Below are 135,830 nucleotides of genomic sequence, written 5' to 3'. Positions count from 1 at the left end.
CCCATCCAACTTGTTTATCTTTGCCCAGGTTGTTGTGACCGTTTCCAGGAAGTGACCTCAGGAATGAGACAGGGTTCACAGGAAATGGGTTCCCCTTAGAAGAAAGCCTAAAGTTTTGCCAAACCTGTAATGGACTGGGACTCATTCATCTCTTGGGCTGGTGGCCATGTTATTCCTACCTTAGTTTTAGTAGCAGTGTTGAACTTTCCAAACATTCACCGAGGTGACAGATAAGATTAGCTCTTAGTCACTCTGTGGAAGTATCATATACTGTCTGAGCCAGTTTTACTGTTATTTTTGGAGCTCTAATCAGTTTAGCACAACAATGCTGGCTGTTTTCCCCATGTGTGCATGTGCACGTTCAGACCAGTTGGACGTATCCTTGCCTTTGGAAGCCCATGTTGATAAGAAGCCATTGTGAGGCCATGTTGGCTGCTCCTGGCCATAAATCTAGTCCCCCAATCTGTTATTATTAATGGTAAACATCGCTTCCCGGTCCAGGGTCTTGTACCTGCCCTGCAGAGACAGACTGTCCCAACGTTGTCCGGGAAACAAGGAAGTGTTTGTTTCTTGGAATGTTGAGAAACGCCCGAAGTTAAGGAGGTTGATAGTACATGATGGCTATGATGGGATTTTATTGGAGTGGGAATAGATCCAACCTAAACTCAGACCTCCAACTGGTGAACAGCCGCCTGGCTGTGTCAGACTCCCACACCACTGCCGCTTAATCCCACAAGAGAGCGTCTCATCAAGCAGGAGATTACTTTTCATTAAAGAAGTGGTAATGGTTGCCTAATATAACGATTGGTTATCAACATAAGTATTACCCCTATTGGTTACAAGATAATCCCCCCCCCATCTCAAACTGTCAATCAGAGCCATGTTGTTCCCTTATTGATTCAGCCCCGCATCCAAATCCTCTGTCCTTTACCAAAGTGAGGGTATCTGGTATTGAAGGGCTTATCTTTGGATAGAGGAGATTTGATTTAATCTCATCAGTTCTGTGCTCTTTCCATCCAAACATGTGGCTATCGTCCTGTGATGGACAAGCAAACCATGCTGATGACATCAAATCAGACCTTATCATGCTAATGACATACACCGCTAACAAGACCTCCACCTCACGATCTTAATCTTGTCCCTGTTGGAAAATTCCTAAAATAGTGATGACATTGGCCACAGAGACCAGACAGAGCTGCTCTAATCCAGATGACTTGAGGAACAGAGAGATGGTGACTGAATAAGTAATAACGACATTGGTGCAGTCTGTCTGTGGAATAATTACTACATTAGAGACACCCAGATCATGGGAGATTTGCGGCCTAATGGCCAGACAGCCCTGTTAACACATGTTCCTAAGGGGCCAGGGACTGTCACTCAACACCACTACAATGCTTAACTACACACACACACACACACACACACACACACACACACACACATAGTGGCTAGAGGTGCTTTGATCAGTACCAGAGGCAGATTCCCTCCACATCAAGCACCCACACACTCATCAAGACTGTTATCAGATGCGAAACAGGACATGAGGGTCTTGGAGGGGGGGGGGGGAGTTAGAGACAGGATGGCTCACTGGACACCAGCCCAAGAGGGCATGAGTCATCAGTTATTAATTTACTCACGTACCTAGCAGACTGCATCTATCCAGGGTTCTGACATTTCATTGCAAAAATGTCCTTGAGAAAGCCTAGGCCGTGCTATTTCCTACTAAGAGACCATGGTAGGTGAGGTCACCTCTGTGTGTGGACTTGGATTTACAAACGGCAAGTCAACATCAGTCCCAACGGTTTAACAAAAGAAGGAAAACGTGTGTGGGGGGGAAAGTGGTCCCCTCTTCTCCGGTGTGTTTCTGAGACCATCTCTATGTGGTGTCTCCGGCAGCTGGGGCCCCCCTGCTGGGTGGCTGAGTGTCGGGACAATCAAGCCCATCACAGGATGAAGCTCTCTGATCAGAGATGTTGTTAAAGCAAAGAGTGTCGTGAAACAAGTCTAGGATGTAACCAGAGGGATGAGAGTGGACAAATTGATAGAATAGCTGCGGTAGCATGGATTGTTGTGTTCGCGTGTACAGGTTTTCCTTTAACAGATCCTCTCTTCTCTCCTCTCTCTCCCCTTCTCCTCTCTCTCTCCTCCTCTCCTCTCTCTCTCCCCTTCTCCTCTCTCTCTCCCCTCCTCTCCTCTCTCTCTCCTCCTCTCCTCTCTTCTCTCTCTCCCCTCCTCCTCTCTCCCCCCCTCCTCTCCTCTCTCTCTCCTCCTCTCCTCTCCCCCTCCCCTTCTCCTCTCTCTCCCCTCCTCCTCTCTCTCCCTTTCCTCCTCTCCTCTCTTCCTGCAGCGGGCTGGGCTACATCTTGGGCTCCAGCGCTAAGGAAGCTGCTGGGGACTGGCACTGGGCACTGAGGGTAAGACCATCATCCTTCCTCACCACACACACACACACACACACTCACACACACACACACATGCTATTGCTCCCTCAGGGCTGGGTTGTTGTATGGGCATGGGGCGAGGGGTCACTCAAGCTGGGAGACACACACAGCTGAAACAGACTTGCTGGAGAGGTGACACTGCTGTAAAGTGACAAAGAGGAGGAGGCGAAAAGCTACATACTTCACACATCATCACCATCAACAGCAACAACAACTTCCTTTGCTGCAGTTGCTTCCAATATAATATTTAGGCATTTGACATGATAAAAAATGCCTTCAGTCACTAAGAGCTCCATGCACCATTTGGTTCAAAAAGGGTTAACACTGTTAGCGGAAGGAGGATTTATATCAAAAGTTCAAAGCTGATACCAGCTAGCATCTCAGTGTCTGGAAACTGTTCATTTCCTGTTACCTCTCAGTTCCAGGGGTCTTTTCCACCAGTGCAATATCAGGTCTCAGCTCTAATGAAGTAACAAGGTCTCAGTGCTTCTCCAACCTGTCCATAGTCTCTCACTGGTCCCTTTGTGGGCCGGGGGACAGGCCGGTGATGGTGGCGCTGGGGGAAACTGGCCTGACACAAAGAGACACTTGTTCCACGTATTTGGCACTCCTTATACCCAAAGCTCCAGGAGCACCAAACTGAATCCATCAAAAGCTCTCTCCAGTCCTAGGGTGATTAATCGGGGGAAATTAGCAGAAATTCAGTATTTTCTAAAAAGTATCCCAGAATTTTTTCCCCCTTGTGCAAACACATACATATTCATGGACATATGCAGTATTTAAACAGGTGGATAAATCATGGCTGTCAGGGCACCTTTTATGGGTGCTTCCATTTAAACACCAGGACTCCCCTTACCCATAAACATTAACAGTTGTATAGCAGAGTTAACTGCTCCAGCCACCGTACAGCGAGCCAGGGAGGAGGCCCTTGGCCAGGGAGTATCCTCTCATGACAGCCACTCACGTTAACATTATTTTAAAAGCCCGGCCATTGAAAACACTCCTAATGACCCCAATGTTATTAGGAAACTTTAAGAAGGTCATTAAACATTCTTGCAGGGCCCCAACTTATAGACTTGTCGTGACATGACAGGTCTATTGCCCAGAGGGAAGTGGAAGGCCGGTCCTCCTTGTTTTGAGGAGCGCAGGTCTGGAAAACAAAGCACGGGGTCGGTTTGTTCCAGGGCCGCCATGCTGACCCTCCAATAGAACATTCCCTAAGCAGAGCGAGGTCAATTAATCACCGCTATCGCAGGCAGAAGACGAAAACAACACAAACACTTGAAAAGGCTTCTTTTTTTCCTCTCAGCAGCAATATCCTGCTCTGAGGACAAAAACACTTTGCAGCACTTTCCGTTTGTTTGCCAGTCCCTAGTGGTGCTCTGACGGCTGGACTCCCTTCCTTTCTTAGGCCGGGACGGAGGGATGGAGGGATGAAGGGAGGGAAGTAGAGGAGCCGTAGAGGGAGATGGTGGTGTGGACCGCCTACACACTCACACTCTAGGGAGGAAGGACCTATTGGGACCTACACCTTGACATTTGACCTCTCAATTACAGCGAGGTATTTCACTGGCGGCGGCAGGCTGAGGGTCGAGGTCAGGGGTCGAGCCTGCTTAAATGCCTGTGCTTTCATCTGTTTGAATAATAACATAATTCCTCAACAAGGGGAAATGAAACTTGTGAAACAGAACTTGTTATGGAGCTCCTGGGTCTTCTTTCCTATGTTGCAGTTTGACTGCAGAACCAGAGATTTAGATGTAGTACAGTAGAGTGAAGCAGAGGATGGGGTCTTTATTAGTGTAAACACATCCCTGTTGAGCTGGGCCATGAGGCATGGCTATCGCAACATGACAGCCCCAGCTACAGAACATAGAATAAACATACATTCGCACACACACGCACTTTCATGCGCACTTATACACACACACACACAGTACACACATGGAGCTGTATTAGCTGAGATGTATTAGCCCAGCTGGTTATGAATATACATGTTTTTTACAAGCCATAACAAATATAGAGGTGGATTTTATCTGACAGACAAAATTGGTTTTGCTTTCATGAGCAGTGTGCTCTTTCAAATCACTTCCCCGTGGGCAACCCAGCCTGATACCAAACAACTGCAATGCACACACACACACACACACACACACAGGGAGACACATGCGCACACACACTCAGACCCACACACAGGCAGAGTCATTCGCACACACACACACAAACACACAAGCAAGCAAGCATGGGGACATGTACTAGCCTGACGTTGTCATACTCATAATTCTAGTCAGAATATGAGTCTGAGAACTCTCCGTTGGGCTGTGACTATGGGGCGTGTTTCAAACGAACCTGGAAAACAAATGCCTCTTCGCTCAATTGGATAGATCTACAACCAATCAGAGCAACGTAGTAGTTGTGTCCCACCTTCTTCGCGACCATCGGGGCCAGCTGATAAATTAAACTTTTACCGAATCCCGTAGGAAGGACGGCAAAAACATATTTTCCATCGACAAATGCCTTGATTGCGTTTCTCTGTTCCTCTTTCAAAATTAATGCGCTGTCGATGTCTTCTAAAACAGACTCGATGGCAGAATCATAACATCCCAGATCTCCAGCGGTAGCCATGTTTGTTCAAAACGAATTCAACTTAAGCGCTCTTTTGTGACGTGGGTGATTACGTTACTGTTGATCATCTGTCCATCATCGTATAAAGCCCGCCCTGGCAATTTCATTGGTCCGCCCAGATTCTGGTTTTCTGTAGTTGTCCCCAATACGAGACCCTCCAGACCCAACTTCCCGATCAAATTTCTTTGTGGGCGGGACGAAGTTGGGCTGGCAGCCAGACTAGACATGTACACTCACTGTGGTAAATCTGAAAAGAGGAGAGAAAGGAGAGCAGCAGATGGACAGTGAGACTCCATGCTGGCGAGGAACATCTCTCACACAAACCACTGAGAGATGCACACACACACACACACACACACACACACAAACACCTAACCACAATAGCTTGCATCTCTTTTTCCTCACGGTCCTCTGTGCTGTGTGCAGGTGTCTCCCCTCCTGGGCATGACGGCCGGGGCTCTCATCCTGTTCTTCGTGCCCGAGCCCAAGAGAGGCACCCTGGACCAGATGGGAGGACGCATCAGGACCCGGACCTCCTGGGTCTGTGACATGAAGGCTCTGGCCAAGAAGTAAGACCTGACTCCTTGCCACTGTGTGTGCGTGTGTGTGTGTTTGTTTGTGTGTGTGTGTGTGTGTTTGTGTGTGTGTGTTTGTTTGTTTGTGTGTGTGTGTGTGTTTGTGTGTGTGTGTGTGTGTGTGTTTGTTTGTGTGTGTGTGTGTGTGTGTGTGTTTGTGTGTGTTTCCTAATAAAATGTCTTGTTTTTGCTTTCCCTCCCCTCCAGCCGGAGCTATGTGTTCTCGTCTCTGGCGTCGTCGGCCGTGTCCTTCGCCACGGGGGCGTTCGGCATGTGGATCCCCGTCTACCTGGTCAGGGCGCAGGTGGTGCAGAAGACGGTGGAGGTGTGCACGACAGGGATCTGCAGCAGCAAGGACAGGTCAGAGGTCAACCCCACGGAAACACAAGCACACACAGTCAGGAAGCACCGAGCGATGCTGAAGACATCATGTGACACATCATTATCCTGCCACGAAAAAATGAGTTGAGGTATTAGTGAAGTAGCGTCGAGGGGAAACTGAACGGGCCTTTCGTTTGTCTGCGCTCTTCCTCGGCCCTCTGCAGTCTGATCTTCGGGGCGATCACCTGCGTGACGGGGCTGCTGGGGGTGCTGATCGGGGCGGTCACCACCCGCATGTGCCGGCAGAAGACGGAGCGAGCCGACCCGCTGGTCTGCGCCGTCAGCATGCTGGGCTCCGCCATCTTCATCTGCCTCATCTTCGTGGTGGCCAAGAAGAGCATCGTGGGAGCTTACGTGAGTGGCCGTTGACACCCGCAACCAAACGTGTTCTTTTCCCCTTCTCCTGCCTGTCTACCGGGCTACCTGACTACCGTACGGCTGGACGAAATATGCGGCTCGTCAAACATTTAGGGCGAAACTGTTCATGACCTGTAAACCTCCCCGCTGGTCTTGTTCCCTGTGAGGACACAAAGGTCCGTATAAAACAGGAGCCGTCCTCTAAGGACCATATTGGTCTGTGAATAATGGACGTCCCCCTGAGCTTTCAGTGGGACGTCCTCAGACGGCAGCCAGGTCTGTTTATGCCTCGTCGGGCCAAAAGGAAAGGGCCGCCGAGGAATGTTCCGGGTGTTTGCGTGTTTAATTGCCATTTAAAGCAGGAAAGGGTGCAACTTTCACAATTGCTGCTTTAGAACAATGCGCCGTGGCATTCTGGAGTCACCAGGCAGACATTTAACACCCTTATCAGGGACAAAGGAGTAGGAACTGACTTTCAACAGTGTGAGTAATAATATTTGAAAAGATGGAAAATAATACCCGTAAACAGTCTGGTTCACGACAAACGGTGTTCTTGTGAGTCCTTGGAAAGTCTGGTCTCAGACGTCATTGGCTGGCGAGGTCAAGCCGGTCGCTTCGAGTAGCGGTAGAGGAAATGTAGGATTTTAACTTTAGTTTTTAGACTTTTATGAGTAGCACAGGTTGTAGAGGTGAGTGACAGAGAGGTTTATCTGTTCCTGCTGTACTTAGCTGCTCAAGTGAGTCCTGGTTGAGTAATGTTGGTGGCACAGGGATAGGAAAATACCCTCATCCAACCAGACACCCACCGCTGTCTCAAACTCTTCTTCAATTCCATAAAACACCTGCAGACGCAGGAAATAGGATGACCATTTTGCCATGGTACGGTATTGCTTTTCCACCCTGGTAGATAAATCGAGACTGCTGTACGTATGGGATACCCTCTCGTTTTACAACAGCCATAACAAGATGTAACTGAGCGAGTCTACTTTCATAGCTAAGCATTGACAGATGTGCTGTTAAAGATGGTGACACCAGGCCACAGTGTCTGGGCTCATTTGGGCTCCCACAGCTGTTGTCTGCGCAGGCTAGCTGCTGATCGGAGCACGGCTTGGGTTCTCCTTCCCACGAGGCCGTGTGGCGGTCACACTGTCTGACTGGCAGCTTAGAGGCAGCCAGGCCTCCAACCCTGCCGTGTCAGTCAGTCAGGCCCCCGGCCCCCGGCCCCGGCCCCACGTGCATCACCCAGGCCGGCAGGGGGGTCATGCCCCAGTCAGAAGACATGGATCCTCCAGCAGGCTGGCCTGTCTCAGTGTTTAAAAAAAGAAAGAGTACCAACCAGGGCAAGCGAACCAGTGAACTCTGTCGCAACCAAATCCTCAAGATCCTTTTTCGGGAAATGTTTGAGTTGTCACATATCTGGACCAGTTGCTTCAGGGCTACACTTTTCTGTCACACTTTCAAATGACTTTCTCTGACTGATTCTGGTTTTGTGCTCAAAGGTCAAACCCTCTATTCAATAGAATATAAAATCCCTACCCTTGTATAATTTGACCAAAGCATAATAACAAGTTTCCAAACCACAGCCACTGAAGCAGTTTTGTTCACCAGTAGATTCCCACAGACAGTAGCCATATTTGTAGGACAAATGTTTCAAATTAAACACTCTGATGCATTGTAAAGTCTGTCAAAGGCACATAAACAATCGTAATTAGTTACTTGATGTCACTCTCTCTCATGTTCCTTTCTAGATCTGTATCTTCATTGGTGAAACACTACTCTTTCTGAATTGGGCCATCACGGCGGACATTTTAATGGTATGTACTGAGAACCTATACTTATCCACTATGCCTCTGGAAACTTCTACAGCACACTGTAACAAAGGCGGTCATCCCCTTAGATGCAGCTTCTTATTTAGGGTTATAAAAATGTGTGACCGTAGAAGGACTTTGTATAGGACGGGCGGGGCCAGTAATTATCCCCTGTGACCAAGCTTGATGCACACACCACTCATGGAAATAAAATAAGTTCTTTTTCAAAGAGCCCGTGTTTTTCAGTCCCAAAGTAAGCAGGAGGGCAGCTTGACACTGGGGAGAGCCAGATTACATGTGACTTCCTGTAAAGTGGAAGCACCAGACAGCCTATGAGTTTGTCGCCTCGGTCCCAGCCTTGCACTGTTGAATAAGAGTCCTTGCAGCTCCCCAGGTCAGGTCAGGTCCCGTCGTTTTAGCCGCAGCTGACAGGGCAAAAGCTCCGTGGCAATGAGGTGGACTCAGCGTGCATAATTGAAGCCTCCTGAAGATGTTGTATTATGGATGGATGAACCTTTACTCCTGCTTTGTCCCCACCTGACTCCATCTCTCTCTCTCTCTCTCTCTCTCTCTCTCTCTTTCTCGCCCTCTTTGTTTATCTCTCTATATTTCTCTCTCTCTCTCCATTTCTTTCTTTTCCCTTTATCGCTCTCTCTCACTCCCTCTCTCTCAATCCTCTCTCTCTCTCTCTCTCTCTCTCTCTCTCTCTCTCTCTCTCTCTCTCTCTCTCTCTCTCTGTCTCTCTCTCTCTTACTCCTTCTCCCTGCAGTATGTCGTCATCCCCACGAGGAGAGCCACAGCGGTCGCCTTCCAGAGCTTCACCTCTCACCTCCTGGGGGATGCTGGGAGCCCCTACCTGATAGGCCTGGTAAGCCCCGGTCTGAGGACCCATGACTGACCATGTGTCTGGGAGTACTGTACGGTACGCAGTAGGTACATAACTGAATATGGGTCGTGGATCTTAGCCTCAAAACAGCTGGACTCTCTCTCTCTACACACACACGTACACACAAACACACACACACACACACAAAGTATGCGTAAAACTCACCCCGGCTCACAGCTCACTGTGTTAATCCACACAGGGATACAACCCTATCATACATGCCTCTGCACACACACGCTGATCCTACCGTACATCCACTTTACCAGGGCTGGGCTTAAGTAGGGCGCTGCCATGTTAAGTGAGTTACAAGTGTAGCTTTTAAAACCCATCTCAGGGGGACTGGTGAACGGAGGGGTGACCTCGACGCTCCAGCTCTCTTTCTGTTAGCCCACTTTACAGTAAACCCAGTTCCCTGGAGAGCTGTATTGCCGTTAGACTAGTCCAGGCCAAAGAACAGGGTTCTTACTGGCACACAAGGCTACTAAAGGCTACCGCATCCTCTCACTGTTCCCTCTTGTCTCTTAAACCTCTGCCTGGCGTCCTTGTAGAGACAATAACTGTGCAGTACCACGACGGCGGCCATGGCACGCCACCTCTTTGTCACTCCAAGGAAAATAAAACATTGCCTACCTCTGACTGCCAACTGGCATTCCCCTCATTCCTGTGAGGAAGAACAATCATTTTCCAAGTTAAATAGTAACCTTTGGAAATGCATGTGCTGTTGCTGTGGCTGACCTGGAACAAGCTGATCTGTCTTTCCTCTCTCTCGGTTGTTTTCTTACTCAGTCGTACTATGACTAAATTCTCTGCGGGAGGTCATGAGGTAAGGAACAGTATAGTATCGCCTCAGTGTGTGGCCCCCCCTTATCTCCACAACTGACGCACTAACGAAACAATATGGGAGTTTCACTTCAAAAGCAGCTGTTAATGTTTGATGCAGTTTGTACTTTGGTTATAATGAACGGTAGAGACAATTGAGAATCCTTCTAGCATGTCCTCCTACAGTATGTGAAGCTGTAGTTTGTATAGCTGTATCCCGGGCCTGGACGAGCGAGGGAAGATGGCAGCAGAGAGAGAGAAGCTGGTGTTTAATTAGAGGATCAAACAGAGGGAGAGGATCCACAGGGGCTGGCAGTACAGAGACACACACGCAGCTCATGGACATCCAGAATGTTCTGTAATGGGAAACATGAATCCCCTGAATAATTCAAGCGGTGGCAAGCCTTTCAAAAAAAAAAAAAAAAAAAAAAAAATAACGACAGATAAGACCGAGACCAAAGACTTGATGAAGACAAAATACTATGTTGGGATTCCACCCAAATGCCGTTGTAGATATTATTAGAGTATGTAATTGGAAGCTTTTTTCTCTCTATGTCCTTGTGGACTGTGTAGTATTGGGAGGTTCTCACCTCAATAGACGGTCAGCACTCTTCAGAGGAAGTGTGTGTGTGTTGTGACGCAAGTCTCACAAGGCTTTCACATTTGGTCTAGTGGTAGAGTACCACTCATCTGGCACATTCCAACAGCCCACCATCACCCCCTGAAGGTCCGAATACTGGACCTGCTCAGTAACCCACCTCACAAGTCTGTGGACCTCAGGAAGTTGACCCATCCGGTTCCTCTATGTGACACAACCACATGCCCACAGCAGATCCAGAATGACCAACATGCGTCACCAGCGACTACTTTGGTTTCCTTGCGAAGGTTTCGCGGGCCGGTGCGATGATGACCTCGTAGTGACGCTGTGTACCCACAACCCCCCAATCCTCCTCCGCGCTGAAGCCTCAGAGGAATGAAAAGAGTCTGCAGACCTAAAACCACAGTAAAAACATACAGCAAGGCATTGCCTAGCAACCACAGAGCAAAGCCTTGATCGCCTACCCTGCAGAGTTCGATTTTTACAAGTGTGTGTGCCTCGGCCCCAAACATTAGACCATAACCAGAGGCTCCACAAACCAAACCATGAAGCCCCTACTGTGCATAGGTGTTGCACGGTGAGGCAGGGCTGTGTTTACAAATGAACTAGGCTGCAGCTGTGCGCTCATGCTAGCATGTGAACCAGCTAGACCATAAAGCTCAGGGATGCTAGTGTGTTGACCAGCTAGCATCGTGCTAGCATGTGGACCAGCTAGACCATAAAGCTCAGGGATGCTAGTGTGTTGACCAGCTAGCATCGTGCTAGCATGTGGACCAGAGCAGTTGCCAACAAGTGTAGAGTGGCGTTACGTGCGTGAGTGGGACAGAGCCAGAGGCAGAGTGGGTGGCGGGAACAATCTCCCTGCAATCTCACAGGAGAAATGCCTGCTAATATGTTATTAGACATGCCCTGGCTATATATTTTTAGCCTCCAGATTTTGTCATTGGCGGTGGTTAAGTGGGAATGGCAGCTAATGTTGTGTGGAAGAACACACCTGACTGAGTGAACCCTGCAGGCACTTGATACCCCAGAACCCCCCCTGCTCCACCCACACACACACACACACACTTACACACACATACTGTACACTCATGCTAGTAAGACACAGGTGAAGCACACTGGTACATACACACTCTCTCTCTCTCTCTCTCTCTCTCTCTGTCTCTCTCTCTCTCTCTCTCTCACACACACACACAAATATACACACACTCTCATCCCATTACACACACACACACACTTCTGTCAGCACTTGACCACCTCTCTGAGGGGTAGTTTCACTATGCTGATGCTAACAGATAATCAATGTGCTTCACTCAGGGTGACCTGTTCCCCCCTTCCCCCCCAGACTCAGAGACAGAGAGACCAACACAGACAGAGGGAGACAGGGAGAGAGGCTGAGAGAGACAGAGTGATTCAGAGAGAGATGGACAGACAGAGACAGATTCAGAGAGAGAGAGAGAGAGAGAGAGAGAGAGAGAGAGAGAGAGAGAGAGAGAGAGAGAGAGAGAGAGAGAGAGAGAGAGAAGGAGGGGTGGAGGCCATGGAGCAGGAAGATTTTGTCAGTCACTGAGTCTTCAATCAACACAACACTATTTACTAGAGGCAATCTCTGTCCGGCCTGACCACTCTACCCCCTTCCTCTTCTCTCTCTCTTTCTCCCCCTCTATATTTCTCCTTCTCTCGCTGTCTATTTCTCTCTCTTTCTCTGTGGTACGGGTCTGACCACCCTACACAGAGCAGTGCTTATGTCAGCACTTTAAATAGCCAGCCTACAACATTACCCAGCTGTTGTTTTCTTTAGCGCCTTGCGTGACAGACCAGGGAAAATCTGCCCCAGTGTTACTTTAACCTTCGATGAATAAAAATGATGTGGTGTGTGTGTGTGCATACGTGCATGCAGACGTTCATGCAAGTCTTCTGGTTTCATAACTGCCTTTTTATGTTTGTTGAAATATTCATCTGATAAGTGTGTTACCTTCCATTATTGATTTGTCTAATGGAACAGGAATGATATATAGGGATATGTTCATCTGTAACTCACAGTCATAGATACAGCACACTGTGTGTGTATGCATAGCAGAAGCTGAGCGTGTCATCCTCCACTGAACTTCTCAGTACATTGGATAACTTCACATAAGACATTCGCAGAACTGCACACTGCAATTATACTAAACTCCAGGAATGGGTTGCCAGAAGTATCTACTGTGTGTCAGTGAACTTTAGTGTGCAACAGTTACAACCTTTAATGTGTTCTTGAACATACATATAATGTGAAAAAATGTCATGTATATTTATCTAATGTGTGCGTGTGTATGTCCAGATCTCGGACGGCCTCCAGCAGAGTTACGCCTCGTCCGTCCTATGGCAGTTCCTCAGCCTGGGCTATGCTCTCATGCTGTGTCCCTTTGTCATCGTGCTTGGGGGCATGTTCTTCCTGGCCACAGCCCTCTTCTTCCTGGACGACCGGGAGAAGGCAGACAAGCAGTGAGTACCAGCTGACCTCACACACCTTGGACACAGAGTCGTACCATACTTTTATACGTATATATACTTTCATACATGATTTAGCTTTCTTCTGATATGGAATCATATGTATTTAATGTGACGAGAAAGGATTTATTTCGAAGTGGTAGAAGCCGTTTGGAAGGAGCTGGAAAAACACTTTACACTGGGGCGACATTCACCTCAGATTCAAAGCTGCTGAACACAGTAGCTGAATACACGTGGACTGCCCTGTTATCCAGGGCTAAGTGAACTCAGAGGAAGGTGCCGGGAGGGTCAGATAAAGGGCCTTGTTCCAGCTCCTCCCTCATTCACAGTGACAGCCTGTAGTCAGGCGTGAGGTAGAGCACGCTGCAGCACTTCACCTCGCTTTCGGAGGTCAGTTGTTGAGCTGGGATAACCCTGCCCAGCCCGGGCCCTGCCAGCCAATCGGGACACAGTGCCAGATCCTCTGAAAGGGCCGTGGCCAATAGAACACCTCCGTCAGCTAAAAGGTCTGCGGAGCTGACACAAGCGGTTCCAACAAGCCATCACATTATTAAAGTGTGCTTACACTGTGTTTTATGAGTCGCCGGCCTTCACGTGTTCACACCAAAACATCCCCATCCTCCACTCCTCCAAACCAAACGTCAGTAGCATCACATGGCCATAAAAGGCTAAGACAAACACTCTCAATCCACTTTTTGTATAGAGGCTCTCTTTTTCGGAGGCAATTTTTAAGGAGTAGACTCCCTCGCTTCTCAAAAATGACTTCCTTCCTGTCGGAGTCTGGGGACATTTTTAGGCAGGATGGCAGGATGGCAGGGTGACGTGAGACGCTGCAGGGCCTGTCACTGGCAGTTCCCACAATGCAACTCAGCTCAGCAGCAAGGGGACAAGACATGATGCTTGGCTACGATTCCTCTTCTTAGTTTTAAATCAACTTTGGTTTAATATGTTTTAGTGTATGACAGATCGGAGCCTTTCTGCAATTACTGTGAACTATGACACATAGACCTCACCAGTTCAGCGTCTGGCTGCTAGCTCAGCATGAAGTCCCAGTCAAGCCACAACCCAGCACCCAGCAGCACTCAGCATGACTCGGACAAACTTTTGGGCACGGTCCAGAAAGGAGGAAGTGAAGGATATAGCGGAACAATGATAAAAAGTCACACTCTTTCATGCCTGTAACAGATAGCGCTCTGCGGTCTCAGCCGAGGCCACAGTATTGTTAAGTGTGGCCCCGAGGGCACTTGATCGCTGTAACTATATAATCTAACCACATGCTCACGTCATACGACACAGGGCAGAGTAGATAGAACATGCCAGCTATGAGCTGCTTCTTGGAACATGAGCCACTTCTAGGAGTTCCTGTAGATTAGGGTCCTTCCACGTAAGCCCGTAGTCTCAAGGGGGTTCACTATGTACACATCTTGGATATGTAACCATGACAAGGTCTATTGACAGTATACTCCCACATTTCAGTCCTATCAGCATAGTTTACAAACAGGCCTTGCTGCAGAAGCCTCTGTCGACTGAACACAGCACGGTCAGTGACGTGTCAGTGCAGGGGGCTCGGCTAAACTTCAACAGCAGCCTCTGTTATGTAAGATGCTTTCAGCAGCTCCGCAGAGAGATGACAGTGAAACGGCAACATAAAGCAGGGGTTATTCCACAAACGTGGAACGTTATTTATAGCCACTGTTCACGCTCCGAAGCTCCACATTTACACATTTTTCTCCCGCCTTGACAGGAGCAGTTTTCTTCTGTGATTCCGTCTTTAGATATTCAGGGGCTATTTATAAAAGCCAAGGAACTGAGTAAGCTACTCGTTGGAGCGCGCCTGTCTATTTCCAGCCTTGAAGTCGCTTTGTTATTTCTAGGTTGTTCGCTTTATTGGGGCTGAGGGGATACCATTTATAGCTCGGGCTAGGAGCTGAAGCCCCAAAACATTGAATTCTCACGTCAACTCTCTCTCACACACACACACACACACACACACTCTCACACATATGCCTGCTTCATCTGCTAGGCTTTTCCCTGGCTTGGTACATCCGCCTGAGGGCAAGTACTCCTTGTGAGTACAGCATGAGACCAGACTAGGAACAACATTGCCTGTTTTACTCTGGCCAGGGGGGGCCCATGGAATGGGTAGAATATTATCGCTCAGGATGGGTATAGCTCAGTGGCAGAGCAGACTGCAGATTAAGAGGTCACCGGTTTGTATCCCCCTGTGTGTCCCTTTGGGTAAAAGTGTCTGCTAAATCAACACGTTCAATCTAATAGCGTGGTTGTAGACAGAAGTACTAAAGAAAAGCACTGACATGTGGATCTCAGGTTCTGGAGTTCACCTTTACTGTTTGGCTTGATTCCTTGGGTTAGGATGCTGTGGGTGGATGGATGGCTTCTAACGTGAGTGTCTCTGTTCTTTTCTCAGGCTGAGCCAGCTGTCCAGGCCGCCCTCCACAGTAAAGGTATGACCAGGTCTTTTATACCTTCACTGTAGCCTCCCGGAGGGTTTAGGTTCATGTGTTAGATACTAACTATTGTTTGTCAAACTGCTGGAGTTGACTGTATTTCAAAACCTCTATGGCGGTTTTGAAAACGTTCCCTCACGTTTCACTTTCAACTTTTATAGTCGTTGGCTCTGTGCTGTCCTAATCTTCTCCAGAACCTCTTTTTACTGAGAAGAGATTCAGTAGCCTTTGATAGGACTGGTAACATTAGAAACTTCAGATGTTAAAAAAGCACTGTCTTCTAAGTTTCCCTAGATCATTAATTGCAATAACGTATAGTAAATGTTGGAAGGGATGCACAGCGTCACATAATTGATCTTAGATGCACTTCCTGATGCTATTGTGTTCATGGAGTGTTGGGGCATTCTTGGTGTGTCGATTTGGCACCTTGTCAAGGCCTAGCTGCCCTGCCTCCCTTCCACTCTCTTATCACACACACACAGCGCTGCGCCCCTCACACTAATTATCAACAGAAAAAATACACAACAGCAGGGAAGCAGGAGGAGGTACGCTAGCCAACACTCCTCAGCAGGACAATGGCCAGTTAGTTAGGAGCTAGCTAAAAATAACAAGATTAAACCTGACCCGCTGATTGCGGGGGCAAAAGATTTTGTTTCATGCCATTGTGGCTGCTTGCGAACGTTTATCACGTTAAGACATGGAGTCAAGAATGTTTTTATTTCTCCGTGACCCAGTCAGACTGCATTGACTTGTTGGCTTTCTCAATCCTGGATTGATTTGATACAGTTTAAATCCTACAATCAAAAGCACAGATTGGACCTGTGATGATGTACTGTAGCTGTGACCTCCTCCTTGAGTCCTTTTACAGGAATGGTTTAAAAATATATATAAAATCAATCACGGTGTTTGGCCTTCAAAAGAACAGTTCATGTAAATGTCAAGGGGAAGTGACAACAGATTAACTGGGCTTAATTAGGGGATGCTATCAGCATCAGGAGGGCAGACCCAGCCGCACTGCTCACAGTAACACGGCGACATTAGCGTGCGGGGGAATGACAAGTGACATGGAAGGCTCCCATGTGGCAGCAAGGGGGCCGCGTGCCACGGTTCAGTCGCCGACTCGGCGCAGAGAGCCTGGGGTTTTCATCGGCTCGGCTGAACTGACGCTCGCGCGGGCTGAAGCGATGTGCCTCGGCCCTTTGAGTGGCTAATTAAAAAGAGCAGCTAATGAAGCTAGCTGTGAGGAGAGCTTCCCGAGCTCTCGTCTGTGTGGGATGTTTATCCCCCGCTCCACAGCCCCACGTGACGCCACCTCAAGGACAGATCAATGACCCTGTCTCTATGGTGACGGACGGTCATCAGTGGCCTTGGAGGGTAAGAGCAATCCAAGCCGAGTCGTGTCCGACAAGCGCATGAGTATTTGTGTCGGTTCCAACAGTTCTGTGTTGGCGTTCTTCCGTACCAACATGAACACACAGATCGATACAGGAAGCTCGCTGGGGTAAGAGTCAGGTAGCCAATGGCAGCTGCCCACATCGAGGTCCCTCCCAGCAGTGCGGCCCAGCCCTCTCGTCAGAACACATGGGTCTGATGTAAGAGGCTGAATCGGCCAAAGCAGTGAAGGGATGGAGGTAGGGGAGGGAAAGGGAGGGTTGAGAGAGACTGAGAAAGAGTAAGTGGGAGGAAGGGAGAGAGAGAGCGAGAGGAGGGTTGAGAGAGAGAAAACTGCTGGGGGGTTTTGAGGATGGAGAGAGGCTTTAATCGCTTAAGCTGTAATGCATCGCAAGCCATTAATCTTTGGTGATGCAATCCTAGATGGAGATCAGATAAGCTGGGATCCAATTAAGTGAGTCTACAGGGGTGACGCACCCTGGCCAAGCACATGCGGTGGACTCTCACAGCACCGCTCTCTCACCAGGGAGGGCTCCACGTTGGAGACTGTCTAAAGACCCCAGACGCTTTAAACAGCTTCTTTGGGATGGAGCCTTCAGAAAGCAAAGCCTCTACATTCATGCTGTCCAAATGTAGCTGTTTAACGCTGTTTTTGCAGCTGTGGACATTCACTCTTTTTTCTACTTTCATTCAAGCTTTGAGTCCTCAGCCAGGAGTTCTGCGCTAGGCCATACTGGGCTGGGATAGAATGGGCAGGACTTGGCTGGCTAAAATGAGCTGGAATTGGCTGGACTTGGCTGGAATGAGCTGGGATTGGCTGGGCTGGGCTGCGCTGAGCTGAGCTAGGATTGGCTGGGCTGGGCTGAGCTGGGATTGGCTGGGCTGGGCTAGGTTGGGGTCCAGGCTTAACTATAGACCACACAGAACCTCGATCCAGGCCCCACTGTGGCCAGGGAAGGGCTTCCTCCATGTGTCCAATCAGATGCTACCAAGCCACTCTCTCCACCCCCATACAGTAGCCATCCCAGTCTGTCAGTCTGGCCAGCTTTAGTTTGAGAATGCCTGTTGCAGTCAAGCCAAACTATGCTGCAAAACCAGACCAGTTCAGCCATCCTTGGAGCCAGCCCTAAACCCCCCTCACACACACACACACACACACACATTTCAGATTGATTACAGTTTTTTGGCAGCACTCTAGCTAATGAGCATGTGTCTGCACTGTTGTCCTCTTAGCTGAGCGGTTCTCCAGTGTTCACCACCGTCATCTGTCAGGAGGGGTGACTGTGTAGGAATGCCCATGCTGTAAATCCTCCACACATGGATTATTGATACAGGCTGTGTTGTCCATCTTTGTAGTTTTTTTTTGTTTGTTGCAATGAAAACGTCAATTCTGGCTAAAACAGTAATTATGTATTTGTGACTATGGGTGCCTGTGAGATTTCACCACCCTAGCCACCAAAGACACACCAACAATTAAATACATTGTTCTCTGAAATCCTGTAATCCAGCCTTTAAGCTAATTACCCTTGTTGTGTGAGGCTTGTGTTTCTCTGCATGAATGTTTGTTTGTTTATTTTGTGTCGGTGTGTGTGCGTATGTGTGTGTTAATATTCATATATTCATGTGTGTGTGTGCATGTGTGTGTGCATCGCCCTACAACCCCTAGCTGTAATCCTGTTGTAGCTTGTGTCTCCAGCAGTAGTGTACTAGGGTGTACTGGAGCATTCAGGGCAGATGATTCCTCTGTCATGACAGATGACAGCACAACAAGCAGTGAGAAACACCCCCATAGTGTTTCTGATTAAATCAGCAGGGCACAACTATACAGTACCACAACCCAGAACAGAGGCAGGTTTGTCAGAGTGAGGCAGGTTTGTCAGAGTGAGGCAGGTTTGTCAGAGTGAGGCAGGTTTGTCAGAGTGAGGCAGGTTTAGCAGAGTGAGGCAGGTTTGGCAGAGTAAGGCAGGTTTGTCAGAGTGAGGCAGATTTGGCAGAGTGAGGCAGGTTTAGCAGAGTGAGGCAGGTTTGGCAGAGTGAGGCAGGTTTGGCAGAGTAAGGCAGGTTTGTCAGAGTGAGGCAGGTTTGGCAGAGTGAGGCAGGTTTAGCAGAGTGAGGCAGGTTTGGCAGAGTGAGGCAGGTTTGTCAGAGTGAGGCAGGTTTAGCAGAGTGAGGCAGGTTTGGCAGAGTAAGGCAGGTTTGTCAGAGTGAGGCAGGTTTGGCAGAGTGAGGCAGGTTTAGCAGAGTGAGGCAGGTTTGGCAGAGTGAGGCAGGTTTAGCAGAGTGAGGCAGGTTTGGCAGAGTGAGGCAGGTTTGGCAGAGTGAGGCAGGTTTAGCAGAGTGAGGCAGGTTTGGCAGAGTGAGGCAGGTTTAGCAGAGTGAGGCAGGTTTGGCAGAGTGAGGCAGGTTTGGCAGAGTGAGGCAGGTTTGGTAGAGTGAGGCAGGTTTGGCAGAGTGAGGCAGGTTTGGTAGAGTGAGGCAGGTTTGGCAGAGTGAGGCATGTTTGGTAGAGTGAGGCAGGTATGTCAGAGTAAGGCAGGTTTGGCAGAGTGAGGCAGGTTTAGCAGAGTGAGGCAGGTGAATTTCTCAATTCTGTGTTGCTGACATGTGAAGGTTTGAGCCAGGCCTAAGAGGAGGTGGAGGGGCAGGATGACCCAGACAGATGGCTCAGGAGCTCTGTAATTACATGTGATCATCCTGTGGGGAAGCGAGACCCTAACCCCACTTTGTTTCCTTCCTCCTCCTCCTCCTCTTCCTCCTCTGTCTCTCTCCCTCTCTCTCTCCCAGGTCACTACGTGAAAAGCCGCCAGAGTGAGGAATCATGGACCGATGGAACCATGCACGCTTCCTTTGGGAGGACGATGAAGGCATAGAATACCAGAGAGGGCAGCCGATCCCCTTCATTACCCCGGAGCCATCCATTGTTATTGTCCTCCTCTTCATCCTCATCCTCATCGCTATATCTTCATCACCCCTCCCACTCCTCTGCTGCCCATGGCTGTTGATAACTGGAGAAAGAGAGCGCCTTGCTCGTGACCAGACACCTCTGTCCCACCACACACTGACAAGCAGACAGAGCTGTATGCTGGAGCCAGCCAATTGGCAGCTGGTGGCCCTTCCACCTTTGTCCAATAAAGAGCCACTGAACCATCCGGGGGACAATGGAGCCCCTCTCTACAGTGCCATACTACTGAATGCTGAACATGGACCTTGTCCTCCGTCTGTGTGTATGTCCTTATGTCTGTCTGTCACATTGCATGTGGATGTGCACCAAGTGCCCTAGCAACATTACATTCCTTCACAGGCTCTGCACTGACCACCATCGACAACAACAACAACCAAAAGGAAGTCACTGAGAGGCCAAAAATACACCTGTGGTAAATGTCAGTGACTTTGTTCTTCATCAACCATGAAAGTCTGGCGAGCCAGCCTTAAGACTTTAAGCTTTCACGTCATCAGTGCAGACAGGTCGTTGCTTTGGATTCCCCTGTTCTTTTAAATGTCTTTCAGCACTTACAAATACAAAGCAGTGCCGGTGATGCCATGACAGGTTCCTGCACCTTACTGGAGCTTTTTTTGTTGATTTTTGTTATTTTTCTGTGTAGGTTAGAATTGAAACTGGAGGTTTCTGCCTATGATTGTTTCCGTGGGCTGGAGTTAGGACTAACTCAACTGATTGAGAGAGGACACTGGAGTAGATTTATATTTCTGATGTAAATGTTGTTGTTGTTTTTGTTTTTCCTCAAAATGATCAAATGCTTCCGTTTAGTCTTGGAGCAGTTATGAAGGGACAACTCTCTTTCTTCATCTACAGAACAGGACAGGCCTTCTATCTATAGGTCCATGGGCTTATCTGTAAACCTGAAGTTTCCTTAAAGGCCAGAACTCAGTCTGTTGGTTTTGAGTTTCTGGACACATCACCCATGTAGAGAGAGTCACCTGTGGATAGATTTCCCTATTCCAGACAGTTACAATAGCAGTCTTTGTGCTTGAATCTTTTACCCTGGTATTTGAAGCTATCTATTTCCTGGCAGAGAAAAAAGGGACCCTTAAAAAGAGCTGGAGCCTCACTCAGTCACAGGCTAATTAGTTGGAGAAATCAAACCCCAGGGAAGAGAAGCATATCTGTCCCAGGTAGGACTGGCTCACAGGCTGTAGGTAATAAAGAACTCCCACTGTCAGAAGAAACACATAGGAACTGAGTCTTGACGAGCACATGACTTGGCCATACCACACCACTGACATTTGAAGAAAAGCCTTTTGCTTTGGCCTTTTTGCTCGAGTCGTCAACAAACAAGACAACTTTGGCTTCAAACCCTCATTCTGTGCATCCCTTCAGTGATTGGGTCAATGTCACGCAAGCTTGTAGGCCGTGTACGGCAGGCCTACACAGGTCACGTCAATAAGGATGGCAATAACCAAAACAACATCATCAAACTATCAAAAAAAGACTTTCCTCCGAGGGGAGTCACAATCTGGCCCTGAAAGAGAAGCACCTGACCGGCCTTGAGCAGATGTGTGAGACTGAGGGTGATCAAATCAAAGGAGGCTTTGAAAGAGTCTGCGTGGTGTTGCTCTGACTCACCCGAGGTGAATATATGATTTGTGGGCTGTGTTGTAGTTGCCAGCCATTGTAATTACTTTCATCTTCCTCCACAAATGGAGGATCTCTCTGAATGTGACTCCGTCCTATCTGACGTGTTTACACAACATTATCTTAATGAAGCTTTTTTTTTTTTTTTTTTACAAATGAGTTTTATATATTAACTACAATAGATATATATAGCTATATTATGCAGCAATTCTAATATATTGTAAATGATGGCTTGGATGCAATGTATTTATTTGTTTGTTACCATAATGATGAAGAAACTGTAAAGGGAAGTTTAATGTTAAGTATGCTTAAAGTACACTTTATTGTCTATCTTTGGGTTTGGAAAAGGCTCCTACATATGTGTTTATCATATTGTATTACAACGAAACAACACAATACCTTTTTACATCACTAAGAATCATTGCATTTACTGTGATCATGAATTGGATATTGAAGGTATGCACACACTAGCAGTACCGTATCATGACGTTTCACACCAGTATTGATCGATGCTATATTGCTCAGTACTATTTTCTATTGTACTATGAAGGTTTTTTCTTTTTTTCTAGACCAATAGATCAAACCATTTTGCACAACATTGTTAACACTTTCATGTTCAGGGATTTACTTTAACTCATACTGCTATGTTCTACTATCTTCACACACGAGCTCTCCCACAGACTGCACAGTTCATGCTCACAGTAAATGCTGGCATTTCGTCATTTGACACCAATGGGATGTAGTTCTGGCTGGAGGGGTCATAAATGGTGGTTCACAATGCCAAATTTAGTCAATTTAGATTAACATCCTTTAGAAGTAGAAGTCCTTTGTATGGAGTAATTCCATTTGAATAATCACAGGAGTGATGTATTGAGAATGTGCTCTTTCTTGTTATACAAGAGTCATGTATAAAGAAACCTATTTCTGATGTTAAGCAGAAAACAGGTTATTTTTATTTTTAGAGCAAGTGTGATTAAACAACAAAAAAAAGAAAAGAAACAACCTTATCTAGAACCTAACTGTGACACTCTCTCAGGGGGTGATATAAAATATACACGTCTATGTAAAATGATCAAAATAAACTTATTTAATCAAATCATTCGGCTGTGTCGTGTCCATTTGTGATTGCTGTGTCTGTTACTGCGTGTCTCCTCGGCGTCAGTAGAAAATATAGAAGCACACACATCACATATAGAACAATCACTTTAACAAAGGAATCCCATTACATGACAAAGCCACTGCTCTCGCACTATTTCTCAGTCAGCTGTGTGCGTAAACATTACACTACGAAGGCTTGGAGCGTGAGTAGAAGGGTATGTATAGAATGCATAGGTTCTTTTCCAATGCCCCCCTCCCCAATGGGAGCGGGAGCCTCACTTGCTGTTGGCCAATTTTCTCCCTTTAGTCCAGCCTCACAAAGAGCTGATTTTATCATGGTGAAGTGAGGGTAACCCTGAACCCTTCCATGAAGCCCTGTATTGTTCAGGTGGAGGTTCCATGAAGTCAGAAGCTCTGGGAGGCTTGTGAGTCAGGAGACCTGTGGCCCCCACGGTGGTTCAGACACACACACACAGAACCCTGTGTGTCTCACCAGGACGGACGCGTCAACCGGCCGTGTACAGAGGTCTTTCTCAGGTGGGGACACCAAATAATACACCTTCAAAGAGAGGGAGAGGGGTGTTCCCCTCTGTGTTTCTGGAGTCGCCACAGGGCAGCTAATGAGGATAATGGTTGTGTTTATTAGACAGCACTGGTGCAAAGCTCTGGTACCGCACACCCTCCAATTGAGGAGGATCTGAGATGTTCAAGAGCAAGGCCTCTGTTTAGGCGGAGGTATTGATCACAAAGGCACGGTCCGGGGGCGAATTCCTGATATTATCGACAGGAACCGTTGAGGAGATCAGAGGAGCATCCATCCAAACCAAAGGAGAACGGGTGAGAATGACCAACAACACCCTCTTTCCCACAATGGAACCAGTGTCCCGATCGATGTACCAAACCGTTTCAAAGTCAACAAGCAGAGTTGTGGAGCGGACAGGAAGGACCGCGGTGGAGGCAGGAAAAAGGGAGCCTCTGACAGTGTTCAGCTTTCTGTGGAAACTCATGTGTGTTCTTTTCCACTGAAATGTAGAATAAGCCATTGACAACGCACGCAGGAAGCGGTGTCTGTTCACGCACCGCGTCCATATACGACTTTGGTAAACAGAGCAAGTGATACCACACGAAATATTCTACTGCTTCAGGAACAGTCTCTCTTTAAACAGGATGGATTCAGTCAACCACATGGATACACACTGGAGCCATAAAAGCAAATGCCATGCTAAAAATGAAATTTAGAGTCTCCATGTTGGCCACATACTGTGTAGTACATAACTATTTTGAACACAAGGACCATACATTCATGGTATAAAGGTGCAGTCTATTAGTTCCACAGTGATGCAGGACATCACACAACCATAAAAGGTGGGTACGGAATACTCCCTTCTGAACCCCCCCCTACACCCCCACCCTTCTAATAACAGAGTTTTGACAACAAAGTACTCTTAACTAATGACTCTTCCTAATGACAGATGGATAGGTTGAGTGGCCTGTTATCTCGCACAGACGCTGTCATCACTGGGCCCGATTATGTTGTCTGATTAAATCACCTTTGACACAGTCGAGTAAAAGAAAGGACCAGGCAGTGATTACACCCTTGTAGTTATTAAAACGAAACAACACTGCCACAGCATTCGGTGACAGAAGCGAGGAGGGGAATCAGGCCGCGAGGATGAGAGGAGAGCCGCTCCCCGCTCCCACCCTCTCTCTGAAGGGTGGGAGCGGAACACAAGACGGAACACTAACAGATCGTTGGGTATGAGCTGCACTCCACCGTCACACCTCCGCTGTGAATGTCTCACCTATCTGAGCAGGCACACTCCTGCTGCCTCCATTTCCATGCTGCTCCACACTCTAGAAATAACCTCCACCTTGGGAGCGCTGAGAGATACTGTGACTACGGTCTTCTATCACTCTACTGGTGGAGCAGTAAGGCCTTTTTGTGTGTACCTGAGCGGAGTAGAGTGTACATTTAGCAGACGCTCTTATCCAGAGCGACTTACAGTAAGTACAGGGACATTCCCCCCTAGGCAAGTAGGGTGAAGTGCCTTGCCCAAGGACACAAAGTCATTTTGCACGGCCGGGAATCGAACCGGCAACCTTCAGATTACTAGCCCGATTCCCTAACCGCTCAGCCACCTGACTCCCTGTATTTGTGTGTGTAGGTGTGTGTGTGTGTGTGTGTGTTTGTGTGTAACTATGTTTATACCCAATCCTTGTGGGTGATTTCATGTGACAGTCGAGGTGATATCATGAAGATTTAGTGACCTTAAAAAGAAATCCACTGTTTATTTAACGGGGAATAAATCTCGATTTTATGCAGGCCTTCAGTCCATTAGAAGAAAATGGAGATGTTCAGTTCATGACATATGGAGGAACTCAAATGCAAACTGACAAAGTAGCAGATTCACCCTGTGGTTAGAGCTCCTCGCCCAGATGATCCTTCTGGTCCGCCCAGCTCCTGCATGCTCCAGCGCCTGAGCAGAGGGAGAGGTGGCGACCTCCGCACAACCAACACCGCAGCGCGAAGCAGCCTCAGACCTGCCCCGGCCTTCATCTGTGAATGAGCCATGAATGAGCCTCCCGTTCACCTCCCGCCACCCATCTTCGAGTTCACTGTCGCATTCCTAATGAAGCTCGTGTGAGGCGGGGGAGACAAGATGTCCGCCTTCCCATTCGTGGGTCCGCTCAAGTGGAAAGGAGAGGGGGAGGGAGAGGATGCCTTGGCTTCTTTTCTGCACTTCTCTGCACATGAATCTTCTCGTTCCCCCGCTCCGTGGTCAGTAGCACGGACACCAGGAGTGGACCGTTCAGTGTCCTTTTGAGACTGGAATTACTGTAATTTGATTAGCATGCTTGCTAACCGCCCTCTAATTCAAACTGACACAGCAGATTAATCGTGATATCACTTTTTATACGCAACACAGGACTCGGTGGAGAAAATGTAATCTAATCTATCATCAAAAATGTTATGGTTGACTGGATTGAATATGGTACTCCGTATTTGGCACCAGTGTCCTCAGAATGTCCTGAGGCCGAATCGGGAGAGTCCATATGCTTAGGAATGTGGTAAGGCAAGTGTGATGTGTGTATGTGTGTGTATGTGTGTGTATGCAAGTGTGTGTGTGCATTTGCATGTGTGGGTAGGTGTGCATATGTGTTTGTGTGTGCATTTGCATGTGTGGGTAGGTGTGCATATGTGTGTGTGTGCATTTGCATGTGTGGGTAGGTGTGCATGTGTGTGTGTGTGTGCATTTGCATGTGTGGGTAGGTGTGCATGTGTGTGTGTGTAGCCTTTGGGCTGAGGAGTCTTGCACACGCCAGCGCCACGCTGGATGATAATCTCAGTAACGAGCGGGGCTGCTGCTCCTTTGTGAGGAGCTGTGTACACACAAGCCAGTAGGCTGCTCTTCTGCTTCCATTCACTCCCAGAGCCACTTCATTCATTACCCTATCCCTGCTCCCCTCCCCACGCACGCTCCGCTGCGCAGCGCGCCGCTCCGCACACGCGACGCCTTCGCACGTGAGACGCGGCCCGTGTTCCCACAGGCTGGGAGAACACGCGTGTGCGAGACACATGAGCACACAGATGCTTTCGTGCAGACAGGGCCTTGGCTGATACACCACACACACCAACAGCTCAGGAGTCAACATGAACCACCTTGTTGGGCCCGTACAGAAACACATAGACACACACACAGACTTCCATTGACATGCACACATTTTACGCACACAGGCAGCAAGCGCAGATGCATAATTCAAACCCCACAGAAGCGCCACCAGGCTTTGAAGTCAGCCAGCAGCCCATTAGGTGGTCCCAACCCTCCAATCACAGCTCTGTAATGACTGTCCCCAGAGCTGTATTTGTTTATCATGTAACATTTTAGTATTCTATTAATAAAACTGCAAAAGTTTCCATCGGGATGGAGTAGTCTGAGTTTAGGGCTTGGGGGGTTGGGTCTCCATCTTGCAGCACCACAGTCATTAAAACATATGCACAAATGGAGCCCAAACACAATTATTCAAATTCTTCAGTAATGCCTTGATGCTGCACAGGTTTTGACGATACCCAGAGTCCCTTTCCTGTCACCTGCCACACTCATCATGTGCTCCCGCAGTCCCCATCACTCCCAGTCTCCCAGACAGACGACCACTGTAAGTCACATTGACAAGGCCTCTTAGTCAAATGGAGCTCAACAGACAGATACGTCTAGGCAGACATCACATTAGCTGTTAAAGACATAGCCTCAGTCTTTCCTAAGCCAGGGAATTCCATGAGAAATGACTTCCTCCTTTTTCTAAAATACAACACAGCTTTTGTCTGTCTCAAACTGTTAGGCGTTGGTGAACTGTCACAGACTCATAATTAAACGGAATGGCTGAGTTTACTTACCTGGTTTATATAATTCTCCCCAGCTAACCATGTGAGACTTGCAAACAGGGAGCAACACACTTCCACACCAGTATTGTGAGCTTCAGTTAAAGTAACACAAAAATGATTGTATTATTGACAGTTATTTTGGTTTGGTCAAGTTAGATTAATTCTGCCCTTGATCATTCCTTGACCATTACTCTAATGGTCAAGGAATGATCAACAGGAAGCGGATACTGGAACACGACTGAACCTCCGCTGGAGGACTTTCCCTCCTGTCTGTTACTGACCGAGGGCAAAGCACTTGAGGAAACAGAAGTCTCTCTGTTCGTGACACGCAAAGGTTTGCACTTGTTCCATCAAAGGAGATCTCTGTCTCACTCTCTCTGCTTGACACACACAGATACACACACAAACACGCATACACACAAACAGCACTTTCACGGTCTTGCTCTCTGCCAAATGGCCCACTCCTCACTGTTTACACAAGGCATTAGCGATTGTTTTTCTAGGCTTTAAGCTGAGCCGAGTTCAACTCGTAGGGTCCAGGGTCTGAAGAGGCCACACGTGCCACATTTAGAGTTCCCTTCGATACTCCCTTCTCCTCTCCTCTGCTCTCCCTCTCTCCTTGACCCCGCAAATGAGCACAGAGAGAAGGAAAATAGATATATCTACACGCATACAGAACATTGTCAAACTTCTAGAGACAAATTACTCTCAACTACTGTAAATGTACCACAATGTGCACACAGAAACACTTTCCTGAAATAGATTTAATACCAGATGTGTACAGTACGGGACACGTGCTGATATCAGAATTGTTAGTAGTGTAAGCCCCAGGCAGAAAAACTTCATAAAATCCAGTTGCAGAAGAGGCTGCTGGGAACAGTAGGACCCAGGCACGAAGCAGCTGTAGTCCTGATGGGATGAGCTCTCCTGCTGGGATTCTGAAGAACAGAGAGAGTCATAAGCTTGAGAGCCATTACACTACAATAGCACTACAACAGCACCGCGGTGCTCTCACTGGGAGGCCCCTCTGGTGCTCTGCTGATCAGAACCAAGCCCAGACAGGTGACGCAGAGACCCCATGCCCCTCGCTGACCAGCCTCCTGGGGCTGGAGATGGAGGAGAAGATCAAGATGTCCCTGTCTGTACACCCCTGTTTAATTATCTGCAGTTGGGCACATTTCAAATCGATACATCCATTTCCTTTTATGACTGCATAATTGATTCTAGTGGCAACACATTTAACTAATGAAATGTATGATGAAAACGTTGTCTTTTTAGGCTGTGTGGCTGTTGACCTGTGACCCGAGTATTGATAACACGGCGACTGTCCCGGACTTAGTGCTTCCACAGGTCTAAACCAGGCTAATAAAAACCATTGTGGCTTGTTGTCTCTTTGTGACAGGATGAGGGTCCACTCACTGGGCCCTGGGGGCTGACCAAGCAGCAGGCCGCAGTCTGGGTTCACCTGCAGGGGGCAGTATGCGATGTGACAGAGGATCATGTTAAACCCCATCTACACAGAAATGTCTGTAGAGAGCGGCTGAGAGGGACTGGGATGAATGTTACCACTGTTTGACAGGAAAGGTAGGACAAGCGTAAAAAAAAAAAGTTAACGGAAACATGTTGCAGGCAAACAAATAACTCTGAAAGAAACAGAAGTTTCCCTGTTGCTCCGATATCTCCAACACCTCAGATTTTTCTGGCAGTATGTAGATACTGGCAGTACTCCCCTGATACGACAAGGATTCCTTACAGAGAACCAAGACAAAGACAAATGTGCTCCAGTCAAGTGTGCAGGTGTGAAGGCTTTGAGTGGGAGTGGATATGGAGACGTGAGCAAAGGATTTCACAAGAGAGAGTGGGCGTGTCTCTCCTCCCGCGTTCTGAGTTCATCCTCATCCCTCTCTCCTTTTGATCCGAGCTCAGGTAGAGGGATGTCGGCGAAACAAGAGGCCCGAGGGCCTTACCGTGACAAAGAGCCACGCCCCACCCCTCTATGGAAGTCCCACTCAGACGTCTCATGGCCACAGGTTCTCAGAGCGTGCTGTGTGATGAACGAAAGGGCCTCGTTAGCACTGCATGGCAAAACAGATGGGTACAGCCACAGATGGACGTACAGTCCTGACTTTAACACACCAAATCGGTGTTTCTGTTTGCTTTCCCACACTAAAAATAAAACTTGCACCTCCTCTTTGACAACAACATAGTCGGCAGCAGCAGGATAAATATTGTGGTCGCCACAGCATATATCTATCTACAAACACCTGGACCCCACAGGCCTCGTGGGCCGGGGCTGGGCTAAACATAGCAGGTCTGGGCCAGGACCAGCCCTGGGGGGGGGGGGGGGGGGGGGGGGCGGAGGGAACTTCCCCCCGAATATACCCAGAGTTCCCGGCTGGTATGAAGACGGGACGTTCTGAAGCTAGATGTGTTCTGACCATTCCTTCCTTAATAAGCCTGGTGTATACAACAGAGGATTGAGGCAGCTACGGAGGGAGGCACAGAGATCCTAAAGGCTGTTAAACACTCCAGAGACATATGGGCAGATCAGTCCAGAGTCAGCAGCAAAGCCGTGAACCGCCTCACACACGTCTGGTCCTCCGCACACTCACACACACACACACACACACACATACACACACACACACACACACACAAAGAGACAAAGAGACAAAGAGATGCTGCTACTGCCAGATACATTGCTGGGTTGTCTCCTTTCCGGTCATGCTTTGGTGAGACACCCGCTTCTCTACAATCATCACTGTGTACACGGTTCTCTGACAGTACAGTTGCCTAACAGCCACGATGCCTGCCTACATGAGGAGCGATTCTGCACAAGCACACAATCCTCCAGATTCTCAATGTCCCCCATCCCAGGGCCCCGCCACACATACACACGCGTGCACACCCATTCCCAATTGATCCAAATGAAGTGACTGCCATTCTAAATCCTGGCAGCAGATTGGTGGGAGGCAGCAGCCCACTGAGGCATTGTGGGAAGGAGGATTTACGGGATGTGGACAGCAGGGTAATCCACGCATAACTCCCTCGCACGGTAAAGAAACATGAAATATTCATCTCCACGTGGGAGGAACCAGCAATCTGCTGGGCCGGCCCCATGGACAGCTCTGTGGGTCTGTACAGCTTCACTCTCACCACAGGATAAATGATTATGCTTAATTGTTATTAGATGAGGTTCTTCAATAATGCATGGATGAAAACCACAGTATGTTTGAGAACAGATAACTTCAATAGGCATTTTAATGCCAGTTTGATTATGATGATTGCCTCCATGCAGAGGAATTAATAATGCAGTATTTACTTGAAAGTTAAACACACTGTTATGCATTCCACAATATCATTGATAATGGAAGGTGTAACAACGACAATCATCCCCTGCAGATCCACAGTAAATCATTCCCATCGTTTCCATTCATTTCTGAGCCATTACCTCTGGAACGTTAATGGTTGGTTTAGAGTTGCACTCTTATCTAAGAGACACTGGGGAAATCTAACACACACACGCAAACACACACCCACAGCCCCCATTAAGTCTCCTTCTCCTGCTCTCTTCTCCCTGCCCAATCTCATCCAAGGCCCCCTCCACATATCTAGTCACTTCCCAGCGATAGAAATCCCTCAGTCTCTCCTCCGCTTTCCTGCCTGCCTGGGTGTCTGTGGGATCAAGGATTATCTCTTTGCCCAATTCCTCTTTTTGCTAAAAAGCAGTCTGGGTCTTTGTTCCCCTTTGTTATTTTTTAACACACTGGCTCCTTACTATTACAGCAGCAGCCAGTCATGCAGGCAGTGTCTCCTTCCTTACCCAGGCACATTGAAGTCTTTGTACTGATCCAACAGGATCTTAGTACATTTGCATGAGTCATGATGAATGGCTCTCCAAAACCATATCAGTATATGCAAGACACTTAACTTGCCACAATGCAATCAAGGTGGGCTTGGTAATTAGACTGGTCTCATTTGAAGGTTGAGGTCAAAACGTAGCTCTAAAGTGCCCTCTAGTGGTCCTGCAGTTACATTACAGACGCTTACACTACAAAGAGAAGAGACTTCTGATCTTCAAGATCACCTTTATTTCACTTTGAGGAAAACGCTCTACACTTATATAAAAGTTCATTGTGTGGCTCAATTGAGAAATTCTCATTTGAATTTATAAGTCAACCCAAATGACATTTGACCTTCAACAGTTTAACAGGATGATTAACAAACTTCAAATGTAACATGAATGAAAATTTGAGGAGAAAAAAAGAAAATAAACATTCCAGTGAAAGTGTAATGAAAACAAATGTTTAATGTACTTAGACAATAAAAATAAACAGCTTCTAATATTTTTTTTTAAAGATTATCCAAGACATGAGGAAAGGAATGGATATTCCAGCAGGAAGGCCTCAATGGGAAACATGGTGGAAGGCAGGAACAGAACAAGTCGACAGGAGAACAGAAACACTGCCAGCCGTCTTCATGAAGACGTATCCATCTGAGGGGCTTCTGCACACACAAGGAGAGAAGTCAGTCACGCCAACCCCCTCACCAACACATACACACCTGTTAATACATGGACGTGACATGTTTATATCCTTAACGCATGCAAAGGAGGATTCTGGGGGGTTTCCGTACAGAATGGAGGAGGCCTCTCCCTCAGGAATGCAGTAAAGTGATTCTACTGCAGTAAAGCCGGATGAACAGAGACTTACGTGCTTCGTTGAACAGGAAGGAGTCCTGGTATTCCTTCATGTACTGGGAGGATCTCGACTCGTCCAGGAAGAGAGAGTAGACCCTCTTAATGTCTTCTACCTGCACCTCGGTGCCCTGAGACAAGCAACAACAACTCACTATAACGATGCAATTCTAATGGCATAGACAGGTGACCATCAATAGATCCTAGGTTTCTAGATTCAATTTCAAGTATCGGACCAATCTATTTAACCAGCTGTGAATCATTGTGTCTTTGAGGACAAGCTACTCATGGACAGAATGACAGCAGCTCAGGCTGTATGAAGTCATTCCTGTGGATAGTTGCTGCAGCTGAATTCCGGCCTCCAGTCTCACCCTGCGTTTGCGGCACACCAGGCCGGCTGTGCTGATGAGCTGGATGGCGTAGCGGAGAGACGTCTCCTGGCCAATGCGGGTCAAGACCGTGTGAGCCTCCTCGCTCAGCTCCACGTCCTCCTCCTCACACCTGCACACGGGAACCTCTGTCATGAGGTGGTGGAAATGGTGTGGGGATGGAGATGGTGTGGGGATGGAGATGGTGTGGTGTGGTGATGGTGGTGGAGATGGTGTGGTGGTGGAGATGGTGTGGTGGTGAGGTGGTGAGTACTCCTCCAGTCTGGGGGAGGGTGCTTACCGGATCTTGAGGATCTGCCGGGTCTCCTTCTCTGTGTAGGGGGAGGTGGCGATGATGAGCAGGCGGTCCAGCAGATCTATGGGGATCCCGTGGGGGCTCTGGTAGTTGGTGCCCCGGATACTGGGGGAGAACAGGGAGAGACAGAGAGACAGAGAGAGGGAGGAGGTGAGAAAAAGGCGCTGGGAGCACAGAGAACGTTAGAGAGGGGAAGGATGCCGAGGCGGACCGTACCGGGTGATGCCTCTGTTGGTGGCCATGATGAGGACAGGGGACAGGTCACTTTCCAGGGCCCGGTTCAGATAGGAGAAGCACTCCATGTCCAGCATGTGCACCTCGTCAATGAACAGCACCTGGAAGCCCCGGGGGAAACCCCATTCAGTTCTACGGTAGGACGCTTTGAACATCCTATGGAGCAGGTCCGTAGAGGATCCTTCTCGAGGTACCTACCCCTGGAATGATCTCGGCCTTGCCTTCCTCCCTCCATTCGGAGACCTTGGCGTTGATCTGCTCCCGGACCTCAGACTTGATCTCTCCAGTGTCCCCGGAGAACAGGGCCAGGAAGCCCTGCGTGCGGCTGTTAATGACGTCGATCTCGTGGAGGGACACCGTGTGGACCACCTCCTTCCTCTTCTGCAGCTCCCCCTCTGGACACTGAACAAACTGCGTCTAAAGTCGCAAAAGGCGGGAGAAAGTTAGATTGAGGTGTGGCGTCACCGTGTCATGCAACACCCGCCCATTAGCAACCATTGTGTGAAACTGTCATTTTTAAGACCAGGATGCACCTGTGCTCCCATGGCATCGTAGTCCCTGGCTCTGGTGAAGGAGCGACCCAGCTTGCTGATCTTCCCAGTGGCTTTGTCTATGGTGATCACATCCCTGAGGAAGACCACACACAGTTAGACTTCTTCAGATAGACACATGTGACTCAGTGTTAGAATCCGGCATGGTAACCCCCATCTGCCCCCCAAAACTCACCCAGCCTGAACCCGCTCTTTAGTCAGGCTCTCGATCATCTTGCTGCCCAGGTCGTAGATGGTCTCCATCTCCGTGGTCTTCAGAGTCAGCTTGCCCACCTTGGCGCCCTGCCACACAAACACCAGGAGTTTGTACACAACCGACCAGAGAGGTAGCTACCTTACTGATGTGTGATGAATCTAGCACATCCGCACAGTGGATTGAATTGCTTTTAAAACTCTGCCAAAGTATCCCACTCTTGTTATTAAACTGTCTCCAGTCTCTAGTCAACAGGGAGCAAAGCAAAGTTCGGGTAAGATATTAAATTGTTACTGCCACAAAATTAATTTCCTTTCACTCTGATAAGTATCTGTAATAAGCAGTCTGTTGCTAAATGAAAGTAACAAATTAGTATTTGATAGGCAGTTTTCTTCTTTTCATTAAGGGATATCTGTGATGGATTATTAAAGCCCTCAGAAGTCCAAACCCATTAATCCAGCATCCCATTACTGAAGCGTACAGCCTTATGACTGGGATATGGAGGAGGGTGGCAGGCAGACTGAATAAAAATCAAGCTGAGTTGCAACCAACCGTCCCAGTGGCTGGCCTATCGATCTGGATCTCCACGACCTCACCCTCGATGATCTCAGTCTCCTCCCTGCAAGACGCACGTCATCGACATCAGGTCAGACGGGGCGGAGAAGAGAAGAGCATGGACGTAAGCAGACGTTTGGAACACTCACTTGATCCTTACTCCCATGGCTTTTCTGAAGGCCTGGCTGAGGGCCTCCGTCTTGCTCATTTCCAGAGAGAAGATCTCACTCCCCGCCATCGCTGTGAAGGGCGTGTCAGGGCCGAGAGACTGGGCAATGCCTTGACGGAAAACCAACACGTACAGAATACATATCTCAATATAACAGTCACAGCCAGTGAATCAAAGGTAGAATCTTGGCTTGAAATACCCTAAGCTTATAACATAAGTGCCAGAAGACGGCAGATGTAATAATATGAGATATACCCATGGCAATGGCAGTTTTCCCAGTGCCAGGTTGGCCAGCGATCAGCACAGCCCTGCCAGCGATATGGCCATCTTTGATCATTTCCAGGATGAGTCCAGCCGCCCGCCGAGATGCCAGCTGGCCAACCATCCCCTGGGACACCTGCCAGGAGGGGGAGAGAGGGTGAAAAGTCGTTCAGCGGAGGTCAGACAGGTGGGGCATCACTGGCAGGTAGAGGAGATGTATGGAGGGTGCAGTTCAAGCTGGACAGAGTTTACCTGTCGAGGTTCCAATGCATCATCCAAACCAAGGCCGCGAATGTGCGAATGAGCACCTGAACAAAAATACAGGCAACACTGAAAATCACACATCATCTGAGAGCAGCTCGGAAATTGAACAGCCAAAAACTCACAGTAGTAGGAAGGGATAAAGATACATCTAACGCTATGAGCGTTTATAAAATTAGGGGGGAAATTATCACCACAAGAACGTACCAATTCTCTCAATCCTTGTAATGTCACGGACCTCTGGTACCTTCGTAGCCGCCATCTATTTGGTTGAATTGTTCGTTTAGTTAACAGTTTTACAATTACCCAGTCAAACACTAGGTTGCCATAGTGATAACGATAAGCTTCTACACTGACCAGCTACCCAAAACAAACAAACATTAAGCAAACTATCTATTATGCACCCCATTGAAATGTAATGTTCAGTCTAAGATCATAATATATACAAGTGATAAAACGCACACAAAATCTAGCAAAGACAGAACGGCTAACTACGTACAGGCACGCTAGCTAGTCTAGCATGCGCGTTAGCAATGTTGTTAGCCGGCTTTTCATTGATTGCGGTCTTTTTCACTTTTATGTTTCAACCTAAGTTTACACAAATTCAAAAATTTCAAGCGTTACTGTCAATTGTGTTTTACACTGAATCGCCAATGAATAAAACCATAGGTCATTTAGAAATATAATCATTTTACACCATGATTCATGCTACTGACCTGTGCTGCCATGTTTGAGAAAATGCGGCGCTAGTTTCAGCACAGGCGCAATGTTAATGTGTCCGATGTGAAACACCAACCATTGAGCAGCGTTCCCCCAAACAACTGATTTACTGTAGCAGATGCAGCGAATTAAAATGTTGATAAAAAGTACTGTTTATACTCTACATTTGTGTTTTTGAAGAGAACGAGAAAATGAAGTGGTAATAAAATGTGGCTATGGAATACCAATGATAGTGAGAGCGTGTGAAGCTGAGCAATTGTATGTCATTGGGAATAAATAGATAACAGGATGGAAGGAGTAGGATAGAAACTGAGAAAGATCGTTTAAAAACAGCCTGCACATCTAGCATGAACAGAAAGCATAAGGTGTGCGTAGTCACAGCGTCGTATCAGCAGAGGTCGCCCTGATCAAACTTCTCTGTACTTACGGACCCAACCACCCCTGTGTGCGTGTGCCTTTCCTTCGTCAGTAGATGTCCTGTAATAATTTAACTTGTGCATAATCCTTTCTTTTTTTTTACATCATTTTATTGATATGAAATATAGTCATATATAAAACAAAGTGCAAACAATAGCATTTTTGTTTTTATTTCACATACTGATCTGTTTATCATTAGCAAGCATCTATTCCCAAATCAATCACAAAATGCATGTGCACAATAGATTTTAATTTCCCTTACACATCTAACAGAATCATCATAATGTATTTGCCTAAACACTGTATACAAAGTATATATTTCCCACAATATAATCCCATGTCATCATTCTACAGTATGAGTGGCGATATAAAAGTTATGGTTGCACAAAAAACGGAATTACAGATTCACATTTCTCATTGTTATAGTATAGCATGTTTTTACAATTGGCAGATGGTAATGGAAGACTCATACCAGACCCAGAAGCCTGGATAAACAGCTTCACTGAAAGAGGCACTGAAGCGGTGGATGAGGGTCATGGTTTCTCCTACGCTGTAGAAGGACAGGGTGCCTCCAGTGTGGTCCAGGAACACCCCGATACGAGAGGAGTAGGGCGCGTTGATCTCCATCTGGTCCTTGCTGTGGCGGACCGAGTAGCTCGAGTCAGAGCAGAAGAGACTCCAGGACTTGCGGTTGTACCCAATTCGACAGCTGTCCCCATAGCCGGTCCTCTTGATGCCCTTGTAGGTGACACCGACGGAGGCCCCCTCTCCACTCCAATCCACCTCCCAGTAGTAGCAGCCTCCGGACAGGGGCTCCTTACACAGGACTTGGGGCAGACAGTCAAACCTGGCCGCACTGTCACTGTAGGACTGGGGGTCTCTCTTCAAGGCGGCCTTCCTGTTCCCTCTAGACAGATAAAGTTGTTGGTAGGCTGTGTTGGAGTCCAATGTCAGCGGACAGGCATCTGAGGAGAAGCAAAGCCATGTGATTTAGTTGTTTTCAGTACAGTAGCAAGGGCAGCTATCAATACACAAAGCCCATCGTGACTGAATGTGAATGATTAAGTTTCACCACTACCGATTATTAGTGAAAGGAGAGGACATCACACCCATTTTCGTACCCTTTTATCACCAAGAGAAGTGGATATTCAAATGACTGCAAGTCCATAAATACTGTGGCAGTCATTCAAGTAACCAATGCCTCCTGGGGGTTTCACCATGTTACGGGTTTAACAAGTAGCTCTGCAGGTGTGTACACCAGCATGCCAATGAAGCTCAGGGGTTAAAAGTCACCTGGCTTTCCTGATGTGCGCCTGCCCTCCACCTCACCAGGTCACAGTCGGTTGGACCGGTAACCACGGCTAGAGCGAGCAGGTTTAGTATCTGGAATGCCAGAGGTGTCAGAGACTGCTTGTGACTTTCACAAACAGAACTTTACTTATATTATGCTCTTTATGCATTCACAGTGTTCCTATGTTTGTTTTTCAACATTGCTTGCTCTGGTCAAAGGCTCTGAAGACATGTTTTTTCACACAACTGTATGAGACTATGAGATATTTCTTTGTTTTGTGTTTGTTGTTGTTTTCCACAATTGTGTTGCTGAAAGTTATTTTAGACAGATTAGACAGTTATTCGGCATATGTAATAACACATACTGTAACTCTTACTACACCCTTAACACAAATCTACTCCTATGCATGATAGTCAACCTGTGGGTTCTATGAGCATGCTCGATACAAACCTTGTATTTATGGAATGTAGTGAGACTACTCCCTTTCCAAATAGTTTCTATTAACACTGAGTGCCAGCTACTGTTTCAAAACACTACCTTACTGGTCCAACAATGTCACTGATTTAGCTGACATAACAGATTTTCAAATGTATTAGTAAACCGCATGGGCTAAAGAATAAACCTCATGAGAATTAGATGTCTGTGATTGTGATTGTAAGGGAGAGTACAGTACTATCCTGTTCTGTTTGAACATAGACAAACCACTGTGTGAAATTCAGACTCACATTTCATGAAGTCCTCTCTGCTCTTGGGTTCCTGGGTTGGTGTTCTGTACATCATGTCAACCTCAGCAGTTTCAGCTATGAAGACGGAAAATATGACGCACAAAAATCAATGATGGTACAAACAAAACATTGCATGGAGGGAAATACTTATGGTCTCTTCCAATAATTGTGTGTATTTAAAATGTAACATAATGTAAACTTGGCTGGTAGTTTGAGGTGTGACTTGTAACTTTTGTGTTCACGGATATCCTACGGAAATCCTGCATTGAAGACTATCATTGTGTTAAACTGCATGGTGTTTGGCATTCTAAGAATTGTCCGCTAAAATAAACATGAGAACCACTTGAGCTATTATGTGACCCCGAAATGCCCTGAAGGTGCACAGGCCACTTAACTAAACAAACTGAATTCCAGATGGTCATATTTTTTATGCAATGCAGAGTACAAAAGAAAAGCACTACTGCTCAAATACCCATGTGCTTTCTTCAAATGTTGGTACCCATAACCTAATTCAAAATCTTTCTTATTGGGAAACACACAAAAATATTGTGAGCTTATCTGTGGGTTAGTATTCTGGACTACGGCTGTTCAAACAGTCTTGACTTTAAAAGTAGGAGGTTAGAGATTTGGGGGGATTCTCACCTTTTATTGATTGTTTTCTTTTGGCATCATCCAGCTGGCAGAAAGGCATTTTGTTCACTGAAAAAAATGGTGGTCAGGCAGTGGTTAAGGATACATGTCAACACTGAGAATGTGATCATTTCCGTAGCTGCATATTCCTGACTCAAATACTCTGTCAGTGACTCACCGATCTGAGCTACTTTGACCAGCTCGTCGTTGCTGAACTCGTGAAGGTGCTGCTTCATCTCAGAGACAGCCTTGCTCACAGGCCCAAAGGAGAAGTAGGGGTTCACCGTGACAGAGGGCAGCTCCTCGGCCTCGTTCTGGGCAATCAACATGTGGTAACTCTGCAAACCGAGAAGGGAACAGCACAGATGAGAGCCTGAATCGATTTTTTGTTGAGTATTTCACTTTGATTTGTAACGGTGTCACGGATGGTGGAAGCTTCTAGTCCGCTGCTTAGTTACCTGGATGAAGTGGATGTGGTCTTCAGTGCGGGAGAGCTGGGTGATCTCGTTGTCTCTCCTTTTCAGGTCTTCGATCTCGTGGTTCAGACGGTCCATGTGGCCCTCGGCGTTGTTCAGCGCTGCCTTCTTATTGGAGGAGATCAGCTTGATCATCTCCTGCTGCATCCTATCGATGGAGCGCAGCATGTCCCCGAACAGCTTCTCACACTCTTTCATGGCCATCTGGGCTGAGGTCTGGAGGGGACACACACACACATTAGAATGTTGTTCTTCTGCTTTGCATACTGGATGCGTTGCATCACAAACAATGGCATGATTGATAGGGAGTTTGAGGGAAACTGTCGGTATGATCAACTCATCATTTGAGTGGATTGACCAATAGGAGTGTTCTGAACCTTGAGTGAGTCCACTGCATGTTTCAGTTCCTCCATCTGCTTGAGCCTATCATGGATCTTCTCCTGGATCTCAGCCTGAGTGGCTCCCAACCGTTGCTATGGAGAGAATAAAAGTTAGAGGATGTCGATAACATTTATTTGACTGGTTAAAAAAAATGTGCACTGAAGCTTTTCTTTGACTGTAATATTACTTAATACCTCATTTGTTCATGTGCTAGGGGGCACTAGCACCACATGATACAGTGACAGTAACCTGCACAAACATCATGACCAATCAGTAAACTGACACTGAACAAGAGCTGTGAATAGACAAGTTGCAACACTTCAACCGTCGCCTGATTACTCTGACATGGGCGGATCACCTGACGGTTTGAGGGATTGTTTTAGGGGCTTGGCTCACACACCCTTATACTCATTCATTATGACCTGACACAAAACTACAGGTTGAATACCCAGAGTAAACAAAGAACTGCAAGGACCAAATAGCCCTAATCGGCTGACCAAAAGAAACAAGGCCTATGTACTGTTATAAAGTTGTCCTATCACTGCATGATAAGAATGATAGAATCCTCAGCACTTTACATCATTAATCCTCATGAAGTAAGGTACAAACATATTTACCTGTTCGTCTGACCTCTCCTGTTCTGCAGAGACCATGTCATGACCTTTGTGCTCCTTAACCGTGCACAGCACACAGATGCACATCTGGTCAGTGCGGCAGAACAGCTCCAGGCCCTTCTGGTGCTGGGGACAGATCTGCCTGTCCAGGTGGCCGATCTCATCCACCAGCTTGTGCCTCTTGAAGGTGGCTGACTCAAAGTGGGGCTTCAGGTGCTTCTCACAGTAGGAGGCCAGGCACATCAGACAGGACTTGATGGCCTTGTGCTTCTTGCCAACACAAATATCACAGCCCACGTCCTGGGGTCCCGCAAGCTGGTAGTCCGGGGATGGAGGAGGGGGAGGGAAGGACTCGGTGGTCCGGGTTGTGCCGGTGCGTCGGGATCCCCCGATCCGTCGCGGGGTGGGCCTCTTGTTGTAGGTGACCCTGCACTCGGGGCAGTTGTAGGATCCTGAGTGATCCGCATGGTCCCAGTAGGTCTTGAGGCAGATGGTGCAGAATATGTGTCCACAGGGAATGGACACTGGATCCCTGAGGTACTCTTTACACAGGTAGCAGCTATCCTGGTCAGACGACATGAGTGGACTTTGCGGTTGAATTCTCTGATACGGCAAAGAATAGTTGAGACACTTTGAATGGCTGTCAGGTGTGTCAGCTCTGGGACTAACTGAGCCACAGGTGCTACGGAAACATGTTTTATAGGGTAAACAGGGTGGGAGGCCAAACTGGTTGAGCAGAAACTGGTTAAGCAGAAGGCGGGGCCACGTGAGGACCTAGCTACCAACAGCATCAGTCAGGGGGCAGGGATTACAAATAAAGGAAAGAATGAATGACATTTGTGTTGTTTCTTTTTGTTACCTCATGAGGATGAGAAAGACACTGTAGATCAGTCTGATCAACAATTCAATCAGAAAGACACCACCACAACCCATTGATGTCAATATTTGTTCAAGTGGAGATGCAAGACCACACCATACATCACACCCTGTCTAAACCAAGAAGCAAACGGAAAGGGGTGTTAGAGAGACTTCCAAATGGGTGGAATGAATGGGGGCGTAGTGGAATTTATGAGAATGTGTTTGACTAGTGACAGTGGTGGATTGCAGCCAGCCTGGTCAGGGCATGGCCTCTGATGGGGGAGGGGGGGGTTCTGTGATGGATGCCCACTAAAACCCCGGCTCACGTTGACCTTTCAGCACAGGGAGGTAAAGTTGGCCTGCAAATCAAAGAGAGGAGACTAAAACATCTTTCTTAGAGGACTTGTCTTCAGAATGACTTTGTGGCTTGCTGTTAAAACAATCTGTTTTGACTGACATAAATTATAGCTACTTTGTCACTATGTATTCCACACACTTTTTACACATATACAACACATTTTTAGACCCACAGGGCAGTAAATACTATACCATGTTGTGATCAACACAGTTTGATTTGTGCTGTTCTACACATACCTTTCGGAAGCTGGCATTTGTTCTTGTTTGTTAAAACAGTTGGTTTTGGCATCGTTAACTCTGGTGTAGTTTCAGTCATCCTGCCATCTAGCCGAGAGTCGTTAATTATCAACCAGATGTTCCCATTTGAATTCATTAACATTTCACACTAATTTCTTCTCCCCTCCTCAACCCTGATTTGCAATGTTTGTGTTCTCCTCTTTCATTGATTAGTGAAGTGATTATATTTTGAATAAAACCCATCCTAGTCAGATACAAAATCTCCACAAAGAAGTAGAAAACAAACCCTTTAAAACATTTAATCACAGTTTATATCGAAGGCACATCCTCACATGATGGCTAGCTGTCAGATCTGGAGTTCCAGGGTTGCTTAAATGATGGCTGGAATGTGACCAGGCCAGATTGGCCAGATAACAAGAGGGTCAAGGGGGGCTGTTAAAAAAAAAACGGTGATGTGTGAGAGAGCACTGCAGGGCTATGCTAGTCTGCATGCCAATCTTATAGTGTCTGTAAGCCATCAAACACAAGAACTCTAACTGACATGACTGTAATATTTAAGACTGGAAATGCAATCTTGCTGGTTGGTGCTGTGGAGTGTGGGTACAAGTCTGACATGGCATGACACTTCTGTACATTTGACCTGAATTGCTCCCAGGGATTTACAAAGGAGGCAAAATATTGTGCCTTGTAATTGATTGGGGTTGACGAGATCAATAACACGTGATGTCAAAATCAGCTTCAGTTGTCATTCCACATCAGTATTATTCATGTTTTATGTACTTGGTTGCTAGTTGACCTGTCAAATTACTATCGACTCAGATTCAACTTGGTTAACCCAATGGTGAACTTCGATCCTATAAAAGCTTTGTGCACACAATACAACTATTTTATAGAGGCAGGTTTCTTTGTTTTTTACTGGGGCTATTTCAAGACTGTAGTGGTATGCTTGTTAGTTCTGTGGTGAGTGACATCATCTGGCTGTTAATACATTGCTATCCAACCCACCTGACAGACTCTGCTTCATTTCAACACCTTAACATGCTTAACAGATGACACACCGGAAGGCTGTGATTGACAGATCCCCTGCCTGTTTATCTAACAGATAGGTTTTAAAAGAGATGCAGCTGACAATTACATATTGCAGGCTCCATCAAGAAACTGATTTAAATGCAGGTTTGCAAAATCTTTTCAAAAACTGTCCCCTTTCCCTCTGGCTGTAGGTTTCTGTCCAATCTGTTCACTTTCGTCTGGCCTTTATCCAGACTCCTCCTGTCGACGCTGTGTATCTGCCAGCATTAACAAAGGTAACCATTGTTCCACTGCAACACTTGTAAATACCTTGTCTCCATGTTCAGACCAATCACACAGTATGAGCTGGGTCCTTGACTCCTACAGTCAGTCATTTGTATTCCCTCTCTCTTCAAAACATTGCCTGAAAACCTGGTTGCCCCTCACTACACCTGACGCAAAAACTCTGCTTGACTTTAATGAATGTTGACCTTTAACTGATTGGAATTATGAGTTTTTTGTCTGTGCGCTCATATAAAATTTGAGTTCAGTATAGATGTGATATAATTATAAAACACATAAGCCAGCTAGCCAATGCAATAACATTCGAGGGATGGACATTGTTCTTGCACTATCATTAAAATTGATTATACTGGAATTTGAAAGTTTACTTTGTTGATGTTTCTGAACCCGGTCTACTGTACTGCTGTGTCATCACCTTAACAACAAGGTTTCTTGGGTAGAACATTTACATTTAGTCATTTAGCAGACGCTCTTATCCAGAGCGACTTACAGTAAGTACAGGGACATTCTCCCCGAGGCAAGTAGGGTGAAGTGCCTTGCCCAAGGACACAATGTTATTTTGCACGGCCGGGAATCGAACCAACAACCTTCTGATTAATAGTCGACTCCCTAACCGTTCAGCCATCTGGTAGAAAAGACATAAGTGTGTGTATGTGTGGAATTGATCCAGCCCCGGACCCACCTCTGCTCTCTCACAGGTAGTTAATCAGTAAGCACACTGTGCATTTAACACAGGAGGCCTTCCTGGTATCTAATCAACATAAAAAGAGGAAGGAAAGAGAAACTGGCTTATCTAGAAACCTGACCAAATATGGGCTGAGGCGAAACTCTATGAAGTGAAGTAAGACGTGCAATGACGGAGGGGCTGTATACCTTTTGTGCAACCCATGCCTGTGTTTCTTCAGCCCTGTGATTGGCTAGATTGAATGATCACAATGCATTGAGGCTGATTGATCAAGAGCCTGAAAGTCATCATCTCACCCAAGGCGTTTGTCCTCACTTTGATCACCGGGAATCTCTTCCTCTGAGAATTTTAGACAGTATTTGATAGATAAGGATGGAAACAGGAATGTACAGTGGTGAGACAGAATATAACATGCCTGTCTTGACATGTATGCAACTTTACTTGTAATGATGAACACATGAAAATATGTCAAGCATCAGGTAAGTATAGTACAGTAGATGAACAGGAAGGTTTAGTACAGTAGATGAACAGGAAGGTTTTTTTGGCTACCCCTAAAATGAATTCGTCCATGAACTATTACACACACATCTTATCTACAGATACTTCATACACCTGTAAAGCAACCAGACTGGTTCAACTGGATGTAGTTTAAATACATACAACCCATGACCTTAACTCAAACTGACACACACCTGTGCGTTCAGACATCTACCGGTGTGTCGTTTTTTTTCTTTTTTCTATGCAACGTCTGTTTGAAATATTTCCTGGTCAAGGGAAGTTTTTTGTCTGAGTGTCTGTTTGTTTAGGAGGTGGACTACAGCCCTCCACCTTCTCTTTTATGAGAATCAACCTGTGTCTAGTCCACTGGATAAAATGTTCAAATAGCATTTTGTTTGTTTTTCTACTGAGAGGCCTGGGTTGTCCTCTGACAACATTCTACAACACCATCAGGTAAACACTGACTGAGAGATCTCTGACTGGAAATCCCATAGATTTTCTTCGACTTGTGCCTTCTACAATTCATTCATTCTTCAAGGCTCAGCCTATCCCCTTTTTTCCCTCCTTTCTGCCCGCCCCCTCCCTCTCCCTCTCCCTCTCTCTTAAGTCTCCGGCAGCCTTTGCTCGATCTGTCTATCTCAACTGGGCTGAGCTCCGAATACTCCCAGCACAAGGGGAGGGCCTTGCCTGCTTTCAATCAATAACCTCTGGAATTCAGAAATACTCGTAGATCCTGTCTCTGTCAGACTGTGACACACTCTTGTGGAGGGCGGGCTCCATAACGCACTGGAAGTTACCTCTGGCTCTCTCTGGTTTCGCAGGTCTGTTTGTGTGTGTTTGTGTGACGATGGCTGAGCCCATGTCTCCGGATTACTTCAGCTGCCCTCTGTGTGTTGGCTTGCTAAGGGACCCCGTGGCTATTCCCTGTGGCCACAGCTTCTGTATGGACTGCATCAGTGGCTACTGGAATGAGGCTGACTACACGGGAATCTACATCTGCCCTCAATGCAAGATCACCTTCACCCAAAGGCCTGTGCTGAGACCCAACACCATGCTGACTCAGGTGGCTGAAAAGATCAAGAAGACGGGCCTTAACCAGGCCAACACGTCCCCAGGAAACAGCTTCGCCGGCCCAGCCGACGTGCCCTGTGACTTCTGCTCTGGGAAAAAGCTCAAGGCTGTCAAGTCCTGTCTGAACTGCCTGGCTTCCTACTGCGAGAAGCACCTGAAGCCCCACTACGAGTCAGCCACCTTCAAGAGGCACAAGCTGGTGGATGAGCTGGGAAACCTGGACCGGAAGATCTGCCCTCAGCACCAGAAGTCCCTGGAGCTGTTCTGTCGTACAGACCAGATGTGCATCTGTGCCATCTGCACAGTCAGCGAGCATAGGGGCCATGATATTGTCTCAGCTGAGGCGGAGAGGAGTGAGAAACAGGTAAGAGGCAATCAGCCTTCCTCTCTCAGTATCAGGCTACGCTGTACAAATGCACCTGCTCAGTTTGACCCAAATAGAATGAAAAACAACAGCTTACATTGTAGTCATTGCAAAACATGAACAGGTTTGAAATTGTGTCTGTCATTCTGTCAGAAACTGAGCAAAGAACTTTGAAATACAGGTTGACAGAAACTATTATACTCTGTCACTTTAGGAGGTGTGTTCCACTGTTCCAGTTTCAAAGGTTAACTGACTAATGGTTTATTGAAAGGCATATCCAGAACTACATTTCTCTTTGTCACTGAGAACATCACTCGGGAGTTAGTCAGAAGGGAGGTATGGGTAGGGAGGACGGGTTGGGAGAGGTGGGTCTTTTGATGGAGGAATGTGAGTGAAAGCAGACGTGTAGTATTCCCAACCCCCATCCGTGCACTATCACCAAAGTTTGTACTTTGACCCAGCCTTCCAATGCTATCAGACACTCTTGAAGGCATGTACAGCCAAAACAATTACAGCACTCTGATTAGACCTGGGGTCTGCTGAAGGAATGTGTTCATAATCAGTGATGAAAACTCCCCTAAGCTTGTGGTGTCACAGCTGTGCACGGCGGTGGAGGAAGACAGACACCAAAGAAACTTCCACCGAAACTACACAGCCTCTATTCTCCTAGACTGGACCCCTCCTGTGGGAGGGACTGCAGGCGATACTAGTGATACTGGAAATATGCATTGGTGGGTCAAGGCCCTAAGCACTTCACCTGGTAACAAACCAACGTATATAAACATGGACTTTGTCACGGTGACTATGCACTGCACAGTAGTCTGCGGATTCAAAAACATTTACGCGGGCAAGAAACAAACCTGTAATGGATTTTGCAGAGATTTCTCAAGAACATTTGCATCAAGCATGTCCGATAATTGTATGACCTCATCTTAAATAGAAACTAAGCTGTCCAAGCTTAGTTTACAAAGCTACAGTAATAATTCAAGCTTTTTTGTTGTTTACTAAACGGAGAGTCTGGTTCCTCTCATCCCTGGATTTACAACCTGAGTCTCCCATGGCTGACTGCTTCTCTCTCACACTCCACTCCCTCCTTCTCTCCCCCCCTCCCCAGATTCCCAACATTCCTCAAGCTTATCTTGAAGAATGGATCGGTGGGCTTCAGTAAAGGCTGAATTAGAAACCCCTCACAGCTTTCTATAGGCCAGGGCATGTGCACCTTGAAACATCTCTTTAGAAGTTAGGCAGCGGTAGTTTCACATTCCTTGCATGGTCCAGATTCCATCAACCCTATTTTCCCTCCTTCTGAGATCAAGTCGCCCTTTATTAAGTAGATCCTCAGAACTGGGTTTATTAGAAACAAATCTTAATTACTCAAAAATGCAATGCAAAAGATCTGAAGCTCATTACTTTCTGGAAGCAGAACGCATATGATATCTAGTATATGTGAAATGTATAATCCATGCATGCAGTTAAATGTCCTTGTTCAGTTTTATTACCTATATATAACTAGATGTGAAGTCGCAGAGACACTGTTTCCACGGATAATCCCTTAGATAACACTACACTACATAAATGGAAGTTGAGAGCATTCAGCACACTAATAAATGTGATTTCACAAGCATGAAATGGATTTCATGAACTCAAAGCATGAATGCTGCTAAATTTGAAATGCTGATTACCATTTAAACAATTACTGTTCATATCACCAGAAACTCCTGGGGGTGTCTCAAGCTGAGATCAGGCAGAAATGTCAAGAAAGGGTGAAGGAGCTGGAGGAGTTAAGGACCGCAGTGGACTCATTAAAGGTAAGAACGAATTATCGCAATGCAACAATCTATATATAATATTTCTTTAATCACCTACTGTAAGATGATCTAACATGTTAGTGAATGCAGGAATTGTGTATTTCATTTACTGAACAAAACTTTGTTTCGAGACTGTGAAAGTGTTTCCATGAAACACTAAAAGGTCTTCTAGAATCATCTAGATCATAGATACAAAAAAAACAAATATTTTGTCTTGTAACATCCCTATCTACATAACGTACCAGAATGACTACTTATGAAAGTTCTTTGATTGGATTACTATTTTATCTCTATTTCGTACAGAACTCAGCTAAGAGAGCCATGGCAGAGAGCGAGAAGATGTTCGAGGAAATGATACGTTCCATAGAGAGAATGAGGTCTGAGGTCACTAAGCTCATTGGCATCAATGAGAAGGCTGCGTTTAACCAGGCCGATGGCTTGGTCGAGAGGCTGGAGCAAGAGATTGATGAACTGAAGAAAAAGGAGATTGGCCTCAAACAGCTATACAGCACTGATGACCACATCCACTTCCTGCAGGTGAGAATTCCAGCAGAAAATCCCCAAAGACTTAACACATTCAATCTCTGCTCTAGCAAGGGGGAGATTTTTTTTCAAACGCTTTTAATGCTTCTCCAGGAAAAATGACGCAACACCATTATTCACCCTAATGGGAGTAATTCTGCTGGTTGCTACTGGAGCAGGCTCGTCTGATAACAGTTATCTTTTCTTCTCAGAATTTCAACTATCTTTGCACTCCCACTGATGATGGATTCATACCCAGAGTAACGGTGAACCCAGATTTCTCCTTTGGCGCAGCCAGGAAAGCCGTGGCTGAGATCAAAGAACGTCTGGAAGAGCTCGGAAGGGAGGAGCTACTGAAGATCTCCAAATCAGGTTAGGACCACACTGTACTAACAGCAGAAGACATGGAGAGCTGTTGTTGGTTACAAAGAACGTTGAGTTCAGGTTGGTTGCTTACCTTACCGTGCCTCTTTTACCCTGACAGTAAATGAGGTTCCTGTTTATACAACGGAAACTCGATCCAGAGAGAAAAGTAGCAGAGGTAAGTCAGTTGTCACCATATAGAATATAAATCAAATCGAAATTAATGATGCCACATTGCATTTGATTTATTTTTTATTTTTTTATCACAATACTAAATGTATGCTGTCTTTTGACTGAGACATAACAGAAAATCTTTTTAACTCTAGTGAAAGAAATAACAGTGGACAGTGCTCCTCCTGCGGAGCCCAGAACCAGAGCAGACTTTCTGAAGTGTAAGTATCTCCTAAATGTGTCCCAGTTCTTCTCACCTCAATCAGTTCAATCAAATGCGTTATCCACGTGGGAGGTGTCTGATGGTAAGCCTGTCTAATTCACCCTCACTCCTAGACTTCTGCCAGCTAAGACTGGATCCTGCCACAGCCTACAAGGAGCTGCACCTGTCAGACAGCAACAGGAAGGTGATCAGAACCAGGGACCTGCAATCCTACAGCGACACCCATGAGAGATTTGATAGCTTCGCCCAGGTCCTGTGTCGTGAAGCGCTGTCCGGAGGTCGCTTCTACTGGGAGATAGAGTGGAGTGGGGAGTTCTCAATGGGAGTGGCCTACAAAGGCATCAGCCGCAAAGGCAAAGGCTCTCTGTGCCTGCTGGGCTACAATGATAAGTCTTGGAGTCTTCTGTGCTCTGACTCAGGATACTCAGCCTGGCATAACAGGGTGGATAAGGCCATCCATGCCCCCCACTCTCCCAGGATAGGAGTCTACCTTGACCATGGTGCAGGGGTGCTGTCTTTCTTCAGTATAGGCAACAACATGACCCTTCTTCACAGATTTGAGACCAGCTTTGTTGAGCCTCTCTATCCGGGCTTTGGCGTTGGAACCTCAGTTAAGATCTGCCAACTGAAATGAACATTTATATGCGCCTCTGATTTATTAATGAAAACATTAAGAAAACAATAAAAAAAATATACAAATGTTTTTCATGCTGTTATTTGATCTAATTGTTCATACTGCATTGTAAACTCTGACCTACAAGACTTATTCAATGAATGTTCTACCTATAAGTGAGTGTGGAATATTATTTTTTGTTTGTAATGTTTTTTTCCCTTAATCCATTATCATGTTCCCTTTATTATGCTCTGTGCAAACTGTCCTATTTATCTAGTCAATACAAAGACCAGTGTGGTTTTACAGGATATCTGTTTGCTCATTGAGATAACAAAAATACTCTTTAATAGTTTTCAATAAAGAATGTATTAAAATACATTTGTGCTTCTTTTGAATTTATGTGTTTTAATTACATACTGTACACATTACACACCATGGTTAATTGTCTAATTACATAATCTACAGTGTATCCCTTACATATGCAGTGTCTATGGTTTATAGTCAAAGCAAATTACTGAAGAAATTCAAAATTTTGTATTTACATTGTATTTGTTATCCCAGCTGCTAAATCAAATTAGGCATTTTCCATGACATGAATATTGATATGATTAGTTATGTAATAAATTAAAGACTTCATGGTGATGACCCGATTATGTCACATTACTAGGAGAAGATTTTCTACATTTCAGTAACGGTTTTCAGTCTTCACTAAAATCAACAAATTGTCACACTCCTGCAGGCATTAGGCATCCATCTAAACAAATTTGCCTCAGAACTAGTGTTCAGGGCTTCCTGTTTACAAAAGTAGGCTAATGAATCTGCATACATAGTAATCAAGACAGTAATAAAAATATCATTAAAACACCTAGTGAATCGATTCAGTAATATTGTCCAATGGACAATAATATTGCAAGCTTTATTTTCTTGCCCTCACTAACTAAACTTTGTATATAGTGCACTCTACTGGTAGAGTTTAAAATCATATATTATCCCATATAAGTTTATTTAAGCACATTGAATATCTATGATATGTCCATCACAACATTAAAAGCAGACCATTTGGTATCGAATATTGTCTACCCGCCCTCCTAATCATTCTCCACTATTGAAACTAATTTGCAAATGGGCGGTGCTTTGTTATTTGAGTGATGTTGTGTGCGTCCAATTAAACAGGTTTTCACCATGGAAACCAAGACGAACGTCAAGTTTACACACGCACTTAAACCCATCTAGCAATCTAGCAAAGCAGGGAAAATATTTACTTTGCGCTTTCAACAAGCTAGCAAAGGCTATTCAAACGTATGCAAATCCAAATGTATGTAAATATATAACTAATTCGCAGCGCTAAACTACAGTCCTGCTAGCTACACTTTAGCTAGCTAGCGTTGAGACGGTACTCGTCTAGAGAGTACAAACTACAACTAGCTAAGACAAGCTACAGACAGTAGGCTACGCTAAGGAACCTGCTAGCTAGCTACATCCATAAACACGCATGTTTATCCACACAAAATAAATCAACAACGTGACAATGTTCAAGGCGAAAATTATTGTAATTGGGCCGAGTGAGGTAAAAAAACAAACTTTTTTTGTGTGTTATATTCAGTTTAGGGCTATTGTGCATAGGCTGTCTATCTTGTCTAGCCAATGTATGAATGTCGCTTGGGCTTGCTATTTGCATTCAATTGCCATTGCTTTTATGGCATGTTCTTTTGATAACGTGTCACTTTTATATTTATTCAATTGATGCATCAGATGTGTGATGTGTTTCAGAGTGGAAAAACGGTATTGTCCAACTTCCTTTCGGACACAGTGGAGACCATTGGTGGAGAGTATAATCCCACTCAGGGGGTCAGGTACGTAGCTACCTTTTTAAAATGGAAACGTTGGCTCAATAACTAGATTATTTTAGCTACATTCTGTCAGTTTAGGTCTACTGGGATGTGATATTATGGATGTATCTGTGCCACCATCCCATGTCTCTAGGATCCTGGAATTTGAATCACAAAATGAAGGCAGTGACAAATACTCCAGCTGTGAGGTGGAACTCTGGGACTGTGCTGGCGATTTCAGGTAAGGAGACGCAAACCTACATTCATGTTTAAATCGCAATTTAGTGCTCTCTGCTAACTTGTTTATTTTATTAGGTTTGAATCCTGCTGGCCAGCTTTGATGAAAGACGCCAATGGTGTGATCATCGTGTTTAATCCAGATGTGCCAAACCACTTAAAAGAGGTAGAGACATGGTATTCGATGTTCATTGCCTCTCAGGGGTTGCAGGACAACCAGTGTCTTCTGATGGCTCACCACAAGCCTGGCAGTGGCGCAGATAACATACCACCACTAGGTCAGCAGTTAACTCTAACTTCTCCTAAATGGACCATCAACTGTTTGGTTACTGTATCATTAGTAATCTACATGCTTGTTTTTGTTCCTGTGTAGCCTCAAATTTAAACAGGATAACACTCATTCACTCTAACCTGGAAGAGGAGCCAGAGGACGTGAGGCAAGGCTTCCGAAAATACTTAGAAGACGTCGTCCACACGTTGTCAGAGAGCAGAGAACAAGAGGAGATGTCAATCATTACCTAATGTTGTGGCCATATATGTAACACTGTATGTAAGCCTCAATTCTCCCATTAGCTGGTCTTGGAAATCTAAAGAATTTCAAAACTAATAACTACTAACAGGATTGGCATTGATCAGTTGGGTATTAGGTAGTTTTTGTACCTTTTTTTAGGGTGGAATTTGCAACTTAAAAGCAAACATGACAGTGAATACACTTTGCTTGTATAATGAATATGTTAATTTATTCTAATAAATTCTCAAAACAAAATTACACAAAGCTGTACTTAAACAATAGACATTTATTCATTGAATCCATAGTTCGGAGCTGGAAGGTGAGAGCATACAACACTCAGCAGAGCAAAAAGTGACATGACAGTTCATGATTCAAACATCGTATCCAATGAGACCTCCCTTCCCGATGATTTCTCCGATGTAGAACCACATCAGTACTTCAGTGGCAACCAGTCCATTCCTCACAGCATCCTGTAAAATAATAAAGTGTTGGTTAATGCTTGGCTTAAATTCCACAGTTAGGACATGCCTTAAATATCCATGTCTCTTTACAATCACAGGGTGATAGTATAGCACCCTCAGACTGTCCACTGAGATCTGATATTACAATATGCATAAAAAGACGACCATAAACTTGAAGTATATGTGCTTTATGTTCTCACTTTAACCGTGGTTTGTCCTAGGCGTCCAGACTGGAAGCCCTTGACTATGTTCGAAAGCCCACTGATGGCCTTGGGAATCTCGGCAGGGGAAGGGGGCACCAGCTCCACACGGGCGTAATACCAGAAGGTCGCTAGCCTGGGTTTTGAGTATGTGACAGCGGCTGAAACAGAAAACAGAAGTACCGAAATAATTACTGGTCATAAACGTTAGCACCAAATACGCTCTCTAACCACATTTTAAGTAGTCAATTCCAGACAGGCAGTAATTAATGAAAAGTAGGGCAATGGTGACCTGACAGGCTGCTGCTCGCGCTAGCTTAGCGTTAGCTAGCTTGCTAACTCATGCTAATAACTACGTTGCCAACGTACATAAGTTAGCTGACTATACACAGGCTTTAATATAGCTAGCTTGCAAAATGCTATGAAAATATATCGCCTATATGCTTATCTAAATTAATGACTACGGTGGCGGATAACGTTGACAGGCTAGCTAACGCTAGCTAATTCATAGCGCCTGCTTCTTCATAGAGATGTGCGTCTCTGAAATAACACACAAGGCCAAGCGAGCCACTGACAGGTAGTTAGCTAATGTGCATTCTGTATTTCACTGACACAACCCTTTTTCTTGTCAGGAAAACTTACCGCCGACCAATGTTGGTACTTTGGCCACCAATTTCTGCACAGCTTGTGCCATTTTGGAGTAGTTTCCCTGCTTCTCGTCAACTGTTTCGCTGCGACTGAATGTCACCTCCAGTTAAGAAGGACCCTACCGTGTAGCTGTTTAAACGACTGCCTGAACAGAATATTAGCATTGGCTCTTGGTTGCCTTTACGTAATAATGTAACCACCCCCTAGCACAGGTGCAACGTGTTCTTTCTTTTTTTTTTTACCAAGGGTTTACATTGTAACATAACTTTGATTTCCTTTGCCAGATATAACTGCTTTGAATATGTCAAGCATGGTAGAAAGCATAGGTCTACTGTTTAATTTAATGTAATTTAATGACGACATTATTTACCAGTGAATCCAGTGAAATATGTCCTTTTTATTTTCACAGATGTAGAAAGCATTGTTAAGGCCTACAATTTACATGAATATTTTACCAATATATGTATACATTCTTCTTTAAAAACATTAAATTACTTGGAAACTAATAGCATAGCATTTTATTTTCATATCTGGTCATTGTTATTTTGTGGTGTGTCTTTCTTGTAAATCCACCAGACAACTCATGCAGACCTCATATACAGTACTGTACAAACCAGGGTGAGTTTTTAGCTCAAGTGATATGTAGACAAGAAGACTTTTATAACCTAGGTTAATACTGTTTGGCTTGCTTTGAGTTTGTGGCTCTGTCCTATGGTCTTGTGGGTGAGTCGTCAAGGTGTGAACTATCTGCTACAGGAATGATAACTCTTCAGCTTCTTCCTTCTGTAGAGAGAAAATCCACATAATATCATAGAAATAATGCAGAAATGTATCAACGGCAATGAAAATAAAGTTTTTTTATTTTTTATTTTACCGATTTTAAGCCGAAGCCTAAAGGCCCTTTCTGGAGGACACAGAGTCGTTGACTGGGCACTGATGGAACGTCCTCTGGTGCTTCTACTCCTACTGTTATGGGGGGCACCATTTTGTTTTCTTCATTTTCCTTAGGATCACTCCCACAGAAAACAAGAGGAGATAGACCCAGCTGAAGGAGAGAACAACGTTTAAGAGTTCGTTAGATACACTAATCAATTACTGTAAACGATAACTCTGTGTTTCAGGGGTGTACAATCCTTCTGTTATAATTGATTTCACCCACATTTGTGTAAAAGTGGAGCCCCTGGGCAGTAATACAGGTGAGGGTGACAACCTGGCCACTCTGCCTCACTCTGTCCACAATGTCTCCATGCTCCAAGGACTCCACAGGATCCCTGTTGACCTCCAACAGAATGTCCCCCTCCTGCAAGCCTGCCTTCTCTGCTGGGCTGTCTTTGTCCAGCCCACGCATAACATGAACTACATGGAAACAGGATCACATTCACAGTTGTCTTGTGACCCCAGAGTTTTGTTTGTGATAGTTTGTTACAGAGCTTGCACACATGTGTATCTCACCTATTTTTCCTGATGGTGTTTTCTCTTGTCTGAGGAGGAAGCCGTAACCCTTAGGCCCAAGCACTAGGTGGAGTCTCCGGGGTGTGTAAGGCAGGTTGTGGGCACCGACCATGGCAGGTAGAATGGGCATCCGCCTGCGGACATAGCTCTTCTCGCTCTCATTGTCAATGACCAGGATGGTCATGTGATCCTTGCACTTCATCACCTGCACATATACACTTGTTTTACAATCAAAAGACCAGCTTCATAATGGGTGGATAACCCATCAATGCAGGGGGCAGTGCCTAACCTACCATCTTGCTAAGTGCAGAGTGGGTGAGCTCAGATACGTTTGCTCCGTTCATCCATACCAGGTGGTCTCCCTGAAACATTCCTGCTTTGTGAGCAGAACTCCCACTTAGGATGTTAACCGTAAACCTTCCTTTCTGCCCTAAAGGGTGGTCACATAACTGAAAGTTAACAAGTAACAGAGTAATACTATACCACAAAGACGTCTCAGGGTGTTACTGTCAGATCTTACCCATATAAACGTACATGGTCCTTACAATGTCTACTGTCTCACCTTCCACAGGTACAAAGTTGATGCCCAGGCCAGTGGCAGTATCTCTGGTGATGTGGCACATCCGTGGCTGCTGGCAGCCCTCTCCTCTGTGATTTCTTGCCAGGGACCGGAGGTCAAATCCCTGTGACACAGCCTGGTCATACTCCTCTCCATCCATCACCAACAGACACAGATGGTTCCCACTCAGCAGTATCCTCCTAGCCACCTGACCCCCAAACAGAGAGACAGGAAGACTCAGTTCATAGGTGAATGTATTTGTTGACAAACATCATTCTATAGCATGTTTGTGTCGTTCTCACTTCCACGTGAGGGATGTCATCCACGAAGCTTTCGTTGACCTCCAGAAGCCGATCTCCGTCCCTCAGGCCACTCCGCTCCGCCACCCCCCATGCCGTCACCTTTCTGATCACATGACCACAGCGCCCCCTCTCCAGACGCAGATGGAAGCCGAAGGACTCGCCTTCTTGACGCTTGAGCGCACATAGGCGTGGCATGGGTGCTGAAACTGATTCTAGGGGGGAAAATAGGAACTGTGTTTTCACTGAGTGTCTGCTAGGTTGTTCCTTCAGAATACCTAGGAAGAAGAATGTTCTGGAATGAGTAACAGGTGTTTCTCTTGTAGGTCACCTGTATCATCTGAGATCATCAGTGCTGGGTTGTCTATTCCCTCTTTGGGATTGAAAGTGAATGTCCTGCATAAAAAAAAAACATTAAAAGGGGTTCCCACATCAAAAGGGTATCGACATGAACATATAACCTGTTATGTAGGCATATATATAATAGTGCAGTCTGGGCTGTAATCATCTGTACACATGAGGGCCTATCTCGTGCTTGAGCCCAAAGTCTTGAAGTTGTCAAGAAAAAATGTCAAAAGTCAATCAGCTCAGCCACTGTTTATTGCCAAGAAACAGAACATGCACCACAATGATCCTTTTTATTTAATCAGTCCACAATTAGCACACAAGAAGGTATTGAAACAATACTTCAGAAAAGGTTTAGTATGCTAATTAACACATGCTCAGACCAAGTACTGTAACCTAGCTGTCACATTGTTTTGATCACATTATTGGGAATGAGGCTATAATACCAGCTGTTTATTAGGCAGTCTTTACTTACATTTCCAGCATCAAATCAACCCAACTCAATATTTTACACAGTAAGGAAATTCATTGGCCTAATAATGTTGCAAATTACAAGACAAAGATTTTCAGAATGTGTAATGACAGTTGAAAGAAGACTTACTTGGTTAGCTCGATGACCTTCAGCAACCCTTGGAAAACAAAAAGATTAGGGTTAGCCGTCTCATTGTATTAGTCATTGATTGGGCAGTGGGAACTGCTGAAGTAATTGTTGATTGTAACTTCCTTCAAAACTAACATGTTGACTCTAAGTCCATATCAAGTTTCAAACTAATTGACCCATTAAAAAGACACCCTGTATATTCACATCACGTCTACAACAGCTTTATCCAGAACAGCTCTCAGCATCTTTTGCCTACATTTCTTGCAACTCATTAACATGTCTTAATGACTTCTTCAAAGTGCAACTGAATAACAAACCTTAGAACTTATTCTTTACAATTGCATGAGGGTCCTGTGTCCTCTAAAGCTGTCTCCTCAATGCTTTGAAACTGCTGTGCTCCGTGCACTTCAAATTCCATGACTGTTGACCCTAGTTATCAGACGAGGCACGATAAGGCAGCGCTGATCATTGTGATTGTCTCCTCACCTACCTTTAGTCCTCCAAGTGACAGATCATTGAAAAAAGTTTTTACGTAAACCTCCTCACAACAAGAGCAGTGGGAGTCTGTGGAGATGTGTGTAAGTGACTGATATAAGTGACTGTACAAGCTAGTCATGCATAACCAGGGCCAGAACAATCAGTAAACTCCATCACCTGTTTTTCACTGAGGGAATGATGCAGGCTTCCCTTTCCAACCCAACCTAATCTATTTGTCTTTTAGTGGGGTTTCCCATCCCATCCCGTTGTATTAGATGATAAATACAATAGTAAAATATTTGTATTCCTCTTCTGTGCTGAACTTAGCAAAGGTTAGTGTCAGTTAGAGTGTTGTTGGAAATAAACTGTTAATATTTCAAACAATGATGCCATAGAAGCAGGATGTGTGACAACATAGAAGTAACCTTGCCCTGAGGATTCTGATGCGAGAGAGAGAGAGAGAGGTCACATCACATCACCTCCCTCCACCACAATCTTTTTAGTTCTGTTATTAGGGCTGTTTGTTTTTCCCTCCATAAAAATCCACTCTTGGTGGATGAGGTCGTAAAGCAGATTTTCCAGTCACCATTGTGACCCCAGAATGTTCCTTGTACTAGGAAACCCTGGCATCACACACTCCCAAATGATTTAGTCTCATGAGTTTAGAGATCTTACTGTCATTAGAGTCTAGCTAACCCACTAGCCTTAATGGGTACTAACACTTACAGTATGATTGCGTTATTCACTCATTCTCAAAAAACACTGCAGTAGAAATGTAAATTAGCCTCTGGCACACAACATTGAGTAATATCGACAGGTTGAATCTACACGTACGTAAACATAACTTAATGCACCATAATCGTCACCATAAACAAAGTGGTAATCGTTACAGTGTTAGTGGGAACAATGAGGGAAACATTTGATTCAATCTGAGAGATAAACAGACGATGAGAAATGAAGGACAATGGATGCAGAAAAGGTGAGAGGACAGTAAGAGATGGTTCTGTACCTGTAGTTTGTATCATGTTGAGTCCCTTCCCAAGTCTGTCCGCAGTGAAGTGAACAAATAAATCAAATGTTTTATCCTTTCCCTCAGTCCTGCTAGCCACCATGACTCCACCCCCCCCACTTACTTAAGAGACACTGCTAGGATTAATGTTTAATCTGTGTGTGTGTCCCACATACTCACCTATCCGTCCTGACGTTATTCATGCATCCGACCACATCATAAAACCTTACAACCTTACATCACAACGTTGCCATGCTGGAAACTTCTAGTGGGTCTGAATGCACCAGCTAGGAGAACATGACCATATTTGTGGGGTATAAGTATCAGGGAAAGCTTCTTCTTATCTCTCTGTATGCGTGTGTGTTCGTGTGTGTGTTCGTGTATGTGTGTTTTCATAGAAACAGAGAGGGAAAGTTTTATCCAAGGCTGCTGTCAGGCTTGTATCGACTGTGAAGGTCACCCAGACTGAACAGTTACCCAGTTACCCAGTTGAGAACACTACAGAGCACAGGCCGTCACAGAACACAAAGATACCCTGCACTGAGGGATCAGGCTGTTAGGACGACCGTGGTTAGGAGTAGTTGCTACAGGCCTACACTGTACATATTCAATGACAACAAATATTACAACACAGACCTTACAAACACTAGAATATTCTTGGTATCTGAAAAAAAAACTTTTAGTAATATCTGTTTGTGGTCAACCAACTTTGCACAGTTCAGAGGAGCAGTTATAGCGTGAAGTGACCTAATTTAGCCAGCAGAGGGCTCTCCTGTTAAAACCAGCAGCAGTCGTATGACGTAGGTGGCTGTACGTACATTGTTATTTTGCTCACGCTCAGGTCGTCTGTGCAGGTTAAAATGTGTTAGATTGAAAACATTAAACAGTGCGACAAAAACGTGTTGAGTAAGAGATGAGAAACAGGTTATAAATAGTTGTATTTATTATAATCCTCTGAACAGGGTTCAGTACACGTGACTTGCATTGCTGAGGTTGAGAACACAATACCAACAGAAATCATAAACAAATCAAAACCAACAAAACAGTTAAATAATCTGTTAGGTGTAAACAGTCTGTTGTTCCATTATTGGTCATCAGCAGCATCATTACCATCATGACATTGGTCGATCTGCACACAAGACATATGGGCCATGCTGGACACAGTGCAAATAGGCGGATTGTGGCTTAATTAAAACATGGTACATACTAAACATATAAAACGGCCTTCAGGCTATGCCACAGTGACTACGTCACCCCCTTCTCACCCTAAACCCATTTGTCAGAGGTTTGACACGCTTCTTGTAGGTAGGCTATTGCACACAGAACAGTCGAAAGCCAAACAGACCAATAATCTAATATGAACTCATCCGACGGAAACACAAATGGGAAACAGAGGAAGAACACACATAAAGCATGACAACTATTGCTATTCTGCTATTTGTGACAGCTTCACAACTGTATTACAAAAGACTTGACCAAGTGTAGCACTAATCTGGATATAAATCACCATACTAATCCTTCAAATCCACCACTAGGTACACCCACCCACATGCTATAGCTACTCATTTGTTTTCAATGGGGCTCATTTTTTTCCATAGGATGCTTTTTACCATCTAGTGCATTAAACATCTGTGTAACGTTCTGATGGAATGTTCATCTAGGTTGAGGGAGAGTAGGTTCCCGTATAAATATAAAATGTCATGGCCACAAGGAGAGATATTGTTGAGAGGCCCATGGTTGCCCTGTCCCCTTAGTACTACAAGTACAGTAGGTATCAGGGAAGGAAGTACATCATCATTCTGCTAAGCTCACTAATTCAATATATTGTATTTCATTCCACAAAATCTTCATGCAACATCGAGTTGCTGACAACTTATACCTTCAAGCAGCACTCCTCACGTCAATATACAAAAATAAAATAAAAGATAAATGAAAAGCAATAAACATACATCAAATGTGTGCATATGTACATTTCTTTACAGCATAGAATACTTACTGTACAATCATTGATTATATACTCACACTATTATATGCATTATAATGAGGATTACTAAGTAGCATAGTCTAAAGTTTACTTGAAAAGAATATATGCGATGCCTCGTGACACAGAAAACGTTCTCTACAGCATGTTAGAGTGTGAGCGTGATACTGTGTTCATGTGTATATGCTTGTCTTTGTATCTTTATATGTGTGTGTATATATGTGTGTGTGTGTGTGTGTGTGTGTATGCGTGTGTGTGGAGGGCATACGGTATATGTGTGTGTGTGTGTATGCGTGTGTGTGGAGGGCATACGGTATATGTGCAAATAATGTGCATCGAAGCAAAAGGAACAAAGACCATTCCAGTGCAGAGGCACACAAACTGCCTTGCCAGCATTTCAAGTATCTAGCAAAAGTTTTGACAACACACGTCTGTCATCCTGCAACAATGCAAGTAAAAAAGAAATTCAATTTCCGAGCTCAATTTTGTCAAACTAAACGGTCATATAACAAGCAGAAACAAGCAGTACAAGGTTCTGTGTCAAATGACACTAGGTACATGGACCACACTTTCTACCACAGAGTTGGCTATTGCACTTACGTCAAAGAAAATACTCACTCCAGAAGTTCTCCCTGCATGGTATTGTCTTCCTGTATGTCCAAAAAAGACTCTACCACATCAGAAAGCAAAGTTTCAGAGGAACCTTGCTATTTCCTCGTTCAGAGCTTGACAAGTTCTCCAAATCAACAGATGCTCTGAACGGCAGAACAAAAGGGACCTCCTGGTCCTCCACATCCTCTGCTGCTGAGATCTGAGATATAGTGTGTGTGGTCGCAGTGAGTCGACGTCTTCAAGGACACTTACAGTACATCCATGTATAATTGACGATTGATGGGCAGCTGTCAGGCAAAGTGGGGTTTGGATGGCCAGGGGTGGGGGAGATGAGGGTGAGGGCGGGGTGAGGTAGGGGTAAGGGGGTGAAGATCCTGGAGTGGCTACGTCCCTGACGATAGGAGCACCAGTCCTATAGAGCCTCTGGCTGTTTGTCCCTGGGGTGCTCATCAGAGACCTCTGTCCAGTTATGGGGAACCAGTTTGACAATGATGATCCAGGTAGCCAAACAGAGAGAGAAATAGAGAGAGAGAGAGAGACAGACAGAAATCCAGACCAATCCCAATTCTGTGGGCCTCTGTCTCCATCCAGTTTACAACCCAGCCATGTTTGAACCTTCCTGTCAGGTCAATATAGGGCTTTCCCCCCGAATAAGGTCCACTGCAAGTGTAGCAGTCATGGGCAGTGCCTAACAGTCCTGGAGAATCCTGGACCGGATCATCTGCAGCTGATCTCTGACCCCTGTGGCTACTGACACAGGCTTGGTATTAGTATACTGGATGTTTGTTAAGAGTAGAGTGCATTCCCACTGTCTTTCTATCTTTGATAAAGAAGGTGACACATTAATCGAAATAATATACCTGTAAACTAGATTTGGATAAATTAGAACAACTGTTGGGAACAGATTGAGAAATTAACATTTGTGGTGGTCTTCACTATGTTTCCCTTTATACAAACATTTTACCATCAAAAGAGATCTGCAAAATGTAGCAAATTCGGTTCCCACATCAAATCCACTAAACTCCTCTAATTATCTAAGCTATTGAGTACAGTTGAAACAGTTGTACTGTAATAATGATACAGCACCGATTTGAATGCATGTATGTGTGTAGGTGTACATGGACGTAATATGTATCCATACTTGTGTATGTTCACGTGTGTGTGTGTGTTAGCGTGTGTGTTTGTGTGAATTTGTGTGTGTGTTTGAGTGTGCCTATGCACTGGGCATAGACTGCAGCATTCTTATCGCATGGACTTGACTTTGTAGCGCAGGACCAGGTAGGTAGCCAGCCGTAGGACCAGGAAGAACACTCCCAGGACCATGAAGTCCACGTAGAGCTTTGCGCCCTCCACGTCCAGCAGCTGCAGCACCTCTTCTGGCTTCTGGAACTTACACACCAGCCCCGGGCACTCCAGCTCACTCCGGTTCATCCCATATATGGACAGGATCACGCCCTCAAAGCCATACCTGCATGAGACAGGGATAGAGGAGAGATTACCCAGGGGGAATATACTTTATAAAACATGCGCAAGTCTTGTCATCATGAGTTGGGTTGCCAGACGTCTGCCCAAAACCCAAGAACGTCCACACACGACCCCTCTGGTCAGCCGGCACACTGACCCACCTGACATACAACCCCTCTGGTCAGCCGGCACACTGACCCACCTGACATATGACACGTAGGAGCTCCACTGGAGGTACTTTGGGATGGTGTCGAAATTGACAAAGAAACCGGAGAAGAGCAGCACAGGGATGGCTGTGACCGGACCCACAAAGGTGGCCACCTGCAGGGAGGTGGAGGCCGCCCCGATGAGCAGGCCCAGGGACTGGGCCACCAGGGCCGTGGAGGTGCACAAGGCCATGAACAGCACATAGCGAACGAGCTCGGGAGGCTGGTTGGTCATCCAGTATACTATACTGCAGTACATCATGGGGCAGATCACCTGGGCGAGGGAAGGAAGTGGGGGAAAGAAAGAAAGGGATTTTTGCCTGATGCTAATTAAAGCAAGCGAATCATTTTGCAGAATGCAGTGGCACTGCCGTAGTTTACCTGGAATGGTATGTCAGCCATTGTTTTCGCCAGGTAGTAGGCCTTGAGACTGTACCAGTAGTTGAGATGTTCCCTCAGAAACACTGACATCTCCAAAGGAACTGCGGGACATGAACAACATATGAGGCAGCATCGTTCACGCACCAATAACATGCCACCTACACAAAAACTCCTCTGACACACACATACACATGCACACACACACACGTGTGTGACTTACAGGTGAGGACGGTGGGCATTAGGGCTGCAAACATGAGGAAGAGCATGGAGAAGAAGAGGAAACCAGTGTTGTTGAAGACCTTGCTGGCGTCGTTCCCGATGTTGAGATAGAGCAGGCCAATCAGTACCCCGATACACAGGTGGGACATCACTCTCAGGTGGGTCAACACCTGCGAACACATGAAAACACACACATCAGAATCACTATTCTGACAAGGACACACATCAGGATCGCTATTCTCATCATCACAACCCTCATTTCATTTCCCACTATGATCGCTCAGATTATGTGCGTTTACCACGTCTCTGCATATAGTAATGAAGGTTCTTTTGAACAGAATGCAGAATTGTGTCAGAGTACTGGTGGCGAAGGTGTGCTTCTCGATCGTTCCTGTTTCCTGTGGGCAGAGTGGAGAAACAGGAAGACTAGTTGGAACGCGATACTCAAACATCTCAAATGGTTTCGATCTCAAGCCAGGAATCCTGAGGGGACACTGAATATTTACAACAACAGGAGGTTCCACTCACGCTGTGACTGTGGGAGTGACAGGAGGAGGCGGGGTCGTTCTTGTCTCTGGAGTTCTTCTTGCCCTCCTCAGAGCAGAGCCCTCCCTGCACCGCCTCAAACAGAACCGGGTTCAAATCCCCGTACTCCCCCGAGGCTACCTCGATGACTGGGAACAAAGCACAGGGGATGTGACGCACGCAAGCGCCCACACACACACACACACACACACACACACACACACACCCACGCACGCAGGACTCACTGAAGTCTGCAGGGTTGTGGTAGGTGGGACAGTGAAGGCCCAGGTTCTTCAGGTAAGGGATGAGGTAAGGGACAGTACCCTTGTATATGCACTGGCCCTGACTGAGGATGTAGAGCTGGAGGAGAGGAGGCGCAAACACACAAGTTACCCCCACTGCAACACTGTCTCTGAATGACACTACACGTGCGAATGCCTGACCTATCCAATGGGCTCTATGTGAGGTCTGCATGTTTCCTCACCCAACAACAACAACAGTATAGACCTTTTCAGTGCACAGCAGCAGTGAGCCAGTGTAAGTTACCTTGTCAAACATCTCAAAGAGCTTAGCGCTGGGCTGGTGAATGGTGCAAATGATGGTCCGTCCTCCCAGAGCTAGTGACTTCATGAGGGACACCACCTGGAAGCAGGACGCACTGTCCAGGCCACTTAGACGGGACAGACACATGCAAAACGGCATTAGCATAAGCTGCGTACGGTATGTACCGCCTGTAGGCTAGCTCCATAGAAGAGGAGGCTCAGTGCACAAGGGTCGGGGCCGTTTTCCTGGGTGTCGACGCGTACCTGGTGGGCTCATCGAAGAACATGACCGGAGGGTTGTTGACCAGCTCCAGAGCTATGGCCAGTCTCTTACACTGCCCACCGGACAGAGAGATGGTGCGTGTCTGGGCGCATTCCTGCAGCCCCAGAGCTGTCAGGATCTCATTTACCTGTAGCACACACACACACAGGCACGCACACACACACAGGCACGCACACAGAGCCGTGCATAGACAGACAGATAAGCCAGGCAGATTAGATAGAAGGCAACTGGCAACTGGCCAACATCTTCCTGGCATAGAGATGAATAAGGTATACTCACGAGCTCCTTCTTCACCTGCATGCTCTCATTCAGCTTCAGATTGACGGAGACCTATGAGAGGACAAAATCCGTTGAGCTCTGGAATCACCTCACCGTGTTCATTAACTCAATCATAACTTTGGACGAGGAAGCGCCCCGGGCCGGAGGAACGTGGAGAGGTCTGAGGGAGCGTACCATCATGGCCTCCCTGGCAGTGAGGTGTGGCAGCAGCATGTCGTCCTGCATGATGTAGCAGGACATCTTCCGGAAGGTACGCAGGTCCCTGGGCCGCCCGTTCACCAGGATCTGCCCCTTCATGCCCGTCTCTCTGTCCGCAAACGGAGGAACGTCAGCGTCAACGGGACCACTCGTACCCCAGCCCCCGCGTCTTAGCTGCACCCGGCCCCTTGCCTCACCTGTACCCAGCCAGGATGTTCATCAAAGTGGACTTCCCAGCCCCAGAGGGGCCCATGATCCCAATGAGCTCTCTGTTGCAGAATCTCCCAGACAGACATTTGAGCAGAGCTTTGTAACCTGGGGAGGAGAAAACATGTACAAAATGCAGTAGCCTTTCATAATGATGAACAGCAACTACACTATCTTGAATCACACATATATTTCATAATCATTGAATTACATTGAGCTTATTTTATGGGACCTATTTCCTGTATCTCTGTGGTATAAAAACCCATTTAGAGGCAAGGAACTAGGATGTGAAAAATGAAAAGAAAGAAGTGTAGGGGGGGATGGAAAAGAAAGAAGGGAGACACATTAGGGAGAGAAAGGAGGAATTAGACAGAAGAGTGCCACAGACAAGGATAGGGAGAGTAAGATTGAAAGGAGGATAGAGAGATGAGACACCAGATCAATAAAGAGGCAGGAATATTACATCTCCTGAGCGCTCTACTACAGTTCAGTAAAACAGCAGCAGTAAGCAGAACAATCTATCTGATAACGGTTTACGCTCCTGATACAGCTTGCTGGAACATTCTCAGGTTCGACTTTTCTCTCACAGAATACTATCTACAGTTCCTGGAAAGACACAATCCAGCACGTGGGAAATGCATGAACAGCATGCCCTTTACTCAGCGTGTTACTAAGCTACTATAGCGGATGGTGCTAAGCTATTGCAGCCAGTTAGGATAGTACTCTCTCGCTCCTCCAGACAGGAAGCAGCGATGCTTCTGTCTCAGGATGTGTAAAAAGACCTCTCAAAGAGTCGGCCCCTCCCCATTTATAGACCATTAGTGGACTAGACTTAATGGCTGCCAATCCATAGCCACCCAGACTCCTGCCCTCCTCCCCTGCAGTATATCACATCCATTAGAGAGACCCCAGTCAGACAGCTGAGCTGCCGCCCGTCAGCGAAACAGCCCTCCACCTCGCCGTGCGTCGCATACTGATGACTCGGGCCCACGCTCCTATCCCCCGGACCTCTGCTGTCGCATACTGACGACCTGCCACAGAACAGTCTGTCTGTGTCACATACACCCGAGAGAGGTAAGGCTCGGAAACTTTGATTTATGTTACAGGCTGTGAGAGCGCGAGCCCGCTCGCACACACCTTAACACACACAGCACAGAGAGGCAAAACGTCTTCTGACTGTGGGGTATGTAGGCTCCAACTCTCTCTGGGACAGAGCCGATTAGAGTGCACCCCAACGGTCCTCGAATCGTGTTCTGTCAGACACAGTACTATCCATCAGAGAGAGGCAACCTTAGGCTATAGGTTTCTCTAAAGATGTCAGTCCAGAAGACATGAGAGCGAGCGCCCTCTACTAGCTGACGTTCTGCAGCGTCCTGTCCAGACAGGAGAGCCAGAGGGGGCGGGAGGGGAAGGACCTGACGGCGGCGTCCCGTCCACCTGCAGACAGAGCTGCAAGAGAGGAGCCACTCGGAGCTCAGCGGAGAGCTCCGCCCCCGCTCCCCAGCTTCAAATGACTCACACACGCACAAGCACACACACAGGCAGGCGCAGGCAGGCACACACACACACTGACATACACGTACAAACACACACTTGCACACCCGAACACACACTCAGAAAACACACACAGGCACACACTCTTTCTCCTCCTCCTCTCCTTGTTACGTCACCCAGCTATATCCCCGAGGAGGGCTATGCCCTCTACATGAAACCAGGCTGGAATGACCTCATCATAACAGACATAAATGGCTGTCCAAGGAATGAGCCTATAAAAAGAGATAGAGAGAGGGGCTTACCCACACCCGACCCTGACATCCCCACGCCCTGCCATCCTTCCACCCTGACACCACACCTTCCAGAGTCCTCTAATCAAGGCAGCCTCTCCCTACGGCTTCTCCCTGCATCCAGCGCTCCAAGCTGAAGCTTCCAGTTTTATGTTCTGGAGATGACAGGATATCGTGGCCCCCTCACCCCCTCCCCACATCTCTCTTTTGTATATCTTTAGAATAATTACAGGGTATGAAAACCCCCCCAGGAGTGCAATGCTCAGCTCTGCGCCAAATGCACTGCTTCTGAGGTTTTGATTGTGCACAGGAAAAAAGACTTTTCCGTTCTGATCCTGGCTTCTCTGAGGAAGAAGGAACCAGCTACTTCTTTAAGACGGCTACATCAAGCCAAGCAGCGGTATCCTCGATCGTTTGGCTAAATTGAAGTGACAGGCCGTGGCTTCTGAGACTCCAGTGTCCTCGTGGGTACGTGTGTGTGTCTGCGTGTTGGCGTGTGTGCGGGTGTGTGTGTGTCTACGTGTCTGTTCTCAGTGAGAGGCGTTAAAGGGTTAACTAGGGCTCGTGCTGTGAAGGTGACCTATGCTGTTACAGTAGCACCGCGAGGGGGGCTCACACAGATCCTAAATAGAATCTGAATCCTTGAGCGAAATGACTGAGCTCTGACAGATCTCCCCCCCCCCCCGTATGAAACACTTGGCTGACTGACTGAAAACCCTGAGAAAAACCTGGCTGACAACAAACAGGGACCGAAACAGACTACCCGTTGGATGAACAAACAGTAAGTATAATCCAGGAGTTGATTTCATGGCGACTGCCTGCTGAGGTAACGTTATGTTATCTTTCAGTCCATGAACATAGGAGTTGATCTATTGATCCAACCCGGCAGGATCCAAATATCTCTTGTCGGCTCAGTTTCCCAGACTGATCGCCTGGCTGCATTGCTGGTCTTGGCCATAAACATCTCCCTCTCTACAACGAACCTCAGTACTGCATCAGATAACACATCAGATAGAATCGTGACTCAATTGTCTCCCGTGCTTCACATATATGCTGTAGGGTAACTAAGCGCATCATTTTGGCACGGTCCCACCCTCCAGCCCCTCCCTTGCTACAAACAGCGGCAGAGAGACACGGTTCAGAAGGTGGTTTCGGTTCAGTGACACATAGGAATGACCAGACTCCTCACAACGAGCCTGTGAAGAGACTTCTTGATAAGGACAGGGGTTTAACTGTCGTTCAACTTTCATGAGCAGATGATCAATCGTTGGACGGTCTGCCATAGCCTAGTCCCACGGAGAGAGGGGTGGAGGGCAGAGTGCAGTGTGCCAGCCCGCTAGTGTGAATTATTTACTCTGTCTAAACTCTGCTGAGCGCAGCACTGCTCTGCAACCGCAGCCTACTCCAATGGGGAAGTGTGTGAGGGGCATATGTACATGTATGTTTGTGTGAGTGTGTGGGTGTGTGTATTTGTGTGTGTGTGTGTGTGTGAATCAGAGAGAGAAGGAGAGAGAGCCAGGCAGAGGATGAGATGTGGGGGCTAAAGGGAGCATCGTGCTTGGCGCCGGTTCACCCTTGTTTTCTGAGCGGTGTGTGCACTACCTCTCCTCCGCCAGCAGGGGCCCTCGCGGATGGTGTAGGACAGCTCGGTGAACTCCAGGTCCACGGCAGAGCGACGAGGGAGGTGGGAGAATCTCTGGGCGTCGGTGATGTGGTTCTCCACCTTTTTCAAGTGGATGATCAGAGGGCCCTCCTGCGGTGCCCCCCCATGGAGCTTGGTTTCTTCCATGGGGATGCTCACGGCGACCTGCTCCAGCGCCCTCTCAGCCATACCAACAGACTGGAAAGGGGGAGACGTGACATATTGTAATTATGTGTGTGGTGGTGAATGATTGTTTTTCTGCTTGTTAGCTAGCATTACAGCTAGTTAACTATCATCATAAGAGCGTTAAGAGCATAACATGATTTGAGTTAACTTTTTACCTCAATCAAAAACATTTTTTGTTTGTGAATACAACAAACTATACCCACACATTGTTCTCAATGTCCATCTGCAAGAGCCATATAGCTGCTCATTGCAGCAAGGTGTGAAATAGAATTTTGATTAACTGACCAACTGCACACATCATAAAGCAATGGGGTGATTGATGAGGGGAATATTGATTGATTTCCTTCGAGCAGATCTGTGTGGTGGTGGATGTTGTTGTTGCGCCTGCAGCGGTGAGTCAGAGTGCTGTTGGAGAGATGGCAGACATGCTCCTGGAGGTAAGCTGGGGGGTGATAGGATTACAGATATGCTTTGGACCGACTGCATGAGGGGAATGCGATTCCGCGTGTGAGGATTGGAGATCTGGTTACAGCTGGGCAGCAGAGCCATAGTGCTGATTCACACTAAACCGCTGCTACAGTAGAGATTCCTCCCCATACAGTGCTCCCCTGCTCCCCCGCCCTCCCCCACTACTCCCATACTCCCCAGGTCTTCTCTCTCCCTCCCCCCTGCTCCTCACTTCTCCTCCCCCCCCCCCAGTTCTGTAAATCTTCCACATACTCACCTCTACCCACTCCTACACCTTCTCTACCTAACTACCCCGCACACTTGACAACCCCTCTCCCCCTCACCTCTGATGCCTACCTCATTTCTCCCACTCCCTGTTCCCTCACCTCTACAACACAGACCACACCTCCACAAGGAGGACACATGCAGCTCCCATGCAGGCTCCCATACCTGCATCCTTAATCACGACCGACAGACACTCACATTCCAGTGCCTAGGAGCTCAGAGTCGGGGAAAACAGAAGTCTGTGGCCTCAACCTTTTCCCATGCACCTCATATCCTATCAAATCTAACCTTCTCCTTTGATTCCATCCTGTTGTGACTCATTCTCATTCTGGGGCTTTGTTTCTGTTGTAGGGCAGGAGATGCATTCTGAGAGGCTGGGCTGCTCCACCTATAGTACTAGGATGAATCACTCTTTAGTCTCTTTCTCTCTCTCTCTCTCTCTCTCTCTTTCCTTTTCTTTCTTTCTTTCTTTCTTTCTTTCTTTCTCTCTCTCTCTCTCTCTCTCTCTCTCTCTCTCTCTCTCTCTCTCTCTCTCTCTCTCTCTCTCTCTCTCTCTCTCTCTCTCTCTCTCTCTCTCTCTCTCTCTCTCTCTCTCTCTCTCTCTCTCTCTCTCTCTCTCTCTCTCTCTCTCTCTCTCTCTCTCTCTCTCTCTCTCTATGAGACCAGCTCTAGACATCTTAATTCATCTACAAAACTGCTTATCAAAAATCTAATGAAAGTGATTCAATTCTGGTTGGAAAGGATGAAAACACCATTTCCAGCCATCGATGACTGGGTATCATTTGCCAGACATTAGAGGTAGGCCAAACTGTCATAAAAAGTGCAAATGTTTTTCGTTTCAGTGAGATTTGCAGTGAAACCTCTATAGTCACCTCTATGTCATATTCTACATCCCTGACACCTTCCAGAATGTTCACAAACAGGATGACCCGTAGCACACAGGAACTTTCATCTAAACCATGTATCATGGCACACAAGGGTGAAGGTCAAAGAGTTAATGAACCAGGTTAACAACCCTACCTACTACCCTCACTCTTCCTACGTCATAAAGTGCAGACTTATGAAGACAGCTCCACTGCCCTGTTTGCAGGAAGGCATGCGTGGCAAAGATCAAGCCCCCAGCACATTCTAAAGCGAGAAAGAGGAGGGAAAACCGTCTATATATTGATTGACTACCATTAGAGAATTGCCATTAGCACAAAGCTAAGCTGCACAGGACCCTGTCAGAATGTAATCGTCTCTCTCTCTCTCCCTTCTCTCTCTCTCTCTCTCTCTCTCTCTCTCTCTTTCAGACTGATGAGGGCCACCATGTTTGCTTGCAAGCATATGCAGCAGGAGCATGCAGAGGTTATGAGGAGTAGCTACATTAGCCATGTCTTAGACGAGTTATCTGTTGTTTGAGATGCACCTATCACCTGTTACTTTGTCGCCCAGGAGGCTGCGAAACTATTACAAGCTATGATCTTTTTGGAGCACATGCTTCGGTGAGCTCTTTCAATAACAACACTGCACAGTAGCTGAATGTGACCAGTGTGGCTTCATGAGCATCCTCTCATCATGGAAGTGGGTGGAGAAGAGGAAGGGGTAGATGAGACAAGATATTGACCCATGACATCATACATGTGAACTGCAGTTTCTGAAATACTTGACGTTGTACTTGACATAGACTGCACACACACACACCCACATCGACACACACACACACACACACACACACAGTGCATCCACATAGTTTACGATAGGTTATGTATAATGGACTAGGTCAACATACTTATTCTTGCTAGTTGAAAGGACCGATAGCTAGAACCTCGTTCCTCTTTTCTTGGGATCTGTGATCAGTTCATTCCTCAACAAACAACAGCACAATCCAGCAACAGGAGCTGGTCCTCACAGTCCCGTACCAGGCAAAATGGTCACTGTGCGCCGGTGTCTATCGGATCGTTTCGGATGTGATGGAGGAAACCGAGTTCTCCTCCAGAATATCTCTTGGTGCACGGTACATCGTCCCGCATCAAAACAGCAACTTAAAATCCCTCCGGCACTGTATTCTCAGCTACAAACAGTGATTACTGAGTTGAATTATTCTCAAATGCTGCATCCGCGCGAGTCAGTAAGGAGTTCGATTTCTGACAGTCGTGGTCCTTTGATGAATATAACGTCCTGGACATCTAGCAGGCTACTCACACGTATTCCCAGTGATAGATTGGTTTCCTACACGGTCGTTTCTCCACATCCTCTGTATGGCGTGCTGCAGTAGCTCAATAGCACGCAGTAGCGTTATCAAAACCGGTCAGTGCATCTCTGGCACGCCCGCCAGTCTGAGGTACAGGGCGTTACTGTCAGGTTTTTTGAGAAGATAGTCCGCAGGAGGCCCGTGTCGGATTTATTAAGGGACAAGGTGGTACGTTTCGTCTCCAAGCGCTGTCGTTATGTTGGCCTAATGTCTTTATTCCAGATTACATAGCCTACAACTGTAAATTGAGATAGTTTCAGGACTATGCTACATTACATTCGTTTAAGAACATACTTACCACAGGAAAAAGTACAGGATCATTAAAATCCTTAAAAATTGTAGAATTAAAGATGTTTCATTCTGAAAGGGACACTATTTTAGGGTAGCCTTTAAAACCTCTAATGATTTCCTGTCATGGCACACTATCATCGCCCACATCTGTCCATCATGTTTTACACATAGATTATGAACATAATATAAGTCACACTAGGTAAAATCCTTCTCTGATTAGCAATTAGGTAAACAATGGAAACTCATGAACTCAAACGCGCGGTCTCTTTAAAGACCGCACCTGCGCATCTGCCTGGTACTGGTGCTGATGGTGCAGTGCCCGGGTTATTTTCGGTGAAACACTTGGGGTTACTTGCGTTCAAATAACGCCCTACATCCCTCGCAAGGGGGATGTAGGGATAACAAATGTGTCCAATGTTTTTCCTTACAACGAATAAAGAATTTACACGGCGCACATAGTGTATAGCCTATCTGCCAGGGTCTTTATTTTAGACGCCTTTATTGATTGAAACGAATTCTTGTCCTGCATTGTAATGCAAACAGGGATCATTCTCACAGTTTCAAGAATCAAAGAATTGTAAAATATGTTGTTGAATGTATGGGCATAAGCGCAATAGGAATAGAATAACCGCAGTAATAACTAAAGGCTAAAATTGAAGTTTGATACATTTATGGGAATATTTTTTTTTGAATGAAATTAACTGTATTTTTGGAATCAGGCGTTATTTCAATTTGCTCAGGTATATGCGGACTTCTAAACTAGTGTCTTACAAGTTAAATGTAGATCACACAAGCTTACTATATTTGATCTGTGCCGTGCTTATGCATACAGCTATGTGTCGCACTACGTGTGACAGACTGGAAAAGATACTGTGCTACAGGGACACCGTGTGGATAGTATAAGTATTTCAGTGTGGTCTGCCATTGCATTGTATTGCAGCCCACTTGAAGAGTGAGAAAAGTCTGATATATGCTTCATATAATAATATTGATAAAGGTGCAACCTCGCAAACTATTGATTGGAAAACACTTAACACGTCCGCTTAATGCTTCTGAAACCCAAAGAGAAATTTAATGAGGAAATAAATGTCAGAAATAAATTCTCTATAATGTTTAGCGGGAGTCTGAGACGTGGTCGTGCACCTCTAAGCTATTGTTTGCGTTTAAAGTACTTTATTTTAATTTTATTTGCATTCTCATTACTCACACCACACAATAAGGGACACAAGGTCAGGGAGCCATGGTAGATCATTACTCACCTACATGTACCTGTCCTCACTGATCTATGTTACATCAAAGGTATTCCAACATACTTCTCTTTATTCCCAATACAGTAAATATTGGTACAGTTTTCTCTCTGTGGGGCAAGAACAAACAAAACTTTTGAAAGAGCCTGGAGAGAAATATTTAGCTGAGCTATTGAAAAATAACCTTGGTAACCTGGGATCGGAATGTGGTCATAAACCGGGGTTAGGTAGAGTATAAGTAGTGCTCACCAGAGGGAGAAGGTCTGAACTGAAAGAGTGAACAGGATGGTTGTGCGAAGGACAACTCTACTGTCGGTGGCTTTTTTCTTGTTACTATCCACTTTCACACAAGGAGGTGAGTCAATACTACTTGCATGTTTAGGCCTAGAGTACTTATTGGCCATACTTTATACAAACTGTCAATTAAAATGGAATATATCGCCTGAAACTTTCCTTCTGCCTCATTTCCTGGGTGTTGCTGCGTAGGTCCATCCTCACTCCCCATCAGACTGTCTGTGGAGAACGCTCAGTCCAATGAGGCAGCCTCGTCCTACTCTGTTTCTATGGTAGAGGGGGGTGTCCTGCTGGGAGCTCTGAGGAGGCTGCAGAACACAGGCCAAGACTTCAAGTAGAAAACCAATACTGTTTATTTGTGATGAGTTCTATTGGTGAAAGCAGCCAGAGAGCTGACTCACAAGCATGCCTGTCTTGATAGGTTCACAGTGACGGACGACCCAGACTTCGGCCTTCTCCTGGAGAGTGTGAATGGAGTGGCTGGCAATGAGGCTAAACAGACCTACTGGGAACTTTTGTCTGAATCCTCAGGCAAGGAGACCAGGTTGGATGCTGGTGAGGATATCCTTCCTGTGCATGTGTGTGTATTGGGCTTGATTGTCTTGAAATTATTCACTTCCCTGTTTTTTCCCCCCCCTCAGGAATTGGCTGCTACAAGCCCAAAGCAAATGAGCACATTATCCTGAGACTCAACACTTGGTCTGAATACTGAAGATGGAGTCTGTAGTTACTGATTAAACACGTTTATTACGAAACATCAGAACATGCAAAATAAACCAGTTTTTATTGTGGAAGAACATTTGACTTTGAACTCACTTGTTATACATCTGTAAATGTATCTCACATGACAGTCACACATTTCAACAATTCATGGAAAAATAACGATTCACTGTACAAACAAATAATTCCACAATGTTTTTAGTTTACACAATACTCTCTAATACACTCAAATACACTCTAGATCGGAAATACAAACACTTAAATACTGTTCAGATGACCCTGGTATCTGACCTGCAGCAGCCAGACCACCTCTCTCCGATGCTGTATCGGAGTATCTCTCCGATGCTGTGTCTATCAGGGCTGGTAACCAGATTAAGGTCTCGGCTTTCCAACACGCTCATTCTAGGACAGATTGAAAGAGACTTAATCCCCACGGACACTGCCTACAGAGTATTGATACACTCCATCTCTCTGTCTATACATGTACACATCCACACAAGAGACTAGAGGATACATACACAAGGGCTGCTATAAACACATATTTGTCTCCACTGTGTGCCTTGTCTTGAGTCCTTAACAAAAAAAGGCCTTTGAGGCTCGGTTGAAAATGGTTGGCCTTTCACACAGGGGAGATAAGGAAATAAGACGGTGCTTTTAGCCCCGGAGTTTACCACAGTAGGAGGTACAAGTCAGGTCCACAAATGTGTGTCTCAAGGTTCATCCTTCCACCCACCCTTCCCTGGACCGAGTCACACACGGGATGAATTAGGAGTGATGCAATGAGGATTCCTAGATGTACATGTGCCAGAGATTTATCCTCTCCACCCTTTAGCCTGCAGATGCTGTAAGATAAAACCACAACAAGAGAGTCTGTTACATAGTATTTAACGTTTAGGGTAATACAAAACATTTATTCAAATGAATCCTGACAACTAATGAGTTAATGAGTCAGTGGTTAACTAATGATTGAACGCTCACCACATGCAATGGAGCAGTCACACTGACAGGTGTCACAGCGGGTGAACCAGCCGTTCCAGCCCGACTCCTTCTTACTGCAGTTGTCGATGCGGCTGCAGCCATGTTTGGGAGGGCCTACGTAGGACTTTGACGGACAGCTGGAGGAGCAGAACCCATCTATGTCCCTCTCGTTGACATCTATACTGCCCCGCCGACACACCCCTGAGCCCCAGAGAGATGAGGAGGGACAGGAGAAAGAGAGACAGAAACACAGAGAGAGAGAGAGAGAGAGAGACAGAGAGAGAGAGACAGAAACACACAGAGAGAGAGAGAGAGAGACAGAGAGAGAGAGACAGAGAGAGAGAGACAGAGAGAGAGAGAGAGAGAGAGAGAGAGAGAGAGAGAGAGAGAGAGAGGGAGAGAGAGAAACAGAAGAAGTTGCTGAACAGACTGTTCTCTGGTGGATTGCGTGTGAGACTGTGTGAGACCCCTCTACTCACTGAGACAGAAGGGCTTGGGGGTCCAGCGGCCGTTTGACTGGCAGGCTCGGGCCGGGTCGCCCACCAGAAGGAAGCCGGCGCGACAGGTGTACCTCACCACAGAGCCCACCCACCAGTCGTTCCCAAACACCACGCCATTGAAGTCCACATCTGGCCTCCCACAGTTGACTGTCCCACAGGGCAGGACCAACACCACAGAGCAAGGGGGAAAACAGCGACAGCAGATTGCACGACTTGAAAAAGGGCAGGAACGTACACAAAGGAAGCCACAGAACGAGATCAATAGCGCTGTTAGTCACTGTCAGGCTGACCTCTGCAGAGAGATTTGTAGCCGAACCAACAGCAGTCAGAGTCTCCACAGCGGTCTCTCTTCAGCTCCTGGTGTCTCCCATGACACCCCCCGAGACACAGGGGGGCCGTGCCCGACCAGTAGGTGTCATTCACAGGCTCTGGCAGTGGAGTCTCCTCGGTCCCACCTGAACCACCAGGGCCTGATCAGAGTCAACATCTCCAGTAATCACGTCAATCAACCTTCCCCACGCATCAATAACAGGGAAGAACCATCGGTTAGTCACTCCTAGTGATAAGCAATATTGTTTTCCTTACCGCTCCCTTCCTCTTCTTGTATCAGCACAGGCAGCTGTGTGGACACCCCGAGAGAGGACCCAAGCAGCAGCAGCAGCAGCGCCCACAGCCTCATGGCGGCCAGGCCTCGGTCGCGTAGTGCAGCCGTCGTCTTTCAAACGAGACACCTCATTAGCCTCCCTCCGGAACCACGACGTGCCTCCCTGGAGAGCATGCACTGTAGTCCTCAGCTGCGTTCAAGATGCCCTGCTGCAGTGTGGCAGCAGTGCTGCAGTAGGAATGGTGATTACACTAAGCTCTGGAGCCTGGCTAATCCCTTAAACACAGATTAAACCAACCATCCACTACCAAGAGATATCATTCCGAGTTGGCATGGAGCTTTGGCAATGGTAAACAGGGAGGAGGATAAATCTGTTTTTGATGGGTGATGATACTTTCATTGTGCAGCGTAAATAGTGCTTGACTTTTGGAAGCCCTTACACCCTGGCGTGTCAATCATTTGTCTAGAATATCTAGAAATCTATTTCTGTCCAGCAGCTTGTGAATGTCTGCCAGTCTATCACTGGAGACGGATGGATGGCAGGTCCAGTAAGTGGATTAAATTTTACGCCAAAATGACTCATTCAATCCAACCCTCTCTTTAACACCCATGCGTGCCTACACACAAACACAAGCTTGCGTTCTCACGGACAGCTAATCAATGGTTATGATCAAACAGTCGGACCAAGTTCCAGTGAATGCCTGTCGTCTGGAAATGTGTCAGTGGATACAAAACAAAAAACAAAGACGGTTACAAAACAAAATCAATTTATTGAGCAAAATAATAATATTTATAATAATAATAAAAAGAATCTCACAAATCTCTGCTAATCGTGACGTAATTCAGTCAGTCAGTTATTACATAATTGGAAAACAATATCCATTATAAATAACACGCTCAGTCTCAACAGAAAGTCCAGCTCCTGGGAGAGCAGCATATCTCTCCGAGTCTGTTCACTCAGAGCAGCACACTTCAAACTCTCTACGGACCGTTCGGAAGTGAAAGACTGCTCCTGGGTGTAATGATAACAATTTCATCTGCCGCCTTCTGTTTTCAGTTCAAGGTCCTGTGAGACCACCCAGGCTAGGAGGAGCAGCGAGGCTGGAGGATCCTACCAAAACAGCCTCTTCTCCCGATACGGATGCTGTCGCTCTGCTCATACTCACACAAGGGAGAAACTGTCCTGGGAAGGCCCAGGTGTGTGTGTGTGCGTGTGTGTGTTAGCTGTCACACCACCTGCATGCCAAGCTGCTGAGCAGTATCCTGCAGCTGCTGCATCACGGAGCCCTCCCCAGAGTCAGGTGAGCTACTCGTCAGCACATAGAACATGCTCTCTCCCTGCTGACTCATCCCGGCAACAGTTTGTCCCCCCTCCTCCTCCCCCTCCCCCTCCCCCTCCAACAGCACCCCTCGCAGCTCCACCTCCATCTCCCTGGGCGTGCCTGCCCTGGCCTCGTCCTCCTCCTCCTCCTCCCCGGGCTCCAGCCCCTCGGCCTGGGCAGAGTCCTCGCCCTCCTCCCCCTCCCGGCTCTCCTGCCTCTCCCTCATCAGCTGCTCCGTCAGCTCCACGCTCTCGTAGCGGATGAGCTGCAGGCGCATGAAGCCGTCCTCGTGCTCCTTGTACCTGAGGCGGGGAGAGAGGGACACGCCGACGAGGGCTCCGTGAGCTGGGCGGTGACCCACGGAGCTATAAGGGAGTCCCAAGTCACACGGTGGGGGCGGTGTGGCCCTGAGAGATGTTACCTGAATCGGGGGTGTCCTGAGGGCCATTTGAACTGGTGCTTCTTGCGGAGGTGGGCCGTGAGGTTGTTGCCTCTGGTGAAGCACTGCTCACACACATGGCACTTGTAGCGTGCCATTAAATCTCCCTGGGTAGATAAGTGAATGCATAGATAGTAAAGACCTTTATGGAGTACAACACAGTACCCCCCCCCCCCCCCCCCCCCCCCCCCCCCTCCCTTGAGTATGTGGACTAGGAGCGAATCTGTCTTCTCTCACCTCGTGCACTTTTTTGTAGTGGGCCTTGATGGAGTGGAGGGAGCGGGTGGTGTAGTCACAGCTGGTGAAGTCACAGCGGTAGGCGGGCTCGGCGCTGTGGGTGTCCAGGTGTTTGCGCAGGTCAATCAGGTTCTTACAGCTGAAGGACAGAGACAGAGAGAGAGACAGAGAGAGACAGAGAGAGGCTGGTGAAAAACGCTTCCACAAGCTCAGAAACGCGGCTCAGCTCAGACGCGACTACTGTGCCGTACCTGTACTCGCAGTATTCACAGCTGTAGGGCTTCTCGTTGCTGTGGCGGAACTTAATGTGGTTGCGGAGAGACGAGGGCGATGGACAGGTCATTTCACACAACGGACACTTGTAGTGGTTCACTAAGGGAAGAAGTGAAGAGCAAAACAAAAACAATCATGGCGTTACACTGGAGGGGAACCCTGGGTAGGGTTACACGCTGCAGGCTGTGTCTGTAGAAGGTAACTGACCATGGTTCCTCATGTGTTCCCTCAGTAGTCTCTCTGTGGCAAAGCGTTTGGAGCAGTGGGAACACTGGAACCTCTGCCCTGCATGATCCCACACGAGGACAGAAAGCACAGGACGTGAAACGAGGCAACAGGAACCTCCGCACAGAGGCGAAAGGAAGCTACGGTAACGTCACCCTCGACGCCAACCCAAGTCTCCGCATCTCACCCTCGTAGGCGGTCTGGCGTCGGATGTGGTCGAAGAACTTGGTGTTGTTGGCGAACATGCCTCCACAGGCGGGGCAGGCCACCACCTTCTCCTGGGTGTGGCTGCGCAGGTGCTCGCGCAGCTTGAAACGCCCTTTGAACGTGGCCCCGCAGTCTGAAGGCCAGATCACACAGACAGGGCCTGAGTGAGGGGCACCGGGCTGTTCCTCCACTCCTTATATGCAAGTCAAGCGCCCCTCCGCTCATTACAAAACGCTACGGACATCTCTTTTCCCTCACCTTTCCAGCCACAGCGCACCAAACAGTCCTTATCTCCCGGGGGCACGTCGATGCACAGGCTATGCATCTCCACGTGGCGATAGAACCATTCTGGATTCACTTGGGACGGTTGCTGTTTACACCAGAGAGAAAGATCATTTCCAGGTCTAGTTAGTGGACCACATCCAGTAACAAGATGTGTGGGATGGGCCCCCCATGTGCCTGGTCAATACAGATGTTACATTCCTTGACTCTGACCACCAAAATACAGAATACTTTCTGTGCACTGTTTTGTATGACACCTTGGAGAAAGGCGTCTGCTAAACGGATAGCATGTACATGTACCTCACATTGCTCCCATTGGCAAATGAAGTTGTCCGTAATGTCAGGGACGATGTTGCGGTTCTGGTAGCCTATGGCGCAGGCCCCGTGGCTGGGCTGGGCCTTGAGCACCCTCATCCCCCACTGCTTCAGCTTAGTGTGGTAACAGTGGAAGTAAACATGGCGGAACAACTCATCTTCATTCTCCACAGAGCAGAAGCCGCAATCTCGCCATAGACAATTGTGTCCGTCTGCAAAGAATACCGAGATTTTAGGGAGTACCCATATAGTATAGCACTGCTTAACTTTTTTTATGGTTTATTGATCATTTAGCACACATCAGAGGTTCGAATTTTTCGGTTTTGTGTATATCTCTCCCTAAACACAGTCCCCTTTGCCTTCTCGTACAGGCCCCTACTCACAACTTTACTCTTACCTAGTGGGTAACTGTCACCGTCCGGTATGCTTAACGCCTTGAGGTGACACTCCACATGCTTGCAGAAGTCCTCCATCCGATCCAACGACTCTTCACAGGAGCCCCACTCACACCCCAGTTCCAGCGGTGCGTCATCTTTCCTCGACCGTTTACTTGAAGGCATCTCACACTATGAGTTGATGAGCAAACTAACAACCATCAATCACTGCAAAGCACAGCAGTCTCGAGAATGGTAACTAGCTTTGTGAAAACATTAACCAAAAATGTTTGCTGCTGTCACTTGACATTAGCTAGCTAGTCTACCTACAGCAAAAGCTAGCTAACTGACCTGTGTTACCAGCTATTAGATAACTCGTGACTAAACCTTTCATTTACAAGGTAATACCGGGGCTTAGATTAACCAAACTGGTTACATATACAAGATTAAAAACAAAAACAGACGTTCAAACAAGCCAGTGTTTTAGCTCTTTTGCTACTGAGCTCCAGTCCTGTGAAATAACACATCGAATGTCAGTAACCAATAGGCATTCCCAAAAATGTAGCCGCTGTTACGTTTTAGCCAATCGCGTATTGAGATTTGATGGACGCGCGCTGTACGGCAGAAATATTTGTCCCCGTTACCAATAGAAGTACCATGAGAATAGCAACATGGTTCCGGACAGATACGTCTTTTTATTCGGCTCTTTATATCTGGCGTAATTGACATATACAATTAATCAACGTTTGTCTAATGGTTTTTTTTGTACGTAAAAAAGAAAAGAAAAAAAATGTAAACGTTTGCACTGAGCTCTTTTTATTTTGTCCATTCCATACCAAGAGCAGACACAATAACGTTTTACAATTCTTGCCTTTCTGCACCAAGCAGACTATTTCAGTGTCAAATCACATAAGAGAGCTTCACATAAGAAAGCTTCCCAAAACATTAGTATTGAGAACATATTATTTATACATTTCATATGAGCATGTCCATACATATAAATCTCAAGAATTAACCAAATGTCAAAACAACAATGTAGGAAACTTCCACCTATCCCTTCAACTTACCCTACTTAGGCTTTCTTAGTAACTAACTCTGACACCAGATAGTATTCACTACTATTCCCAATGAAACCTGTGCCAAAAAGTATTTGTATTCAATATAGACTTCGGACGGGATGGGCATGGACCTCTATTCCTTTACATTGGTTTGATTGCCTTTCAGTGCTTCATCCACAACTGCAAAATGTTACATTCAAGATACTGATTCTTGATTTGATCTATTGCAGTGACCCGGCAGTATCCTCTGTCCATCATCCTGTTTACTTGACTGGGAAGAAGAGGAGAAAGTACCCCTCTAAAGTCTTGTTGTAAATGGACCAGTCTCAAAAGTTGTAAAGGAGAGGTGAAGCAATAATCGAAGAATCAGTCAGGTAGCATACGAGATGAGTGTTCCAGTACTGACATCACTGTAGTCTCTCAGCCTTGTCTCTCTAGACATCATAGAAGAGTCGCACCAGATGGTAGCGGATTCCAAAAGCCACCACACTCCCAAACACCTGTGCAAGACAGTAATAAATAGGTCATGTTTGGTTATAAAATGTGCCAATGTTAAGACAGACATTTTCAAAGTAACTTCCAATTTGAATGAGCTTGTACCTGTATGAGTAGCATGATGGTTGTGAGGTTTCTCTCGTGAGTAGGTCCTATAAACTTAAGCACTAGATTAATTAAAGTCATGTTGTTACACTCCACAAATTCGTCATCTTCTTCCGGCCCCCTCTGTACCTCCAGCAAGTGCAGCATCTCTGCCACCTGGTGGACACACAATGTATTACTAACACATAACATTATCACACATATTAATATCAAGTCACAAATGTAATGGTTTACCTTTAGTATTAGGTCTCCTAATTTGGAGAGGTCCTTCCTTTTGAATTTGGAGTAGCTCATTCCTAATTTCCCTGTGTCTGGGTTTAGTCTTTATCGGTCAGACAGATGGAGGATAAAAGTACATACAGGTTTAAGAATACAAAGTCTAATCTGGGAGGTTGAACGCGCGTCAAGAAGAGAGAAGATGAAGGAAGAGAGTACTTTTGAACACCAACGTTACCTGGGGAGACGGTGCCTGGGGCAGGGGACGATGTGGAAAAGCTGTGGCAGTGAGTAGACAAAGTTGACCACCTGAGGGATGAAGAACAGCAGCATGGTTTTGCTGAAATGGCCCAGGATGCCCACCACAGCAAACGTCATCCCAGCGAAGTAGCAGAACGTGTCGCCCACAAACACAGACGAGGGGTACCTGCGATAGGATGCGATCAAGGTTAAACTGTAGTTTCAGAGGAAAGACTTCACGGGTTGGGTTTGGCAAAGCTGACAATATGCTTTGTAGGTCTGAAACTTTTTAACTTACCAATTATGGTAGAAAAGTGCTAAAGTGGTGAAGAAGAACGGTAGCATGAAGTACAAGGAGAAGACATGATCGTCCTGGTAGTCTCCTGTGTTAGGGGAACAGTGGCAAGAGCAGGTCAAGACGCACTGTAATACCACAACTTTATACAGCACTTTGATCAGCATTGGTCGTTTTTAAATGTGTTTGATAAATAAATAGACTTGACCATCACATATACAGTAGTCAACCTTGGTTGTGTACACAGTAGAAAGATAAAGAAACCAAAATGTGTTAGAAGGTTCATAATGACAACAGCCCCTCACCGCCCAGCTCCAGCAGGTTAAAGATGATGATGGAGCCGGATATGAAGAGAGCTTGTCCTGACTCGATACCGTTGATACCCGCCAGGATGTTGATAGCGTTCGTACAGAACACTGCCAGCATTCCCATGTAGACGTAGTAAAGAATCCCTACACAGACAAAAAAGTAGCATTCAAAACATGTTGCTAGAACATGGAGGAACACTGTATACTGCCCGTGTGATACAGTACAACACATGGATAGCCCCCATATCATAGCACTCACCCAGATCCAAGTGCATCCCCAGCAGGACTCTGAAGGGCTTGGGCACCACGATGACTGTGTTGCCAAAGTTGGTGAAGTAGACCATGAGCAGAGGCAGGGAGGCCATGGTGGGGAGCAGGAGCTTATGCCTCCAGCGCAGGTTCAGTACGTCATCAGCAAAGCCCAGGAAAATCATACAACAGATGGCCAACAGGGCACCAATCAGCTGGACAAACTGATGAAGACAGAAGGAATAAATATCAACAAAATGATTGGAGGCACTGTTTTCTGAGAAGCTCAAATGCTTTGGGATAGTAAAAGATGGGGTGGCTCTTCCTGTTTTCACCTCATCATGTGGGAAGCCCATACACTGCTCTCCCACAAAGCAGCTGAGAAAAGGCACCGGGATGAAACAGAACAGGATGATGAGGAACACCGTCCCACTGATGACGCCTTGAGACTCTGGACTGCAAAAGGGATGAGGGGAGAAAGAGAGAGAAATGTATTTAGAAGAACACTCACTCCTTGTGTTCCGTCTACAATTAAGCGGGACGACGGCAATACTCACATTTCCTTTTTAGAAGTTTTGTTCAGGTCCATACCATACAACCTTGCTGCGATGAAATGATCTTTGAAGGCTGGAATGAGTTTGATTGTGGCCATACACCCAAGTGCAGACATACAACAGTTGATGATAATTGGGAGGACGGGAATTGGTGACATTGTAAACCAGGTAATATTATACTACAAGTTCGACGGCAATCTGCTATACAGTAGCAGGGTAGACGACTAATATGTGAAGAATACAGCGAGCTAGCATAAACCTTGCAACAATTGTATAGCCTAGGCCGACGAACATTTGTAGACTACACTAGTAGGGCGGCATAGAACAAAGCATACCGAGCCATATAAACATGCCGATGCATATGTCACCAATTGAGTCGTAAGTAATATGCGTCTATAACTCATGGCTAACGATAATCCATATACGGTAACTACAAAAGTGCAAACTCGCTACGTATATAGGCGACTTGTCCTTGTTTCTAGACGAACATTGTTGTTCGTTGAACAAATTCCACGTCTGCTTCCGCAAATTCCATATGGGCTGCGTTCAAAAAAGTCAAGCGTTGCACACTGTACTTAACCTGAAACCGCGCAAGAACCATACAGTATGGTAGGAACTAACGTTTATCGATAGTCTCTGAAAATAACCGGTGACATTTTCGGCTCTGATATTTCAATTTGTGACAACAACGGTGAGAATTCTCCCAAATGATGCACATTGTTGCCAGGTTCCCTAACAGGCTCGTTAACTACGTTATAAATCTACACGTTAAGGATGCGTTTTCAACGAAGACACCTTATATTTTATGCTATTTTTACAGTTTGTATTCGCATCCCTCGTTGAGATAGAGAAGCCCAATAGAGAAACGCTAGAGTGCATGGCACTTTAAGTGTATTGGTTGTGCACGCGTTGTGCCACGGTTTGACAGCTCCACTATAGCTTCTCTGCATTACCTATGCCGACTTTGCACTTGATCGGAGGTGGGAGGATTGGCTATAATACAATCACAATTCAGTGTTTTTCTTATTCAGTTGTCTACTTTAGTGATGGTTGAAGTAAAATTATTATTGTAATAATTTACGGAAATTTCTCAAGGATTGAACAACTGCAACCACCGAAGATGACACGTAAAGTCTTGTTGTAATACATTCGGATTAATGTTGTTACAATGTAGCCTTGATCATGATCAGCGAGATGTTGCCAGCTACAGACATGTTTCTATTGATACCAGATAATACCATCCAAGAGAATAAAACGGTAGGTACAGATTCATTTAGTTAATGTTTAGTTGTTGGCATTTAGCTACGCACGGCATCGCTAAATTCGCTGTATGTTTTTATGCATGGTTTATTTCTGCATTATCATCCTAATGTGTTTAATGCCGACGTCGCTCCGACATGCACATGCAGCATTTTGAAAGTGACCTAGTCTACCGCACTATTTCATAGTGTAGGCCTACTGTAAACACTGTCCTTACGAAACTCGGTGTAGGTGATGGTAGCCTACTCATATTCACAGTAATTTCTTAGTCGGCGTTTATTTATCTCACGTACACAATAGGCATAATTTAGCGATTTCTTCATTTCTCTTCGTTTTGAAACATTGTGTAACATGTACAGTCTCCGTCATGATTCATCATTTGGACCCACTGTTCTCTGCAGGCATAGGGCAGTTCAAGACCTGATCTTTATCCTGTGATGATATGAGAGGCCAGAAGAGTTGGTGATGATGCTAAAGGACATGAGCTGGCTGTGTCTGGTGGGGTTGTTCCTGACCTCCCTGCTGATTGTGTTGGCCTGGCTGGTCCAGTACTCTTTAGCACTACTGCGCCTCAGGAGCCCCAGATCAGTCACCCAGAGCAGGGGGGACACATTCTGGCAACTTCCCTTTTCCCTCTCCCACCAAACCCAGGCTGGGGGAGTGTGGGGTTCCCTGTTAAAGCTCAGATTTGGACGAGATGAACCAGCATCTGAGGCAGGAGTGAAGGGCCTGCTTGCCTCTCTGTTCTCCTTCAAGTCCTTCCGGGAACACTGGCAGAAAGCGTGGGTCAGAGCACTCAACGAGCAAGCTTGCAGGCACGGGGTAAGTGTGTTACGTTGTTGTTGGCTACACTGTTGTTGCTAAGCTCTCCAGGCCAGTCTAACACAATGGTTTTGACGATTCATTCGGAACAATGTGACTGTGAGAAAGATTTCGCCACCACTAACTTTGAGAGACAGTGTGTGTAGGTACGCGCATGTGGATGTGTGTGCAGTAAGTGTGTGTAGGCAGTGATATGTAAATCGTTTCACGCTGGCAGAGCTACTCATCGGAGGTGTGGGAGTTGGAGTGTAACAGGACTGAGAGGCAGGTTCTTGCATAACCACAATGATTTCTAATGCATATCAGTGGGGAGAAGATCCAGCTCAGTCCCACCCAACCACAGTAAAAACATCCACTTGTTATTGGCCGTGTAGATATCCCAGCCTCACTCCTACTGCATCAGTGCTTGCAGGGTTTCATTCTCCCTTTCATTTTCTCGGTGGCATGTCGACTGTTTATAGCAGACAGACGTCAGTTCTGCAGACAAAAGGTCTCTAAAGGTCATTTTCCCATTTTCAAACTGCTGCCTTTAATCTCTGTCTATCAAAGTGGGCTACTCAGACCGCACTGTGCATTGGGACACACATCTTTTACCACCTGCTCCCCCCCCCCCCCCTGGTCCCTCTCCTCCCTGGTGAGTTAAAAAGGGTCTGACTGTTACTCCCTGGGGAGAAAAGTAGACAACACCACCAAATAGCACCTCTTTCTGACTGTGGGCCACAGACAGAAAGAGTCATTGATTTACTGTTCCAGATCCAAAGAGCTGACCGCTCCCTTTATGTCTTATTAAGAAGTACAATAAAGAGAATCCTGAATTCTGGTTTCATTTTAATAAAAGACTCAGTACTTAATAACTAACCCATTACTGAGGTCTGTATGCCCAAAATCTAAGGTATGCATTTAAATGGCTGATTATTATTGTTTTAAGACTATTCCTATGTTGACTTTTCTCTGACAATTTCTCTGTCAATGATTATATCGAGCCCCTGAGGTAAGAGTCAAAGAACGTTGTGACATGGTCAAGCTAGACGTTTAACATTTTTGCAGTGTGTGTGTTACTTGATGTCTGTCAAGTTAGGCTACTCTCTTCAGCATATCTCAGCAAGGCTTCAGTACTGAATGAAGAGGGGATAAATTGTGTTTGGTTGTGCAAACAATGTGTAAAGGTATTCTAAATTATGCTTGCTCACATGATTTAAATTATTTTCAAATATTGTTTTACAATTAGAAGTAGCAGTTCAACAGCCCAGATACAGACCATGCTGTTGTAGGGTTCCTGGCTCACTTATGTAATTTATTTTGCTGAAATTCCTCAGCTGGCAAGGACTGAGAGACAGAATCAAACTGTTTACCCATGTGCTGTTTCATTTGTGAGCTGTGGATAAAAGCCAAGTCTAGTAGATCGACGTCATGTTCTTCATCACAACAAAGTATCAACAAGTCATCACAACTGCTTTCTCGAGCTTAATCCACTTATTGGAGGAAAGAAGGCTTTAAGGCTGAGAACCCCACTACAAACAGCTCACCGTGTTCATTTTTTAAAATGATTTTGTGGTTGAGGATACGTGGTTATGCGTATAACTCTAAAACCACATTTAAGTTTAAGCCGTTCACACAAACTTATGTCTTCCAACAATATGTTGGGACTTCAGGTTCCTCGTTCCGTGTTTTCTGCAGTGTTGTCTTAATATGATGAGCTCACATGAGCCTTTGTCAAAACTTCTCTTATCTCACCCTTATACTCAAATTCTACTGACCCGAAAAACCTGCCTGAAGGTTTTTTTTTGCTGTGTTGACCGTCGACTTTAAGTTAGCCAAGGGCCAGTAATATCGTGTCAGGCTCTCAACTCCTCCCACCAGCTCCTGCCACCTGTCAGGTATGTTGCCGTTGCCACTTGGAAAATAGACACCTCGGCAACAGCCTAGACCATGGTGTCTGCTACTCACATTCGGCGCTGACCTAAAATTCATCACAATGATGTTTCTGCATGGGGTAAAATATGATCTCAGGTGGAGGAAAGAATAGTATCGGAAGAGAAGACACGCATGGAATGGGGTGGTGAAATGTGAGCCCGTTATATTATTTGAAAGTGCACCTCTGTACATCTTCTACTGATGTCATCTTGAGATTGTATTGCGCACATGACATGGAACATTGTACCACTGAAAGATGAGCTACATACATGGTTTCTCCCCGTGTGACTGGGGAGATACCAGAGTCACGATGTGGTAAGAGTATCTCCCGTGTCTGACACAGTGTCGAGCCTTGTGAGACGCTGCCTGTATGAAGCTATGAGGAGTGACAACAGCACAGAAATTAGGATTACAGGTTACAAACAGGAGTGTTTTCCCAGGATGTGTGTGGGTGTGAGTGGGTGTAAGTGCTTGTGTGTGTGTGTGTGTAGGTGTAAGTGCTTGTGTGTGTGTGTGTGTGTGTAGGTGTAAGTACTTGTGTGTGTGTGTGTGTGTGTGTCCCCACTGGCATGGATCTGGTAGGAGCAGAGGTGGAGACTTCCTCCCTACAGACTGACCACCAAGGGCTAGAAGCCACTATGTCGGCTAGCCTGACAGCTAGGAGTTTGATAGGGTCTGACAGGGTGCGAGGGACACTTTCCTCCTCCCCTCTCGTTCATCCCCCCCCCCCCCCCACACACACACACACACACCTCTGAAGATGCTTGACCAGGAAATTGGAATGCCTGTTAAGCGGACACGCAAACACAACTCCACAGTGCCATTTTAATCAGATTACCGGTGTGCTGTTCGAGTCAGGGGGGGCCTGGTCAGAAGTGATTATGTCTGACCGTGTGGACGGGAGAGTGGTCTGTCCCTTGTCCCGAGAAGAAAGTGCTATGTAAGCTGTTTTGAGGATGGGATGAATAAACCCAACTGAGAGCCTCGCACTGGATGGACATAACTGGATTCCAATCCCATCATGCATCTTACTAGAGCCGACCGATGAGAATCCTCTGGGGTGGAGGCGGTGGGAGCTGGATGCTGATTGGAGATGTATGCACATGTGTTCTGCCATAACGTGTAGTCCGGTCCACCTCCGGTTCAATGATGATTTACGGGATCACTAAGAAGATTTCCCTCTCTCTCTCTCCCTGTAATCCAGGGATTTGGCGTTGGCCCTCAGCACAGCTGGTTGTGTGTGACGATGTCACCAGAAGGACGTTCTCTGGGAACACACACACATATGTGCACATACACACATACATGGACCTTGCACATGGCTGGATAATGCAGACCCGATTAAAACACAGATGCAGGCGCATTACTGACACTCCCTCCCTACTCACCAGTACATGCACATACAGATGGCAGGCTGCCGCGTCCACGGTATAGCCCTCTCACCGTCCACATGGGCAGTTGGTTACTCACACTGCTTTCATCTGCTGAGTCATCCGCACCATTCCGCAGAGTAGGACCCACAGCCCCCGGGGCCCTCACAATCATAATAGTAGCTCCCCTTCACACGAAAGAGCGCAGCACGCAGTAAAACAGCACTGTTTGACACTGCAGCAGTAGCACACAGACCCTGTTCCCGCAGAAGCCCGTTAGAGCCGTGTGTTTGCATCCTTCCTGCCTCACCTTGGAGACAGGGTTTTGGAAGCCCCTGGATCAAAGAGAAGCCGTGGAGTTGTCTGCGACCGATGTGAAGCGCATGGCTCATTTATCCCGATGCCAGAGGGAATGTCTTAGGCTCGCTGCCGAAGAGGGTCCTCGAAATTTCCACTGACAAAAGTCGGTATTTGATGTAAAGGAGCACACACTGAAGGGGAAATTGATGATTGTGTTCACAGAGCGAGACTTGATTTCTGAACTGTGACACCGAACGAACCTGGTTTGATCATGTCATGATGTCAAATGCAGATTGTTTGGCACGACGTAGGGTTTGAAGGATGTTCAGGGCTGGAGCATCGTGTTTGTCTGCAGGAGACAAGGATCCCTGTGGGTAGGCTGGCGGGCACATCTGTAATTAGTCTGGTAATGAGCTCAGGGCAAAGGTCATCCTCTCTGTCACTGAGGCCTGATTGGACAGTACATGCCCAGTGTCTGTGATTTGATTGACTGAGAGGCTGTACCTAGTTTTTTTTTCTTTTGTAGAATCTCCAAATGTTTTGGGGATGGAAATATTGTTATGGATGCACTGTTGCAAATACAGAAATGGAAGTAGATTGTAATTGCTGAATAATACAGAAAATGAATCATGGGTGATAGCTGACAGCCGGAAAGGATGATGGTCTTTTATTTTCACTATTTATGCTTTACATCTGTCTGAGAGATTTGGTTTACTCATCCTAAAGGGATTATTTGTTTCTGGGGAAAGATGTTGGTTGGGGGAGGCACTAAACTAGGACATGAATGTAGTTTAATAAAGAAAGATACAGTATTTTGGTCCACAAGCTTTTTAGAGCCAGACCTTATCCAAGCAGGGCCAGAGGATCTGGAGTGACAAACTCCAAATGACATCACAGATGTCCTCAGGAGCCTCTCTCTAGTTAGACTCCCTGGAGATACTTCTACCCACACAGCGGTGGATCACAAGGACAAATCAGTGCCTGAAACAGTCACCTAGTCATCTCTCTAAAGAGATGAGAGAGAGAGAGAGAGAGAGAGAGGGAGAGGGGGGGGGGAGGGAGAGAGAGAGAGAGAGAGAGAGAGAGAGAGAGAGAGAGAGAGAGAGAGAGAGAGAGAGGGAAGAGAGGGAGAGAGGGAGAGCGAGAGAGAGGGAAGAGAGGGAGAGAGGGAGAGAGAGAGAGGGGGAGAGAGAGAGAGAGAGAGAGAGAGAGAGAGAGAGAGAGAGAGAGAGAGAGAGAGAGAGAGAGAGAGAGAGAGAGAGAGAGAGAGAGAGAGAGAGAGAAAGGGAAGAGAGAGAGGGGGAGTCATACAGGCATCTCTCTTTCCTGTCTCTGTGGAAACTCCATAAGGCACCAGGTGCACTGCCAGCCAGTCAGGCTACACATCATATTAATTTCAGATGATGCAAAAAGAACGTTTTCATCCTGCAAGTGTCTTTGCCATGTACTAAGATTGATACACAGTATATCCTGTATTTTGATTATGATGGAATATATTTTCTATTTTGTCACCTTGATACACTCCAGCATTGACAAAAAAATATGTTTAAGACTGAATTATTCTATATAATTATACAGGAATTGGACTGTCAGAAGATTATCTTGCTAGTTTTCCTTTTAAAGCAGTGAGATTAGTAATGATATAATACCAGTCTGTATTTAGCCTGTATTAGCTACACTGTCTGATCAGACACTTTAATTGGCACATCACAGTGGAACAAAGTGCTTATGAATAAGCACTTTGGAAGACCAACACCAGCTAAAATACACAGTAGGTTAGATGGGTTAGTCATGTGACTGCAGTGTTTCAGCACAGTCCAGGCAGCATTTATTTTGGCCTCTTGCCCTTAAGGTTTTCACTTTCTGCCCAAGCTATCACTACATATATACACACAGCTATACATGCACACACACATACGCACATACAACCCTGCACCAACACCCCCTTCCACCTTTGGCCCCTGCAGTTCTGTGTGATGGACTAAGACATTGAGGAGAATATGCACTGACAATAGGAGATTTGTTCCCCTCCTATTGTCTCCCGAGCCTGACAAAGCTATCTAACACAGACTACTGATCTTCAGACAGTCAGATTCAACCAGGGGTCTTCATTCAAGTCATAGCTGGTTCTTGCCTGTGGCACTCATTTCAAAGTCTGGCAAAATCTGATAAGAAAAACCAAGACTACAGCATGACATGTAGTTGTATCAGTTAGTTTGATACTAGATGACTGATACAGGCCATGAGGATGACTTGGGCTGTCAGTCTCTGGTGGTACATCATCCTTCTACTGTACAGGGATGATGTTGTTTTATCCAGTCAGGTCATAAAGAAACCTTCCTCCTGTAACTGGGTCTTTTCTGCTGCATGTGTAGCACAACATATGTTCCATCTTCTTGCCAATTGTTCCCAGCTCTTGCCAGCACAGTGCACCCAACCATAGCTCTCTGGGACTGCAGTCTCTTTGTCCTGCAACAATATGGAGCATCCATTCTGTGGAGTGTAAAATCCCTCCTTCTGAGCTGGTTTGGTGAGGTTTTTTTAAAGGTCTGTATAGTGTAGTTTGGTGTGATATCTCTTTTTGAAGACATGCCAGTTCATGCTGATCAACTTTTGACTCAGCTTTTTCTTATGTTCATTCAGTATTTCCAGAAAGAACATCTCTCTAAAACTTCCAACAGCAGAGGGTTACAGGAAAAGCATGTCAAGTTAATGGTTTGAGAAGTAATGTGCTTTTCGGATAGTACGTTTGACTGCAGAAAAGGCTCATGATTCTTTGCGTTTTATAGTCAAGAGTGTCATGATTAAGTTTAAGCAGCTTGATTAACCTAGCAAACTGTGATATAATCGTTATTGTTGCCATGGAAGATATTTAATGTGATTTCCTGAGGATCTCCTAAGTGCTCCTAAACATGTTAATATTGTATTGTTTGTCAGAGTTCCATCCAGATCACCTTTGACAACAGTCTCCAGCTTCCTGCTTCAGCCATTATAGATAGCGTGACCTGCACAGACCAATCAGCTCGCAGTATGGTAAGGTTACTTTGAGACAGTTCTCAATCAAACGTGCTAGAGTTGATTTTAACAGTCTCCCACAGTCGAACTCTTATACCTCAATCCTCTTCTTTCCTCGCCAGGTTTTACATTGTAATTGTGCCGTTGACACAGTAACATTTCCAGTGACAGTCACTCAGCAGTCACCTGCAGCCGTTTCCATGGATACCTACCAGATCACCATAGAGCCAATGCTGGCCCAGGTATAACCCCATCACCAGCATCTTTGCATGTAGAACTTTGCATGTCCACAACCAGCTGAGTGTTTACCTCACCTTGCATTGTCATGCAAAGCTGTGATTTGACTGTGACACTGATTTCAATGTTGCATCATTAAACTTCTTGTATCAGTGCTGTGACCAATGTATAAAGTTTACATACACTGGAGTTCGAATGTGTCTAGTAGCTCACATGTGTCTGGGGTCCAGTGCCTTGTGTGTAACAGTTGTCTGTTTCCCCTTTCCGTCAGTTGGTGGTGTGTCTGGAGGAGGTGGAGGAGGAGGGTCTCCTGGTGACCTGGACCTTCTCCAGACAGCCCACCTTCTTCCTCACGGTCTCTCCACGCAGGCTCCAGAGGGAGGTGAGAGGATACCCATCACACACACACACACCTTCTTTCACACGCTACGCTGATACCTGTGGAGGCTAACACGATGTTCCTCCCCCAGAACAAGGATGCGGAGGCAGACCTGGAGATGATCGGAGAGCTGGTGGAGGACACTCTCTTCAGCACCCAGCCAGCCATGATCCTCAACCTTAAAGCCTGTGTCTCCAGTCCTGCGGTGAGCCACACACTCTCATCATGAGCCAACACCAGTCTGAGTGGCAGCTTTGGAGGTTTAAAAAAAAAAATATCCCAAATGAACGTTCAATGAGAGCACCCCCCCCCCCCCCCCCCCACCAAGGGATTGTCCTGTTGATCTATTTCTATCTGCTCTCTAGTTCCCAAGGGAGCGTCTCCAAAGGGGTCTGACTCCCCCGTCTCAGAGTGTCCCCATACAGCGTCTGCTGCTACGCCAGCTCAGGGCCACGTGCCTGCGAGGAGGTCAGCCTTGTCGCTTCCCTCAGACACTCTCACTTCCTGTTAGCGTGCCGCTAGGTCTCCACAGGGGAGGGCTGACGTGTGTGTGTCTGCAGGTCAGTCGTCTGGGGAGATGTGCTGTGTGGTGAGTCTGAACCAGCCCTCCACTGAGAAGAGGACCCGCTTCCTTCCCAGGCCCGTCAGCCTTGCAGCCTCCCTGGACTGGAGCGAGGATGTCACACTGTGAGATAACAAACACACACACAAACAATAAGGGCTGAACCGGAACAAACAATAAGGGCTGCACTGAAAAATGTAACCCAAATAGTTACCTCAAATACCAAAACACTATGTTTTTATTACGTTTACACGAAATCTCTCCTGATTTCTGTGTCTCTGGCAGGGAACTAGGGCCAGAAACCAAAGAACTCAAACTACGACTGCTGGAAAGGAACAGCAAAGGGGAAAGTAAGGCAGCTTTGAATGTAATGGTCATTTAAATAATACACTTCATCTGGGTGATAAGTGATTGATAGGTAAATTGTGTAATGGAGGTACTGTGGAGCATGATAGATGGAAGCTTCTAGACAGATTCCCCACCTGTCACATATTCCCACACGTCTTTCTCTCTGGCAGAATTCTTGCCTGGCCACGCCTCCTTAGTCCTGGACCTGCCACGGAGAAGTCCTATTGGACAGCATGTGCTGTCAGTCAGCCATGGTCATGGCTTGGCACCAGTTGCAACAGTCACCTTTGAGGTGAGCAACACGTTATATGTACAGCTCGATGACCACAGAACACTACAAAACACTATGGAGAAGTATTTTTTTTGTGTGTTTATGACTTATGATGAAAAGATAGATACTGAAATTATCACAGAGTTTGGTGTACGTATTTTAACATGGAGTACATGGTCTGTCTTCCCAGCTGCAGCTCCTAGAAGTAAGGGATTCCCGTGGCAGCCATAGCGCTACACCCCTCCGCTCCTCTCATACCCCGACAAAGAAGGTGGACGTGGACCGCACCATCATGCCGGATGGCACCATCGTCACCACAGTGACCACCATCCAGTCACGACCCAAACTGGACCGTAAGATGGGTAGGTGCATAGAAATAAACATATATCCTTATATAGGATAATAGTACACTATATAGGATAACAAGGTCTACAATACACACATACACAATCTGTCCCATACACAATGGGACAGATTGCTTGCTGATGCTGATTACCATGGTGATGTGGACAGTGATGTGCTGACTGTCCCTCCCTGCTGCTCCAGGTGACTCTCCCTCTCGGTCTCCATCCAAAGTGGAGGTGACAGAGAAAGGACCCACAATCCTCTCTGATGGCCTCCATGGCGTGGCCGGATCCAGCCCCACCCCCAGCCGTGAGTTCTCATAAGACTCTAACCACAGGGTCGCACAGCCGATGTCCACCTCTGTATCGATACTGCAGCTTCCACAATGTAATGTTGTACGTGTGTTTGTGTGTGTGTGTGTGTGTGTATGTGTTTGTGTGTTCCAGTAGAGAGTCCTCTCTCCAATGGTCTAGACCCAGTAGCTGATACAGCCATCCGGCAGCTGACAGAGTCAGCCAGCAAGGTAGCTAGGAAGACGCCCACTAAAAGAAGCACACTCATCATCTCTGGGGTGTCAAAGGTCAGAGCCCAGGGGTGGGATGGTCCCACGCTGCTGTCAGCCATCACAGCAGTCAACACCTGTATGTCAGCTGCTGACATAGTTAAACCTTAAAAGCCTTTATGTGTGACTGGGCATCACTGGTAATGTCCTCTACAGCAATATGTGGTATTGCTTCAAATCCTCATGCGTCGCTGTGTGATTCTACTCACTGTAGCTCCCCAGAGTGGTTTATGTCTGTCTCCTGTGTGTGTGGATACGCCAGGTTCCCATCTCGGAGGATGACTCGGCTCTGTCAGAGGGCTACGCTGCGGCCATGGATGCTGCCCTGCAGGGCGGAGCCTCCAACCACTATGGGACGGGGCATCAACAGGACCCGGATGAGACCACGCCCTCGGACGTGTCGGAGCGGCCCTCGGTAGACGACGTGGAGTCGGAGACGGGCTCCACAGGTGCACTAGAAACACGCAGCCTCAAGGACCACAAAGGTGCCAGAACCTCAGGGCTACTCTCACCCACTTCTGCTATGTGATGAAGCTAATCCTTTGTTTTTGTCAAGGACTCACACTGAATTTCCTGCATTCGCCAATTTCAGAAAATATGTACGGAGAGAATTTGAACGCGGCTCTATTAAAATAACGTTTGCCGTTTCTGTCGCGTGCATGAGACAGATGTACAGTCGTTAATTTCTGTTTATTGATCGTGTCTCAAATGACCCGCATCTTTCTTCCAGTGGGCTTCCTCCGGAGCGGGACCAACCTGTTCTTCCGCAGAAGACACAGACAGAAGGACGCAAGCTTCAGTCAATCCCACGAAGACATCTCCAACCTCGGAAGCAACTCCGCCTCTGCAGCCACCATTAGCCGCAAGAAATCCGGCAGCTTCTCTCGCCGCCTCATCAAGCGCTTCTCCTTCCGTTCATCCTCCAAGTCGAAGGACAAAGCCAGTGCCACTAATGGAGGGGCAAGCACAGCGGATAACTGAGGGCACTGAAGGATTTGGAGGTTAAGCTGCTGTATCAGAATGGATGATTGTCTGGGCTCATGTTCTCTCTGTTCATCCTGAGTTGGAGACCTTAACTTTAACAGTTGATGGAGGCAGGACACCCCAGGTGGGTGGTCACTGTTTTCTCATCAAAGCTTACCTCAGAGTGGAATAACACTGTACTTTCAAGGAGGAGAATGGAGAGAATTAGTCTGGAATCACACAGAAACATATTTAATTTAAGATGTCCCTGCTGCTCATTGAATTGAAGGTTGTGGGAGTGCTGTTGGCCCCATGGAACAGAAGGGGGCAGTAAAGGAAGATGGTCTGTGAAATTGATTTATCTATATATATATATAAAAAGATCTTCTTGGTTGCACTTTTTGAACTTTATCTGATTGTTTACAGCAATTGAAAGCTTGTTCTTGTGCTATTTAAAATTATTTGTCTATTTTCTTTCTTCTTTGCTCTTTGATCCACAAAAAAGTCCTTGTGTACCCAAATATTGAGTCATGGTAGTTTCAGTGTGTAGTACAGACTTGAATAGGTGTGATTTATTTCTTGCTTAGATAATAATAAACATAAAAACGTAGTGGATGAATAAATATTAACCATCAGTCTTAAGTTGGTGATAATATTGACTTAGTGTCTTATTTAATTTTTTATGATGTTCATAATTATAATCTCTATAGAAAGCAGAACGCTTTCCTCTGCCTGTGTTTGTATTGATTTTCTCAGATCATGTTGTGAAATTTTAAGGGTGAATTTTTTGGGAAACACAACCTTTGTTTAATTTAAACCTTGCTCAACCAGCCTTTCAATAGGGTTAAGGTTAGGGTTTGAAGTTCACTTTTGATCAGAACAGCAATATTTATTGAGGATATGCAATCCCTTGATGAACAAGAATACTTTCAATAATTTGATGGTAATTGTTTCAGGTAGTTGAATCAGGTAAATGCTTCAAGTGATCAATACAGTTTTCAGATGGAACTCTAGATGCAAACGGTTAGCCCTAGTTTTGGCTTTGCAACGCAAGACCCCTTCCTCCCTCCAGGACACATGACCTGCCCCTCAAGATGAACATATTAGACATGTATAGATGTACATAAATAGTTTTCTCTCTTTATTGGTATGTGTTTTGTAAAAAAAAAAAATATTAAAAAAATTATATAAATGAGCTATAACTCAATGGACATCTTGTCAATAAGATAATGCAGTACTTGTGTATTTCAAAACTGCACAATGTAACAAATTATTTTGACTTCCTCTCAGAGTTTGTATTGTATCCCTACAGTATATTTGATGTTACAGATAGGGAATGTGATACCATTGGAAAAAAGGGAACTTGTCAACCCCCGCCCACGTTTTAAGTAGAACTTCCAGAATTGCATACTCTTTGCCTATAACACAAACAATCTTTGTTGGTGCTAAAAATGTTAAATAATGTCTTGATAATTTAAAACATTTAAAAACGTTGGCTTCAGCATACACATGCTCCTCGTGCATTTGCTGGCAGTCCTAACTTGGTCTGTTCTATAATGAGGGGCAGTAAAAAAAGACGAAAATCTTGAAACATCTTTTCATATGTTTGGAGGCAATGCTTAAATTATCATGTTTAATTTATTTTAAATAAATTATTTTTTTAAACTCACTGTAGCTTGCTATACTTTGTAGTTGTGTGGGTACAGACTACAAAGATCCCACCTCCAAAGTTCTATTCAGACAGTCATTAACAAATGCAATAGCTTGTGATGACCCATTCATTTTCAGCTCTGAATAATGTTAAATGGGAAAAGAAAAAAGACTGGATGAAACGGGGGACTAGAAGGTGAAGGGGTGAGGTGGGGGAAGGTAAAAGGCTGATAACAACCCTTGGGACTGGAAGCAACATTTGGGAGAAACAGTTGGCTTATATTCCTCCCATTCTCCTCCTCTCGGATGGGCAATCCACTAGCCATGTTTTAGCCGAGTTTTAAGAATTGTGCAACTTTTTTATTTTATTTAATCTACTACTACCACAACCACATTCGTGATGATGACAAGACTTTGAAGACTTGTTTTTCGTGTTTTAACAGAACCAAAACAGCATGGTCGGGAAGTGTGGACCTCTAGCGGATAGTAAAGAACCTGCACGTTTACAACTTCAAAATAAATAAATAATAATTTAAAACAGCACCCCCACTTAAAATATGTTCCCACTTATACCAATATAAGAAGTTGGTTTTATACTGTTTAAGGGGAAAGTGTGTTAGATTACATTAATTGATAAAATATCTGACATTTAAGACGTGGACTTTACATTTAACTATGATTGGTTTAACAAAAAACGACAACCAATAAGTAAGGAGTTGTGTCAACGTAAAGTTCACAAGCCAATCATAGCACACTTCCGGCTGCAATAACCAATACAAATCGAAGGCGGGACCAAAGTAGCGCGTTTATATTCTTCCGTAACCGCGTAAGTATTTATTCATTGATTGACTTTGAAGAAGCGGTGGTGCTTAACTGTACAAAATGTCTGGAAGAGGAAAAACTGGAGGAAAGGCCCGTGCCAAGGCGAAGACCCGTAGTTCCCGCGCAGGACTGCAGTTCCCTGTGGGCAGAGTCCATCGTCTGCTGCGGAAGGGAAACTACGCCGAAAGGGTTGGTGCTGGTGCTCCTGTTTACCTGGCTGCTGTGCTTGAATACCTCACTGCTGAAATCCTTGAGCTGGCTGGCAACGCTGCCCGGGACAACAAGAAGACTCGTATCATCCCTCGCCATTTGCAGCTCGCCGTTCGTAACGACGAAGAATTGAACAAATTGCTTGGTGGCGTTACCATTGCCCAGGGAGGCGTCTTGCCCAACATCCAGGCTGTTCTGCTGCCGAAGAAAACCGGACAGGCTGCACCAAGTACTGGCAAGGCGGGAAAGAAGGCCTCCTCTCAGTCTCAAGAGTACTAGCAAGCTAACTAGCTAGTAGTTAGCTGCAAGACGGACTAAACTCTCGAATTCGACATGCCCCCTCACTGGTTTTGTTATATTCACGCCTTCATCTCTGTTCCTTTTTAAGCGCATGTTTATTTTTGTTTGCAATAAATGCGGTTTTATACAACTTACTGAGTGGGTTTGCTATATTTTTCACTTGCCATTATTAGTCGAGTAAAGTGTCCTAACTTGTGCGCTAAGTCGTGCAACAGTGACTAGAACATTCTTTGTACATTGACAAAGTAGCTAACTATCTTACACACGCAGGCCTCCGGTATCAGGGCCACATACAAATGCAGGTGAATTGCTTTGCTGAACAAGTTTTCCGAAGCGCCCTCGTTGCCAGTGGGAAATCCGAAAACATTTTTGTGGCTATTTCAATACCACTTCAAAATTACGAAGTCACTAAGATCTTGGAATATGGTATGAAAGATTTTAATAGCATTTAAAACACGTTCACAACGGAGAATCCTTAAATATACCGTTCATAAAATTCAGTGAAATTGTTACACGTTTGTTTTCTGGCTAAACTTATGCTGCATAAAGGCTGTCCCAAGTGCTCCTGGATCAAAACACTGATCAGTTGAACATTGGATCAGTAGTGGTACATTCTAGGCATCCATTTATATCCCCATGGGTTAGACAAATATGGTCATACAAATGTATGCTTTAATAACATGTAGTTGAATCTGCCCATATGCAGAGTAAACATTGGTGACTGCCTGCACAGTGCTTTGAAGTAATAAACAATTGCTTCAGCGGGCATCATTGAGCTGCCGAGCAGTAGTCAGAATGTCCATGGCTCCTTTACTGAGCAGGAGAGTAGCCAGGTCAACTCCCAGCTTCTCTGCTGCATCCTGGGAAGACTGTGGCATGTTGCGGGCTGTTACCCCAACATGCTGGGTGTCCGCTGGCTCTTCAACCTGAGAGAGGTGTTACATTAAGACCCATGTATCATACAAGGACACCAAAGAAATACAGTGTTTTGGGCAGTCAGTTAGAGAGGCCTCTGACCTGGTTCCCAGTGTCCACACTGGTCTGCATAACCTCCTTCAAGCTGTCTGCGCCATCCAAGCTAAACACTGCCCCCGTCATAGAGAGCTGAAATGAGCAGAAACCATTAGGCCAAAGACTAATCTCCAATCCCATTTTGCTAAATGTGTCTGTCAGACTGGTAAGATGCCAGTCAAGTTCCTTACCATTAAATCCTTTAATTCCGTGTGAACGGCAACTGGTACGCTGCAACCTCCCTCCTGAGGGCACAAAATAGACCGATCAAGAATGATCCCTGGCAGGCAGGACTGAGGCAACCAGAATTGTTAACCTCTGTAGCATATTCTGTAAACAGCTGGATTTCACAGTCCAACTGTTGCAGAAGCCAGCTGCAACCCATAGACCTCACGTCTATGGGTATGGACAGATCAGAAATGTTAACTTGCCAGGTGTTTGAGGAAGGCACGCTCTGCAATGCAGCGGAGCACTGTTTCTGGGTGGTGCAGGGTGGAAACCATCTCCAGGATGTCACGATCCCGCGCACGCACCTCTATTGCCAGGGCTCCCTGGGTGACATACAACAACAGAGTCTCATCAGTGGATTCTCATCATGAGGTTAAAATACAATAAAACAAATAACTAAAAATAACTAAATGTAAAATGGAGCAGGAAAATATGCATTCTTAGATCGTCAAATATTTTTCGGGATTAAAATAGGTTTCAGATTTCATTCTGTTCCACATGCACATGCATGGCTGCATGCTTACAGACAATCATGCCACATTCTGTAACGGTTCTAACTGTTGCCAGACCAGGTGTTTCCCTTTGACTTGCCAGTAGTGGAAAACACTGACGTTTACATATGTAAATAAGTATGTATGTGATTCAAATATTGCACTTAAGTCTTCCTAAAAACACACCCAAAGCCTGAATTTGGTCATTCCAACAAGATGTACCCACCTGGCCAACAGCATACATACAGTCATCAGGTCCCAGAATCTGAAGAGAAAAATAACAGTCAAACCTTTCCTTTCTAGGGGCAGCTCTATAACTTATGATAAGCATGTAATATGCACCTGACTGGGAGTCAGGTGGCTGAGCGATTAGGGAGTCGGACTAGTAATCTGAAGGTTGCCAGTTCGATTCCTGGCCATGTCAAATGACGTTGTGTCCTTGGGCAAGGCACTTCACCCTACTTGCCTCAGGGGGAATGTCCCTGTACTTACTGTAAGTCGCTCTGGATAAGAGCGTCTGCTAAATGACTAAATGTAAATGTAGACTGTACCTGACTGACTCGTCCCTCCCAGCCCATCCTCTTCAGGCCTGCTGCTGCTAGGATAATGGCAGCGTAGTCTTCCTTCTCATCCAGCTTCTTAAGACGAGTGTTGAGGTTACCTCGCTGTTGTCGACAAGTTAAGAAAGAATATCAACATCTGCACATATGATGGACCTATTTTGTGACCTACAGTTTATACACATTGAAAGACACCGTAGTTATGTGTTAGAAGGGAAAAAAAGCGTACAATGTCCTTAAACTCCAGGTGGGGAAACCTCTTCTTTAGTTGGGCAGCCCGGCGCAGAGAGCTTGTCCCAATCACACTGTCAAAAGAGACAACATAATCGGTTTGGTCTCTACTCTTCTCTACATCATACACTGAATATATAATGCCCTGAAAAACTTTGTGGCCAAGAAGGTGGTGTGCCCGAAACAGTCTACCGCAGGAAAGCTGTTCCTCTAATCTCCTCTCATTGGCATTCCTACCTCTCACTTGGCAAGGCGTCCAGAGTGAGTCCAGCATTCTTTGGATGAAGCACTACTGCATCATGGGGGTTTTCACGTCTGGGGAAACACAGAACAATGTCAGAGGTTACTGACCACAGAATGACTTAACTTCACAATACAAGGTGTTTCATAATACAACATGACTACTACAATTAGTAATTGGACAGTCATTCATAGGCAGAATGTTACACATTTCACCGGAACTACTGCTTATTTTTGCAGCCTTGGCAGCAGTGTTTTAAACATTGTGGATTATGTAAGGTGTACACTCACTGAAGCACAGCTCCAATAGTAAACCCTGTTGGCAGGGTAGTTGGAAGGTCTTTCAAAGAGTGCACTACAAGGTCTACCCTGAAGGAGAGACAGCCCAAACATGATTAGATTACTGTGAAAAATGACTGGGAACTAACCCTTGATTTGTACATTAGCCTCTCTGGCGTATCCACCAATAACAAATCCAAGACCAAGACCATAATGCAATTCATTGTTTTGTCAATAGGGGGTTATTTAACAGACTTGTAACAGGCCAAGATGTTCGAAGAAAGGAGTGAGATTTGCTCTTTGATGTCCTGTGATGCACAGAGGCTCCTTGGGGATTAACCACATTAACATGTAAAATATATTGATAATGTATATAGAACATACTCATTCCTCTCCAAAGCATTCTCCAGCTCTTTAGTAAAAAGACTTTTCTCTCCAATCTGAAACCACCAAAACACAACAGATAGATAATATTGTAATCAGTCAAGCCTGTCTACTGAAATATATCAAGTCAATCTCAAGATTCTTTGCTTAACTTCAGCTAACCTTTGATAAAGCAGTGTCCAGGATTTTGTCACCAATTGTGGACATGGCAACTGCAGAGAAAATAACCAAGTTAGCGACAATGACTGCAAACACAGCAGTGAGCTCATCAGTTCCATTTCACTAGATCTGTCTTAAGACAGTGCCATAATGCCTAAAGACACTGAACTGTCTGTGAGTCCAGTTGTGTAGTTTAACCCATCCACTTCCGAACACAATATGCTATTTGTTAGGGGATTGAAAGGCAGATGGAGAGAGGAGAGAAAGACAGAGACAGAAAGCAGCCAAGAGAGGAGGATGAGTGTAAGTGTGTGATAGTTTTCTTGTGTATGCATCTCAACTTTGTCTCACCTATTTCCAGATGGACATCTGGATACAGAGTCTTGAGTTTTTCAGCCACATAGTCTGTCTGGATGCGGGCCAGCTGTAATATAAACATTTCGTATAGATACACAATACCTTTTTGATATTAATAGCATAGACCCCCATTAGTCGTTGTCAGATTATTGCTGCCTACACAATATCATTGACACACGACCACATAACCTTGTCACTATCAGTACTGACAGATTGGGGATGAGCTCATATTCTATGAGTGTATGAAGACCCACCCTTTTGTAAATGCATCTTTATCTTTTTTTCCAACGGATACTAATTTACCTCAAAAAGAGAATGAAATGCCGACTTCCCAAATCAACATGAGTGGTATTGGATTAACAAGATCCACACTAGTATAAACAAATGGATGGTGTGTATTGTACTGTATGCATGAATGAATGGATGCGAATCGATCAATGAATCAACATGGAATGAATGAATGAGGTTTAATGAATTAGGTCAGTGAGTAAGCCAAGACTGGGAAATTAAATCTGATATTACCTGGCTCTTCCTGGTCCCCATTCTGATGACTCTGCTCACTCTTCCATTTCCATCCTGTTAAGAGAATATAAGTAATTTTACTCATAAACTTCTCCAGCTTGTCAGATGTTATGCCACTGATTAACTCCACACCGAAGCAAACATTTGAAACTCACTCGAATACACTTATAAGGTCCTTCCTCCATGATACAGAAACTTAACAATAGATCAATGTGGTGGGGAAAAAGGAACTCTACAATGATGGCTCACTAGGGTGTATGTGGAGATAACTGGACTGCATCACCACATATGAAGAAGTGACTCTTGTCCTCTGGGCCTCCACCCTTTTTTCCTGGGTAGCGCTGATAAATCAAGAATGCCAATTCATTGTGTCTGTCGGTGTGTGTATGTGTGTGTGACAGCAAGAGAGAGAAGGCTGGCTGAGAAAGAGCAGTCTAATTATTTTTGAATATTAACTCAAGAAATACACACAGAAATACAAATTGATACAGTATTTTAAACATTAGACTATTTTCGAGTGCCATTGGGTAGAATGTATCATTCATTAGTAGAACCGGCTGAACCGGCTGAATAGGGTAAACTGCAACCTTGATAGCTAAAATAACTACACCAAAAAGTCAAGGTGAAACGATCCATTGTGAAATCCTAAAAGCAACAAAAGCACCAAGTAATCACATCCCGCATCATCACAACTATGTCAATACATCATACTTGGCTGCATTTTCAGAAAATACATATTATGCATTTTTTTCTTATCCAACTCTAAAAAGTAATAACAAATGAACTCTCAGTTCTCAACCAATAGAAACACGTTGCAACTGTGATGGGCTGTTTTTTCATCCTATGAACGCTTTGGGTAACGCAAAGGCGGTATCGGTATCAAATACGCTCGTGGTCTAATTTTTTACCTGTACAGTCGAACAGTCCCCCGACATCTCACTTAAACGAGAAATATTCCGATATGTGTTCAATACGATCTTCGAACTGAATTAAAAAATACATGCATAGCGCATCTTAAACTTGCTAAAGTAAGTAGCCTAAAAAGAATCCCGACGCACATTATGCCTGTGACCTCGGCTACGCTGCAATGTCACTTCCGAATAGGCGTGGTATTTTGTTTTGGTGGTGTGTTCAATACAATCAACGGTGCACAATGTTGGCTTCATAATGCAAAATGTTTTCAACCAACTAAATACATTTCTAAGATTTAAGGAATATCATTAGCCTGCTATTCTATAATGAATCGTCCAGTTAGTTATCAAGTTTGTCAAATTTAGATTAGCCTATATCGAGTGTGCTATCCATGACCAAGAAATGAAGTATGGTAAATCATATAGATGTTAAATCATATCTAAATGTTATATCACTACATTTTAATTCCCTCGTAAACTCGAATTGTATGGGCGGCGAAATGTTCTCATATCATAAACTCAAATACACAATTTTAGACAGGTTAGTATTTGTTTTTATCCTTGTCACACTCACTGGCTACAATCTACACTCTACAGTCTTGTTTTGACTATGATTGCGAAGCAATGACTGCCTAAAATCAGGAAGAACTCGGTGAAGAATCGTTCGTGTTCCAATTTCGCCGGTGCTGATACTTCCACATGTTCAGTTTTTCGTTAGGTCCCTGCCCTTTTACCTTGCTGACGAGCTCTTTCCGGTGAAGACGTGGCTAGCAAGAGAAGTCCAACCATATTGAGCTGTGTGGTTGAACACGCAAGTGTCTGCAAGAATATTCATATTTAGACACGAATCAGTGGTGAGAGAAAAACATAACACATTTTTGGGGGACATAAAGGACATCACAAACACAATGGTAAGTTTAAGAAATAAATGTTGCTAATTGCGTAGCCTTTACATGAGTCAAGAAGACTAGGTTGCTACCTACCTACCTATTTAGCACTAGCTATTTTCTATCTGACGTACGGGCTTAGCAAGCAAGCTAGGACTACTCGCTATCTTTACAGTACTAGTCTTGTTCCGGGGGAATCTACTTCAACGCTGAACTGCTGGCCAACAGTGAGACTGTCACTGGCAGTTCGGCCATACAAACTAGTTAAACTTAATTATTGTCAATCACTATTGTTATGATGGCTACATTTGTCAGCTGTCAACTGTCTCGCAAGGAAGCTCAGCAAATGTAATTTGCGATTTAGCTTGTGCTAGCACTTGCAGCTAGCAGCAGGCCCAAGCTAACAAGCTAACTTAACTAGACAAGATTGATTGTTGTTAATAATAAAACATATAAATCACCATAGCTACCTCAAAATAGCATTAAAACGTTAGTTCTGCAGACATATGCCCTATACTTAATCTATCAGACATATTATCTGCACTGCACTGGGTAGCATGGCCATTGCTATACCAATCAAGTTCAACTGGACTCGCTAATATCTAACGTTACGTTGATGAAATAGACAACAGCCAATAGCCAACTTTCCGTGTTCTTACACGTAGTCACTCTAAATATCCTTTGATGGTTTGTCAAAAAAATTGTATTAGCTAAACATGACAGGTAAATTGGTATTCCTGAACGGGGTGTCTAGAGGACAGCGTACTGTAGTTTCATGTTTCAGACAATTTACTGTACTAAGATTCTATTGGCTACTTGGCCATTTAGTTGAACTCTTTGTGCTCTCGAAGTTACATTGCAAAAAGTATGCAATTTGTATCAAGACTTAAGATTGGCTGTTGTGTTATAAAATAAATAATTTGTATCTGTCTTACTATGGCTGTTGATGAATGGAATAAAAGACATCATTGTCTTTATCAAAGTATTGTTCTAACTGATGGATTGGAGTAAGTACACACTCATCTTGACTAGTTGTACCATGACCTGTGCATAGTTTGAATGATGCCAAATGGAGAACAAACCAGGTAGTTAGTCTATGGCATTCAAATAAGTTGGGTCTCATTTGTTGTCTGACCACATCTCCCTCTGGTCTCCAGGTGCTGTTGGCAGCGGCGGTGTGCACCAAGGCAGGCAAGGCAATAGTTTCCCGTCAGTTTGTGGAGATGACAAGGACGCGTGTGGAGGGCTTGCTGGCGGCCTTCCCCAAGCTGATGAACACGGGCAAGCAGCACACCTTCGTGGAGACGGAGAGCGTGCGCTACGTGTACCAGCCCCTGGAGAAGCTCTACATGGTCCTGGTCACCACCAAGAACAGCAACATCCTGGAGGACCTGGAGACGCTACGGCTCTTCTCCCGCGTGGTACTAACCCTCATCACAACAGACACCTTCACACAACTGTCATAAACACCCAGTTCCACCTACGAACAACTGTTTCAATTAATGTTGGCCAATAATCAAATCCAAAAAGGTCTTTGTTGTACTGATGCTGTTTTGAGATTAGATTTTGTTTGGTTTATTTATAGAAAAGAATGGCGATGAGTCATGCATACATACAAGTAACAGTAGCTCGTGTCCTCCTGTAGATTCCTGAGTACTGTCGAGTGCTGGAGGAGAGTGAGATCTCTGAGCATTGCTTCGACCTCATCTTTGCGTTTGATGAGATCGTGGCTCTGGGCTACAGGGAGAACGTGAACTTGGCCCAGATCCGCACCTTCACAGAGATGGACTCGCATGAGGAGAAGGTGTTCCGTGCCGTCCGGGAGGTAGGAGGAACAGACCTACTCTCAATGTCGGAAGGTTGTATGCTGCACGTCTCAATGGGGTTCAAATGACAGTTTGTAACATTTCCCTTCCTGCTGTTCTCTCCCAGACCCAGGAGAGGGAGGCTAAGGCAGAGATGAGACGGAAGGCCAAGGAGCTGCAGCAGGCCAGGCGAGATGCCGACCGCGCAGGGAAGAAGTCTCCCGGGTTTGGTGGGTTTGGCAGCACGGGGATCTCCAGTGGAAGCACCGCCACCATTATCACAGATACTCTCATGGAGCCTGAGAAGCCCAAAGTGGCCCCCACCACCATCAGGTACATACTCTCGATTACTGCCTCAATCTTGAGGAAAACTGAAGTGGCCTAGTAAAGTTCATATACACATGTTAACCAGTAGATCACTTCTGGTAGAAAACTTGGAACTCTTAGGGAAGCTTCTGGAATGTGTCTTGTGTTGTGGCATAGGCCTAGTGGTCCCAGCAAGGCCTTGAAGCTGAGTGCCAGAGGGAAAGAGGTGGATGACTTTGTGGACAAGCTCAAGTCTGAGGGCGAGAACATCATCCTGCCCAGCTCTGGGAAGAGACTGTCTGATGCTTCCAAAACCCTCACCCCACCAGTCAACACAGAGAGGTATGTTCCTCAGAGTTGTTGATCCTCCTGTTGTAATTATGTTACACCCACTGTAACAGAGTAGCCATCTTCATGAGGTAGTCGTGCGACGTGATGACACAGGCTACACAAGCATTGTCGCTAAGCTCTGACCTCCTCCATCCCAGCGTGCACCTGCGCGTCGAGGAGAAGATCAGCCTGACCTGCGGGAGAGACGGCGGGCTGCAGAACATGGAGGTCCTGGGGATCATCACCCTCCGAGTCTCGGACGAGAAGAGCGGACGCGTCCGCCTCAACATCAACAACGGAGACAAGAAGGGAGTGCAGCTGCAGGTGGGTGCCAGAGAGGGGGCGTGGCCTAGCAGTGGGCAAGGTTCACCACCGCCGGTAACACATGACTCGGCCGAGCAACATGTTTTTTTTATGATTTTCCTTCTTGGTTCAAGACACACCCTAATGTGGACAAGAAGCTGTTCACGTCGGAGTCGGTGATAGGCCTGAAGAACCCGGACAAGTCCTTCCCCATTAACAACGACGTGGGCGTGCTCAAGTGGAGGCTACAGACCACGGACGAGTCCCTCATCCCGCTGACGAGTCAGTATAAATCGACCGCGGCTCCCGTGTCGTGTCTTAGTCATGGGGGGCTTCTCTCCGGTGTTCGTGCTTGCCTGTGTTGTAACCCCCCTCGCTCCTCCTCCCCCCACAGTAAACTGCTGGCCCTCTGAGAGTGCCACCGGCTGTGACGTCAACATCGAGTACGAGCTCCAGGAGGAGGCGCTGGAGCTCAACGACGTGGTCATCTGTATCCCCATCCTGTGAGTGGACGCGCCGGATCACGCCGTCGCGGGGCCTGAGGCCTTCGAGAGGCTCGGGTTTGTCTCGTTCCCGATCGTACGCCGTCGCTCCTTCATTGAATTGGGTTTCCGTTTTGCCTTTTACAGCCCAGGCGTGGGTGCCCCTGTGATCGGTGACCTGGACGGGGAGTATCGCCACGACAGCCGGCGGAACGTTCTGGAGTGGTGTCTACCCGTGGTAGATGCGAAGAACAAGACTGGAAGCCTGGAGTTCAGTGTGGCCGGCCAGCCCAACGACTTCTTCCCCGTCACCGTCTCCTTCGTATCCAAGGGCAACTACTGCGACATACACGTCAGTGTTACAGTTTGTTATTATATCGTATGGATGTTTTCACTCGCAGTGCTGTACTGACGAGTTTGTAGCTGGTGCTAACGGTTCCCCTCCACCCCCCCCAGGTCACCAAAGTGTCCCAGGTGGACGGAGAAACCCCCGTCAGGTTCTCATCGGAGACGTCCTTCCTGGTTGACAAGTACGAAATACTGTAAAGCGGGATAGATGTGCATATACATATATATCCACACACTACCAACAAGAGGATGACAAGATCAGTGGACTGGGGAGTGAGAAAAGGATGGAGAGGAAAGGAGAAAAAAAAGGAGATGGGGGTTGGCTGCTTGCCTGTTCATCACTACCAGTTCATCGACAGGACTTGAACCCCTAAGAAGCCCCCTGCACCATGGCTTGCAGTATGTGGTGTATTTGTACCTTTTTACCAGATATCTATAAATGGATGTAAAGCTGTATGTTAGCGGATGGCGCCAGCTGGAAGGAACGGTAGACATGCAGGAGAAGATAACCTGTCAGAGCTGTTTGGGTAGGCTGGGAAGGTGTGTTGACTCGAAGAGGATAGACTGAGGACAAGCTCTTTAAAGTAAATGTTCTTTAAGTGATTTTCATCAGCTGACAGGAATGACCATGTACACACCCTCTTTAAATATACACCCTGGCTTTATATATTGAGGCTCTGCCTTGGTTACACAATGTGACAGGGACTCTGCTTTGTTTGCCGTTAGACTTCACACGACCATGTTTGAGAGACCACGTTATTTAAGAAAGAATGTCAGTTAAAATCCTGTTTGTGTGGTAAAATGTTGAAGGCCTGGCCACAGCATGGGTTTGAAGTCAGTCATGTGGCATTCACACACATTCAGTTGAATGCTCTTTTGGAGTAGAGGGTTCCCATTAAAGAGACTATTTATTCTTACATAGCATAACATAACATTACCAGAGAAACACAGAGGATCCTCTTACATAAACAATAATCTTCCCTGTCAATCACCAGAACGTCAACCCACCAGCTGTGAGACAAGTTCCCATGATTATGAATGAATGTCCCAAGTCGTCTTGTTTCTCTGGACATAGGAATGACCATATTGACCATACCACTCCTGCTTATTGAGTGAGGGAAAGTTCATATCTGTCTTTGTTGGATTTTGTTTTCTGTTTGTATCCTCAATTTTGTGGTATTCAGATTGTGGGTTGGGGAGATTAAAAGTAAATCTGACATTTTTGTAACCCTATAGAGTAATGGAAAAAAAAGGGTGATTACAGTTAACATTCCAAATGTAAACATGACAAGATTAAAGTGTATTATAAATCCTGATGATTGATTTCATGTTTGTTCCTTATGGGTAAAATAAGTGGTGATGAGCATAAAAATGAAGACACAAGTGCTAATTTAAACAGCATTTGTGCTTAAACTAGTTTAATCTACTCACACTGAAGGCGAGTGAAGTCTTAATATTCATGTCTCACAGATGACAAGAGCTGCTGACTTGGCGATGTCACCATCCACAGACAGGATGTGAGTGACTGAGAACACAAGTTGCTGTCGTGTTGATTCTGCTGGTGGATCTCAGACCCTGCTCTGCCCACAGAGGCTGTTTGGTCACCACTGAGCTGCCCACAGAGCCACTCCTGATTGAATCAGGGTGGAAATTTGTTTTTCTCTCGCTTTGTTTCCACCCTTTTTGGTCATAGGTCTATATAAAGTGATTGGAGTTCCAGAGAAAGCACATCAGATTAACTTTTTGAAGAAGTGTGATAATGACGTGTGCATGAGTGTCTGAAAAGTGGGATTATTTTTGCTAGAAATTTTATTATATCCTTTGACCTGCTTTACACTGTTTGCATATTTGAGCCATAAGATGGTGAGACTGTCGTCAGTGGGATTGTTGAGTTGAAGAGGGTAAATCATAAAGCAGGATATTGAAAGCGTAATGAGAGAGGCAGACTTGTTATTATAGCTGAAGCGTTTGTGCCCAAGCCCTTGGAATTAATGCCTGTAGGAACTGAGAGAGAGAGAGACAGCAGCTAAAGACTACCTCCTTATTTGGGTTAGAGTGCGGGGGAGAGGGAGTGTCTTAGTTGAAATGAATGGATGTACAGTTCATTGCTGTTTGCTGTGGGACTGTGTCACAGACAGAGAGAGACATGACCTTGGTGGGCTCTCTTAGCCCTTTCAAATGACCTGTGCTTCTGGGATGTCTTTGAAAACAAAAGGGATTTTTCTAGTGGACAACTAGCTTTCTGCTGAGGTGCCAGGTTTCTGATGGACTGCAGGAGTGAAATCTGTGTATTCACTGATGGCTTGTAGTCAGTCTGGCATGAGTGTCAGTGGATTGTGCAGTGGGAGAGGGGAGACATTTACTCCAAACCCAGTACCACTCAAAATGAAACTGAAGAAGGTCAGATTCCAGGTAAGCGTTCAAATAATTATTCTACCCATCAGCCATCTCTTCAAATGTCAATTCCTTTACTGGTTCTTGTAACACCAAAATCAAATAGAAACAAATGACAACCTTAAAAAGGTTACACCATTCAAATCTGTCATCCGTGGCATCGGGTAGAGCAGACTATAGAAGGCTCTCACGAAAAGTAGTTGTGTTTCATTTCATATTAGTCTTTGCTATGAACCTCACTGCCTGTCCTCTCAAGTCTGTGGTATGTATAGTGCCTTTTTCAGTTTTATCTGGCACTGAGGTGAGGTAGTTCTCCTGTGCCAGTGAAGTCTGTGGAGGTCCATAAAGGGTCCATTGACTGGTATTCACCTTCCAACTTGCCTCTGAGTTAAACTGTCCACTGCAGTGCAAGTTTGTTAAATGACAATGATGACAGAGAGACAGGGTTAACATAGGAAAGACAAAAGCTGCCTCAGACATCAGCAGTATAGTGTTTTGAATCCTAGTCAGCCTGGACCTGTTCTCCATTTGACACTGGTTGAGAACATCCTAACTGCACTTTGTTCTGTTCACCACAAGAGGTCCTTATTTTAACAGTCTTAAGTTTCACAGCAGCCAGTCCCAGCCTGGTCATAGGAATATTGTGATTTATCAATGCACTTTGTCAGTCAATTTGACCCTTTTTATCTCATAATTCTCAAAGGTAACACATTTTATGAACTGCCCTCTTCTATCTGATCTTCTCGTCTGCTCTATTTCCTTCCCCAGTGCTTCTGAAGCCCTTCTTTCCTACCTTCTCTATACCTTTTGCAGCTCCTACCGGATATTGTGCCAATTAGGCCTTATTGAAACATTCAATCACCTTAGGAAAATTCTTCTATCCACATCCTGCCTTCCTTTCATCTCCTTTAATGAGCACTTTCATTTGAGTATTCCCTGTGAGTGCACACTTGAGGTACACTGTAAGAGGTCCCAGAGTGGGCCGGAACGGGACATAAACGTCCTCTAGATGAAAGAGAGACTTGGCTTCTCAGGTGGGCCCCTCATTGTAAGAGGGCCCTGTTTCAAACCCAGCCACCAGCCCTGCCCGGCAGAGCCAGACTGAGGAGCCTCCAGGTCCAGTAGCGATGGTAATGGCTTGTTATAAAACACAGACCTTTTTTTTCCCTTTAGGTTTATGATTTTCCAAGTGCTTTGTATTGAATTATTATTGTGGAACATTTTCAAACTTTTCACTGTGACTGCTGGATTTGGCAGTCCTTGTCAGCATTGTATTTTCAGGCTGTCAGCTAGGTTTCCCGACTACGACTAACAAGAACCTAGGGTAATCACATTGCTGTCCAGGTTGAGGGGTGGGATAGTTTTTGTCCATAGCACACCCCCAGATTTAGTCACTTAATGCACCCAAGGCCCATTACAGACAGACCGGTGGAAACAGCCATAACCCTAGTAGGGGGGTGGGGATGTGTCTGTGTGCGTTGGGTGTTTTATTTGCGGCAAAACCAGCATGACGCACCCACAAACTGAACCAAGCCCAGGAAAGACAGGACCCAGCCCAGGACAGACTGAACCAATTATAGTCCAGACGACGTGTCCAAGATCAACAGCCGTCTGAAATTTACATCTCTCAGGAAAAAATGTGAAAATATCCATTGGCTGTGTCGACTATAATTTCCACGCCGGTGCTCTCGCCAAGACTATATTTAACAGAAAACAATTTTTCATTCAAACTGACAGAGTTATTTCATTAGTCCTCTTTAATTGATTTCATACTCTATAATCGTGGTTCCTTGAGTTGTGGTCATGCTTGTGGTCATCTCATGCTTGACTCCCTCATACCTTCTTTCAAGAGCCATCCATCCTGGAGTGATGGGAAGGTTCTAGTCCCACCTCCTCTGCCAGGAGAGATTTGTCGGTTTTAGACATGAGAAAACACATTAGGTTCACCCAGTTAAGACTAGAACCTCAGAGAACCATGCTTGACAACTTTGCTTGGGGATATCTACTTCCTCTGGTCTGGGGCTCTGACCAAGTGGGCTGCCGCTCAGCTGGAGAACAAGTCCTCCTTCTGTTAGAGAGAGAGAGAGAGAGAGAGAGGGAGAGAGAGAGAGGGAGTAAGAGAGAGGGAGGTAAGAAAAAAAGAACAGGTCGAGAGAGACAGAGTGGGTGGATGTGAAGGGGGAGAATGGGGGCGGAGTCCAAATAAAGAGGCTGTCTCTTCCATCCTCTGTCTGTCTAGCTTACGTCTTCATCTCCATCCACTTAGAGAATGTTCACTGTAAACTACAGAGAATACGTCAGACTGACAGCACCATTAAACAAGGAGATATTTAACTAAGGATTAGACAGAATCACTTCTCTCTCACAAGAAGGATGGGAATTATGAAATGGTTCTGAAAGTCTTGGTTTTGACTGTGCACCTTTACCAGCCCAGAAGGTCAAGGTAATGAGACTTCTGTTATATATTATCGTGGAGTTTGTGCATGTATGTGTGTGTGTGTGTGTGTTCGTGTGTGTGTGTGTGTGGGGGGGGGTCTTTAACCTGCTAATTCATTCTTACTCCAACATTATCCTCTGTCTTAAACACATAAAGACAAATGTTGTTGTGAAGGAGAGCTCTCTGCATTTTTCAATAACTATGAGAAAAGGAAACAACAATGTAGTGTGTCAGGTAAGTTGGAAGCAGAAATGAAGGAATTCTAAAAACCATGTCTCTGTAACAGAGCTGTGATGCAGCCTGGGATTGAGTGGATCTGACCTCAGGCTGGATAATGAGCCTATTGTACCAGTGTGTGTCAGGGGGTCCCAGTCTCACATGGCCCAGTTCCTCCTTACACCGTGTGTGTGTCTGTGTGTCTGTATGGGTATGCATGCATGAGCCTGTCTGCGCTGACCATCACAGGACTGGAACTTCATCAAGTGAGTCGTTCATCGTTTTCAAAGTATCGCACATGGATCCATGAACTGAAATGTGCCAATCGTTTGAAAGGATTGCCAGACCTCTAACAGGGGAGTAGAGGGTGTTTAAACCAAGAAACACACCTGTATAGCGCCAGAGATATCTCCCTGGAGAGGTAGAGGAGCGCTGGAGAAAGGGAAAGGGGAAAAACGAGAGCGTGAGTGTATGTGTATGTGTATGTGCGTGTGTATGTGCGTGTGTATGTGTGTGTGTATGTGTGTGTAAGCTTGAGGCGATTATGGGCGAAACACACCAGGCTCTGTGAATGGATGCTTTCATGTGTGGGAGATCCGACTGTTTTTGAGTCTCATAAGCACTCTGGTAATGTGCAACAGCTTTGCACGCATTCATGAATTGTTTCCCCTGCTGCATTGCAATGTAAGGTGTCATTTTAACACTCAGTTGCAGATCTTTTCCTTCTTGGCAACAACAGTGCTAAGATATTGAGAGAGTAACTTTTGAAAGAAAAGAAAGCTTGTTAACATAAAGAATGTGTTCTGGAACACCTTGGGGACAGAATAAAAGGTATGGTATGCAGGGCGGAGTTTCTGGAAACTGGACACCTGTGATCCCCAGGTTCAGGAGATCTGAGAAGGATATGGTGACACCAGCAGTTTTGTACTGTTGTGTTCTTTGTCTTTATTGTCTGCTCTGGTATTGTTTCCAATCCCAGTGCTTTATTTCAAGCATGTTCGATTGGCGTGGTTTAACTCCCAGGGTGAACATTAGGATTTTCTATCTTCTTTTTACCGAGCTACTGTGCCACTGTGCAGAAAGGACATGGCTGTGAGCTATTGAAACCACCACCATCAATAGCTGATATTAATCACACGAACATGTCGCGCTCACCTCTCAGCAACCTTAAATCAAGAAATCCAAACTGGGGTCTCTGATACGAACTGGACAGCTCTGTCGACACACCTGCTGCTGAGAGGGGGAAAGAACAAAGTCACCTAGTGTTCCCGCTGACCCTCACAGCTCATCTGAAGACAACGTTGACCTTCTTTAATGTGTTCTCTTCCACCCCTCCCAGACGACCCTCTGCAGGTGTGTGGGCTTAAATCTGGGCTCCGCTCCCATCTGGCCTCAGGAGTGGTCTCCTTCTCCGAGGGGCCTTCTCACTGCCAGCAGGAGCAGGATTGGAACTCTCTGGATCTCCTCAGACCGTAGGCCTGACAACACTACGGAACATTGGAACTAAAAACACGCAGCAAAAGAATAATGTGTTCCCAAAGTGCAACCCCCCCTTTCCCGTCCCTCTGAACTGCATTCCAATGCGCTCCATTACCAAGGATGCAACCAGCTCAATCTGTATTTACATCTATCTGTCTCTCTCTCTCCCTCACTCTGCCTCTTTCGCACCCTCTCTGTATCTCTCTCTCTCTCTCTCTCTCTCTCTCTCTCTCTCTCTCTCTATCTGTCTCCCTCTCTCACACACCTGCGTGAACACAACAGTCCAAGACGTTTTTGTTGCCAGAGAAAGACTGACTCATCCTTAGGTGTAGCTTTCAGACTCCAGGCTGTGATATTCAGGCAGCATAGGGCAGTGCTAGGAGGACAGCTTGTTTCTCTGAGGAGAGCCATGGTCAGATGAGGACAACCAGGCCTTAGCTGATAACACGACCCAGACCCAGACCGCGTGGCAGGCATGTGTTAGTGCGAAAGGCTGAAATCCCCATGACAGATCTGATATCTTAAACCCTTTGAGTTGGACCAGCTGGATTTGAATCAATCAAATATTGAATGGAAATTTAGATTGTCAGCCAGGATTATATGAACTTTTAGACATTTGCTTACACTTAACGTTTGGCAGCTTAACATGGTCTTGCCAATCCCCCAACACCACCAGATGTTCCTTTGCAGTGAAGCGGAGGTTGGTGATAACTGGTCTAGTACAGGGAAGGACAGCTGCAGCCTCTGTCCCCCCCCAGAGACCTCCACGTCCTGGGTCAGCCCACAGGAAACATCCTTGGTCTAGCTGGAGACATTTGGAATCCATTTGGTTACTTGGTTGCAGCTATTTGTTGTTTGTTTTTATTTTGATAAATGATCCACCATCCCCTATTTGGCCGTGACCATGGGAACAGAAAGAGGAGATCAATAAAGAACTTTTCTTCTTCTATTCTCCCTCGTTCTCTCTCTCTGCCAGAGAGTTCCTGTGGGACTGCTCAAGTGCTGGCTCATATATTTTCTCACTTCCTGTGGAACAGAGTTGTATCTCTGTATCAATGGTCCAGCGGCGGTCTTGAACTACCATTGATGGTCATCCTATTCAATGCCATATGTCCAAGATTCAACATTTCCAGATTGGAAAACCCCCTTTGTTTGGCCGACAATACGTGGAGCAGGACAGGAAGCAGCCCGGAGGAATTCCACCGATGACTCAAGGTCTTTTCCGTCTCCTCCTTCACCACATGTCCCCAGACTTCCACCCCTGCTCTCCAACTTCCCATGACAATCAGTGCTTTTACACACCAGTATTACTGTACCACTGCTTACATCCACAACAAGCCGTGCAAAGGGAGGAATGTGTGAGAAGCTGGTCGAGGTTCACTCTCACTTGACCTCGTGGCATCTTCCGGAAAGCATCGAAACCCTGGACTCCCTCACCAGTTCAAAGTCGGAATCCAACTTCAACCACGAGGGTCGACTTGAGAGGCGTTTGACAGGGAAGTCTGAGGCCAGTTCAACTCAATGACCTTTGACCTGCAGTCAGTCCTATTTTGGAGGGCACCCCTGATGTTGCTGCCCCCTCTGAGGCATGACGGGCTGGGAGTGTAACCCTGCACCCTGGGGCCCTGCAGAGCAGCAGAGCTCAGTCGGTGACTGAAGTTAACCAGAGGGAACATACTGACAACCATGTGGCTGCCCCTCGACACCACTCTGTGGATTAAACTACAGAATATCCCATGGACATAACCCCGTCTTGGACCATCCAACAGTAGAATGGTGAGTGGTTGACCTTGGTGAAGTCGGAATCATCGGAAGGTCGATGGTGTTTGCTGCAGTTTCATGAGAAAGCTCAGGGCTATCACTCCAGTTGGATTGACACCTGAGAACTTGTTGTTTCAAATGAGCAGTATCCATTAAGCCTTTCCGCCTCTGCCTGTGTCCACACTCTGTTTATTCATTTAATGTAATTTCATTCTAAAAGCGGAGTAGCACAGACTGTGTGGCTGGCCGTGTCTATTTTCAGACGCTCATGGCAACACTGAAGGGCATAATTGCTCCTATAATCACATGTTCCAGAGGAAGGACCTGCATTTACAAGCATAGGACATCTACCCCAGCTGGGTGTGTGCATGAGATCAGTCGAGGCTGTGGGTGTGTGTGTACGTGCGTGTGCATACATGTACGTGTGTGTTAGACTCTATGACCCACTGTACTGCCCGCTGTTCTGTCCGCGTGTGAGCGTGGGTCAGACTGGACCAGTGTTGGGCGCCAGTGGGCTGAGAGTGAGAAGGGAGACATCCACAGTCAGAGGGGGAACAGGGGAATGCTCTGTTCCCCTGTGTCACTGCCCCTCAGACACTCGAACACTGGACACGATTGTCAGAGATGACCATGGCATTGCCCAGCTGCCCTCGCTGACATGACATCACAGAGAGAAAGAAGGAGAGAGCTAGAAATCGTGTGTATGGTCCTATCCTCCATTGTATTACTTCACTTACTACAGTCAAGACTCGACTCTTGGTTTTTCTGTGAGGATTTTGACCTAGGGTAACAACATGTCCATTTGAAGATATCTTTCCAAAAGCACCTTTATTATTTTGTTCAGAATTTTCTTCAAAAAGTGATTGATTTGGTGGTGGAGATTGGCCCACATAGCAGCTCTTTTTTCCTTCAGAGTTTTACACGGTTGACCTGTCTTTGCTTGCTTGACAGAGCAAAGCTTCACATTCCAGCTATCCCTGATAAAACATGCAGAAAGAGGAGAGGGAGAGAGAGGGCAGAGATACCAGAGGCTGCCGGGTATCTGCTTCCATCCAAAATCTCCAAACAGAATACTGAGAAGAACTAGACAAGTGTGTATTGTTTTACCCATAGGTAAATCATCAGATATGGAATACATAGGACTGCCTGATAACTGGAATAAGGTATTTACCTCCCAATCAATTACAAAATGTTTGTTAATGTTTGAGAGGGGGGAAGTTAAAAGCTGCCTGTCTGATGGTTGTTATGTCTTACAGTTGGTCTATCTTTTGTTCTCCCCACGTGAGGATCAAGAAAATCTTATCTTGTTCAGACTCTCAACTTAATCTTAGAGATACTCGGGCGTGCTGACTCATTCGTGTTGTCTGTGTGTCCAGGGCATGTCATGTCCTCAGGGGTTTTCCCTTGCCAGGAGGTAAGCATGTGTTCACAACTGGATGGAATCTGTAGCATCTGTCTGTGAAGTCAGAGTGAGTGTTTGTGTCTGTGTGGGTGTACTGTGAGTGTCTGTGAGTCTCCTCATGTGTATACGCGTGAGTCACAGTGATTCATGGGCAAGATGCAGTCAGTGTGCAGTAGCTATCTTGCACCTGCAGCACTTGAGAGACACACAACATCCTGCTGCAGTGTGTGGGGGTGTGTGTGAGTGAAGTGGGTGGGGGGGGCATCACTTGTTGACTGATGTGATCTTAGTCTGATAGGAGGAAAAGCTAAGTCTGTGGTCAGTTTTGGAATGGTAACATGCCCGGCTAAATGCTGTTTCATGGTCAGAAGGTGGCGACAGAGGTGACGATCACAAGCTATTTGAAGCCTTTCACTCACAACAAATCATATTTCAACATAAACCAACGACAGCTTCTCTATGGGCAGCCCCCACCTTACCCCACCCATCAGTTTGCGGAGACAATGACCCAGTATTCACTGGGTCCCACACGGTGCCATGTGACAGAAGCTGAGAAGTGGGACAGAAGGGTCTCTAAGGAGAGCAGTGTTCCCATTGGCTCCTTCACCATGTGTGTCCATGTGTGCGGATGTTCCGGCAGGATCTCCATGTGCCAGACGGAGTGACTGACAGCGGCGGCAACATGGACAGCGTGAACAGGAACGTGGTGGAGCAGGGCCGACAGACACACCAGGTCCTACAGGTGAGTCCCCTCCCCAGGTCCACTGACCTTCACAGCGGGCATCAACAGTGGAAGTACATGTGCAGGTAGATGTGAAGACGCGCGTGTCGGTTGTACAGATCAAGAAAGGATGTTGTGGGACGTCAAGTGAAAAATCAGTTCTTTCATTTGGCAACCGGTCGATTCATCAATGAAGTGGTTCATTCGTTGTGCATTTTGTTCTAAGTATTGACAGGCCAAAAGAACACTGGGTTCACTCAAGCAGAACAAATCTATGCACAACACAGCAGTACATGTCATGGAAAGTGAAAAAAACAAATAAGGAACGACTGAGTTACTGACCTGCATGGAACAATGCTTCTCATAGGAAAGGTCAGCTGACAATATGGGCAGGACGCACAGTTAATGCCAACAGATGGCAGAAGAAGATAAGCTAGCTTGAATAAACTACTGTGACATTTCCAAAAGGGTTTGACAGCAAAATAAGTGAGTTTGACATTAGAAAAACCTACAGGCTGATTTGGAGTGCACATGCACACACAGGAAATGCGTACCTTGTTAAACTGCAGGTGGGATGCTCAAGTTGTGACTAGAGGGCATGTAGCGGAACGTCATCACTACTTTAACGCGCATTCTTACTTCAAAGAGCAGGAACCGTTTTAACAACCTATATAAGCAGACTGGAGCCTTACCTTCAGGCGGAGTCTTCCCTGTCGATCCAAACCAAAGCATGTCTCTGAGAACTATTAGAGCTGATCGTTTTCTATCATGTCAACACACAAACAGGAGTCTCAGACTAGATTTCTATTGTGATAAGTGTAAGAGATCAGCAGTCTACTTCAAGGACATTGTCTGCCAAACAACCTGATCCCCTGTTTACCCAAAGTGAGCCCCCCTACAGTGCCCTGCATAAGACCCCTGTTTAAATTCTCTTAATCCAATAAAGGAGAACACTGGGCATTGGGCACACATGACCCAGTAAAGCCTAGAAGGAGAATACATTCACATATGCCATCTTAACTCCAGTCTACCTTTGCATTGACAGAGCACTTCTCTGGACCTGATAGAGACGAGCAGGTCCCTGAAGGTCCAGGCAGAGCGCCCCCACCTGGTCAGCCTGGGGAGTGGCCGTCTGAGCACAGCTATCACCTTGTTACCACTGCAGGAAGGTAAGCTATCATAGCACCAGGAGCTTGTCTTCTGTGAGAGACAACTACAACTAAATACACATGATTGTATTCCCGAATGAACATAGACCACAAGTCACAGGTAACTGAGTGATGGAAAGTACTGTAAGCTGTAAGCCAAACTGTAAGCCATTATACGTTCCATGAGAGCATTTGTGCTGTCTGGACTCCCATAGAAAATGATCCTGACATTTTGCAGTAATTACCAAAGCTTGTGCTTCTGAGAGGAGAAGCCTGGTTGGTCACGGTGAGGATTCCATGCAGTCACTTGTTCTCTGGCACAGAGCCAGCGGTTGAGTGATATCATAAGGCAACCGGGCGGAGGAGGAGGGGAGAAAGTGAGAGGGGAAGGAGGGACAAGGGATGGGGGGTGAAATGAAAGTGGTGTACAGTACCAGAACAGAGGAGCAGTGTGTTCAGGGGCTTGCCAGATGTAATCATCCTAAGAATGACAAATAGAGGACTTTGGGATATTAAGTGACAGGAAGGACACAGCTAGTCAGGACCGGCCATCACAGAGAAGGTGGACAGACTGGACCCGGTGGTTCCCTCTGAGGACCAACTCTGGTTCTGCCCTGCAGGCCTGAGGACCGGACACCTGTCACTTTTCACCTTGGCCCTTTTCAAACATAGAGGGTAAACTAGAACACGGCAGGGGCCCCTACTGAGCAAACAGCACACAGAGCTTTTTTAAGCACTACTCTGCGAAGAAAAAATAGGGTCGACCTTGTCACCACCCCCCAACCCCCGCTGTTCCCCCCCTTCCAGTTCAAGTTAACTACAGAGCACTGAACACAGACAACGCCCCCCTCCCTCCCTCCCTCCCTCTCTCCCTGCCCTCTCACCCTCAGCCTCGTAACTCTGGGGGTACTAGAGTGGTTATGCCTCCCATCTCGGCGAGTTCTTTCTTCCCATCTGGGTGTCCTCAGAGCCCAGACACCATAACACAAGACCACAAGCAGCAGAGCAGGAGGAGAGGGGCCTGCTGGACAGGGACAGACAGTGAATGGGAATAGGAAGAGGAGAATAGGAATCTGAGGTAGCCTGCTGGGGTATTCTCAATGGAGTCTGTCCTCTATGGCTTGTGGTTCTGGGCTGTTTCATTAGCTTGTGGTGTAAGGGGGGGGGGGGGGGGGGGGGCAGTGTGAGGAGGGGGGTGTGGTTTGTTTTGTGTAGAGATCCACCCCTTGTAAATTTCATTGGAAAGTCCTAAAACATTCCAACGGTGGCTGATCTAACGCAGTCGTTGTGGCCATACGATGAGCATGTGCAAAGCCCAGACTGTCTGGAAGGGACAGCACCTGCTGCTGCTCACTCTGACACAGTGAGTTAAACTCTACAAGTGGACCAGCCCTCTGGCCTTGACCTCCATATTCTTTTACTGTGAGATCACAGCGTCTCTGCCCCACAAACCAGGGCTTTGAACTTCATTCCCGGGGATACCTCATACACCACATGTCTGGTATTTCTAGGTAGGCTGGTGTAACAAAGGTGGTTTGGTAACCGCACTCCTGCTTGCACACTCCAGTCCTGCGATGCATCTAAATGACCAAAGAAGTAGGGTTTGGTACCCTGAGCTAATGTCCAGGCTTTAGCTCAGCGGTATAAAGAGCTGGTCTCATGTGCATCTCAAGTGACTGGTGTGGGAATGTGTGTGTGTGTTTCCAGGCAGGACGACCCTGGGCTCTGGGAACACAGATATCCCCCTACAGGGGCCAGGGGTGGCAGCTCAACACTGCTACATCGACAACAATGCCGGAAACATCACCCTGCACCCCTGCGGAAACCAGTGCTCCATGGACGGCCTGCCAGTCCCCAAACCTGTCCGTCTGTCTCAAGGTAACACAGACTAGGGCTAAGTTGTAACAAGTTGGAAGATACTGTTCGTTTCATTAGTGTCACTGTCACAGTACTAGCAAAGTACACACATGAAATGGTAGGGCCTTCCAAGGAACCCACAAATCACAGCAGAAAGATACATGTCTTTTACGCTGTTTGCTAACTCCCGGGACTGCTGGTGAACAAGTAAGAGAGAGGTCGAGGAATGCAAAGCGGGAATATCACTGTTGACATAACTTGTTTCCTAGCTACCATAAAGGTAAGGACGGCATAGTCCCTGAGAGTCAAAGAAGTTCCTCTTTTAGGTCTGTTTACTAGTACATGCCTAGTTTTTAAGTTCTTGTTTTGTTCGTAGGCTACAGACAGGCTTTGTGAATGCATGGTTAAACATTTACTTGAAGGTGTTCCTTTAAGACACAGAAGGTAAAGAAACCCCATGCTATGGTGACCTTGACCTAGTTGGAAGTAAAAGTAAATTAAGCAGCCAGTAATAATCACCTCCCATAGCCTCACTGTTCCTGCTCTAGAATTGGTTTGGCTGTGCATATTTCTTCATATGTCTCTCAGGGAGAAAGACAGCAAATCAATTGTTTCTGGAACATGTCAGGGGCAGCATGGTCATCTTTGACATGCAGAAAAAAGCAACAAAGGGTCTCTAAGATCAGCAACCTTGCTATCATGTTATGTTTGGCTTGACATCATACTAAAAGTCTATAGATGATTTATAGAACCTTTTAATTACATTCACTTGGAAGCTCAGAGAGTTGGGCTAGGAAAGGGTAACAATCCTACACACACAATGGTAAAACAATCCCTTGTCCTCCCCCTGGTACACATTCCACTTTCAAAAGCAAGACTTGCCGCTGTAAAGAAATACCCCAAGCACTCGGTCCCTCCCTCCCGTGTCTTGCATGCAGCTTGACAATAATGTCATTTCGTGGAGTGGACTGCCGGCGGATGGGACAAGAAGACCGCTGCTTTCCGAACAAGCATACGATCATCACCTTTCAATTATGGCGTTTAAATCGGACTATCTGAAAAAGTAAATGGATTATTTCACCAGTTTTTGTTCGTTTTTTTTTTATTATCAACTGGGTTTTCTAATTACGCGTTTCTCATATTGAAGAACAGACGCATGTCATAGACAACGTATCATTTTGTTGCAATCATCTAAACCGTCTGAACAACTGTTCTTCAGAGAAAAGCGTCAAGCAAACATTTTTACAAAGACCAAGCTAATGGGACGGCCCACTCTTGCGGAGTTATTTTCTCGAATGAACTGGAAATAGACATAGGCTACGCGTGAGTGCTGAATTCTGTTTCATGTGTTATGTTTACGTTAGTCTATTCAGACGTGCAGGTTTAAACCGCAGATATTGTCAAGATTCAACAGTCAACTGTCACATTTACAGTGGCTTCTCAATCAATTTTGTGACTAACAAACTTACATTCTAGGACAGGAAGCTTTTTTCTTGATTACAGGCCTACCTGTACCTACACACCTGCAGCTCTGACTCGAATCTCTGTTCCAGTGCCGTGGACTTGAGTTTAAACAGATTAGCCGATATTACATAGGCTAATAAACAAATAGTTAAGGAATAAATAAAATCTATAAAATCTTATGTATCATAAATCCATATTGGCAGACGTGCGACATTAACATATTTTGCATTAGAATCCGTTAAGATAAGGCAGAATGACTAGATGTCATGTGTTCTCTTTAGTTTAGCCAATTTTAAAGTGTCTCTCGATGATGTTGAGCTGGTTGTTCTGTACGTCTATCACGTAGGCCTACTTCTCCACTCTTAAGTCTTCTGTCTAACATTGAATTTCAGGTGATATTTGGTCATTTATAGTGTTTTCCACTGGTTCTGAGCCACCACGTGCTTTCACATGTATTTATGACAGCCTGTGTATCTCCCATGGTAAGGCACCTGTTCTAGAATGGAATGTGGTTTACATTCTTCAGTTGAGTAAATATTGTACATATGGAACATTTTAGTGCGTCCCACAATGTCACAAATGGATCGCCATGTTAAAACCTTCTTTAAGTCCATATTCTATATGTAATTAAATGAACAAATTAACATATTTTCAATCACTAAATCAAACTAAATCTAACTGTTTGGATTCAATCATTTCAATGACCATTGTACCATTTCCCCTGTCAGTTTTAAGTACACTCACCAGACCTACATCCCCAGAGCCAGGGTATAAATACTTGTTCTTCCCTCACACCACTTTGCCGCTCCCTTCCTTACAAAGCCGGGGACATTTTTCATAATGAAACGACCCCTAGAGCCATAACTCATCCTTGGGAGTGTCTCTTCCAATGAATTATTCCTGGCAGGAGATATTGATTTAAGTGAGTTTTACGAGTGGCACGAGGCCCCTGGGTCTGAGTGGTGGGCCTGTGAGTAGTAGGCTATGAGTCAGAGACGAGACCGAGGATTATGAATAGAAACAGAGACCGACCGGAGATCATTCCCCCTGTGTGTACAGTATACCCAGAACTGTATGACGCCATTTCATTCCGCCATCACTTACAGTTAATGCAATAGTGTACTTGAGAGCAAGCGAGCATTGTATGGGTGGTTACCTTATTTATGTTCTAGAACGGTGACCCTGCACTCAGCTGGAGTGGAGCTGGTGTGTGTGTGTATGCATGTGTGTTTTGTTTGTGTATGTGTGTGAGCATGGGAGATGTTATCAGATGGCCTGGCCAATGACTGAGCAGTGCGACAAAAGGACATCTGGCGCTCTGTTTTGGCAGAACACTGCTGTTTCTCTCAGTAGTTTCCATGCTAACTTAATTTACTCAGTCAGAGGATATTTTGGTTTTGTCCTCCATGCATTTTTCTCTTACTAACCACTTAGTCTACACGGCCCTCTTTGTCATCTGGGTAAAAGGAGGAAAAGACTAACATGTATGCCTGTTTTCATCCGAACCCACGTCCTGACACCCTGCTCCTGTTCTCGTCTCCTGACAGGGTGCATGCTCTGTTTTGGTCAGTCTGCCTTTTTCCGCTTCAACCACCCAGAGGAGGCCTTGAGGATGAAGAGTATGCTGCCTGGGGGCAGCCAGGGGCCCAGCACCTACAGGGGCCACCACACAGGTAACCCCCTGTGGTCCTTTCTAGAGGACCACACAGGTAACCCCCTGTGGTCCTTTCTAGAGGACCACACAGGTAACCCCCTGTGGTCCTTTCTAGAGGACCACACAGGTAACCCCCTGTGGTCCTTTCTAGAGGACCACACAGGTAACCCCCTGTGGTCCTTTCTAGAGGACCACACAGGTAACCCCCTGTGGTCCTTTCTAGAGGAGCACACAGGTAACCCCCTGTGGTCCTTTCTAGAGGAGCACACAGGTAACCCCCTGTGGTCCTTTCTAGAGGAGCACACAGGTAACCCCCTGTGGTCCTTTCTAGAGGACCACACAGGTAACCCCCTGTGGTCCTTTCTAGAGGACCACACAGGTAACCCCCTGTGGTCCTTTCTAGAGGACCACACAGGTAACCCCCTGTGGTCCTTTCTAGAGGACCACACAGGTAACCCCCTGTGGTCCTTTCTAGAGGAGCACACAGGTAACCCCCTGTGGTCCTTTCTAGAGGACCACACAGGTAACCCCCTGTGGTCCTTTCTAGAGGACCACACAGGTAACCCCCTGTGGTCCTTTCTAGAGGACCACACAGGTAACCCCCTGTGGTCCTTTCTAGAGGACCACACAGGTAACCCCCTGTGGTCCTTTCTAGAGGACCACACAGGTAACCCCCTGTGGTCCTTTCTAGAGGAGCACACAGGTAACCCCCTGTGGTCCTTTCTAGAGGACCACACAGGTAACCCCCTGTGGTCCTTTCTAGAGGACCACACAGGTAACCCCCTGTGGTCCTTTCTAGAGGAGCACACAGGTAACCCCCTGTGGTCCTTTCTAGAGGAGCACACAGGTAACCCCCTGTGGTTATTTCTAGAGGAGCACACAGGTAACCCCCTGTGGTCCTTTCTAGAGGAGCACACAGGTAACCCCCTCTGGTCCTTTCTAGAGGAGCACACAGGCTCAGACCAACAGGACATGTACTACAGTAGTAGAACTGTACTGTTTGATGATCTGTCTGTACAGCTATGGCTAGACATCAATGTCCCTTAAACAGTAGCATGAAAGGGTAATTGCCAGGGTGTCTTGAGGGTGATAATGGTTTCAACAAGTGTAAAGGACTCTTATTTACATTTATGCATTTAGCAGGCGCTTTTATCCATAGCGACTTCCAAGAGAGAGCTTTGGATTATTATCTTATTGTGAAAACATCTCGGACTGTCTACTGCAGTACTAGATCTTGGCTGATTGCCAATGATGGTGACTGTTGCCCTATATTGTGTTTTTATGAGTCCATTTTCATCTGACCTTAGTGCCTCGACACTTAGCAGTGCCTGTTGTCCGCACCCGATCCTGTGTGTGTCTGTGTGTGAATACAACCCACGATTTCCTGACTGGTCCCGATTTCATCGGCCGTGATTGAAGTATGGGGCTGCACTTTTTATATTTAGCATCTCCAGATCCCTATAGGATTACAGCACAGCTGAGAAACAAACCCTACAACACAGGGTGTGGTCACGGTGCTCGTGGGTCGGTGCGGGTGCATGCCCGGGGGAGAGTGTTGAAATTTGAACGTATCACAAAATAGACCACCTTCCAGTTAAAGTTTTCCTTCCGATCTGTGACTGCATCCTGCCTCCTGTTTTCTCTTAGATGGCCGTGCGGTTGTAAATGGGAACCATCAGGCTCTTCCCTCTGAGAGGATGAAGCCAGGCCAGGGCTCTCAGACTAGCAACATAGAGAGGGACCTTCAGGAGATCATGGACTCCCTGGTGATCGAGCACCCCCAGCTGTCCTCAGAGCCTGTGAAGCTGACCCATCACCCCATTCCCCAGTCCCCCCTCTCCCCCATGCTCAACGGGGGTGGACGCTACCTGCTCTCCACTCCCACCAGCCCTGGGGCCATGTCAGTGGACTCCAGCTACGAGAATGCCTCGCCACTCTTTTCCCCTCTCTCCTCCCCCCCATCTGGCGCCGGTGCTGGCACCCTTCCCAGCCAGGACCCAGGCTGTACCATCCCCCCAGTACCTGCCTGCTCCTCCAGGTACAACAACCAGACTCCTGTTCCCCACGCCCGGTCCTCCCTGCCTGGGCCCTCTAGTGGTCCAGCAACTGGGCAGAGGGTGTCTGAGAGTCCCAGGCCTCTAAGGAGGGCCGTGGTGGAGGCCTCTCCCAGCCCTTCACCTGCCCGTAGAGGCCAGGACTCCCCTGGCTCAGAGAGCACCAGACCTTCTCATGGGGCTTTGCCCAGCTCCATCCCCAGATTAGCCCCCAAGTTTGCCTCAGCAGCAGCCTCAGCTAACCCCTCCAGCCCCAGAACGAGGGAGAGCCCTCCGGTCCAACTCCACCCCCGCACAGACAGCCCTCAACAGGCACGCTGGACCCCAGAGCCCACCACTGCCTCCAGCCTGAGAAAGCTGCCCCCTCTCAGCCCCTCCATGTCACGCAGGGGTACCCCCGGACCCCAGAGCTCCATCCCAGCTCCATCCTCCAATCAGCGCACCTCTTCTGAGAAGCCGGTCTCTGAGAGTCCCCGGGTCCAGCGCATATCTGCCTCCCCGTCAGAGGAGGAGGGGGTGTCTCCAGGGAGGGGGTTACGTGGCAGGAGTCCCTCCCCCACCTCGAGTCTGGGGAGGGAGCAGGTTGGTAGGCAGCAGAGCTCCAGCCCTGGCAGTGCCCTCACCCCAGGCCTGAGCCCTCTGTCTGGGCCCTCTCCTCTCACCAGCCCCCGGAGCCAGAGGAAGGCCTCCAGCAGCACAGGGTCATCCTCCAGGGATGCCCGGCCTGTCCGTCCTCGCACCCGGGAACGCAAGAACAGCATCTCGGAGATCAGCGACAATGAGGACGAGCTTATGGAGTACCACCGCTGGCAGAGAGAGGAGAGGCTTCGTGAGCAGGAGATGGAGAGACTGGTGAGTGCATCATTACAGATTCTGAGGGTTGATGAAAGCACGTGTGGGTCTGTATGTGTTCTGAACCTCCCAGACGGTTCTGTCTTTCAGAGTCATAGGAAACTACGGCTGTACTTTGAACCGTTGGGTCACCTGTGGGTGTGTCTTGTAAGTCGCTTTGGATAAAAGCGTCTGCTAAATGAATAAATGTTGATAGATGTTTGCAGTCTCAGATATACAATCTGTGTGTAGCTGTAGTCTACTCAAGCCTTGTGTTGACCTAGTGTGTGTAGGTGGGTGTGCAATGTCTGTCTGTAGCTGTGGGTGTGTGTGGACTAATATTCATTCTGATGCCTTGAGATATGTGCCCTGAGTACCTTGGCATCCGGCCATCAGCCCATATCCCCGAGGAGGCTGCTGGCATGATTAGCCATGCTGGGCCCTGCAGGGCATGCCGGTGTACATTCTTTCAAAGAGTCTCAAAGACCAAGGCCACAGGGTGTGGCTGTCTCTCACCACTATATTTATCCAACAGAGCAGCACAACTCACTTTCAAAGCCGCTTCCTCTTGACTTGACCCACCCCACCCCACGCACCCCCCCACCCCAGCCAGTCCTCCTTTCGTTTTCACGGAGCTCCCCTCCCATCCTCAGAATGGGAACACGCATCACCTGCTAGCCCACCCCAGTCTGCCTAAGCCCCAGCCAGACTGCTGGCAGTTAATGGGATCACAGAGGGGTGTGAGGAGTTAGATTGGGGGAGGTTAGAAGCGGGAGGAGGGGTATGTGTGTGAGGGTTGGGGGGGGGGAACATTCCTGGCCTCCCATCAATGTGGGCTATTTCAAGAGCCAAGATGGCAGCCCGACATTGCTACGGTAGCGTCACAGTGCCGCAGTCTGACGGCGTGCTTGGACAGTCGCCACTCTGCTTTCGGTAAATCCTCAAGTGTGCCAGCCAGCACTTTGCCATTGCCAGGCCCATCCCCAAGTGAACCGCCGTGGCTCGTACGATCAACTTGACAGTCGAAATCAGAGTGTGCGTGCATGCGTGCCCACCCATGGTAAGCAGTGGGACCTAGCCCAGTACGTCACGTACGATTACTGTGATCCACAGGCTGTTCTTTTATCAGACGGTTACAGAGACACGCTGGAAGAAAGCTCAAATGTAGAGAGATGTGAGAGATGGGGAGGATTTCCTCTGGTGAGGTAATGCTGGTTATGGAGTAATGCTCTTCAGTAGTGACAGGATTTAAGCTGAGCTTCCCCCTCTCTGTGTCATGTCGGCACACTTGGCACCGCCGTGCTGCCCTCGCATCTCTCTACCCAGACACAGGCTCTGGGATCAAAGGTCGCACAGCCTGTTTCCTGTTTATTGAAGTCGTGATAGACTCATATTTCTTTGAACTTTACATAACCCAGCCTCCGCATGTGGTTTGCAAGGGTTACCACTAGGAGGCAGCCAAGTATCGCAGAGTTTCTGCTTTGTGAGATTTCCGTGTCGTTAATTTAATGAGTTCGATCTTATTGTGTGTCAAACTTAGAGCAACTTTCTGTTATGCATGCTCAAGCTGACTGCCAAAAATGATTTTGAAAAATTCCATCATGTATTCAATTGGATTAGTGAACCTTCTTGGTGCCAAGGCGAGAATGAATGACACAATGCATTGTGGCTGAACAGAGGCTAATCTTTGAGGAATGTATGAAGGTGTGGGTGTATTTCACATACAGTATATAAGGGTCATAGTCTACTTCTTTTATACCTCCCGCTTCCAGTGCGTCAGTTAGGTCAATAGAACGAGAGGGTGGGGGACAGGAGACGTTTGTTCCTATTTCTTAGCCTATTTGTTTGCACATACACACGGAGACTGGCGTCTCAGAGACGGACACAGGGATAGACACACAGAGACAGCCAGAGACAGACTCACATAGACAGACAGCGTCTGTAATCTCCAAGGCGACTGGCTGCTCCTCTTTCAGGGACATGGGACAGCGTGTGAGTATTTTGCTGGATTTTCACAGAACATCTTGCCGCCTGTCTCTAATGCAGTTGTCTTTGATGTACTACAAACCTGGAATAGGTGTAGACTGTGTTTGACAGTGTAGACGGCTGTGTTGTGGAAAGATTGCATTGTCTAATAACACAGTACACCCAGAGTTATCTGGGTTGAACATGTGCGTATACTACATGACTCCTTCTGTTTTTTGGCACACCACGATTAGCTGAGCTATGTCAGTCCCTGAATGCTGCTGTCAGTTGGCCCAGTCTCATGGCATGGTGGTCAGCGTGGGTGGCATATCATAGTGATGGCACTGCCAACCTGTTCTGAGTGAAGCCTAGTGGCAGAGAGCTTCCTGAGTGAGAAGCCAGGCAGGCCTGTTGATCTGGGCCTTGGAGTGACCAGAACAGATGGTCAGGTCAGAGGTGAGAGGTCAGATGATGTCATTAGCGGGCCACAAGATGGGGAGCATGGGAATTGAAGGAATGAAGGCGGTCGCTTCTGCTCGGCTCTATTGGTGTGTGTGTTTGTGTTAGCTGGATGTTTACACCATCTGTGAGGTTTTGTTTGTATTAAAGCTCTGCGTGTTTCTGTGTCTTCTGTGGTCAGTAGTATGTATTTGTACAGTATGTCGGAGGGTTTGCTTACATCGCTCTAATTCCGTTGTTTATCTGGTGTTGCTGAATGACTTGCCATGTCTGTTGAACCGAATGTCTGTTGTTACCTAATGTTATATCTAGAAGCTTCCACTTCCACAGGTAGTAGACGGTGTTTGTGATTGTGTGGTTCTCGTACGAACATGTCTTTTGGTTACGAGATGATCTCGTGACTTAGTTATGATTATAGAGAGTGCACAGAAATGCCATCTTAGCCCTAAGCTAAGGAGAACCCCCCTGGAGAGATGCCGTGTCCGCTTTGTCACCCCGGGTGTCGGGTTACAGTCAGTCACTGCCGATGGCATGGGGACAGCTGCCTAAAGGGAACAATGTCACCCAAGGACACCTCCTCGGACCACTACTCCAATCGGATTGGTGTCTGCCAGCCATTTAACCTCTCTCACCACCATCTCTCTGTCTGTCACTCTCTCTGTCTCTATGCGTGTATGTGTAGGAGCGCCAGAGATTAGACACCATCCTGAACCTGTGTGCAGAGTACAACAAAGGTGACTGCCCTGTGGGTCTGAACGAGGCCGTGAGGACAGGGCTGTTCCCGGGGTCTGGGGAGGAGGGCGCTAGAGGGCCCCCTTCAGAGAGAGGGGGCGGGCCTGCCCAGCGAGGAGGAGGGGCCCAGAGGCAGAGGGAGAGTGACGAGGAGAACCAGAGAGAAGAGTCCAGCAGCACAGAGAGCACCCATCAGGAGGTGAGGCACACACACACACACTTTTTCAGTACACGTATACTATTTGTTACATGAATACTTGGAGAGTCTACCCCGCAACCCTTATTTCTTGCCCTCTGATCCCTGCAGTGTGAGGACGTGTCCAGGGTGGTTTTGGCCGCAGGCGGGAGTCCTGAGCAGGTGTACCTGGAGGAGGAGCGGAGCAGGGTCCTGGCCAGGGTGGATGAGCTCAAACACAGGGTCACAGAGCTGGAGCAGCAGCTGCAGGAGTCTAGACAGGAGGTCAGCAGCCCGCCGACCGCCTCCGTGCCCCTCTGACGGCGCCGCTCGTCGCTCCGGCTCCGGGTTCCGGTGAGCCGCAGCCAGGACGCTCTAGTAAGCGTCTCCCCCCTACGTGTGTATCTGTCTTCAGGCGGAGATGGAGCGAGCTCTGCTGCAGGGGGAGAGGCAGGCGGAGCAGGAGCAGGTGGAGGCAGAGACGGACATCATCGCTCAGTTGCAGCTCAAACTGAGCCAGCTGGACAAGGCCACCCAGAGGGAGAAGGAGAAGGTAGACCCACAAGACACACACCTGCTAGTTCACTCACAAACACATGCCGACACAACACATATACTGCGCATACTGCACACACACACACACACACACACGCACGCACACAGTTGGCATGCAAGCACCAGGCATGCCAGACAGATACACACATGTAGAGGGTTGGATGCATCCAGTCACACTGTCCTCCAACACAGTCTGAACCTCAGTTTCTCTCTACTGGGCTAAAGACAAATGTACATATGTGTCTCTGCCTGCTATGAAAAAACTCTAAAGAAGAGTTTGCAGACTGTACATCCTTGCCTCCTCCATTGCCGTTTATTTGAGTTAAGCCTTGCATCTCTGCACCTTAACCCTAACCTTCCCCCAAACCCCTCCGACTCACCTACTGTAATGTCCTGACCCCCTAACCTCATCTCAAAAAGCTTGGCTGCATGGCGTGTGGACTGAGTTGTGTGTGTGTGTGTGTTTTTTTGTTTCTCCCCGGGATGGTGGGCGTGTGTGTGTTTTAGGGGAGGGCTAATGTGTCGGCTGAGAGGGAACTCCTGGACAGACTGCGTGAGGGGTACAATGAGCTGAAGAGCCAGCTTCATAACTGCCCTGAGTCACTGAGGGAACAGTTACAGGAACAGCTGCGCAGGGTCAGTGCTTCTCACGAAACCAGAGTCCAGCCGCCAATACACATCCAAAAACACTAAACATAGTGGCTGTAGACATAACAAACCATCCGCTGTGATTCATACCTTCAAAACACAACTACTGATGTGCTGGGTCTTGCATCTCCTCTGCCACTGCTCACTGCCTTGTAGAAGACCACTAAAAGTCGTGGAAGGTTTTTATTACTTTTTTCGTTCCGTATATCTGTCTTCGAAAGTGCTTCAGCTTCATCTTCTCGCTGTACGCTTCAATATGCCACACACAGCGTAACCACTTGCTGTTACTAATCACGTTATAATAGTATTAATGAATGCTGAAGCAAGCGTGCCTAGCCTGCATCTACTTGCATTTATATTTATATCTGTGTGGCATCCTTAAATATAGGGTGTGGATGGCTTGTTTTATTTGGAGTGAGTCTTCAGAGAAAGTTCATCCTATGCTTCTTTACATCATCACCATCAGTTGATGGGTGTGTTTCTCTGTGTGCGTGGGCCTGTACACGTGTGTATGTGTGCGCATGTGTGTGTGTATGTGTGTGTGTGGGTGTGTAGGAGGCCGATGCTCTGGAGAGTGGGACCAAGCAGTTTGAGGACCTGGAGTTTCGCCAGCTGGAGAGAGAGAGCGGCCTGGAGGAGGAGAAGGAGACCCTGAGCCGACAGCTGCTCCAGGAGAGGGCCGAGTACCACCGCAGCGTGGCCAAGAGGAAGGTAGGACGAGACACGCCCGCACACCACAGCCCAGGGGAGCATCTGGGATAGCATGCTAGCACAAAGGGCAAATGTCGACAGGAATTCCAAGCGGACGTGTGGCTGTGTTCCTCAGGAGAAGATGGCTGTTCTGGAGAGTCAGGCCAATCAGTTGGGCCTGCAGGCTGCTCAGGACTGTGAGAAGATGGCGAAGGACAGGACCCTGGCTCTGCAGCTGCTCCACAAGGTCAGAGCCGACACACAGCCACTTAGCAGCTCACTGCTTTTCCTGAACACCACTCAGATCTTATCCCTTGCTCACTCCTTCGTCGTATGGGTGATCTCCATGGTGTGTCTGTGTTGTAGGAGAAGGACAGGCTGATTGCTCTGGAGCAGAGGTACCACGTCCTGACGGGGGGGAGGAGCTTCCCCAAGCCAATCAGCAACATGAAGGAGGTGAGAATAGCTGCCATCTCTCACACCCTCAGACCCAGTCGAACCCTGATGGAACGGTTGGGTAGAGGATGCAGATGGAATGGGTCATGACACTGAATCCACTCAACTGAGAGACATGATTTGCATGTTTTCTCACATCTCTCTGAAATGATGTAATTTGAATCATTGAAAGTCTGGCAACTGCTGTATTGTATGTGCATTTCCTCAGGGTATTCTTCCTACCAATAATTGTTTCCTTTTCTGACACTTGACACTTCAGTGTGCAGCAGTAACCTGAACACCTAACCACATAGCTCCTGTCATCTGAGTGAAGGGTCTCTCCTAGGGCTCTGTGGAGTATTAAAGCGTGGTGGATTTTTAACCCTAGCAACTGAAAACTTTCATAACAGGATGTACTCCACATCAGTGAACCTGACCTTGCTGAGGAGGAAGGTTCTCTGCACACTCCCTGCCCCTCCCCAGCCTCCTCCTCCTCCTCCTCCTCTCTCACCCCCTCCCCTGAACTCTGTCCCATCAGGCCACAGGAGGTAAACGGACTGCAGCATGCAGCCTCCACTTCCCCCTAGAGCTCAGAAACTAACCAACCGGTTCTTCATGGTATTATGAGCATGGTGTCAAGGACAACGTTAAATTAGCTTAGTGGTGTGAGGAATTGTATTGGTGTGGAGCATAATGGTGTGAGTTCCTACAGTCAGCTTATATATTCGTGTGGGTGTCAGTGATCGTGGTGGGGTCTGTGTGGTGTGTTCTGGTGTGTTCTGGTGTGTTCCGGTGTGTTCTGGTATGTTCTGGTGTGTTCTGGTTGTTCCAGTGTGTTGAGTTGTGATGCGTTTTAGTAGGTTCTGGTGTGTTTTGTGTGTTTTAACTTGTAACCTTGACTGGAGCTGGATAAAGTTATCCTTGAGGAGCTGGCTATCTAAAAAAAACCTTGACAGAAATCACAACTGAGCTGTAGGAGATGAGCATGTGTGTAGAAATATGTGTGTGTGACACCTTAATGCTTATCGATAACACTATCTAGTCCCATCTCTCAACCTTATCTGCTGTGTTTTGGGTGTCGGTGTAGGAGTACCTCAGGCTTGCTGATGTCTATAAGATGTATGGAAGCGGGTTCTTTCCACCTCCCTCCATCCCTCCTGCTCCTCACTGCCTCCTCCCTGTAGCCTCTGCTGCCCCTCGCCAGGTAGAACAGCCCCTGCGCTCTCGCACTCCAGCTTCTGATCTGCCTCTCAGGCTGTTTTCTGCCCTCTTATTTTGCTGTCTATAAACATTTCTATACGTTATTTTGCTTCGTAGCTTGCTCAAAGATACATCCTCTAATCTTCTAAATTCCTATTTGTTTTTTCTTCTCTCCAAAAATCTGTTCCAATCATGTGCGCGTGTCTCTGTGTGCTGGTTGCTTGGGTTGTCTGTGTGTGCTGGTTGCTTTGGTTGTCTGTGTGTGCTGGTTGCTTGGGTTGTCTTTGTGTGCTGGTTGCTTTGGTTGTCTGTGTAAAGGAATACATCACCGTCAGTCAATTGAGTCAGATATTTGGGATGCAGAAAGTTGAGCCCTCCCCTGCCTCCTCTATCCAGTCATTCCAGCTTGCTCTCTCTGACCCTTCCTACTCCTGCCACTCAACGCCATCTGGCCCCTCCCGCCCTCTCTCAGTTGAGGTGTGTGCCCCTCCCCTTTGAGTGACCCTGCCGTTTCTCTTACCCTGTAGTTATTGCACATCACATGTCTACCTGAATAAATATGTGTGTGGATGATTCTCACAGAGTCACCTTTTTATTGACAGCCATTGCTAAGCGGTGACCACACCCTATTATTTGTGTTTAAATCATTGTGAAATCTTAGCTTTTCAATGCCATGTTAGGAATGGTGAATTACTATGTTGGTAATACATCTACACATGTACATATTGAGATGTGTTACCAAAGCATGTGTATCCATTCTCCCGATATTCTACTCTTACTCCGTTTCCTGCCTGCTTTTGCATCTTGTGCTGTCTCTGACTGTTGCTTTCTGCTCCTTTGGCTGGACACATTGGCCGCACCACCTCAGAGCCAGCCTGACTGGAACAGGCCTGACAACAGCAGCCTCAGTTTAGAGCGCTGGTACCAGGATATCATGTCTTCTGGGGACCCCCCTCAGCCTTGCCCCCCTCCACTTCCTGCTAAGTCTCACTCCTCTCGCAGGCAAGGCCAGGTAAACACTGGCGCTCCACGGCCCCTATCCGGCTCAGTTCTGCTCCTCCATTCTGCTTTTGTCACGTTTTCTCTACTCTGCTAAACGCTTTGTGCCTGTGGGTCGTGTGTGTTATTGGCTCTTGTCGTTGTCGCAGGTGTTCCGGTCCAAACCTGATGGTGAGGTCGGACCACCGCGCTCTAACGTCAACGGAGCGGGGACCCCGCCACAGTCCAACGGTGTCACGCTGGGACGAAGCACACCCACCAAGGTAAGCACATGTCCTTCATTCTGTTGTGTACGTCACCCACGCCATCGAACTACCGCTGCCACGGCGAAAAGCATTGTTTTCTGGGAGAGGATGATGTGTGTTACCAGTCTGAGCCTGATGAGTTGGGGTGAGACCTGGATGGTTCCACGTGGGTTAGGTAATGCAACACTGTGACATCCGTTAGATTTGTTTCGTTATTGTTTCCTCCGTGTGTCTCGCAGGGCCTTCAGCTGGTGCCCAGGGACTTGTCAATGTTAAGCCCTGCAGACATTGACACCAGGAGGCAGCTGACTCTGCAGAGTAAAGGTAACCCCTCCTTCTTCTCTGGTTCTACCCAGTATTCCCTGGGAT

The 135,830-nt window shown here is 46.5% G+C and overlaps 16 protein-coding genes across 24 annotated transcripts in view; 8 read left to right on the top strand and 8 right to left on the bottom strand.

The window, feature by feature from the left end:
- Nucleotides 1-21,597, top strand: part of spns2 (SPNS lysolipid transporter 2, sphingosine-1-phosphate) — a 61,883-nt gene extending 40,286 nt beyond the window's left edge. The window contains exons 5-13 of one of the 2 annotated variants that reach the window (XM_067257170.1): nt 2,348-2,414; nt 5,490-5,632; nt 5,846-5,998; nt 6,184-6,373; nt 8,125-8,190; nt 8,954-9,052; nt 12,808-12,971; nt 15,406-15,442; nt 19,622-21,597. In XM_067257170.1, the coding sequence (XP_067113271.1) occupies nt 2,348-2,414; nt 5,490-5,632; nt 5,846-5,998; nt 6,184-6,373; nt 8,125-8,190; nt 8,954-9,052; nt 12,808-12,971; nt 15,406-15,442; nt 19,622-19,633 (931 nt within the window). In that variant the 3' untranslated portion in view covers nt 19,634-21,597. Of the gene's footprint in view, nt 1-2,347; nt 2,415-5,489; nt 5,633-5,845; nt 5,999-6,183; nt 6,374-8,124; nt 8,191-8,953; nt 9,053-12,807; nt 12,972-15,405; nt 15,449-19,621 lie in introns of those variants that run through there. The other variant, XM_067257171.1, reaches the window with a different exon arrangement.
- A 9,374-nt stretch (nt 21,598-30,971) lies between these two features.
- Nucleotides 30,972-35,275, bottom strand: ruvbl2 (RuvB-like AAA ATPase 2). The gene is made up of 14 exons (XM_067256907.1): nt 35,228-35,275; nt 34,719-34,773; nt 34,503-34,558; nt 34,245-34,386; nt 33,970-34,099; nt 33,818-33,884; nt 33,248-33,354; nt 33,055-33,148; nt 32,720-32,938; nt 32,504-32,622; nt 32,273-32,392; nt 31,975-32,104; nt 31,620-31,734; nt 30,972-31,413 (listed from the first exon to the last, which is right to left on the bottom strand). The coding sequence occupies exons 1-14, from the start codon at nt 35,237-35,239 to the stop codon at nt 31,385-31,387; spliced, it is 1,395 nt and encodes a 464-aa protein (XP_067113008.1). The 5' UTR covers nt 35,240-35,275; the 3' UTR covers nt 30,972-31,384.
- Nucleotides 35,276-35,748: 473 nt separating this feature from the next.
- ftr83 (finTRIM family, member 83) lies at nt 35,749-40,421 on the bottom strand. Of its 2 annotated transcripts, XM_067256905.1 has the most exons (8): nt 39,769-40,421; nt 39,148-39,243; nt 38,753-38,986; nt 38,473-38,632; nt 38,307-38,363; nt 37,665-37,739; nt 36,942-37,031; nt 36,475-36,613 (listed from the first exon to the last, which is right to left on the bottom strand). In XM_067256905.1, the coding sequence occupies exons 1-7, from the start codon at nt 40,342-40,344 to the stop codon at nt 36,982-36,984; spliced, it is 1,248 nt and encodes a 415-aa protein (XP_067113006.1). In that variant the 5' UTR covers nt 40,345-40,421; the 3' UTR covers nt 36,475-36,613; nt 36,942-36,981. The 2 variants fall into 2 exon arrangements, with proteins under 2 accessions (XP_067113005.1, XP_067113006.1); XM_067256904.1 differs by lacking the exon at nt 36,942-37,031 and having other exon boundaries at nt 35,749-36,613.
- A 3,994-nt stretch (nt 40,422-44,415) lies between these two features.
- Nucleotides 44,416-49,213, top strand: ftr82 (finTRIM family, member 82). Its single transcript, XM_067256906.1, has 7 exons — nt 44,416-45,146; nt 46,859-46,954; nt 47,258-47,491; nt 47,689-47,848; nt 47,961-48,017; nt 48,166-48,231; nt 48,347-49,213. The coding sequence occupies exons 1-7, from the start codon at nt 44,559-44,561 to the stop codon at nt 48,865-48,867; spliced, it is 1,722 nt and encodes a 573-aa protein (XP_067113007.1). The 5' UTR covers nt 44,416-44,558; the 3' UTR covers nt 48,868-49,213.
- An 848-nt stretch (nt 49,214-50,061) lies between these two features.
- On the top strand, nt 50,062-51,691 carry ift22 (intraflagellar transport 22 homolog (Chlamydomonas)). The gene is made up of 5 exons (XM_067256908.1): nt 50,062-50,413; nt 50,617-50,699; nt 50,830-50,916; nt 50,991-51,190; nt 51,286-51,691. Exons 1-5 carry the CDS (start codon nt 50,375-50,377, stop codon nt 51,432-51,434), a joined length of 558 nt encoding a protein of 185 aa, XP_067113009.1. The 5' UTR covers nt 50,062-50,374; the 3' UTR covers nt 51,435-51,691.
- A 3-nt stretch (nt 51,692-51,694) lies between these two features.
- On the bottom strand, nt 51,695-52,878 carry atp5l (ATP synthase, H+ transporting, mitochondrial F0 complex, subunit g). The gene is made up of 3 exons (XM_067256909.1): nt 52,727-52,878; nt 52,085-52,245; nt 51,695-51,893 (listed from the first exon to the last, which is right to left on the bottom strand). Exons 1-3 carry the CDS (start codon nt 52,776-52,778, stop codon nt 51,795-51,797), a joined length of 312 nt encoding a protein of 103 aa, XP_067113010.1. The 5' UTR covers nt 52,779-52,878; the 3' UTR covers nt 51,695-51,794.
- A 524-nt stretch (nt 52,879-53,402) lies between these two features.
- On the bottom strand, nt 53,403-57,490 carry nherf4b (NHERF family PDZ scaffold protein 4b). Its single transcript, XM_067257635.1, has 10 exons — nt 57,475-57,490; nt 55,989-56,016; nt 55,374-55,438; nt 55,046-55,257; nt 54,747-54,951; nt 54,478-54,614; nt 54,185-54,389; nt 53,892-54,088; nt 53,607-53,777; nt 53,403-53,515 (listed from the first exon to the last, which is right to left on the bottom strand). Exons 1-10 carry the CDS (start codon nt 57,488-57,490, stop codon nt 53,483-53,485), a joined length of 1,269 nt encoding a protein of 422 aa, XP_067113736.1. The 3' UTR covers nt 53,403-53,482.
- A 915-nt stretch (nt 57,491-58,405) lies between these two features.
- abcg4a (ATP-binding cassette, sub-family G (WHITE), member 4a) lies at nt 58,406-70,959 on the bottom strand. 2 transcript variants are annotated; one of them, XM_067257446.1, is made up of 14 exons: nt 70,487-70,959; nt 67,758-67,995; nt 64,362-64,479; nt 64,141-64,273; nt 63,967-64,017; nt 63,669-63,814; nt 63,409-63,532; nt 63,108-63,222; nt 62,866-63,011; nt 62,637-62,735; nt 62,339-62,507; nt 62,119-62,219; nt 61,734-62,011; nt 58,406-61,535 (listed from the first exon to the last, which is right to left on the bottom strand). In XM_067257446.1, the coding sequence occupies exons 2-14, from the start codon at nt 67,984-67,986 to the stop codon at nt 61,310-61,312; spliced, it is 1,935 nt and encodes a 644-aa protein (XP_067113547.1). In that variant the 5' UTR covers nt 67,987-67,995; nt 70,487-70,959; the 3' UTR covers nt 58,406-61,309. The 2 variants fall into 2 exon arrangements, with proteins under 2 accessions (XP_067113547.1, XP_067113546.1); XM_067257445.1 differs by having other exon boundaries at nt 62,866-63,222.
- Nucleotides 70,960-72,783: 1,824 nt separating this feature from the next.
- On the top strand, nt 72,784-73,566 carry LOC136963345 (cobalamin binding intrinsic factor-like). The gene is made up of 4 exons (XM_067257447.1): nt 72,784-72,841; nt 72,973-73,114; nt 73,202-73,335; nt 73,422-73,566. Exons 2-4 carry the CDS (start codon nt 73,050-73,052, stop codon nt 73,490-73,492), a joined length of 270 nt encoding a protein of 89 aa, XP_067113548.1. The 5' UTR covers nt 72,784-72,841; nt 72,973-73,049; the 3' UTR covers nt 73,493-73,566.
- Nucleotides 73,567-76,384: 2,818 nt separating this feature from the next.
- On the bottom strand, nt 76,385-79,618 carry hinfp (histone H4 transcription factor). Its single transcript, XM_067256666.1, has 9 exons — nt 79,280-79,618; nt 78,868-79,094; nt 78,544-78,655; nt 78,266-78,418; nt 78,061-78,138; nt 77,832-77,952; nt 77,581-77,719; nt 77,326-77,450; nt 76,385-77,206 (listed from the first exon to the last, which is right to left on the bottom strand). Exons 1-9 carry the CDS (start codon nt 79,440-79,442, stop codon nt 76,810-76,812), a joined length of 1,515 nt encoding a protein of 504 aa, XP_067112767.1. The 5' UTR covers nt 79,443-79,618; the 3' UTR covers nt 76,385-76,809.
- Nucleotides 79,619-80,049: 431 nt separating this feature from the next.
- Nucleotides 80,050-83,245, bottom strand: dpagt1 (dolichyl-phosphate (UDP-N-acetylglucosamine) N-acetylglucosaminephosphotransferase 1 (GlcNAc-1-P transferase)). The gene is made up of 9 exons (XM_067256667.1): nt 82,780-83,245; nt 82,558-82,678; nt 82,233-82,446; nt 81,971-82,117; nt 81,669-81,753; nt 81,369-81,557; nt 81,149-81,236; nt 80,915-81,070; nt 80,050-80,814 (listed from the first exon to the last, which is right to left on the bottom strand). The coding sequence occupies exons 1-9, from the start codon at nt 82,932-82,934 to the stop codon at nt 80,749-80,751; spliced, it is 1,221 nt and encodes a 406-aa protein (XP_067112768.1). The 5' UTR covers nt 82,935-83,245; the 3' UTR covers nt 80,050-80,748.
- Nucleotides 83,246-83,583: 338 nt separating this feature from the next.
- Nucleotides 83,584-96,730, top strand: c2cd2l (c2cd2 like). 4 transcript variants are annotated; one of them, XM_067256662.1, is made up of 15 exons: nt 83,584-84,033; nt 84,438-84,858; nt 91,380-91,475; nt 91,580-91,699; nt 91,966-92,076; nt 92,165-92,278; nt 92,439-92,541; nt 92,634-92,760; nt 92,921-92,985; nt 93,154-93,275; nt 93,445-93,616; nt 93,801-93,908; nt 94,049-94,122; nt 94,424-94,646; nt 94,892-96,730. In XM_067256662.1, the coding sequence occupies exons 2-15, from the start codon at nt 84,502-84,504 to the stop codon at nt 95,140-95,142; spliced, it is 2,043 nt and encodes a 680-aa protein (XP_067112763.1). In that variant the 5' UTR covers nt 83,584-84,033; nt 84,438-84,501; the 3' UTR covers nt 95,143-96,730. The 4 variants fall into 4 exon arrangements, with proteins under 4 accessions (XP_067112763.1, XP_067112761.1, XP_067112762.1 ...); XM_067256660.1 differs by having other exon boundaries at nt 94,049-94,179; XM_067256661.1 differs by having other exon boundaries at nt 94,046-94,122.
- Nucleotides 96,731-97,609: 879 nt separating this feature from the next.
- Nucleotides 97,610-98,240, top strand: h2ax (H2A.X variant histone). The gene has a single exon (XM_067256671.1). It carries the CDS (start codon nt 97,657-97,659, stop codon nt 98,083-98,085), a length of 429 nt encoding a protein of 142 aa, XP_067112772.1. The 5' UTR covers nt 97,610-97,656; the 3' UTR covers nt 98,086-98,240.
- Nucleotides 98,241-98,529: 289 nt separating this feature from the next.
- hmbsa (hydroxymethylbilane synthase a) lies at nt 98,530-103,644 on the bottom strand. The gene is made up of 14 exons (XM_067256668.1): nt 103,477-103,644; nt 102,569-102,622; nt 102,041-102,113; nt 101,693-101,742; nt 101,531-101,586; nt 101,159-101,236; nt 100,865-100,942; nt 100,626-100,701; nt 100,388-100,501; nt 100,063-100,101; nt 99,549-99,668; nt 99,309-99,362; nt 99,124-99,210; nt 98,530-99,032 (listed from the first exon to the last, which is right to left on the bottom strand). The coding sequence occupies exons 1-14, from the start codon at nt 103,501-103,503 to the stop codon at nt 98,865-98,867; spliced, it is 1,074 nt and encodes a 357-aa protein (XP_067112769.1). The 5' UTR covers nt 103,504-103,644; the 3' UTR covers nt 98,530-98,864.
- A 619-nt stretch (nt 103,645-104,263) lies between these two features.
- On the top strand, nt 104,264-109,256 carry arcn1a (archain 1a). Its single transcript, XM_067256663.1, has 10 exons — nt 104,264-104,390; nt 105,524-105,787; nt 106,012-106,191; nt 106,299-106,504; nt 106,655-106,819; nt 106,966-107,131; nt 107,245-107,392; nt 107,505-107,613; nt 107,740-107,944; nt 108,049-109,256. Exons 1-10 carry the CDS (start codon nt 104,388-104,390, stop codon nt 108,136-108,138), a joined length of 1,536 nt encoding a protein of 511 aa, XP_067112764.1. The 5' UTR covers nt 104,264-104,387; the 3' UTR covers nt 108,139-109,256.
- Nucleotides 109,257-116,197: 6,941 nt separating this feature from the next.
- The window catches only part of phldb1a (pleckstrin homology-like domain, family B, member 1a), a 24,308-nt gene continuing 4,675 nt past the window's right edge, over nt 116,198-135,830 (top strand). Inside the window, exons 1-18 of one of the 3 annotated variants that reach the window (XM_067256654.1) lie at nt 116,198-116,242; nt 118,270-118,371; nt 119,396-119,519; nt 121,206-121,376; nt 124,367-124,492; nt 126,121-127,379; nt 130,465-130,713; nt 130,822-130,974; nt 131,105-131,242; nt 131,752-131,880; nt 132,448-132,603; nt 132,719-132,829; nt 132,949-133,038; nt 134,105-134,221; nt 134,536-134,694; nt 135,086-135,229; nt 135,366-135,479; nt 135,701-135,785. In XM_067256654.1, the coding sequence (XP_067112755.1) occupies nt 116,240-116,242; nt 118,270-118,371; nt 119,396-119,519; nt 121,206-121,376; nt 124,367-124,492; nt 126,121-127,379; nt 130,465-130,713; nt 130,822-130,974; nt 131,105-131,242; nt 131,752-131,880; nt 132,448-132,603; nt 132,719-132,829; nt 132,949-133,038; nt 134,105-134,221; nt 134,536-134,694; nt 135,086-135,229; nt 135,366-135,479; nt 135,701-135,785 (3,430 nt within the window). In that variant the 5' untranslated portion in view covers nt 116,198-116,239. The remainder of the gene's footprint in view (nt 116,243-118,269; nt 118,372-119,395; nt 119,520-121,205; nt 121,377-124,366; nt 124,493-126,120; nt 127,380-130,464; nt 130,714-130,821; nt 130,975-131,104; nt 131,243-131,751; nt 131,881-132,447; nt 132,604-132,718; nt 132,830-132,948; nt 133,039-134,104; nt 134,222-134,535; nt 134,695-135,085; nt 135,230-135,365; nt 135,480-135,700; nt 135,786-135,830) is intronic. The other 2 variants (XM_067256655.1, XM_067256657.1) reach the window with 2 other exon arrangements.

This window comes from Osmerus mordax, chromosome 19 (genome assembly GCF_038355195.1).
Source record: "Osmerus mordax isolate fOsmMor3 chromosome 19, fOsmMor3.pri, whole genome shotgun sequence".
Taxonomy (NCBI): Eukaryota; Metazoa; Chordata; class Actinopteri; order Osmeriformes; family Osmeridae; genus Osmerus; species Osmerus mordax.
The sequence above is the reverse complement of the archived record's forward strand: the minus strand, read 5'-3'. Positions and strand labels throughout refer to the sequence as shown.

What these genes read in the sequence shown, in the direction of transcription:
- ruvbl2 (XM_067256907.1), bottom strand. An exon ending in AGGCCGAGATCATTCCAGGG is followed by an intron (nt 32,623 to 32,719) that starts GTAGGTACCTCG and finishes CGGGGCTTCCAG; the next exon opens with GTGCTGTTCATTGACGAGGT. An exon ending in TGGTGTGCCGCAAACGCAGG is followed by an intron (nt 31,735 to 31,974) that starts GTGAGACTGGAG and finishes TGCTTGTCTCAG; the next exon opens with GGCACCGAGGTGCAGGTAGA.
- ftr83 (XM_067256904.1), bottom strand. Translation starts at nt 40,344, where the DNA reads ATGTCGTCTGACCAGGATAGCTGCTACCTGTGTAAAGAGTACCTCAGG. An exon ending in AGGAGAGGTCAGACGAACAG is followed by an intron (nt 39,244 to 39,768) that starts GTAAATATGTTT and finishes TTCTCTCCATAG; the next exon opens with CAACGGTTGGGAGCCACTCA. An exon ending in CAGAGAGGACTTCATGAAAT is followed by an intron (nt 36,614 to 37,664) that starts GTGAGTCTGAAT and finishes GCTTCTCCTCAG; the next exon opens with ATGCCTGTCCGCTGACATTG.
- ftr82 (XM_067256906.1), top strand. Translation starts at nt 44,559, where the DNA reads ATGGCTGAGCCCATGTCTCCGGATTACTTCAGCTGCCCTCTGTGTGTT. An exon ending in CGGAGAGGAGTGAGAAACAG is followed by an intron (nt 45,147 to 46,858) that starts GTAAGAGGCAAT and finishes TCATATCACCAG; the next exon opens with AAACTCCTGGGGGTGTCTCA. An exon ending in ACCACATCCACTTCCTGCAG is followed by an intron (nt 47,492 to 47,688) that starts GTGAGAATTCCA and finishes TTTTCTTCTCAG; the next exon opens with AATTTCAACTATCTTTGCAC.
- ift22 (XM_067256908.1), top strand. Translation starts at nt 50,375, where the DNA reads ATGTTCAAGGCGAAAATTATTGTAATTGGGCCGAGTGAG. An exon ending in TTGTAATTGGGCCGAGTGAG is followed by an intron (nt 50,414 to 50,616) that starts GTAAAAAAACAA and finishes GATGTGTTTCAG; the next exon opens with AGTGGAAAAACGGTATTGTC. An exon ending in AATCCCACTCAGGGGGTCAG is followed by an intron (nt 50,700 to 50,829) that starts GTACGTAGCTAC and finishes CCATGTCTCTAG; the next exon opens with GATCCTGGAATTTGAATCAC.
- atp5l (XM_067256909.1), bottom strand. Translation starts at nt 52,778, where the DNA reads ATGGCACAAGCTGTGCAGAAATTGGTGGCCAAAGTACCAACATTGGTC. An exon ending in AGTACCAACATTGGTCGGCG is followed by an intron (nt 52,246 to 52,726) that starts GTAAGTTTTCCT and finishes TTTCTGTTTCAG; the next exon opens with CCGCTGTCACATACTCAAAA. An exon ending in TAGGACAAACCACGGTTAAA is followed by an intron (nt 51,894 to 52,084) that starts GTGAGAACATAA and finishes ATTATTTTACAG; the next exon opens with GATGCTGTGAGGAATGGACT.
- nherf4b (XM_067257635.1), bottom strand. An exon ending in CAACTTTGTACCTGTGGAAG is followed by an intron (nt 54,615 to 54,746) that starts GTGAGACAGTAG and finishes ACCACCCTTTAG; the next exon opens with GGCAGAAAGGAAGGTTTACG. An exon ending in ACTCTGCACTTAGCAAGATG is followed by an intron (nt 54,390 to 54,477) that starts GTAGGTTAGGCA and finishes GTATATGTGCAG; the next exon opens with GTGATGAAGTGCAAGGATCA.
- abcg4a (XM_067257445.1), bottom strand. Translation starts at nt 67,986, where the DNA reads ATGGCTGAGAGGGCGCTGGAGCAGGTCGCCGTGAGCATCCCCATGGAA. An exon ending in TGCAGGTGAAGAAGGAGCTC is followed by an intron (nt 63,815 to 63,966) that starts GTGAGTATACCT and finishes TGTGTGCTACAG; the next exon opens with GTAAATGAGATCCTGACAGC. An exon ending in TTCTTCGATGAGCCCACCAG is followed by an intron (nt 63,533 to 63,668) that starts GTACGCGTCGAC and finishes GTCCCGTCTAAG; the next exon opens with TGGCCTGGACAGTGCGTCCT.
- LOC136963345 (XM_067257447.1), top strand. Translation starts at nt 73,050, where the DNA reads ATGGTAGAGGGGGGTGTCCTGCTGGGAGCTCTGAGGAGGCTGCAGAAC. An exon ending in AACACAGGCCAAGACTTCAA is followed by an intron (nt 73,115 to 73,201) that starts GTAGAAAACCAA and finishes CTGTCTTGATAG; the next exon opens with GTTCACAGTGACGGACGACC. An exon ending in GGAGACCAGGTTGGATGCTG is followed by an intron (nt 73,336 to 73,421) that starts GTGAGGATATCC and finishes CCCCCCCCTCAG; the next exon opens with GAATTGGCTGCTACAAGCCC.
- hinfp (XM_067256666.1), bottom strand. Translation starts at nt 79,442, where the DNA reads ATGCCTTCAAGTAAACGGTCGAGGAAAGATGACGCACCGCTGGAACTG. An exon ending in GCCAATGGGAGCAATGTGAG is followed by an intron (nt 78,656 to 78,867) that starts GTACATGTACAT and finishes TGGTGTAAACAG; the next exon opens with CAACCGTCCCAAGTGAATCC. An exon ending in TCAGGACACCCCCGATTCAG is followed by an intron (nt 77,207 to 77,325) that starts GTAACATCTCTC and finishes TCCCCGCCTCAG; the next exon opens with GTACAAGGAGCACGAGGACG.
- dpagt1 (XM_067256667.1), bottom strand. Translation starts at nt 82,934, where the DNA reads ATGTCACCAATTCCCGTCCTCCCAATTATCATCAACTGTTGTATGTCT. An exon ending in AAAACTTCTAAAAAGGAAAT is followed by an intron (nt 82,679 to 82,779) that starts GTGAGTATTGCC and finishes TCCCTTTTGCAG; the next exon opens with TCCAGAGTCTCAAGGCGTCA. An exon ending in TAACCTGCTGGAGCTGGGCG is followed by an intron (nt 81,754 to 81,970) that starts GTGAGGGGCTGT and finishes CCCCTAACACAG; the next exon opens with GAGACTACCAGGACGATCAT.
- c2cd2l (XM_067256659.1), top strand. Translation starts at nt 84,502, where the DNA reads ATGATGCTAAAGGACATGAGCTGGCTGTGTCTGGTGGGGTTGTTCCTG. An exon ending in CAAACTGGACCGTAAGATGG is followed by an intron (nt 93,617 to 93,800) that starts GTAGGTGCATAG and finishes CTGCTGCTCCAG; the next exon opens with GTGACTCTCCCTCTCGGTCT. An exon ending in TCATCTCTGGGGTGTCAAAG is followed by an intron (nt 94,180 to 94,423) that starts GTCAGAGCCCAG and finishes TGGATACGCCAG; the next exon opens with GTTCCCATCTCGGAGGATGA.
- h2ax (XM_067256671.1), top strand. Translation starts at nt 97,657, where the DNA reads ATGTCTGGAAGAGGAAAAACTGGAGGAAAGGCCCGTGCCAAGGCGAAG.
- hmbsa (XM_067256668.1), bottom strand. Translation starts at nt 103,503, where the DNA reads ATGTCGGGGGACTGTTCGACTGTACAG. An exon ending in TGGACACTGCTTTATCAAAG is followed by an intron (nt 101,587 to 101,692) that starts GTTAGCTGAAGT and finishes TGGTGGTTTCAG; the next exon opens with ATTGGAGAGAAAAGTCTTTT. An exon ending in GTGTGGACACTGGGAACCAG is followed by an intron (nt 99,033 to 99,123) that starts GTCAGAGGCCTC and finishes CACCTCTCTCAG; the next exon opens with GTTGAAGAGCCAGCGGACAC.
- arcn1a (XM_067256663.1), top strand. An exon ending in GTGGCCCCCACCACCATCAG is followed by an intron (nt 106,505 to 106,654) that starts GTACATACTCTC and finishes GTTGTGGCATAG; the next exon opens with GCCTAGTGGTCCCAGCAAGG. An exon ending in GCAACTACTGCGACATACAC is followed by an intron (nt 107,945 to 108,048) that starts GTCAGTGTTACA and finishes CACCCCCCCCAG; the next exon opens with GTCACCAAAGTGTCCCAGGT.